Source organism: Brassica rapa, chromosome A05, assembly GCF_000309985.2.
Source record: "Brassica rapa cultivar Chiifu-401-42 chromosome A05, CAAS_Brap_v3.01, whole genome shotgun sequence".
In the NCBI taxonomy this organism is placed as follows: Eukaryota; Viridiplantae; Streptophyta; class Magnoliopsida; order Brassicales; family Brassicaceae; genus Brassica; species Brassica rapa.
In genome coordinates this window covers 26667124-26807927 of record NC_024799.2, presented here as the reverse complement: position 1 = coordinate 26807927, position 140804 = coordinate 26667124, and the positions used below count along the sequence as shown (strand labels likewise).

General features: G+C 33.5%; 19 protein-coding genes, 1 long non-coding RNA gene and 1 other non-coding gene across 28 annotated transcripts; 6 read left to right on the top strand and 15 right to left on the bottom strand.

Moving 5' to 3' along the window:
* Positions 1–41437: 41437 nt before the first annotated feature.
* Positions 41438–41508, bottom strand: TRNAG-GCC. Its single transcript has one exon. It is a non-coding gene; the product is annotated as a tRNA-Gly (tRNA).
* Positions 41509–41579: 71 nt separating this feature from the next.
* LOC103854454 (dual specificity protein phosphatase 1B) lies at positions 41580–42838 on the top strand. The gene is made up of 4 exons (XM_009131394.3): positions 41580–41848; positions 41950–42070; positions 42171–42316; positions 42571–42838. The coding sequence occupies exons 1-4, from the start codon at positions 41623–41625 to the stop codon at positions 42618–42620; spliced, it is 543 nt and encodes a 180-aa protein (XP_009129642.1). The 5' UTR covers positions 41580–41622; the 3' UTR covers positions 42621–42838.
* A 229-nt stretch (positions 42839–43067) lies between these two features.
* On the top strand, positions 43068–47782 carry LOC103854455 (transcription factor MUTE). Its single transcript, XM_009131395.3, has 3 exons — positions 43068–44815; positions 45243–45671; positions 45782–47782. Exons 1-3 carry the CDS (start codon positions 44720–44722, stop codon positions 45860–45862), a joined length of 606 nt encoding a protein of 201 aa, XP_009129643.1. The 5' UTR covers positions 43068–44719; the 3' UTR covers positions 45863–47782.
* Positions 47783–51103: 3321 nt separating this feature from the next.
* LOC103854456 (heavy metal-associated isoprenylated plant protein 32) lies at positions 51104–53435 on the bottom strand. Of its 2 annotated transcripts, XM_033292198.1 has the most exons (5): positions 53204–53435; positions 52932–53083; positions 52765–52840; positions 52384–52635; positions 51104–52347 (listed from the first exon to the last, which is right to left on the bottom strand). In XM_033292198.1, exons 2-5 carry the CDS (start codon positions 52959–52961, stop codon positions 51290–51292), a joined length of 1416 nt encoding a protein of 471 aa, XP_033148089.1. In that variant the 5' UTR covers positions 52962–53083; positions 53204–53435; the 3' UTR covers positions 51104–51289. The 2 variants fall into 2 exon arrangements, with proteins under 2 accessions (XP_033148089.1, XP_009129644.1); XM_009131396.3 differs by having other exon boundaries at positions 51104–52635.
* A 2103-nt stretch (positions 53436–55538) lies between these two features.
* On the bottom strand, positions 55539–59630 carry LOC103854457 (probable E3 ubiquitin-protein ligase LUL4). Its single transcript, XM_009131397.2, has 3 exons — positions 56911–59630; positions 56069–56558; positions 55539–55969 (listed from the first exon to the last, which is right to left on the bottom strand). The coding sequence occupies exons 1-3, from the start codon at positions 57384–57386 to the stop codon at positions 55844–55846; spliced, it is 1092 nt and encodes a 363-aa protein (XP_009129645.2). The 5' UTR covers positions 57387–59630; the 3' UTR covers positions 55539–55843.
* A 256-nt stretch (positions 59631–59886) lies between these two features.
* Positions 59887–62015, bottom strand: LOC103854458. Its single transcript, XM_009131398.3, has one exon. It carries the CDS (start codon positions 60691–60693, stop codon positions 60034–60036), a length of 660 nt encoding a protein of 219 aa, XP_009129646.2. The 5' UTR covers positions 60694–62015; the 3' UTR covers positions 59887–60033.
* A 240-nt stretch (positions 62016–62255) lies between these two features.
* On the bottom strand, positions 62256–64988 carry LOC103854459. The gene is made up of 2 exons (XM_009131399.3): positions 64533–64988; positions 62256–64321 (listed from the first exon to the last, which is right to left on the bottom strand). Exon 2 carries the CDS (start codon positions 64319–64321, stop codon positions 62471–62473), a length of 1851 nt encoding a protein of 616 aa, XP_009129647.1. The 5' UTR covers positions 64533–64988; the 3' UTR covers positions 62256–62470.
* A 1075-nt stretch (positions 64989–66063) lies between these two features.
* On the bottom strand, positions 66064–67487 carry LOC103854461 (mitogen-activated protein kinase kinase 8). The gene has a single exon (XM_009131401.3). It carries the CDS (start codon positions 67373–67375, stop codon positions 66422–66424), a length of 954 nt encoding a protein of 317 aa, XP_009129649.1. The 5' UTR covers positions 67376–67487; the 3' UTR covers positions 66064–66421.
* Positions 67488–67877: 390 nt separating this feature from the next.
* Positions 67878–74374, bottom strand: LOC103854462. The gene is made up of 5 exons (XM_009131402.2): positions 72144–74374; positions 71453–71913; positions 70421–71038; positions 68873–69794; positions 67878–68504 (listed from the first exon to the last, which is right to left on the bottom strand). Exons 1-5 carry the CDS (start codon positions 72189–72191, stop codon positions 68073–68075), a joined length of 2481 nt encoding a protein of 826 aa, XP_009129650.1. The 5' UTR covers positions 72192–74374; the 3' UTR covers positions 67878–68072.
* On the bottom strand, positions 74187–74872 carry LOC103854796 (F-box protein DOR-like). Its single transcript, XM_033292744.1, has 2 exons — positions 74670–74872; positions 74187–74610 (listed from the first exon to the last, which is right to left on the bottom strand). The coding sequence occupies exons 1-2, from the start codon at positions 74870–74872 to the stop codon at positions 74187–74189; spliced, it is 627 nt and encodes a 208-aa protein (XP_033148635.1).
* A 4032-nt stretch (positions 74873–78904) lies between these two features.
* Positions 78905–80231, bottom strand: LOC103854463 (guanylate kinase 3, chloroplastic). 2 transcript variants are annotated; one of them, XM_033292201.1, is made up of 2 exons: positions 79238–80231; positions 78905–79176 (listed from the first exon to the last, which is right to left on the bottom strand). In XM_033292201.1, the coding sequence occupies exon 1, from the start codon at positions 80078–80080 to the stop codon at positions 79247–79249; it is 834 nt and encodes a 277-aa protein (XP_033148092.1). In that variant the 5' UTR covers positions 80081–80231; the 3' UTR covers positions 78905–79176; positions 79238–79246. The 2 variants fall into 2 exon arrangements, with proteins under 2 accessions (XP_033148092.1, XP_009129651.1); XM_009131403.3 differs by having other exon boundaries at positions 78931–79171; positions 79245–80231.
* Positions 80232–80528: 297 nt separating this feature from the next.
* Positions 80529–82930, top strand: LOC103854464 (BTB/POZ and MATH domain-containing protein 2). 3 transcript variants are annotated; one of them, XM_018656786.2, is made up of 4 exons: positions 80530–81295; positions 81374–81722; positions 81883–81967; positions 82169–82410. In XM_018656786.2, exons 1-3 carry the CDS (start codon positions 80889–80891, stop codon positions 81964–81966), a joined length of 840 nt encoding a protein of 279 aa, XP_018512302.1. In that variant the 5' UTR covers positions 80530–80888; the 3' UTR covers position 81967; positions 82169–82410. The 3 variants fall into 3 exon arrangements, with proteins under 3 accessions (XP_033148091.1, XP_018512302.1, XP_009129652.1); XM_009131404.2 differs by lacking the exon at positions 81883–81967 and adding an exon at positions 82526–82930 and having other exon boundaries at positions 80535–81295; positions 82169–82445; XM_033292200.1 differs by lacking the exon at positions 82169–82410 and having other exon boundaries at positions 80529–81295; positions 81883–82046.
* An 80-nt stretch (positions 82931–83010) lies between these two features.
* LOC103854465 (probable serine incorporator) lies at positions 83011–85144 on the bottom strand. Its single transcript, XM_009131405.3, has 5 exons — positions 84877–85144; positions 84458–84694; positions 84119–84230; positions 83602–84014; positions 83011–83531 (listed from the first exon to the last, which is right to left on the bottom strand). The coding sequence occupies exons 1-5, from the start codon at positions 85049–85051 to the stop codon at positions 83242–83244; spliced, it is 1227 nt and encodes a 408-aa protein (XP_009129653.1). The 5' UTR covers positions 85052–85144; the 3' UTR covers positions 83011–83241.
* Positions 85145–85372: 228 nt separating this feature from the next.
* LOC103854466 lies at positions 85373–87411 on the top strand. The gene is made up of 2 exons (XR_630545.2): positions 85373–86988; positions 87153–87411. It is a non-coding gene; the product is annotated as an uncharacterized LOC103854466 (long non-coding RNA).
* An 803-nt stretch (positions 87412–88214) lies between these two features.
* LOC103854467 (probable galacturonosyltransferase-like 4) lies at positions 88215–90694 on the bottom strand. Its single transcript, XM_009131406.3, has one exon. It carries the CDS (start codon positions 89595–89597, stop codon positions 88551–88553), a length of 1047 nt encoding a protein of 348 aa, XP_009129654.2. The 5' UTR covers positions 89598–90694; the 3' UTR covers positions 88215–88550.
* Positions 90695–90917: 223 nt separating this feature from the next.
* LOC103854469 (SAC3 family protein B) lies at positions 90918–99036 on the bottom strand. Of its 2 annotated transcripts, XM_009131407.3 has the most exons (20): positions 98700–99036; positions 98366–98446; positions 98136–98228; positions 97864–97956; positions 97611–97703; positions 97455–97505; positions 97101–97265; positions 96682–96804; positions 96243–96452; positions 95838–96047; positions 95509–95756; positions 95222–95322; positions 94906–95121; positions 94578–94805; positions 94409–94500; positions 94241–94334; positions 94068–94160; positions 93119–93966; positions 92925–93042; positions 90918–92803 (listed from the first exon to the last, which is right to left on the bottom strand). In XM_009131407.3, exons 1-20 carry the CDS (start codon positions 98798–98800, stop codon positions 91067–91069), a joined length of 4995 nt encoding a protein of 1664 aa, XP_009129655.1. In that variant the 5' UTR covers positions 98801–99036; the 3' UTR covers positions 90918–91066. The 2 variants fall into 2 exon arrangements, with proteins under 2 accessions (XP_009129655.1, XP_009129656.1); XM_009131408.3 differs by lacking the exon at positions 97455–97505 and having other exon boundaries at positions 91067–92803.
* Positions 99037–99110: 74 nt separating this feature from the next.
* On the top strand, positions 99111–101243 carry LOC103854470 (prolyl 4-hydroxylase 2). The gene is made up of 7 exons (XM_009131409.3): positions 99111–99444; positions 99521–99578; positions 99680–99784; positions 100185–100242; positions 100377–100552; positions 100634–100703; positions 100771–101243. Exons 1-7 carry the CDS (start codon positions 99302–99304, stop codon positions 101064–101066), a joined length of 906 nt encoding a protein of 301 aa, XP_009129657.1. The 5' UTR covers positions 99111–99301; the 3' UTR covers positions 101067–101243.
* Positions 101244–110378: 9135 nt separating this feature from the next.
* LOC103854472 lies at positions 110379–113392 on the top strand. Of its 3 annotated transcripts, none has more exons than XM_033292199.1 (8): positions 110379–110644; positions 111172–111614; positions 111694–111814; positions 112134–112452; positions 112524–112596; positions 112658–112748; positions 112824–112903; positions 112992–113392. In XM_033292199.1, exons 1-8 carry the CDS (start codon positions 110569–110571, stop codon positions 113124–113126), a joined length of 1338 nt encoding a protein of 445 aa, XP_033148090.1. In that variant the 5' UTR covers positions 110379–110568; the 3' UTR covers positions 113127–113392. The 3 variants fall into 3 exon arrangements, with proteins under 3 accessions (XP_033148090.1, XP_009129658.1, XP_009129659.1); XM_009131410.3 differs by having other exon boundaries at positions 110380–110652; positions 111174–111614; XM_009131411.3 differs by having other exon boundaries at positions 110381–110652; positions 111186–111614.
* Positions 113393–113716: 324 nt separating this feature from the next.
* LOC103854473 (dnaJ homolog subfamily C member 21) lies at positions 113717–116771 on the bottom strand. The gene is made up of 2 exons (XM_009131412.3): positions 116567–116771; positions 113717–116093 (listed from the first exon to the last, which is right to left on the bottom strand). The coding sequence occupies exon 2, from the start codon at positions 116028–116030 to the stop codon at positions 114069–114071; it is 1962 nt and encodes a 653-aa protein (XP_009129660.1). The 5' UTR covers positions 116031–116093; positions 116567–116771; the 3' UTR covers positions 113717–114068.
* Positions 116772–122068: 5297 nt separating this feature from the next.
* LOC103854474 (bifunctional 3-dehydroquinate dehydratase/shikimate dehydrogenase, chloroplastic) lies at positions 122069–131450 on the bottom strand. The gene is made up of 10 exons (XM_009131413.3): positions 126077–131450; positions 124625–124866; positions 124433–124538; positions 124129–124347; positions 123702–124048; positions 123392–123455; positions 123204–123312; positions 122971–123108; positions 122588–122736; positions 122069–122505 (listed from the first exon to the last, which is right to left on the bottom strand). The coding sequence occupies exons 1-10, from the start codon at positions 126305–126307 to the stop codon at positions 122302–122304; spliced, it is 1809 nt and encodes a 602-aa protein (XP_009129661.2). The 5' UTR covers positions 126308–131450; the 3' UTR covers positions 122069–122301.
* A 2845-nt stretch (positions 131451–134295) lies between these two features.
* On the bottom strand, positions 134296–140664 carry LOC103854475 (sodium/hydrogen exchanger 3). Its single transcript, XM_009131414.3, has 14 exons — positions 138090–140664; positions 137478–137690; positions 137268–137386; positions 137089–137186; positions 136938–136997; positions 136818–136864; positions 136546–136740; positions 136419–136465; positions 136227–136299; positions 136038–136138; positions 135864–135965; positions 135566–135767; positions 135349–135432; positions 134296–135061 (listed from the first exon to the last, which is right to left on the bottom strand). Exons 2-14 carry the CDS (start codon positions 137652–137654, stop codon positions 134690–134692), a joined length of 1677 nt encoding a protein of 558 aa, XP_009129662.1. The 5' UTR covers positions 137655–137690; positions 138090–140664; the 3' UTR covers positions 134296–134689.
* Between the last annotated feature and the right edge of the window lie 140 nt (positions 140665–140804).

The window sequence follows — 140804 nt, the reverse complement described above, 5'->3', positions numbered from 1 at the left end:
GCATCGTTTCAATTTTTTTGTCAATTAATTTAGTAAAATTCCATAATACTCCCTAAATTAGTGGACTAACCACTATAAAATCGATATTCTCTAGAGCAACGGAGACAACAAAAGTTCCAAACCTCTTTAACATTCATCATATGTTAGTGAAAGATGCAACTATGCATTAAAACAGAATTTTCATATTTTTGAATTTTTCTCAAAATCTATGAGTTACCCCCTACGAAAATATTGAGTTTTTCGGTAAATGTTCTATATAATGAAGCCTATGATCTTTAGTGTTGTTTTAAAATTTATAAACACATTCTACATTTGTATTAATGTATATCAAACTCTATTTCATGGTAGATGGGCATCGTTTTAATTTTTTTGTCAATTAATTTAGTAAATTCATAATACTCCCAAAATTTGTGGACTAACCACTATAAAATTGCTATTCTCTAGAAAAACGGAGACAACAAAAGTTTCAAACCTCTTTAACATTCATCATATGTTAGTGAAGGATGCAACTATGCATTAAAACAGAATTTTCATATTTTTGAATTTTTCTCAAAATCTATGAGTTACCCCCTACGAAAATATTGAGTTTTTCGGTAAATGTTTTATATACTGAAGCTTATGATCTTTAGTGTTTTTTAAAATTTCTAAACACATTCTACATTTGTATTAATGTATATCAAACTCTATTTCATGGTAGATGGGCATCGTTTTAATTTTTTGTCAATTAATTTAGTAAAATTCCATAATACTACTTAATTGGTGGACTAACCACTATAAAATCGCTATTCTCTAGAGAAACGGAGACAAAAAAGTTTCAAACATCTTTGACCTTCATCATATGTTAGTGAAGGATGCAACTATGCATTAAAACAGAATTTTCATATTTTTGAATTTTTCTCAAAATCTATGAGTTAACCCCTCTTAAAATATTGAGTTTTTCGGTAAATGTTTATATACTGAAGCTTATGATCTTTAGTGTTGTTTTAAAATTTCTAAACACATTCTACATTTGTATTAATGTATATCAAACTCTATTTCATGGTAGATGGGCATCGTTTTAATTTTTTTGTCAATTAATTTAGTAAAATTGCATAATACTATTAAATTGGTAGACTAACCACTATAAAATCGCTATTCTCTAGAGCAACGGAGACAACAAAAGTTCCAAACCTCTTTAACATTCATCATATGTTAGTGAAGGATGCAACTATGCATTAAAAAGAATTTTCATATTTTTGAATTTTTCTCAAAATCTATGAGTTACCCCCTACGAAAATATTGAGTTTTTCAGTAAATGTTATATATAATGAAGTCTAAGATCTTTAGTGTTGTTTCAAAATTTCTAAACACATTCTAAATTTGTATTTATGTATATCAAACTCTATTTCATTGTAGATGGGCATCGTTTTAATTTTTTTGTCAATTAATTTAGTAAAACTTCATAATACTCCCAAAATTTGTGGACTAACCACTATAAAGTTGCTATTCTCTAGAAAAACGGAGACAACAAAAGTTTCAAACCACTTTGACCTTCATCATATGTTAGTGAAGGATGCAATTATGCATTAAAATAGAATTTTCATATTTTTGAATTTTTCTCAAAATCTATGAGTTACCCCCTACGAAAATATTGAGTGTTTCGGTAAATGTTCTATATAATGAAGCCTATGATCTTTAGTGTTGTTTTAAAATTTATAAACACATTCTACATTTGTATTAATGTATATCAAACTCTATTTCATGGTAGATGGGCATCGTTTTAATTTTTTTGTCAATTAATTTAGTAAACCATCATAATACTCCCAAAATTTGTGGACTAACCACTATAAAATGCTATTCTCTAGAAAACGGAGACAACAAAAGTTTCAAACCACTTTGAGCTTCATCATATGTTAGTGAAGGATGCAACTATGCATTAAAACAGAATTTTCATATTTTTGAATTTTTCTCAAAATCTATGAGTTAACCCCTACGAAAATATTGAGTTTTTCGGTAAATGTTCTATATAATGAAGCCTATGATCTTTAGTGTTGTTTTAAAATTTCTAAACACATTCTACATTTGTATTATGTATATCAAACTCTATTTCATGGTAGATGGGCATCGTTTCAATTTTTTGTCAATTAATTTAGTAAAATTCCATAATACTCCCTAAATTAGTGGACTAACCACTATAAAATCGCTATTCTCTAGAGCAACGGAGACAACAAAAGTTCCAAACCTCTTTAACATTCATCATATGTTAGTGAAAGATGCAACTATGCATTAAAACAGAATTTTCATATTTTTGAATTTTTCTCAAAATCTATGAGTTACCCCCTACGAAAATATTGAGTTTTTCGGTAAATGTTCTATATAATGAAGCCTATGATCTTTAGTGTTGTTTTAAAATTTATAAACACATTCTACATTTGTATTAATGTATATCAAACTCTATTTCATGGTAGATGGGCATCGTTTCAATTTTTTTGTCAATTAATTTAGTAAAATTCCATAATACTCCCTAAATTAGTGGACTAACCACTATAAAATCGATATTCTCTAGAGCAACGGAGACAACAAAAGTTCCAAACCTCTTTAACATTCATCATATGTTAGTGAAAGATGAAACTATGCATTAAAACAGAATTTTCATATTTTTGAATTTTTCTCAAAATCTATGAGTTACCCCCTACGAAAATATTGAGTTTTTCGGTAAATGTTCTATATAATGAAGCCTATGATCTTTAGTGTTGTTTTAAAATTTATAAACACATTCTACATTTGTATTAATGTATATCAAACTCTATTTCATGGTAGATGGGCATCGTTTTAATTTTTTTGTCAATTAATTTAGTAAAATTCATAATACTCCCAAAATTTGTGGACTAACCACTATAAAATTGCTATTCTCTAGAAAAACGGAGACAACAAAAGTTCCAAACCTCTTTAACCTTCATCATATGTTAGTGAAGGATGCAACTATGCATTAAAACAGAATTTTCATATTTTTGAATTTTTCTCAAAATCTATGAGTTACCCCCTACGAAAATATTGAGTTTTTCGGTAAATATTTTATATACTGAAGCTTATGATCTTTAGTGTATTTTTAAAATTTCTAAACACATTCTACATTTGTATTAATTTATATCAAACTCTATTTCATGGTAGATGGGCATCGTTTTAATTTTTTGTCAATTAATTTAGTAAAATTCCATAATACTACTTAATTGGTGGACTAACTACTATAAAATCGCTATTCTCTAGAGAAACGGAGACAAAAAAGGTTTCAAACATCTTTGACCTTCATCATATGTTAGTGAAGGATGCAACTATGCATTAATACAGAATTTTCATATTTTTGAATTTTTCTCAAAATCTATGAGTTAACCCCTCTTAAAATATTGAGTTTTTCGGTAAATGTTTAATATACTGAATCTTATGATCTTTAGTGTTGTTTTAAAATTTCTAAACACATTCTACATTTGTATTAATGTATATCAAACTCTATTTCATGGTAGATGGGCATCGTTTTAATTTTTTTGTCAATTAATTTAGTAAAATTGCATAATACTATTAAATTGGTAGACTAACCACTATAAAATCGCTATTCTCTAGAGCAACGGAGACAATGAAAGTTCCAAACCTCTTTAACATTCATCATATGTTAGTGAAGGATGCAACTATGCATTAAAAAAGGATTTTCATATTTTTGAATTTTTCTCAAAATCTATGAGTTACTACCCCCTACGAAAATATTGAGTTTTTCGGTAAATGTTCTATATAATGAAGCCTTTGATCTTTAGTGTTGTTTTAAAATTTATAAACACATTCTACATTTGTATTAATGTATATCAAACCCTATTTCATGGTAGATGGGCATCGTTTCAATTTTTTTGTCAATTAATTTAGTAAAATTGCATAATACTATTAAATTGGTAGACTAACCACTATAAAATCGCTATTCTCTAGAGCAACGGAGACAACAAAAGTTTCAAACCACTTTGACCTTCATCATATGTTAGTGAAGGATGCAATTATGCATTAAAATAGAATTTTCATATTTTTGAATTTTTCTCAAAATCTATGAGTTACCCCCTACGAAAATATTGAGTGTTTCGGTAAATGTTCTATATAATGAAGCCTATGATCTTTAGTGTTGTTTTAAAATTTATAAACACATTCTACATTTGTATTAATGTATATCAAACTCTATTTCATGGTAGATGGGCATCGTTTTAATTTTTTTGTCAATTAATTTAGTAAACCATCATAATACTCCCAAAATTTGTGGACTAACCACTATAAAACTGCTATTCTCTAGAAAACCGGAGACAACAAAAGTTTCAAACCACTTTGAGCTTTATCATATGTTAGTGAAGGATGCAACTATGCATTAAAACAGAATTTTCATATTTTTGAATTTTTCTCAAAATCTATGAGTTAACCCCTACGAAAATATTGTGTTTTTCGGTAAATGTTCTATATAATGAAGCCTATGAACTTTAGTGTTGTTTTAAAATTTCTAAACACATTCTACATTTGTATTAATGTATATCAAACCCTATTTCATGGTAGATGGGCATCGTTTCAATTTTTTTGTCAATTAATTTATTAAAATTCCATAATACTCCCTAAATTAGTGGACTAACCACTATAAAAATCGCAATTCTCTAGAGCAACAAAGACATCAAAAGTTCCAAACCTCTTTAACATTCATCATATGTTAGTGAAGGATGCAACTATGCATTAAAACAGAATTTTCATATTTTTGAATTTTTCTCAAAATCTATGAGTTACCCCCTTCGAAAATATTGAGTTTTTCGGTAAATGTTCTATATAATGAATCCTATGATCTTTAGTGTTGTTTTAAAATTTATAAACACTTTCTTCATTTGTATTAATGTATATCAAACTCTATTTCATGGTAGATGGGCATCGTTTTAATTTTTTTGTCAATTAATTTAGTAAACATTCATAATACTCCCAAAATTTGTGGACTAACCACTATAAAATCGCTATTCTCTAGAGCAACGGAGACAACAAAAGTTTCAAACCTCTTTAACATTCATCATATGTTAGTGAAGGATGCAACTATGCATTAAAACAGAATTTTCATATTTTTGAATTTTTCTCAAAATCTATGAGTTAACCCCTACGAAAATATTGAGTTTTTCGGTAAATATTCTATATAATGAAGTCTATGATCTTTAGTGTTGTTTCAAAATTTCTAAACACATTCTACATTTGTATTTATGTATATCAAACTCTATTTCATTGTAGATGGGCATCGTTTTAATTTTTTTGTCAATTAATTTAGTAAAACTTCATAATACTCCCAAAATTTGTGGACTAACCACTATAAAATTGCTATTCTCTAGACAAACGGAGACAACAAAAGTTTCAAACCACTTTGACCTTCATCATATGTTAGTGAAGGATGCAATTATGCATTAAAACAGAATTTTCATATTTTTGATTTTTTCTCAAAATCTATGAGTTAACCCCTACGAAAATATTGAGTTTTTCGGTAAATGTTTTATATACTAAAGCTTATGATCTTTAGTGTTGTTTTAAAATTTCTAAACACATTCTACATTTGTATTAATGTATATCAAACTCTATTTCATGGTAGATGGGCATCGTTTTAATTTTTTGTCAATTAATTTAGTAAAATTCCATAATACTACTTAATTGGTGGACTAACCACTATAAAATCGCTATTCTCTAGAGAAACGGAGACAACAAAAGTTTCAAACATCTTTGACCTTCATCATATGTTAGTGAAGGATGCAACTATGCATTAAAACAGAATTTTCATATTTTTGAATTTTTCTCAAAATCTATGAGTTAACCCCTCTTAAAATATTGAGTTTTTCGGTAAATGTTTAACATACTGAATCTTATGATCTTTTGTGTTGTTTAAAAATTTCTAAACACATTCTACATTTGTATTAATGTATATCAAACTCTATTTCATGGTAGATGGGCATCGTTTTAATTTTTTGTCAATTAATTTAGTAAAATTGCATAATACTACTAAATTGGTAGACTAACCACTATAAAATCGCTATTCTCTAGAGCAACGGAGACAACAAAAGTTCCAAACCTCTTTAACATTCATCATATGTTAGTGAAAGATGCAACTATGGATTAAAACAGAATTTTCATATTTTTGAATTTTTCTCAAAATCTATGAGTTACCCCCTACGAAAATATTGAGTTTTTCGGTAAATGTTCTATATAATGAAGCCTATGATCTTTAGTGTTGTTTTAAAATTTATAAACACATTCTACATTTGTATTAATGTATATCAAACTCTATTTCATGGTAGATGGGCATCGTTTTAATTTTTTTTTGTCAATTAATTTAGTAAAATTGCATAATACTATTAGATTGGTAGACTAACCACTATAAAATCGCTATTCTCTAGAGCAACGGAGACAACGAAAGTTCCAAACGTCTTTAACATTCATCATATGTTAGTGAAGGATGCAACTATGCATTAAAAAAGAATTTTCATATTTTTGAATTTTTTCTCAAAATCTATGAGTTATCCCCTACGAAAATATTGTGTGTTTTCGGTAAATGTTCTATATAATGAAGCCTATGAACTTTAGTGTTGTTTTAAAATTTCTAAACACATTCTACATTTGTATTTATGTATACCAAACTCTATTTCATGGTAGATGGGCATCGTTTCAATTTTTTTGTCAATTAATTTAGTTAAATTCCATAATACTCCCTAAATTAGTGGACTAACCACTACAAAATCGATATTCTCTAGAGCAACGGAGACAACAAAAGTTTCAAACCACTTTGACCTTCATCATATGTTAGTGAAGGATGCAATTATGCATTAAAATAGAATTTTCATATTTTTGAATTTTTCTCAAAATCTATGAGTTACCCCCTACGAAAATATTGAGTTTTTCGGTAAATGTTCTATATAATGAAGCCTATGATCTTTAGTGTTGTTTTAAAATTTATAAACACATTCTATATTTGTATTAATGTATATCAAACTCTATTTCATGGTAGATGGGCATCGTTTTAATTTTTTTGTCAATTAATTTAGTAAACCTTCATAATACTCCCAAAATTTGTGGACTAACAACTATAAAATCGATATTCTCTAGAAAAACAGAGACAACAAAAGTTTCAAACCACTTTGAGCTTTATCATATGTTAGTGAATGATACAACTATGCATTAAAACAGAATTTTCATATTTTTGAATTTTTCTCAAAATCTATGAGTTACCCCCTACGAAAATATTGAGTTTTTCGGTAAATGTTCTATATAATGAAGCCTATGATCTTTAGTGTTGTTTTAAAATTTATAAACACATTCTACATTTGTATTAATGTATATCAAACTCTATTTCATGGTAGATGGGCATCGTTTCAATTTTTTGTCAATTAATTTAGTAAAATTCCATAATACTCCCTAAATTAGTGGACTAACCACTATAAAATCGCTATTCTCTAGAGCAACGGAGACAACAAAAGTTCCAAACCTCTTTAACATTCATCATATGTTAGTGAAGATGCAACTATGCATTAAAACAGAATTTTCATATTTTTGAATTTTTCTCAAAATCTATGAGTTACCCCCTACGAAAATATTGAGTTTTTCGGTAAATGTTCTATATAATGAAGCCTATGATCTTTAGTGTTGTTTTAAAATTTATAAACACATTCTACATTTGTATTAATGTATATCAAACTCTATTTCATGGTAGATGGGCATCGTTTTAATTTTTTGTCAATTAATTTAGTAAACTTCATAATACTCCCAAAATTTGTGGACTAACCACTATAAAATCGCTATTCTCTAGAGCAACGGAGACAACAAAAGTTCCAAACCTCTTTAACATTCATCATATGTTAGTGAAGGATGCAACTATGCATTAAAACAGAATTTTCATATTTTTGAATTTTTCTCAAAATCTATGAGTTACCCCCTACGAAAATATTGAGTTTTTCGGTAAATGTTCTATATAATGAAGTCTATGATCTTTAGTGTTGTTTTAAAATTTCTAAACACATTCTACATTTGTATTATGTATATCAAACTCTATTTCATGGTAGATGGGCATCGTTTTAATTTTTTTGTCAATTAATTTAGTAAAACTTCATAATACTCCCAAAATTGTGGACTAACCACTATAAAATCGCTATTCTCTAGACAAACGGAGACAACAAAAGTTTCAAACCACTTTGACCTTCATCATATGTTAGTGAAGGATGCAATTATGCATTAAAACAGAATTTTCATATTTTTGATTTTTCTCAAAATCTATGAGTTAACCCCTACGAAAATATTGAGTTTTTCGGTAAATGTTTATATACTGAAGCTTATAATCTTTAGTGTTGTTTTAAAATTTCTAAACACATTCTACATTTGTATTAATGTATATCAAACTCTATTTCATGGTATATGGGCATCGTTTTAATTTTTTGTCAATTAATTTAGTAAAATTCCATAATACTACTTAATTGGTGGACTAACCACTATAAAATCGCTATTCTCTAGAGAAACGGAGACAACAAAAGTTTCAAACATCTTTGACCTTCATCATATGTTATTGAAGGATGCAACTATGCATTAAAACAGAATTTTCATATTTTTGAATTTTTCTCAAAATCTATGAGTTAACCCCTCGAAAATATTGAGTTTTTCGGTAAATGTTTATATACTGAATCTTATGATCTTTAGTGTTGTTTAAAATTTCTAAACACATTCTACATTTGTATTAATGTATATCAAACTCTATTTCATGGTAGATGGGCATCGTTTTAATTTTTTGTCAATTAATTTAGTAAAATTGCATAATACTACTAAATTGGTAGACTAACCACTATAAAATCGCTATTCTCTAGAGCAACGGAGACAACAAAAGTTCCAAACCTCTTTAACATTCATCATATGTTAGTGAAGATGCAACTATGCATTAAAACAGAATTTTCATATTTTTGAATTTTTCTCAAAATCTATGAGTTACCCCCTACGAAAATATTGAGTTTTTCGGTAAATGTTCTATATAATGAAGCCTATGATCTTTAGTGTTGTTTTAAAATTTCTAAACACATTCTACATTTGTATTAATGTATATCAAACTCTATTTCATGGTAGATGGGCATCGTTTTAATTTTTTGTCAATTAATTTAGAAATTTGCATAATACTACTAAATTGGTAGACTAACCACTATAAAAATCGCTATTCTCTAGAGCAACAGAGACAACAAAAATTCCAAACCTCTTTAACATTCATCATATGTTAGTGAAGGATGCAACTATGCATTAAAACAGAATTTTCATATTTTTGAATTTTTCTCAAAATCTATGAGTTACCCCCTACGAAAATATTGAGTTTTTCGGTAAATGTTCTATATAATGAAGCCTCTGATCTTTAGTGTTGTTTTAAAATTTAAACACATTCTACATTTGTATTAATGTATATCAAACTCTATTTCATGGTAGATGGGCATCGTTTTAATTTTTTGTCAATTAATTTAGTAAAATTCATAATACTCCCAAAATTTGTGACTAACCACTATAAAATTGCTATTCTCTAGAAAAACGGAGACAACAAAAGTTTCAAACCTCTTTAACCTTCATCATATGTTAGTGAAGGATGCAACTATGCATTAAAACAGAATTTTCATATTTTTGAATTTTTCTCAAAATCTATGAGTTACCCCTACGAAAATATTGAGTTTTTCGGTAAATGTTTATATACTGAAGCTTATGATCTTTAGTGTTGTTTTAAAATTTCTAAACACATTCTACATTTGTATTAATGTATATCAAACTCTATTTCATGGTAGATGGGCATCGTTTTATTTTTTGTCAATTAATTTAGTAAAATTCATAATACTACTTAATTGGTGGACTAACCACTATAAAATCGCTATTCTCTAGAGAAACGGAGACAAAAAAAGTTTCAAACCTCTTTGACCTTCATCATATGTTAGTGAAGGATGCAACTATGCATTAAAACAGAATTTTCATATTTTTGAATTTTTTCAAAATCTATGAGTTAACCCTCTTAAAATATTGAGTTTTTCGGTAAATGTTTAATATACTGAATCTTATGATCTTTAGTGTTGTTTTAAAATTTCTAAACATATTCTACATTTGTATTAATGTATATCAAACTCCATTTCATGGTAGATGGGCATCTTTTTAATTTTTTGTCAATTAATTTAATAAAATTGCATAATACTACTAAATTGGTAGACTAACCACTATAAAATCGCTATTCTCTAGAGCAACGGAGACAACGAAAGTTCCAAACCTCTTTAACATTCATCATATGTTAGTGAAGGATGCAACTATGCATTAAAAAATGATTTTCATATTTTTGAATTTTTCTCAAAATCTATGAGTTACCCCCTACGAAAATATTGAGTTTTTCGGTAAATGTTCTATATAATGAAGTCTAAGATCTTTACTGTTGTTTCAAAATTTCTAAACACATTCTAAATTTGTATTTATGTATATCAAACTCTATTTCATTGTAGATGGGCATCGTCTTAATTTTTTGTCAATTAATTTAGTAAAACTTCATAATACTCCCAAATTTTGTGGGCTAACAACTATAAAATTGCTATTCTCTAGAAAAACGGAGACAACAAAAGTTTCAAACTACTTTGACCTTCATCATATGTTAGTGAAGGATGCAATTATGCATTAAAACAGAATTTTCATATTTTTGATTTTTTTCTCAAAATCTATGAGTTAACCCCTACGAAAATATTGAGTTTTTCGGTAAATGTTTTATATACTAAAGCTTATGATCTTTAGTGTTGTTTTAAAATTTCTAAACACATTCTACATTTTTATTAATGTATATCAAACTCTATTTCATGGTATATGGACATCGTTTTAATTTTTTGTCAATTAATTTAGTAAAATTCCATAATACTACTTAATTGGTGGACTAACCACTATAAAATCGCTATTCTCTAGAGAAACGGAGACAACAAAAGTTTCAAACATCTTTGACCTTCATCATATGTTATTGAAGGATGCAACTATGCATTAAAACAGAATTTTCATATTTTTGAATTTTTCTCAAAATCTATGAGTTAACCCTACGAAAATATTGAGTTTTTCGGTAAATGTTTATATAATGAAGCTTATGATCTTTAGTGTTGTTTTAAAATTTCTAAACACATTCTACATTTGTATTAATGTATATCAAACTCTATTTCATGGTAGATGGGCATCGTTTTTTTTTTGTCAATTAATTTAGTAAAACTTCATAATACTCCAAATTTGTGGACTAACCACTATAAATTGCTATTCTCTAGAAACGGAGACAACAAAAGTTTCAAACCTCTTTGACCTTCATCATATGTTAGTGAAGGATGCAACTATGCATTAAAACAGAATTTTCATATTTTTGAATTTTTCTCAAAATCTATGAGTTACCCCTACGAAAATATTGAGTTTTCGGTAAATGTTCTATATACTGAAGCTATGATCTTTAGTGTTGTTTTAAAATTTCTAAACACATTCTACATTTGTATTAATGTATATCAAACTCTATTTCATGGTAGATGGGCATCGTTTTAATTTTTTGTCAATTAATTTAGTAAAATTCCATAATACTACTTAAAGTGGACTAACCACTATAAAATCGCTATTTCTAGAGAAAGGAGACAACAAAAAGTTTCAAAACATCTTTGACCTTCATCATATGTTAGTGAAGGATGCAACTATGCATTAAAACAGAATTTTCATATTTTGAATTTTTTCTCAAAATCTATGAGTTAACCCCTACGAAAATATTGAGTTTTTCGGTAAATGTTTATATATACTGAAGCTTATGATCTTTAGTGTTGTTTAAAAATTTCTAAACACATTCTACATTTGTATTAATGTATATCAAACTCTATTTCATGGTAGATGGGCATCGTTTTAATTTTTTTGTCAATTAATTTAGTAAAATTCCATAATACTACTAAATTGTGGACTAACCACTATAAAATCGCTATTCTCTAGAGCAACGGAGACAACAAAAGTTCCAAACCTCTTTAACATTCATCATATGTTAGTGAAGGATGCAACTATGCATTAAAACAGAATTTTCATATTTTTGAATTTTTCTCAAAATCTATGAATTACCCCCTACGAAAATATTGAGTTTTTCGGTAAATGTTCTATATAATGAAGCCTATGATCTTTAGTGTTGTTTTAAAATTTATAAACACATTCTACATTTGTATTAATGTATATCAAACTCTATTTCATGGTAGATGGGCATCGTTTTAATTTTTTGTCAATTAATTTAGTAAAATTGCATAATACTCCTAAATTGGTAGACTAACCACTATAAAATCGCTATTCTCTAGAGCAACGGAGACAACAAAAGTTCCAAACCTCTTTAACATTCATCATATGTTAGTGAAGGATGCAACTATGCATTAAAGAATTTTTCAAATCTATGAGTTACCCCCTACGAAAATATTGAGTTTTTCGGTAAATGTTCTATATAATGAAGCTATGATCTTTAGTGTTGTTTTAAAATTTCTAAACACATTCTACATTTGTATTAATGTATATCAAACTCTATTTCATGGTAGATGGGCATCGTTTTAATTTTTTGTCAATTAATTTAGTAAAATTCATAATACTCCTTAAATTGGTGGACTAACCACTATAAAATCGCTATTCTCTAGAGCAACGGAGACAACAAAAGTTCAAACCTCTTTAACATTCATCATATGTTAGTGAAGGATGCAACTATGCATTAAAACAAAATTTTCATATTTTTGAATTTTTCTCAAAATCTATGAGTTACACCCCTACGAAAATATTGAGTTTTTCGGTAAATGTTCTATATAATGAAGCCTATGATCTTTAGTGTTGTTTTAAAATTTCTAAACACATTCTACATTTGTATTTATGTATATCAAACTCTATTTCATGGTAGATGGGCATCGTTTTAATTTTTTGTCAATTAATTTAGTAAAACTTCATAATACTCCCAAATTTTGTGGACTAACCACTATAAAATCGCTATTCTCTAGAAAAACGGAGACAACAAAAGTTTCAAACCTCTTTGACCTTCATCATATGTTAGTGAAGGATGCAATTATGCATTAAAACAGAATTTTCATATTTTTGAATTTTTCTCAAAATCTATGAGTTAACCCCTACGAAAATATTGAGTTTTTCGGTAAATGTTTTATATACTGAAGCTTATGATCTTTAGTGTTGTTTTAAAATTTCTAAACACATTCTACATTTGTATTAATGTATATCAAACTCTATTTCATGGTAGATGGGCATCGTTTTAATTTTTTGTCAATTAATTTAGTAAAATTCCATAATACTACTTAATTGGTGGACTAACCACTATAAAATCGCTATTCTCTAGAGAAACGGAGACAACAAAAGTTTCAAACATCTTTGACCTTCATCATATGTTATTGAAGGATGCAACTATGCATTAAAACAGAATTTTCATATTTTTGAATTTTTCTCAAAATCTATGAGTTACCCCCTACGAAAATATTGAGTTTTTCGGTAAATGTTCTATATAATGAATTATGATCTTTAGTGTTGTTTAAAAATTTCTAAACACATTCTACATTTGTATTAATGTATATCAAACTCTATTTCATGGTAGATGGGCATCGGTTTAATTTTTTTGTCAATTAATTTAGTAAAACTTCATAATACTCCCAAATTTTGTGGACTAACCACTATAAAATTGCTATTCTCTAGAAAAACGGAGACAACAAAAGTTTCAAACCACTTTGACTTTCATCATATGTTAGTGAAGGATGCAATTATGCATTAAAACAGAATTTTCATATTTTTGATTTTTTCTCAAAATCTATGAGTTAACCCCTACGAAAATATTGAGTTTTTCGGTAAATGTTTTATATACTAAAGCTTATAATCTTTAGTGTTGTTTTAAAATTTCTAAACACATTCTACATTTGTATTAATGTATATCAAACTCTATTTCATGGTAGATGGGCATCGTTTTAATTTTTTGTCAATTAATTTAGTAAAATTCCATAATACTACTTAATTGGTGGACTAACCACTATAAAATCGCTATTCTCTAGAGAAACGGAGACAACAAAAGTTTCAAACCATCTTTGACCTTCATCATATGTTAGTGAAGGATGCAACTATGCATTAAAACAGAATTTTCATATTTTTGAATTTTTCTCAAAATCTATGAGTTAACCCCTACGAAAATATTGAGTTTTTCGGTAAATGTTTATATACTGAAGCTTATGATCTTTAGTGTTGTTTAAAATTTCTAAACACATTCTACATTTGTATTAATGTATATCAAACTCTATTTCATGGTAGATGGGCATCGTTTTAATTTTTTGTCAATTAATTTAGTAAAATTCATAATACTACTAAATTGGTGGACTAACCACTATAAAATCGCTATTCTCTAGAGCAACGGAGACAACAAAAGTTCCAAACCTCTTTAACATTCATCATATGTTAGTGAAAGATGCAACTATGCATTAAAACAGAATTTTCATATTTTTGAATTTTTCTCAAAATCTATGAGTTACCCCCTACGAAAATATTGAGTTTTTCGGTAAATGTTCTATATAATGAAGCCTATGATCTTTAGTGTTGTTTTAAAATTTATAAACACATTCTACATTTGTATTAATGTATATCAAACTCTATTTCATGGTAGATGGGCATCGTTTTAATTTTTTTGTCAATTAATTTAGTAAAATTCATAATACTCCCTAAATTGTGGACTAACCACTATAAAATCGCTATTCTCTAGAGCAACGGAGACAACAAAAGTTCAAACCTCTTTAACCTTCATCATATGTTAGTGAAGGATGCAACTATGCATTAAAACAGAATTTTCATATTTTTGAATTTTTCTCAAAATCTATGAGTTACCCCCTACGAAAATATTGAGTTTTTCGGTAAATGTTCTATATAATGAAGCCTATGATCTTTAGTGTTGTTTTAAAATTTCTAAACACATTCTACATTTGTATTAATGTATATCAAACTCTATTTCATGGTAGATGGGCATCGTTTTAATTTTTTGTCAATTAATTTAGTAAAATTCATAATACTCCAAATTTGTGGACTAACCACTATAAAATCGCTATTCTCTAGAAAACGGAGACAACAAAAGTTCAAACCTCTTTAACCTTCATCATATGTTAGTGAAGGATGCAACTATGCATTAAAACAGAATTTTCATATTTTTGAATTTTTCTCAAAATCTATGAGTTAACCCCTTAAAATATTGAGTTTTTCGGTAAATGTTCTATATACTGAAGCTATGATCTTTAGTGTTGTTTTAAAATTTCTAAACACATTCTACATTTGTATTAATGTATATCAAACTCTATTTCATGGTAGATGGGCATCGTTTTAATTTTTTGTCAATTAATTTAGTAAAATTCATAATACTATTAAATTGGTGGACTAACCACTATAAAATCGCTATTCTCTAGAGCAACGGAGACAACAAAAGTTCCAAACCTCTTTAACATTCATCATATGTTAGTGAAGGATGCAACTATGCATTAAAAAGAATTTTCATATTTTTGAATTTTTCTCAAAATCTATGAGTTACCCCCTACGAAAATATTGAGTTTTTCGGTAAATGTTCTATATAATGAAGTCTATGATCTTTAGTGTTGTTTTAAAATTTCTAAACACATTCTACATTTGTATTTATGTATATCAAACTCTATTTCATGGTAGATGGGCATCGTTTAATTTTTTTGTCAATTAATTTAGTAAAACTTCATAATACTCCCAAATTTGTGGACTAACCACTATAAAATCGCTATTCTCTAGAAAACGGAGACAACAAAAGTTTCAAACACTTTGACCTTCATCATATGTTAGTGAAGGATGCAATATGCATTAAAACAGAATTTTCATATTTTTGATTTTTCTCAAAATCTATGAGTTAACCCCTACGAAAATATTGAGTTTTTCGGTAAATGTTCTATATACTGAAGCTATGATCTTTAGTGTTGTTTTAAAATTTCTAAACACATTCTACATTTGTATTAATGTATATCAAACTCTATTTCATGGTAGATGGGCATCGTTTTAATTTTTTTTCAATTAATTTAGTAAAATTCATAATACTACTTAATTGGTGGACTAACCACTATAAAATCGCTATTCTCTAGAGAAACGGAGACAACAAAAGTTTCAAACATCTTTGACCTTCATCATATGTTAGTGAAGGATGCAACTATGCATTAAAACAGAATTTTCATATTTTTGAATTTTTCTCAAAATCTATGAGTTAACCCCTCGAAAATATTGAGTTTTTCGGTAAATGTTTAATATACTGAAGCTTATGATCTTTAGTGTTGTTTTAAAATTTCTAAACACATTCTACATTTGTATTAATGTATATCAAACTCTATTTCATGGTAGATGGGCATCGTTTTAATTTTTTTGTCAATTAATTTAGTAAAATTCATAATACTACTAAATTGGTGGACTAACCACTATAAAATCGCTATTCTCTAGAGCAACGGAGACAACAAAAGTTTCAAACCTCTTTAACTTCATCATATGTTAGTGAAGGATGCAACTATGCATTAAAACAGAATTTTCATATTTTTGAATTTTTCTCAAAATCTATGAGTTACCCCTACGAAAATATTGAGTTTTTCGGTAAATGTTCTATATAATGAAGCCTATGATCTTTAGTGTTGTTTAAAATTTCTAAACACATTCTACATTTGTATTAATGTATATCAAACTCTATTTCATGGTAGATGGGCATCGTTTTAATTTTTTTGTCAATTAATTTAGTAAAATTCCATAATACTTCCTAAATTAGTGGACTAACCACTATAAAATCGCTATTCTCTAGAGCAACGGAGACAACAAAAGTTTCAAACCTCTTTACCTTCATCATATGTTAGTGAAGGATGCAACTATGCATTAAAACAGAATTTTCATATTTTTGAATTTTTCTCAAAATCTATGAGTTAACCCCTACGAAAATATTGAGTTTTTCGGTAAATGTTCTATATAATGAAGCCTATGATCTTTAGTGTTGTTTTAAAATTTCTAAACACATTCTACATTTGTATTTATGTATATCAAACTCTATTTCATGGTAGATGGGCATCGTTTTAATTTTTTGTCAATTAATTTAGTAAAATTCATAATACTCTCTAAATTTGTGGACTAACCACTATAAAATCGCTATTCTCTAGAGCAACGGAGACAACAAAAGTTTCAAACCTCTTTAACCTTCATCATATGTTAGTGAAAGATGCAATTATGCATTAAAACAGAATTTTCATATTTTTGAATTTTTCTCAAAATCTATGAGTTACCCCCTACGAAAATATTGAGTTTTTCGGTAAATGTTCTATATAATGAAGCCTATGATCTTTAGTGTTGTTTTAAAATTTATAAACACATTCTACATTTGTATTAATGTATATCAAACTCTATTTCATGGTAGATGGGCATCGTTTTAATTTTTTTGTCAATTAATTTAGTAAAATTGCATAATACTACTAAATTGGTGGACTAACCACTATAAAATCGCTATTCTCTAGAGCAACGGAGACAACAAAGTTTCAAACCATCTTTGACCTTCATCATATGTTAGTGAAGAATGCAACTATGCATTAAAACAGAATTTTCATATTTTTGAATTTTTCTCAAAATCTATGAGTTACCCCTACGAAAATATTGAGTTTTCGGTAAATGTTCTATATAATGAAGTCTATGATCTTTAGTGTTGTTTAAAAATTTCTAAACACATTCTACATTTGTATTATGTATATCAAACTCTATTTCATGGTAGATGGGCATCGTTTTAATTTTTTTGTCAATTAATTTAGTAAAATTCATAATACTCCTAAATTTGTGGACTAACCACTATAAAATCGCTATTCTCTAGAGCAACGGAGACAACAAAAGTTTCAAACCTCTTAACCTTCATCATATGTTAGTGAAGATGCAACTATGCATTAAAACAGAATTTTCATATTTTTGAATTTTTCTCAAAATCTATGAGTTACCCCTACGAAAATATTGAGTTTTTCGGTAAATGTTCTATATAATGAAGCCTATGATCTTTAGTGTTGTTTTAAAATTTAAAACACATTCTACATTTGTATTAATGTATATCAAACTCTATTTCATGGTAGATGGGCATCGTTTTAATTTTTTTGTCAATTAATTTAGTAAACTTCATAATACTCCCAAAATTTGTGGACTAACCACTATAAAATCGCTATTCTCTAGAAAAACGGAGACAACAAAAGTTTCAAACCTCTTGACTTTATCATATGTTAGTGAAGATGCAACTATGCATTAAAACAGAATTTTCATATTTTTGAATATTTCTCAAAATCTATGAGTTACCCCCTACGAAAATATTGAGTTTTTCGGTAAATGTTCTATATAATGAAGCCTATGATCTTTAGTGTTGTTTCAAAATTTATAAACACATTCTACATTTGTATTAATGTATATCAAACTCTATTTCATGGTAGATGGGCATCGTTTCAATTTTTTGTCAATAAATTTAGTAAAATTCCATAATACTCCCTAAATTAGTGGACTAACCACTATAAAATCGATATTCTCTAGAGCAACGGAGACAACAAAAGTTTCAAACCTCTTTAACCTTCATCATATGTTAGTGAAAGATGCAATTATGCATTAAAACAGAATTTTCATATTTTTGAATTTTTCTCAAAATCTATGAGTTACCCCCTACGAAAATATTTAGTTTTTCGGTAAATGTTCTATATAATGAAGCCTATGATCTTTAGTGTTGTTTTAAAATTTATAAACACATTCTACATTTGTATCTATGTATATCAAACTCTATTTCATTGTAGATGGGCATCGTTTTAATTTTTTTGTCAATTAATTTAGTAAAATTTCATAATACTACCTAAATTGGTGGACTAACCACTATAAAATCGCTATTCTCTAGAGCAACGGAGACAACAAAAGTTTCAAACCTCTTTGACCTTCATCATATGTTAGTGAAGGATGCAACTATGCATTAAAACAGAATTTTCATATTTTTGAATTTTTCTCAAAATCTATGAGTTACCCCCTACGAAAATATTGAGTTTTTCGGTAAATGTTCTATATAATGAAGCCTATGATCTTTAGTGTTGTTTAAAATTTCTAAACACATTCTACATTTGTATTATGTATATCAAACTCTATTTCATGGTAGATGGGCATCGTTTTAATTTTTTTGTCAATTAATTTAGTAAAATTCATAATACTCCTAAATTTGTGGACTAACCACTATAAAATCGCTATTCTCTAGAGCAACGGAGACAACAAAAGTTTCAAACCTCTTTAACCTTCATCATATGTTAGTGAAAGATGCAACTATGCATTAAAAGAATTTTCATATTTTTGAATTTTTCTCAAAATCTATGAGTTACCCCTTACGAAAATATTGAGTTTTTCGGTAAATGTTCTATATAATGAAGCCTATGATCTTTAGTGTTGTTTTAAAATTTATAAACACATTCTACATTTGTATTAATGTATATCAAACTCTATTTCATGGTAGATGGGCATCGTTTTAATTTTTTTGTCAATTAATTTAGTAAAATTGCATAATACTACTAAATTGGTAGACTAATCACTATAAGAATCGCTATTCTCTAGAGCAACAGAGACAACAAAAGTTTCAAACCTCTTTAACCTTCATCATATGTTAGTGAAAGATGCAATTATGCATTAAAACAGAATTTTCTTATTTTTGAATTTTTCTCAAAATATATGAGTTACCCCCCCTACGAAAATATTGAGTTTTTCGGTAAATGTTCTATATAATGAAGCCTATGATCTTTAGTGTTGTTTTAAAATTTATAAACACATTCTACATTTGTATTAATGTATATCAAACTCTATTTCATGGTAGATGGGCATCGTTTTAATTTTTTGTCAATTAATTTAGTAAAATTCATAATACTCCTAAATTGGTGGACTAACCACTATAAAAAATCGCTATTCTCTAGAGCAACGGAGACAACAAAAGTTTCAAACCTCTTTGACCTTCATCATATGTTAGTGAAGATGCAACTATGCATTAAAACAGAATTTTCATATTTTTGAATTTTTCTCAAAATCTATGAGTTACCCCTACGAAAATATTGAGTTTTTCGGTAAATGTCTATATAATGAAGCCTATGATCTTTAGTGTTGTTTAAAAATTTCAAAAACATTCTACATTTGTATTAATGTATATCAAACTCTATTTCATGGTAGATGGGCATCGTTTTAATTTTTTGTCAATTAATTTAGTAAAATTCATAATACTCTAAATTTGTGGACTAACCACTATAAAATCGCTATTCTCTAGAGCAACGGAGACAACAAAAGTTTCAAACCTCTTTAACCTTCATCATATGTTAGTGAAAGATGCAACTATGCATTAAAACAGAATTTTCATATTTTTGAATTTTTCTCAAAATCTATGAGTTACCCCTACGAAAATATTGAGTTTTTCGGTAAATGTTCTATATAATGAAGCCTATGATCTTTAGTGTTGTTTTAAAAATTTATAAACACATTCTACATTTGTATTAATGTATATCAAACTCTATTTCATGGTAGATGGGCATCGTTTTAATTTTTTGTCAATTAATTTAGTAAAATTCATAATACTACTAAATTGGTGGACTAACCACTATAAAATCGCTATTCTCTAGAGCAACGGAGACAACAAAAGTTTCAAACCTCTTTGACCTTCATCATATGTTAGTGAAGATGCAACTATGCATTAAAACAGAATTTTCATATTTTTGAATTTTTCTCAAAATCTATGAGTTACCCCCTACGAAAATATTGAGTTTTTCGGTAAATGTTCTATATAATGAAGTCTATGATCTTTAGTGTTGTTTTAAAATTCTAAACACATTCTACATTTGTATTATGTATATCAAACTCTATTTCATGGTAGATGGGCATCGTTTTAATTTTTTGTCAATTAATTTAGTAAAATTCATAATACTCCTAAAATTTGTGGACTAACCACTATAAAATCGCTATTCTCTAGAGCAACGGAGACAACAAAGTTTCAAACCCTTTACCTTCATCATATGTTAGTGAAGGATGCAACTATGCATTAAAAGAATTTTCATATTTTTGAATTTTCTCAAAATCTATGAGTTACCCCTACGAAAATATTGAGTTTTTCGGTAAATGTTCTATATAATGAAGCCTATGATCTTTAGTGTTGTTTTAAAATTTCTAAACACATTCTACATTTGTATTAATGTATATCAAACTCTATTTCATGGTAGATGGGCATCGTTTTAATTTTTTGTCAATTAATTTAGTAAAATTCATAATACTCTAAATTGGTGGACTAACCACTATAAAATCGCTATTCTCTAGAGCAACACGAGACAACAAAAGTTTCAAACCTCTTTAACCTTCATCATATGTTAGTGAAAGATGCAATTATGCATTAAAAAGAATTTTCATATTTTTGAATTTTTCTCAAAATCTATGAGTTACCCCTACGAAAATATTGAGTTTTTCGGTAAATGTTCTATATAATGAAGCCTATGATCTTTAGTGTTGTTTTAAATTTATAAACACATTCTACATTTGTATTAATGTATATCAAACTCTATTTCATGGTAGATGGGCATCGTTTTAATTTTTTTGTCAATTAATTTAGTAAAATTGCATAATACTACTAAATTGGTGGACTAACCACTATAAAATCGCTATTCTCTAGAGCAACGGAGACAACAAAGTTTCAAACCTCTTTGACCTTCATCATATGTTAGTGAAGAATGCAACTATGCATTAAACAGAATTTTCATATTTTTGAATTTTTCTCAAAATCTATGAGTTACCCCTACGAAAATATTGAGTTTTTCGGTAAATGTTCTATATAATGAAGTCTATGATCTTTAGTGTTGTTTAAAAATTTAAAACACATTCTACATTTGTATTATGTATATCAAACTCTATTTCATTGTAGATGGGCATCGTTTTATTTTTTTGTCAATTAATTTAGTAAAATTCATAATACTCCTAAAATTTGTGGACTAACCACTATAAAATCGCTATTCTCTAGAGCAACGGAGACAACAAAAGTTTCAAACCTCTTTAACCTTCATCATATGTTAGTGAAAGATGCAATTATGCATTAAAACAGAATTTTCATATTTTTGAATTTTTCTCAAAATCTATGAGTTACCCCCTACGAAAATATTGAGTTTTTCGGTAAATGTTCTATATAATGAAGCCTATGATCTTTAGTGTTGTTTTAAAATTTATAAACACATTCTACATTTGTATTAATGTATATCAAACTCTATTTCATGGTAGATGGGCATCGTTTTAATTTTTTTGTCAATTAATTTAGTAAAATTCATAATACTCCTAAATTGTGGACTAACACTATAAAATCGCTATTCTCTAGAGCAACGGAGACAACAAAAGTTTCAAACATCTTTGACCTTCATCATATGTTAGTGAAGGATGCAACTATGCATTAAAACAGAATTTTCATATTTTTGAATTTTTTCTCAAAATCTATGAGTTACCCCTACGAAAATATTGAGTTTTTCGGTAAATGTTCTATATAATGAAGTCTATGATCTTTAGTGTTGTTTTAAAAATTTCTAAACACATTCTACATTTGTATTATGTATATCAAACTCTATTTCATGGTAGATGGGCATCGTTTTAATTTTTTGTCAATTAATTTAGTAAAATTGCATAATACTCCTAAATTTGTGGACTAACCACTATAAATCGCTATTCTCTAGAGCAACGGAGACAACAAAAGTTTCAAACCTCTTTAACCTTCATCATATGTTAGTGAAAGATGCAATTATGCATTAAAACAGAATTTTCATTTTTTGAATTTTTCTCAAAATCTATGAGTTACCCCTACGAAAATATTGAGTTTTTCGGTAAATGTTCTATATAATGAAGCCTATGATCTTTAGTGTTGTTTTAAAATTTATAAACACATTCTACATTTGTATTAATGTATATCAAACTCTATTTCATGGTAGATGGGCATCGTTTTAATTTTTTGTCAATTAATTTAGTAAACCTTCATAATACTCCCAAAATTTGTGGACTAACAACTATAAAATTGCTATTCTCTAGAAAAACGGAGACAACAAAAGTTTCAAACCACTTTGAGCTTTATCATATGTTAGTGAATGATGCAACTATGCATTAAAACAGAATTTTCATATTTTTGAATTTTTCTCAAAATCTATGAGTACCCCTACGAAAATATTGAGTTTTTCGGTAAATGTTCTATATAATGAAGCCTATGAACTTTAGTGTTGTTTTAAAATTTCTAAACACATTCTACATTTGTATTTATGTATATCAAACTCTATTTCATGGTAGATGGGTCGTTTCAATTTTTTGTCAATTAATTTAGTAAAATTCCATAATACTCCCTAAATTAGTGGACTAACCACTATAAAATCGCTATTCTCTAGAGCAACGGAGACAACAAATTTCAAACCTCTTTAACATTCATCATATGTTAGTGAAGGATGCAACTATGCATTAAAACAGATTTTCATATTTTTGAATTTTTCTCAAAATCTATGAGTTACCCCTACGAAAATATTGAGTTTTTCGGTAAATGTTCTATATAATGAAGCTATGATCTTTAGTGTTGTTTTAAAATTTATAAACACATTCTACATTTGTATTAATGTATATCAAACTCTATTTCATGGTAGATGGGCATCGTTTTAATTTTTTGTCAATTAATTTAGTAAATTCATAATACTCCTAAAATTGGTGGACTAACCACTATAAAATCGCTATTCTCTAGAGCAACGGAGACAACAAAAGTTTCAAACCTCTTTAACCTTCATCATATGTTAGTGAAGGATGCAACTATGCATTAAAACAGAATTTTCATATTTTTTGAATTTTTCTCAAATCTATGAGTCCCCTACGAAAATATTGAGTTTTTCGGTAAATGTTCTATATAATGAAGCCTATGATCTTTAGTGTTGTTTTAAAATTTCTAAACACATTCTACATTTGTATTTGTATATCAAACTCTATTTCATGGTAGATGGGCATCGTTTTAATTTTTGTCAATTAATTTAGTAAAATTCATAATACTCCTAATTGTGGACTAACCACTATAAAATCGCTATTCTCTAGAGCAACGGAGACAACAAAAGTTTCAAACTCTTTAACCTTCATCATATGTTAGTGAAGGATGCAATTATGCATTAAAACAGAATTTCATTTTTTGAATTTTCTCAAAATCTATGAGTTACCCCTACGAAAATATTGAGTTTTTCGGTAAATGTTCTATATAATGAAGCCTATGATCTTAGTGTTGTTTTAAAATTTATAAACACATTCTACATTTGTATTAATGTATATCAAACTCTATTTCATGGTAGATGGGCATCGTTTTAATTTTTTTGTCAATTAATTTAGTAAAATTCATAATACTACTAAATTGGTGGACTAACCACTATAAAAATCGCTATTCTCTAGAGCAACGGAGACACAAAAAGTTCAAACCTCTTTGACCTTCATCATATGTTAGTGAAGAATGCAACTATGCATTAAAACAGAATTTTCATATTTTGAATTTTTCTCAAAATCTATGAGTTACCCCCTACGAAATATTGAGTTTTTCGGTAAATGTTCTATATAATGAAGTCTATGATCTTTAGTGTTGTTTTAAAATTTAAACACATTCTACATTTGTATTATGTATATCAAACTCTATTTCATGTAGATGGGCATCGTTTTAATTTTTTTGTCAATTAATTTAGTAAAATTCATAATACTCCTAAATTGGTGGACTAACCACTATAAAATCGCTATTCTCTAGAGCAACGGAGACAACAAAGTTTCAAACCTCTTTAACCTTCATCATATGTTAGTGAAGGATGCAATTATGCATTAAAACAGAATTTTCATATTTTTGATTTTTCTCAAAATCTATGAGTTAACCCCCTACGAAATATTGAGTTTTTCGGTAAATGTTCTATATAATGAAGCTATGATCTTTAGTGTTGTTTTAAAATTTCTAAACACATTCTACATTTGTATTAATGTATATCAAACTCTATTTCATGGTAGATGGGCATCGTTTTAATTTTTTGTCAATTAATTTAGTAAAACTTCATAATACTCCCAAATTGTGGACTAACCACTATAAAATTGCTATTCTCTAGAAAAACGGAGACAACAAAAGTTTCAAACCACTTTGACCTTTATCATATGTTAGTGAAGGATGCAACTATGCATTAAAACAGAATTTTCATATTTTTGAATTTTCTCAAAATCTATGAGTTACCCCTACGAAAATATTGAGTTTTTCGGTAAATGTTCTATATAATGAAGCCTATGATCTTTAGTGTTGTTTTAAAATTTCTAAACACATTCTACATTTGTATTAATGTATATCAAACTCTATTTCATGGTAGATGGGCATCGTTTTAATTTTTTGTCAATTAATTTAGTAAAATTCATAATACTCCTAAATTAGTGGACTAACCACTATAAAATCGCTATTCTCTAGAGCAACGGAGACAACAAAAGTTTCAAACCTCTTTAACCTTCATCATATGTTAGTGAAGGATGCAACTATGCATTAAAACAGAATTTCATATTTTTGAATTTTTCTCAATCTATGAGTTACCCTACGAAAATATTGAGTTTTTCGGTAAATGTTCTATATAATGAAGCCTATGATCTTTAGTGTTGTTTTAAAATTTCTAAACACATTCTACATTTGTATTAATGTATATCAAACTCTATTTCATGGTAGATGGGCATCGTTTCAATTTTTTGTCAATTAATTTAGTAAAATTCCATAATACTCCTAAATTGGTGGACTAACCACTATAAAATCGATATTCTCTAGAGCAACGGAGACAACAAAAGTTTCAAACCTCTTTAACATTCATCATATGTTAGTGAAGGATGCAACTATGCATTAAAACAGAATTTTCATATTTTTGAATTTTTCTCAAAATCTATGAGTTACCCCTACGAAAATATTGAGTTTTTCGGTAAATGTTCTATATAATGAAGCCTATGATCTTTAGTGTTGTTTTAAAATTTCTAAACACATTCTACATTTGTATTAATGTATATCAAACTATTTCATGGTAGATGGGCATCGTTTCAATTTTTTGTCAATTAATTTAGTAAAATTCAATAATTTAGTAAAATTCATAATACTCCCTAAAAACTAACCACTATAAAATCGATATTCTCTAGAGCAACGGAGACAACAAAAGTTCAAAACCTCTTTTAACCTTCATCATATGTTAGTGAAGGATGCAATTATGCATTAAAACAGAATTTTCATATTTTTGAATTTTTCTCAAAATCTATGAGTTACCCCCTACGAAAATATTTAGTTTTTCGGTAAATGTTCTATATAATGAAGCCTATGATCTTTAGTGTTGTTTTAAAATTTATAAACACATTCTACATTTGTATCTATGTATATCAAACTCTATTTCATTGTAGATGGGCGTCGTTTTAATTTTTTTGTCAATTAATTTAGTAAAATTGCATAATACTCCTAAAATTTGTGGACTAACCACTATAAAATCGCTATTCTCTAGAGCAACGGAGACAACAAAAGTTTCAAACCTCTTTAACCTTCATCATATGTTAGTGAAAGATGCAATTATGCATTAAAACAGAATTTTCATATTTTTGAATTTTTCTCAAAATCTATGAGTTACCCCCTACGAAAATATTGAGTTTTTCGGTAAATGTTCTATATAACGAAGCCTATGATCTTTAGTGTTGTTTTAAAATTTATAAACACATTCTACATTTGTATTAATGTATATCAAACTCTATTTCATAGTAGATGGGCATCGTTTTAATTTTTTTGTCAATTAATTTAGTAAAATTTCATAATACTACTAAATTGGTAGACTAATCACTATAAAAATCGCTATTCTCTAGAGCAACAGAGACAACAAAAGTTTCAAACATCTTTGACCTTCATCATATGTTAGTGAAGAATGCAACTATGCATTAAAACAGAATTTTCATATTTTTGAATTTTTCTCAAAATCTATGAGTTACCCCCTACGAAAATATTGAGTTTTTTCGGTAAATGTTCTATATAATGAATCTATGATCTTTAGTGTTGTTTAAAAATTTCTAAACACATTCTACATTTGTATCTATGTATATCAAACTCTATTTCATTGTAGATGGGCGTCGTTTTAATTTTTTTGTCAATTAATTTAGTAAAATTGCATAATACTCCTAAAATTTGTGGACTAACCACTATAAAATCGCTATTCTCTAGAGCAACGGAGACAACAAAAGTTTCAAACCTCTTTAACCTTCATCATATGTTAGTGAAATATGCAATTATGCATTAAAACAGAATTTTCATATTTTTGAATATTTCTCAAAATCTATGAGTTACCCCCTACGAAAATATTGAGTTTTTCGGTAAATGTTCTATATAATGAAGCCTATGATCTTTAGTGTTGTTTTAAAATTTATAAACACATTCTACATTTGTATTAATGTATATCAAACTCTATTTCATGGTAGATGGGCATCGTTTTAATTTTTTGTCAATTAATTTAGTAAACCTTCATAATACTCCCAAAATTGGTGGACTAACACTATAAAATCTATTCTCTAGAAAAACGGAGACAACAAAAGTTTCAAACCACTTTGAGCTTTATCATATGTTAGTGAATGATGCAACTATGCATTAAAACAGAATTTTCATATTTTTGAATTTTTCTCAAAATCTATGAGTACCCCTACGAAAATATTGAGTTTTTCGGTAAATGTTCTATATAATGAAGCCTATGAACTTTAGTGTTGTTTTAAAATTTCTAAACACATTCTACATTTGTATTTACGTATATCAAACTCTATTTCATGGTAGATGGGTATCGTTTCAATTTTTTGTCAATTAATTTAGTAAAATTCCATAATACTCCCTAAATTAGTGGACTAACCACTATAAAATCGATATTCTCTAGAGCAACGGAGACAACAAAAGTTTCAAACCTCTTTAACATTCATCATATGTTAGTGAAGGATGCAACTATGCATTAAAACAGAATTTTCATATTTTTGAATTTTTCTCAAAATCTATGAGTACCCCTACGAAAATATTGAGTTTTTCGGTAAATGTTCTATATAATGAAGCCTATGAACTTTAGTGTTGTTTTAAAATTTCTAAACACATTCTACATTTGTATTTACGTATATCAAACTCTATTTCATGGTAGATGGGTATCGTTTCAATTTTTTGTCAATTAATTTAGTAAAATTCCATAATACTCCCTAAATTAGTGGACTAACCACTATAAAATCGATATTCTCTAGAGCAACGGAGACAACAAAAGTTTCAAACCTCTTTACATTCATCATATGTTAGTGAAGGATGCAACTATGCATTAAAACAGAATTTTCATATTTTTGAATTTTTCTCAAAATCTATGAGTACCCCTACGAAAATATTGAGTTTTTCGGTAAATGTTCTATATAATGAAGCCTATGAACTTTAGTGTTGTTTTAAAATTTCTAAACACATTCTACATTTGTATTTACGTATATCAAACTCTATTTCATGGTAGATGGGTATCGTTTCAATTTTTTGTCAATTAATTTAGTAAAATTCCATAATACTCCCTAAATTAGTGGACTAACCACTATAAAATCGATATTCTCTAGAGCAACGGAGACAACAAAAGTTTCAAACCTCTTTAACATTCATCATATGTTAGTGAAGGATGCAACTATGCATTAAAACGGAATTTTCATATTTTTGAATATTTCTCAAAATCTATGAGTTACCCCCTACGAAAATATTGAGTTTTTCGGTAAATGTTCTATATAATGAAGCCTATGATCTTTAGTGTTGTTTTAAAATTTATAAACACATTCTACATTTGTATTAATGTATATCAAACTCTATTTCATGGTAGATGGGCATTGTTTTAATTTTTTTGTCAATTAATTTAGTAAAATTGCATAATACTACTAAATTGGTAGACTAATCACTATAAAAATCGCTATTCTCTAGAGCAACAGAGACAACAAAAGTTTCAAACATCTTTGACCTTCATCATATGTTAGTGAAGAATGCAACTATGCATTAAAACAGAATTTTCATATTTTTGAATTTTTCTCAAAATCTATGAGTTACCCCCTACGAAAATATTGAGTTTTTCGGTAAATATTCTATATAATGAAGTCTATGATCTTTAGTGTTGTTTAAAAATTTCTAAACACATTCTACATTTGTATCTATGTATATCAAACTCTATTTCATTGTAGATGGGCGTCGTTTTAATTTTTTTGTCAATTAATTTAGTAAAATTGCATAATACTCCTAAAATTTGTGGACTAACCACTATAAAATCGCTATTCTCTAGAGCAACGGAGACAACAAAAGTTTCAAACCTCTTTAACCTTCATCATATGTTAGTGAAAGATGCAATTATGCATTAAAACAGAATTTTCATATTTTTGAATTTTTCTCAAAATCTATGAGTTACCCCCTACGAAAATATTGAGTTTTTCGGTAAATGTTCTATATAATGAAGCCTATGATCTTTAGTGTTGTTTTAAAATTTATAAACACATTCTACATTTGTATTAATGTATATCAACTCTCTATTTCATGGTAGATGGGCATCGTTTGTTTTTTTTTTGTCAATTAATTTAGTAAAATTGCATAATACTACTAAATTGGTAGACTAATCACTATAAGAATCGCTATTCTCTAGAGCAACAGAGACAACAAAAGTTTCAAACCTCTTTAACCTTCATCATATGTTAGTGAAGAATGCAACTATGCATTAAAACAGAATTTTCATATTTTTGAATTTTTCTCAAAATCTATGAGTTACCCCTTCTTAAAATATTGAGTTTTTCGGTAAATGTTTAATATACTGAATCTTATGATCTTTAGTGTTGTTTTAAATTTTCTAAACACATTCTACATTTGTATTAATGTATATCAAACTCCATTTCATGGTAGATGGGCATCGTTTTAATTTTTTTGTCAATTAATTTAGTAAAATTGCATAATACTACTAAATTGGTAGACTAACCACTATAAAATTGCTATTCTCTAGAGCAACGGAGACAACGAAAGTTCCAAACCTCTTTAACATTCATCATATGTTAGTGAAGGATGCAACTATGCATTAAAACATAATTTTCATATTTTTGATTTTTTCTCAAAACCTACGAAAATATTGAGTTTTTCGGTAAATGTTCTATATAATGAAGTCTATGATCTTTAGTGTTGTTTCAAAATTTCTAAAACATTCTACATTTGTATTTATGTATATCAAACTCTATTTCATGGTAGATGGGCATCGTTTTAATTTTTTTGTCAATTAATTTAGTAAACCTTCATAATACTCCCAAAATTTGTGGACTAACCACTATAAAATTGCTATTCTCTAGAAAACCGGGACAACAAAAGTTTCAAACCACTTTGAGCTTTATCATATGTTAGTGAAGGATGCAACTATGCATTAAAACAGAATTTTCATATTTTTGAATTTTTCTAAAAATCTATGAGTTACCCCTACGAAAATGAGTTTTTTCGGTAAATGTTCTATATAATGAAGCCTATGATCTTTAGTGTTGTTTTAAAATTTATAAACACATTCTACATTTGTATTAATGTATATCAAACTCTATTTCATGGTAGATGGGCATCTTTTCACTTTTTTGTCAATTAATTTAGTAAAATTCCATAATACTCCCTAAATTAGTGGACTAACCAATATAAAATCGATATTTTCTAGAGCAACGGAGACAACAAAAGTTTCAAACCTCTTTAACATTCATCATATGTTAGTGAAGGATGCAACTATGCATTAAAACGGAATTTCATATTTTTGAATTTTTCTCAAAATCTATGAGTTACCCCTACAAAAATATTGAGTTTTTCGGTAAATATTCTATATAATGAAGCCTATGATCTTTAGAGTTGTTTTAAAATTTATAAACACATTCTACATTTGTATTAATGTATATCAAACTCTATTTCATGGTAGATGGGCATCGTTTCAATTTTTTTGTCAATTAATTTAGTAAAATTCCATAATACTCCCTAAATTAGTGGACTGACCACTATAGAATCGATATTCTCTAGAGCAACGGAGACAACAAAAGTTTCAAACCTCTTTAACATTCATCATATGTTAGTGAAGGATGCAACTATGCATTAAAACAGAATTTTCATATTTTTGATCAAAATCTATGAGTTAACCCCTACGAAAATATTGAGTTTTTCGGTAAATGTTCTATATAATGAAGTCTATGATCTTTAGTGTTGTTTCAAAATTTCTAAACACATTCTACATTTGTATTTATGTATATCAAACTCTATTTCATTGTATATGGGCATCGTTTTAATTTTTTTGTCAATTAATTTAGTAAAACTTCATAATACTCCCAAAATTTGTGGACTAACCACTATAAAATTGCTATTCTCTAGAAAAAACGGAGACAACAAAAGTTTCAAACCACTTTGACCTTCATCATATGTTAGTGAAGGATGCAATTATGCATTAAAACAGAATTTTCATTTTTTTCATTTTTCTCAAAATCTACGAAAATAATTAGTTTTTCGGTAAATGTTTTATATACTAAAGCTTATGATCTTTAGTGTTGTTTTAAAATTTCTAAACACATTCTAAATTTTTATTAATATATATCAAACTCTATTTCATGGTACATGGACATCGTTTTAATTTTTTGTCAATTAATTTAGTAAAATTCCATAATACTACTTAATTGGTGGACTAACCACTATAAAATCGCTATTCGCTAGAGAAACGGAGACAACAAAAGTTTCAAACATCTTTGACCTTCATCATATGTTAGTGAAGGATGCAACTATGCATTAATACAGAATTTTCATATTTTTGAATTTTTCTCAAAATCTATGAGTTAACCCCTCTTAAAATATTGAGTTTTTCGGTAAATGTTTAATATATTGAATCTTATGATCTTTAGTGTTGTTTTAAATTTTCTAAACACATTCTACATTTGTATTAATGTATATAAAACTCCATTTCATGGTAGATGGGCATCGTTTTAATTTTTTTGTCAATTAATTTAGTAAAATTCCATAATACTACTAAATTGGTAGACTAACCACTATAAAATCGCTATTCTCTAGAGCAACGGAGACAACGAAAGTTCCAAACCTCTTTAACATTCATCATATGTTAGTGAAGGATGCAACTATGCATTAAAACATAATTTTCATATTTTTGAATTTTTCTCAAAATCTCTAAGTTACCCCTACGAAAATATTGAGTTTTTCGGTAAATGTTCTATATAATGAAGTCTATGATCTTTAGTGTTGTTTCAAAATTTCTAAACACATTCTACATTTGTATTTATGTATATCAAACTCTATTTCATTGTAGATGGGCATCGTTTTAATTTTTTTGTCAATTAATTTAGTAAAACTTCATAATACTCCCAAAATTTGTGGACTAACCACTATAAAATTGCTATTCTCTAGAAAAACGGAGACAACAAAAGTTTCAAACCACTTTGACCTTCATCATATGTTAGTGAAGGATGCAATTATGCATTAAAACAGAATTTTCATATTTTTCATTTTTTCTCAAAATCTACGAAAATAATTAGTTTTTCGGTAAATGTTTTATATACTAAAGCTTATGATCTTTAGTGTTGTTTTAAAATTTCTAAACACATTCTAAATTTTTATTAATATATATCAAACTCTATTTCATGGTACATGGACATCGTTTTAATTTTTTGTCAATTAATTTAGTAAAATTCCATAATACTACTTAATTGGTGGACTAACCACTATAAAATCGCTATTCGCTAGAGAAACGGAGACAACAAAAGTTTCAAACATCTTTGACCTTCATCATATGTTAGTGAAGGATGCAACTATGCATTAAACAGAATTTTCATATTTTTGAATTTTTCTCAAAATCTATGAGTTAACCCCTCTTAAAATATTGAGTTTTTCGGTAAATGTTTAATATACTGAATCTTATGATCTTTAGTGTTGTTTTAAATTTTCTAAACACATTCTAAATTTGTATTAATGTATATCAAACTCCATTTCATGGTAGATGGGCATCGTTTTAATTTTTTTGTCAATTAATTTAGTAAAATTGCATAATACTACTAAATTGGTAGACTAACCACTATAAAATTGCTATTCTCTAGAGCAACGGAGACAACGAAAGTTCCAAACCTCTTTAACATTCATCATATGTTAGTGAAGGATGCAACTATGCATTAAAACATAATTTTCATATTTTTGAATTTTTCTCAAAACCTACGAAAATATTGAGTTTTTCGGTAAATGTTCTATATAATGAAGTCTATGATCTTTAGTGTTGTTTCAAAATTTCTAAAACATTCTACATTTGTATTTATGTATATCAAACTCTATTTCATGGTAGATGGGCATCGTTTTAATTTTTTTGTCAATTAATTTAGTAAACCTTCATAATACTCCCAAAATTTGTGGACTAACCATTATAAAATTGCTATTCTCTAGAAAACCGGGACAACAAAAGTTTCAAACCACTTTGAGCTTTATCATATGTTAGTGAAGGATGCAACTATGCATTAAAACAGAATTATCATATTTTTGAATTTTTCTAAAAATCTATGAGTTACCCCCTACGAAAATATTGAGTTTTTCGGTAAATGTTCTATATAATGAAGCCTATGATCTTTAGTGTTGTTTTAAAATTTATAAACACATTCTACATTTGTATTAATGTATATCAAACTCTATTTCATGGTAGATGGGCATCGTTTCACTTTTTTGTCAATTAATTTAGTAAAATTCCATAATACTCCCTAAATTAGTGGACTAACCAATATAAAATCGATATTTTCTAGAGCAACGGAGACAACAAAAGTTTCAAACCTCTTTAACATTCATCATATGTTAGTGAAGGATGCAACTATGCATTAAAACGGAATTTTCATATTTTTGAATTTTTCTCAAAATCTATGAGTTACCCCCTACGAAAATATTGAGTTTTTCGGTAAATATTCTATATAATGAAGCCTATGATCTTTAGAGTTGTTTTAAAATTTATAAACACATTCTACATTTGTATTAATGTATATCAAACTCTATTTCATGGTAGATGGGCATCGTTTCAATTTTTTTGTCAATTAATTTAGTAAAATTCCATAATACTCCCTAAATTAGTGGACTAACCACTATAGAATCGATATTCTCTAGAGCAACGGAGACAACAAAAGTTTCAAACCTCTTTAACATTCATCATATGTTAGTGAAGGATGCAACTATGCATTAAAACAGAATTTTCATATTTTTGATCAAAATCTATGAGTTAACCCCTACGAAAATATTGAGTTTTTCGGTAAATGTTCTATATAATGAAGTCTATGATCTTTATTGTTGTTTCAAAATTTCTAAACACATTCTACATTTGTATTTATGTATATCAAACTCTATTTCATTGTATATGGGCATCGTTTTAATTTTTTTGTCAATTAATTTAGTAAAACTTCATAATACTCCCAAAATTTGTGGACTAACCACTATAAAATTGCTATTCTCTAGAAAAACGGAGACAACAAAAGTTTCAAACCACTTTGACCTTCATCATATGTTAGTGAATGATGCAATTATGCATTAAAACAGAATTTTCATTTTTTTCATTTTTTCTCAAAATCTACGAAAATAATTAGTTTTCGGTAAATGTTTTATATACTAAAGCTTATGATCTTTAGTGTTGTTTTAAAATTTCTAAACACATTCTAAATTTTTATTAATATATATCAAACTCTATTTCATGGTACATGGACATCGTTTTAATTTTTTGTCAATTAATTTAGTAAAATTCCATAATACTACTTAATTGGTGGACTAACCACTATAAAATCGCTATTCGCTAGAGAAACGGAGACAACAAAAGTTTCAAACATCTTTGACCTTCATCATATGTTAGTGAAGGATGCAACTATGCATTAATACAGAATTTTCATATTTTTGAATTTTTCTCAAAATCTATGAGTTAACCCCTCTTAAAATATTGAGTTTTTCGGTAAATGTTTAATATATTGAATCTTATGATCTTTAGTGTTGTTTTAAATTTTCTAAACACATTCTACATTTGTATTAATGTATATAAACTCCATTTCATGGTAGATGGGCATCGTTTTAATTTTTTGTCAATTAATTTAGTAAAATTCCATAATACTACTAAATTGGTAGACTAACCACTATAAAATCGCTATTCTCTAGAGCAACGGAGACAACGAAAGTTCCAAACCTCTTTAACATTCATCATATGTTAGTGAAGGATGCAACTATGCATTAAAACATAATTTTCATATTTTTGAATTTTTCTCAAAATCTCTGAGTTACCCCCTACGAAAATATTGAGTTTTTCGGTAAATGTTCTATATAATGAAGTCTATGATCTTTAGTGTTGTTTCAAAATTTCTAAACACATTCTACATTTGTATTTATGTATATCAAACTCTATTTCATTGTAGATGGGCATCGTTTTAATTTTTTTGTCAATTAATTTAGTAAAACTTCATAATACTCCCAAAATTTGTGGACTAACCACTATAAAATTGCTATTCTCTAGAAAAACGGAGACAACAAAAGTTTCAAACCACTTTGACCTTCATCATATGTTAGTGAAGGATGCAATTATGCATTAAAACAGAATTTTCATATTTTTCATTTTTTCTCAAAATCTACGAAAATAATTAGTTTTTCGGTAAATGTTTTATATACTAAAGCTTATGATCTTTAGTGTTGTTTTAAAATTTCTAAACACATTCTAAATTTTTATTAATATATATATCAAACTCTATTTTATGGTACATGGACATCGTTTTAATTTTTTGTCAATTAATTTAGTAAAATTCCATAATACTACTTAATTGGTGGACTAACCACTATAAAATCGCTATTCGCTAGAGAAACGGAGACAACAAAAGTTTCAAACATCTTTGACCTTCATCATATGTTAGTGAAGGATGCAACTATGCATTAATACAGAATTTTCATATTTTTGAATTTTTCTCAAAATCTATGAGTTAACCCCTCTTAAAATATTGAGTTTTTCGGTAAATGTTTAATATACTGAATCTTATGATCTTTAGTGTTGTTTTAAATTTTCTAAACACATTCTACATTTGTATTAATGTATATCAAACTCCATTTCATGGTAGATGGGCATCGTTTTAATTTTTTTGTCAATTAATTTAGTAAAATTCCATAATACTACTAAATTGGTAGACTAACCACTATAAAATCGCTATTCTCTAGAGCAACGGAGACAACGAAAGTTCCAAACCTCTTTAACATTCATCATATGTTAGTGAAGGATGCAACTATGCATTAAAACATAATTTTCATATTTTTGAATTTTTCTCAAAATCTCTGAGTTACCCCCTACGAAAATATTGAGTTTTTCGGTAAATGTTCTATATAATGAAGTCTATGATCTTTAGTGTTGTTTCAAAATTTCTAAACATATTCTACATTTGTATTTATGTATATCAAACTCTATTTCATGGTAGATGGGCATCGTTTTAATTTTTTGTCAATTAATTTAGTAAACCTTCATAATACTCCCAAAATTTGTAGACTAACCACTATAAAATTGCTATTCTCTAGAAAACCGGAGACAACAGAAGTTTCAAACCACTTTGAGCTTTATCATATGTTAGTGAAGGATGCAATTATGCATTAAAACAGAATTTTTATATTTTTGAATTTTTCTCAAAATCTATGAGTTAATCCCTACGAAAATATTGAGTTTTTCGGTAAATGTTCTATATACTAAATCCTATGAACTTTAGTGTTGTTTTAAAATTTCTAACCACATTTTACATTTGTATTTATGTATATCAAACTCTATTTCATGGTAGATAGGAATCGTTTCAATTTTTTTGCCAATTAATTTAGTAAAATTCCATAATACTCCCTAAATTAGTGGACTAACCACTATAAAATCGATATTCTCTAGAGCAACGGAGACAACAAAAGTTCCAAACCTCTTTAACATTCATCATATGTTAGTGAAGGATGCAACTATGCATTAAAACAGAATTTTCATATTTTTGAATTTTTCTCAAAATCTATGAGTTACCCCCTACGAAAATATTGAGTTTTTCGGTAAATGTTCTATATAATGAAGCCTATGATCTTTAGTGTTGTTTTAAAATTTATAAACACATTCTACATTTGTATTAATGTATATCAAACTCTATTTCATGGTAGATGGGCATCGTTTTAATTTTTTTGTCAATTAATATAGTAAACCTTCATAATACTCCCAAAATTTGTGGACTAACCACTATAAAATTGCTATTCTCTAGAAAAACGGAGACAACAAAAGTTCCAAACCTCTTTAACATTCATCATATGTTAGTGAAGGATGCAACTATGCATTAAAACAGAATTTTCATATTTTTGAATTTTTCTCAAAATCTATGAGTTACCCCCTACGAAAATATTGAGTTTTTCTGTAAATGTTCTATATAATGAAGCCTATGATCTTTAGTGTTGTTTTAAAATTTATAAACATATTCTACATTTGTATTAATGTATATCAAACTCTATTTCATGGTAGATGGGCATCGTTTCAATTTCTTTGTCAATTAATTTAGTAAAATTCCATAATACTCCATAAATTAGTGGACTAACCACTATAAAAATCGCTATTCTCTTGAGCAACAGAGACAACAAAAGTTTCAAACCTCTTTAACATTCATCATATGTTAGTGAAGGATGCAACTATGCATTAAAAGAGAATTTTCATATTTTTTGAATTTTTCTCAAAATCTATGAGTTACCCCCTACGAAAATATTGAGTTTTTCGGTTAATGTTCTATATAATGAAGTCTATGATCTTTAGTGTTGTTTCAAAATTTCTAAACACATTCTATATTTGTATTTATTTATATCAAACTCTATTTCATTGTAGATGGGCATCGTTTTAATTTTTTTGTCAATTAATTTAGTAAAACTTTATAATACTCCCAAAATTTGTGGACTAACCACTCTAAAATTGCTATTCTCTAGAAAAACGGAGACAACAAAAGTTTCAAACCACTTTGACCTTCATCATATGTTAGTGAAGGATGCAATTATGCATTAAAACAGAATTTTCATATTTTTCATTTTTTTCTCAAAATCTATGAGTTAACCCCAACGAAAATATTGAGTTTTTCGGTAAATGTTTTATATACTAAAGCTTATGATCTTTAGTGTTGTTTTAAAATTTCTAAACACATTCTACATTTGTATTAATGTATATCAAACTCTATTTCATGGTAGATGGGCATCGTTTTAATTTTTTGTCAATTAATTTAGTAAAATTCCATAATACTACTTAATTGGTGGACTAACCACAATAAAATCGCTATTCTCTAGAGAAACGGAGACAACAAAAGTTTCAAACATCTTTGACCTTCATCATATATTAGTGAAGGATGGAACTATGCATTAAAACAGAATTTTCATATTTTTGAATTTTTCTCAAAATCTATGAGTTACCCCCTACGAAAATATTGAGTTTTTCGGTAAATGTTCTATATAATGAAGCCTATGATCTTTAGTGTTGTTTTAAAATTTATAAACACATTCTACATTTGTATTAATGTATATCAAACTCTATTTCATGGTAGATGGGCATCGTTTTAATTTTTTTGTCAATTAATTTAGTAAAATTGCATAATACTACTAAATTGGTAGACTAACCACTATAAAAATCGCTATTCTCTAGAGCAACAGAGACAACAAAAGTTCCAAACCTCTTTAACATTCATCATCTGTTAGTGAAAGATGCAACTATGCATTAAAACAAAATTTTTATATTTTTGAATTTTTCTCAAAATCTATGAGTTAACTAACCCCTATGAAAATATTGAGTTTTTCGGTAAATGTTCTATATAATGAAGCCTATGAACTTTAATGTTGTTTTAAAATTTCTAAACATATTCTACATTTGTATTTATTTATATCAAACTCTATTTCATGGTAGATGGGCATCGTTTCAATTTTTTTGTCAATTAATTTAGTAAAATTCTATAATACTCCCTAAATTAGTGGACTAACCAATATAAAATCGCTATTCTCTAGAGCAACGGAGACAACAAAAGTTCCAAAACTCTTTAACATTCATCATATGTTAGTGAAGGATGCAACTATGCATTAAAACAGAATTTTCATATTTTTGAATTTTTCTCAAAATCTATGAGTTACCCCCTACGAAAATATTGAGTTTTTCGGTAAATGTTCTATATAATGAAGCCTATGATCTTTAGTGTTGTTTCAAAATTTCTAAACACATTCTACATTTGTATTTATGTATATCAAACTTTATTTCATTGTAGATGGGCATCGTTTTAATTTTTTTGTCAATTAATTTAGTAAAACTTCATAATACTCCCAAAATTTGTGGACAAACCACTATAAAATTGATATTCTCTAGAAAAACGAAGACAACAAAAGTTTCAAACCACTTTGACTTTCATCATATGTTAGTGAAGGATAAAATTATGCATTAAAACATAATTTTCATGTTTTTGATTTTTTCTCAAAATCTATGAGTTAACCCCTACAAAAATATTGAGTTTTTCGGTTAATGTTTTATATACTGAAGCTTATGATCTTTAGTGTTGTTTTAAAATTTCTAAACACATTCTACATTTGTATTAATGTATATCAAACTCTATTTCATGGTAGATGGGCATCGTTTTAATATTTTTGTCAATTAATTTAGTAAAATTCCATAATACTACTTAATTGGTGGACTAACCACTATAAAATCGCTATTTTTTAGAAAAACGGAGACAACAAAAGTTCCTAACCTCTTTGACCTTCATCATATGTTAGTGAAGGATGCAACTATGCATTAAAACCAAATTACATATTTTTGAATTTTTCTAAAAATCTATGAGTTAACCGCTATGAAAATATTGAGATTTTCGGTAAATGTTTTATATACTGAAGCTTATGATCTTTAGTGTTGTTTTAAAATTTCTAAACACATTCTAGATTTGTATTAATGTATGTCAAACTCTATTTCATGGTAGATGGGCATCTTTTTAATTTTTTTGTCAATTAATTTAGTAAAACTTCATAATACTCCCTAAATTGGTGGACTAACCACTATAAAATCCTTATTCTTTAGAAAAACGGAGAAAGCAAAAGTTCCAAACCTCTTTGACCTTCATCATATGTTAGTGAAAGATGCAACTATGCATTAAAACAGAATTTTCATATTTTTGAATTTTTCTCAAAATCTATTAGTTAACAACCCCTATGAAAATATTGAGATTTTCGGTAAATGTTTAATATACTTAAGCTTATGATATTTAGTGTTGTTTTAAATTTTCTAAACACATTCTACATTTGTATTAATGTACATCAAACTCTCTTCCATGGTAGATGGGCATCGTTTTAATTTTTTGTCAATTAATTTAGTAAAATTGCATAATACTACTAAATTGGTAGACTAACCAGTTTAAAATCGCTATTCTCTAGAGGAACGGAGACAACAAAAATTTCAAACCTCTTTGACCTTCATCATATGTTAGTGAATGATGCAACTATGCATTAAAATAGGATTTTCATATTTTTGAATTTTTCTCAAAAATCTATGAGTTAACTCCTATGAAAATACTTAACTTTAATTTTTATATTTTTATTTTCATTTGACATACAAAATATCAAAAAATAGTTTAGACTATTTAAAAAATTTTGTAACAAGGTAAGAGTTATGACATCTAAAAAAAATTAAGACATAAAATTCATAAATATTTAAATGTCTAATACAAATACCAAATTAAACTTCAAATCCAAAACAAAAAACAAAAGTAAAAGATCATTGCAATAAATTGTCAATAATGGAAATAAACTAACACCAAATCAGACCAACTAATTTTGGTTCTCTCTACCATTGTTCACTTCATTTTCTTCATGTGGCATAGTGAAATTTTCATCAAAATCTAAAAATCAGAAATATAAAATTGAAAAGGGAAAACTTAATTTCTTTTTTTTGTCAGCATCTAACTTCTTAATTGGAAACTTAGAATATAAAACCTAATCTAAAAACATAATTAAAAACTTAAAAAAAGAAGTAAAATTTATTTATTGGTTCAACCGGTGGTTAACTGGTATCAAGTTCTTGATTTTACTGGGTTTTGCGGGTTTTTGCGGGTTTCTAAATATTAGGTTTTGTGAAAAATCCAAACTGGATTTTTTCTAGATCATCGGGTTTACTGGTTCAACCGTAGGTCCGGGTCGGGTTTCGAAACACTGCTTTTGACCAAGTAGTACATAGGCGGGCTTAAAGAAATGATCTGGGTCTAATAAATACTTGCGAAAGTCCATTGGTTTGCAGTAAAATGAAAAGTTCGGCGGCCCAAAATCAAGCAAAAGTTAAAATGCACCAGCCGGAAATCGAACCCAGGTCTGTACCGTGGCAGGGTACTATTCTACCACTAGACCACTGGTGCTTGTTGTATCTTCAAACCCGATTCCGACTGATTACTTTTCTTTTTGTTCGCCTATTTGTTCATATATTCTCGGGGACTTGGTGAAAGAAAGTAAGACAAGTGGAGTTAGAGAAGATGGAGAAAGTGGTAGATCTCTTCGGAGTGGGAGAAGCCAATACCCAGAAGCTACTCGAAGGAGGCAACGATCTCAGCCAAATCCAGCAGGGACTCTTCATAGGTTCAGTAGCCGAAGCGAATAACAAAGATTTGCTCAAAGCCTCCAACGTCACTCATGTCTTAACCATAGCTGTTGCCTTGTCCCCTCCTTACCCTGATGACTTTGTCTATAAAGTCATCGAAGGTGCCTCCTTTTTGACTGTATTTTATTCTTCATGATCGTGTTCCTCTTCTTGAACTGTAAAGTTGTAACCTTTGTTCGTTTGTTTGTGATTATGAGGTTAGTTGTTGACAGATCCGAGACGGATTTGACTGTGTACTTCGATGAGTGTTATAGCTTCATCGACCAAGCTATTGAATCTGGTGGTGGTGTTTTGGTCCATTGCTTCATGGGGATCTCAAGGAGGTGAGACTTTGTTTTTGGTAGTTGTTGTCTTCTTAAATAGGGAATGATCTCTCTGTTATGTGTACTTACAACAATTTGATTTTTTTTATATTTTTTGAAGTGTGACTATAGTGGTGGCTTATCTGATGAGAAAGCATGGGATTGGTTTCTCTAAAGCTATGGAGATAGTAAAGAGTAGACGACCTCAAGCATTGCCTAACTTTGGTTTCGTTTCTCAGCTTCAGCAGTTTGAAAAATCCATTAAAGGTATATGTGATTGTTTTTTTTTTCTCTTTATATTTCGAATCCTTTTGAGATCTTTCTTACTGATTCCTAGAGTAGACTCTGTTTTGGAAAACATAAAATGTGTTAGTTGTATGGAAAAGGTTACAGAAAATTTATAAATTTTTCAGTCTCAGGAGTATTAAAACACGCTGATTTGGAGATTGAAATATCAGCAGCATCTCCTTGTAATCCAACTCGTATTGATACAATCTATGTTTTTTTTTTGTTACACGCAGTTCATGATGAGGCTTCTTCTTCAGTGGATAATAAGGAGATAGTAGCATGAACTCTCAAGAGATTATGAAGAAGTCTCATAATTACCAAAAAATAAAAATAAATCATTGTTTCGTGATTTGAATGATTTTTATTGTGAAACAATTGATGGTGAGTGAGCTATTTGCCATGTCCATTTGTCTATTGAAATAAATGAAAACACAGTCTATTACAATCAATATGTTAGAGGATGATGCTGAAATGCACTTTAACCAATCCCAAAACCAGATTGAATTAGTTTGGCATTTGGTTTTCGACCCTTGCATATTTTATTATATTGTAAATGTCATTGGATTGTCATTACATGATTACGAACCCCACCGACTGGCCAGCGTTTACCTTCGAGCTAGTCTCATTCAAACGCCTAAAAGCGGGTTTTTCGGTTTTTAGCATTGACCGTATACCCAGGACAAAGAATTTGCGTGCAGATTCTCTCGCAAAAGGGGCGAGAAACATCAGAGTTCTCTTTTCTCATATAAATCAGATCCAGCCATTTTTTCGGAACGACTCAAGCCCGACTACCACTTGATCTTAGAAGATGGACGTTGGCAAAAGAAAAAAGTATCTGACATAAACAATGTGAATTTTCCTCAAAAATAAATAAGAAAATGATAATCAGAATTTCATAATATAAGCACTCTTACTTAAGTTTTGAGTTTCAATTTGTCAAATATAATACATACTATCAAATTCTCTATGTTTGGTTGGATAAGTTACTAACTGTATACTTGCTTATTGTGCAAACACGTATCTTGAATTTTGTTTTTCTTCTGGATTTTCTTATTGCTTGCGTTGTCAATATGTATTATATAACGTGATATACCATGGACAAATTGAATAGCGATGCTGGAGTTAAATTACTATACTCCTAAAGTTAATATTTTAATTAAATGGGGGCATGCACCTTTGCATGCCGTATACATATTGTAGCATACAAACATATGTCAAGAATATTTCTTTACAACTTCTACATTGTTGGGACTTAATTAGGGTAGAACTTGTTTTTATTTTCCCCATCTTTGCATTTGTTATTTAACAATAGCATGTTGCATTAAGGAAAAAGCTATTACGATAACAACATTTTAATTGGTTAGGTTAATGTCACTATAACAACATTTTTGGTTATGTTAAAACCTTGTAAATGAAGTTTGGAACATGTATTGCTCACAAGTTAAATAAACGAAGCCAAAAATTTCAGAATACATCTTTCATTAAAAACAAGAATACCAGTTTTTGGGAGGAATCTTAATGAGCCGTCAAGGTAGCTGAGACTCATGAAAAACCTTGGACAACTTAAGTTTGCTACAAATGTTATATCATTTTCTTCTTCTTGTAGAGTCTATTCATGCAACTGATCCATAAAAACATTAGCATGGCGTTCCAATTGGATCCACAACGGAGAACGATGAGATCATATATATAGTCTCATTATTTTTTTATTTGTACTAATCTTATAAAACCATTGGATAGATGAATCTAGAGTAGGTACTCAAAGAATAAGAAAATATAAGCCAGAGATTTGGACGATCATGATGAATCACTTCATATAAAAAGTTACATCATACGTTACTGCTTCTAAATTGTCTGATCTTGGGAGAACTTAATACTTCAACTTTGTGTACATAATGAAAACGTTCTAAGCTTCTTTGTTTTGGTAAGGAAATACGGTTTAAGAATTAAAAAAAAGAGGCTCAAGGGTAGAAACTAGAAGTAAAAGAAGATGGTGCAAAGGCATGCACTCTAGATGAAAATACGATATATATAAAATCATAAAAGACCTCACGCAGTGAATGTAAATGTAAATGTATCCAACTTCACAAACGTGACGTATCTTCGCGTATGCATACCTTTCTCTACTTTGTACTTATACATATTGATTGTAATAACAAAGAGAGAGGAAGTTAGTAAGAGACAAAAGAATGTCACGAGACAGTGACATAGTGCATTTATGAACCCTGGAAAAGAAACTCTTAACCCTAACTCTCTCTCCTTGTTGCGGCTGTATAAATACCACATTGTTATGAAGCATGTGTCAGCAAACGTGGAAAGCGATCGTCTTCTTCTTTATAGATAAGAACCGTAGAACATATAATTGAATATTAATCAAAGATCATGTCTCACATCGCTGTTGAGAGGAATCGAAGAAGGCAAATGAATGAGCATCTTAAATCCCTTCGTTCTTTGACACCTTGTTTCTACATCAAAAGGGTAAGTTTCTTGTTATAAGATCCTTCCCTTCATCATACTCGATTGTATCCAGATTGGGGATTTTTTTTTGATTAATGATTGGTGATTTTAGTGTTGACGTAATTTCAGATGGTCTAATTTGAGATTCTTGAAAATTTTGGGTTTTCGGATAATCGAATTTTCTCGAAAAGTTTCTTTTTCAAGACCCAAAAAATGATTTGTATGCAAATCAGAAGTTTTAATGGTCATCTTTCTAATAACGGATATTCAGAACTTACTAATTTTGGTGAAATATATATGTTGTACCTGCCATACTACATATATTCCATATTTCTTTTCTTGTCTATACATATGTGGTATGATTGACTATGTATTATAATTTGTACTCGTATGCACCAATCTCTTCATATATATTATGATATTGTCTTCATTTATTGATTGGTATTAGGGAGATCAAGCTTCAATAATCGGAGGAGTTATCGAGTTCATCAAAGAGATGCAGCAATTAGTGCAAGTTCTCGAGTCCAAGAAACGTCGCAAGACACTAAACCGGCCTTCTTCTCCTTATGATCACCAAACAGTCGAGCCATCCATCTTAGCTGCCACCCCTAACGCAACCACCAGAATGCCGTTTAGTCAAATCGAGAATGTAATGACAACAAGCACTTTCAAGGAAGTTGGAGCATGTTCCAACTCCCATCATGCAAACGTTGAAGCCAAGATCTCAGGCTCTAACGTTGTATTGAGAGTTGTCTCTTGGAGAAATGAGGGCCAGCTGGTGAAGATCATATCCGTCTTGGAGAAACTCTCTTTTCAGGTTCTTCACCTCAACATTAGCTGCATGGAGGAGTCTGTCTTGTACTTCTTCGTTGTCAAGGTACATATTTATATGTACGTGAATACATATATAATCATAGAACAATTAATTTGAATGTGTTGTTTTCTTATATAATTTTAGGCCTAAATAATTAAAATTTGCATATGCAGATAGGACTGGAGTGTCACTTAAGCTTGGAGGAGCTAACCCTTGAAGTTCAGAAAAGCTTTGTGCCTGAAGCCATCGTCTAAATCTAGCAACTAAAACCAATATACTAATGTGCTTCGTTTACATGAGCATACTTAATACTTTGCTAGAAATAAGCTCCTATACCCTTATCACACTTATATGTTTTTGTTGTGTCCCAACTTAATCGAAGTTTTAATTTCCATAAATAAATCATCACAAATTATGCTCTAACCAGTTTTATGCTTCCACATCATGTAACGGAGTCTAATCGTTAAATTGAAAAATGATTTTTTATTAAAGTATTTTTAATTTCTTGTTTTTTTTAAACGATATACGCTAATATAGAAGTAACTCTGAACTTATACATTATGGTGTTTAAATTTTTTTTACTAGTACGCCGAATCTTATATATGTTTCTAATTTTGTCGGGTAAACAAAAAGATAACAAACTTACGCAAATTATGAATCGTATGGACTTAAAAAAACAAACAAACAGAATGTGTGAAGAATTATCTGTAATTCAACAGGATATCTTCTGCATATGGCTGAGCGTGTGCTATGCACGCATCCTTATTGCAAGCCTCGTCGATAATTTTCCAGCTGAACTCCATGTCTTCTTGGATTCTCGTAGTCAGGCTACTAGTTTTGGATTAATTCTACGACATTCCCTGAGATTGTCAAACTTTTTCTTGCTAAGAGGGATTGTCAAAACTTTGCCTTGATCTCTTTTTAATTCCATTCATCGTTTAGCCAACTCTTTGGAAGGTGAACTTCTTATGCCTCTTCCTTACTCTGTTCCTCGTATACTTGAGATACAATATGAATTCCATGACACAAAAAAAAAGGAATCGTGGGTAAGAAGAAAAACATTCACAATAGCATGATAACATGTTAAATATTAGTAGAAACTAAATATAGGGATCTCTTTCTTTCGTGTACATGCACGTGAACCCCTTTAATATCTAAATAAATTCGGAGCAAACAAACGATGTTAAAATTTCCTTGTCTTAATATTCTAAATAGATTAGTACTGTAGTTGATCTATGGAAAAATATTGTATATGATGGTTATCTCTTTCTCATTCAACACAATTCGATTTGTATCCAAATTAGACATCCTTATCTAGGATTTTGCTTTTTAAGATGACTAGAGAGTATTTGTAAAAATAAGATCAGTGACGAAATAATAGTTCTTAAATTATAAAACAATAAGGAAAAAGCAAATGAGAGGGCATAATTAAGTTATTTTATATATAAAGGGATTTTACTTAGCTAGGAGCTAGGCATTACTAATATAATACATAGTATTAGATCTTGATCCGTGCCTCCGCACGGGTATTTGTTTTTAATTTTTATAAATATTTAAAAATTAAATACATATATTATTGTACTAATTAAATTATAAGATGATAATTAGTTAAATATAACTGAGTCAGTTTTATTATTCTGAAAATTTTAAATGATTTTGATTAGTTTAATTTTTAATAAACCAATAAATTAATCTTATCATTTAATCTATTTTATAGTTTTTTATGGATTGTAAAATTGATTTTTTGATTTTGATTTTTTAAATAAATGAATGATTGGATATCTTCTAAATTTATTAGATAGTTAAATATTAGACAATTTCATAATAATTTTTATAGAAATTGCTATTTATAAGGTCAGTGGCATTGAATGGTAATTATTGAGAAAAATTTAGGGTTAAAATTTATTTGTACTTCAGTTTTAATAGTTTAGAGGTAATAATTGACGCTAAACATAGTAGATATACATTAGTGGACGCATTACTGAGTCAATCATACACATTACAAAGTCTTTTGGATCATATAATAATACGTTTAATACAATAGTAAGATACATAATAATTGACGCATGAACATATAATGTATTATAATAATTGTACACGATCATTATCCCAAAATGTGCCACGGTTTGAGTTGCTAAACATATACTACTATTATTTATATGCTTTACATCAATCAATATTGACCCAACAAAAAAATCTCACTTCCTCTCATTATTAAACTCATGTTCTTTCTTTTTTTTTTTTCCTCTAGATTTTATTTATTACAAAAGTAGTAACTCATGTTCTTTCTAAATCCTTCTTTTATATATGTTTTACTTGTGCCTGTGACCGCATTCGTGTCCTTCTGTTCATTCTCGCTCAAATTTCGTTATAATATTGAGTCTAAGCTTTAGTGGATATATACAAACGAAAAATGATATTAGCACCCACACCCTTAACTTTCCGGCCGTTACGAATTAGCTTGTATATTGAATTTCTTTGTGTCAACATAGAAAAACGTGTACGAGCTTTTTATATGCGTAGATTCTTGAATACACCCACATTCTTCTTGGATTTTAGTGTCGGTGTTCATTTGCAATTTGCATAATCAAGTGAACAGCAAACCCATAACAAGGTATTTTAAGTTTAGGCAGTAAAGCCTTTAATAAATGAATATTGTTGAATTTCCTAGTACTTCGTTTATTAGGATTAGTTAATTACGTAGAGGAGATTAGTTTAGTTAACATGCATGTGAGAAAGCGTGTGGCTCAATTATTGATTTGTCATCAAGGTTAAGTTTAGGCAGTAAAGCCTTAAAGTGGTCTTTGCTTGCTTCTGATGCCACCTTGACATGAGAAATTCAATCTTATTTTTCATCAACATTGATGTTAATCAAGTTCATGAAACTAAGGATATATACATATATTAGCTTGGGTATGAATTGAGGAATATGGACAAACACAGTGAATGTCAAGCAAAAGAAGGCAAGAGGAGAGAGATAGTAAGATTTTCAAATTTGGACCAGTAACTTACTTTTGTAAAGCATCTTTCTATACAACTTTTTATATTCCTTAAATAGTGATTGATATTCAAAACGCATCTTTTTAAAAACTTTGTCAACGTGATGAATTTACGATTTATCAACAAAATGGAATTTGTATATGACGCTGTGTAATGATTGAAGATGGTGAAAAATGGATAAATCAGGTGCTCATGTGTAGACTCTAGTTGAGCCTGGTTCTAATAATTGTTTAGTTTTGAAACTTAGTGCTAATCGAACGGCTGAGATTCAGAGTTTAGATGCTTAAACATGCGGATGATTAACAAGTCACTCACAATGCTGAGTTGACAACACATTAATGATATTATCGGCTAAATAATTTCAGTGAGATGTCGATAACAAAAGGAGGATGGCCTAGCGATCTCTTTCAGAAAAGTAAAATAATTAAAAGGTGTAATTGCAAACTATTGGTCCCAAAAGAGGAAAAGGAGAAAATGATGGGTTGTTTTGTCAAATACCTGTACAAGGTTATGATTAAGAAACAAGAGTAACCGCGTCTGGAGGATAGAATTAGAGCTGAAACCAAACAACGGATGAACAAATGTCGAATCTCGAGCTGCTCGCACACTTTGTCGCTCACTTTTATTACTTGTCTTCACTTTTCAACTCTAAAAGCTCAATATCGGGGGATCTAATCAATGCAGAGTACTGAAAAAGTATAGCATACCCTGAACACTCTTTACTATACCAATACAAAAGAAGTATTTAAAGAAATTTCAGTAGTTTTTGTAAAGGTAACAAGACAACCTTGTAAGAAAAGAAAACATTTAAGTTTAAAAGTTACATCTGATCATATAAATGTTTTTTCATTTCGATGTATTTATATATATTTTCCTATCTTTGGAAACATAAATTTCAATATAAGAAAAATACATCCAGGAAAATATATCTATAAAATATATTGATTGGATCACATCACTAGTAGTTTTTCATATATTCCCAGTATAGTTTCAAAAAATTCACTTCAATTTGCTTTTGTCGGCATATGTAATTCATGTTTTATACATCATCCTGCGTGTATGTATTTTACTGTTTCTTATATCAGCATGAGAAAATAGATCTATATAAGATAAAGTATGTCAGCCAAAAAGAAAAAAATGTAAGCAGAATCTAAGGCGAATCGAAATAAAAAATCTGCATCAGTAAGTTTGTGTGTTATGTAAACGAAGCATAGCGAAGATAAGACGTACGCACTTCTGAACAACTCTACTGACGCTACACTTAGCTGCCACATAGTCTTTCATTTAACTCCTTCAACTGTTCTCTAGGCGGGCCCCATTATCATCAATGTGACATCATGCATGATAGATAATCATCATCATGACCATGCATGCATGATGATGCTGGTATCTCTCTTCATCTCTTATGTTTAGTCTTGGGAGAAAGTTTGAATACTTAATAATAAATTTGTTCCAAAAAAAAAAAAAAAAAAAAAAAAAAAACTTAATAATAAATTAAACTCTCTATCGCTCCACATCGTATGAGCATTTGCAATAGTGATAACGCATGCATAATTTTAAAATATTTTGGGGACTAAAGGCATGATTGTTATTGATTTGGTTGCTCTATAGTGATCGATAAGCTAACCAATAACCATACCGTCCAATGGTGTACCGAGACTAACGACGGTTACGTCGGACGTGAACTTGTGATAGAGATTGATGACCAGTTTTTATGTACTAGGTAGACAAATGTAACGTGATCACGACCCAGTTCTTGTTATTATTATTCACAAAAATTAGTTATATGTCGTTGTAGTCAGATTATTATTTACCTTGTTTTTCTTCTTTTAAGAGTTTTCCTTTTTAACTTTCGAATTATAAATGCAACCAATAGGCTGACTTTTCCTCATCACTTTCTTTTTTTACCTTAAACTAAACACTGCAGAAAAAAATATTATTTCGTTTATTTAATTCAGAACTAATTAATAACAACAAGAAATTAAAGCAAGATCCATATATAGTGGAGGAAAAGGATCTTTATTATGTAGTCCGTGGGACACAACTCCAATTCCATTATGACTCCGTATCTTCTTATTTTATACTCCCTCCGTTTTTTAATATAAGTCGTTGTAGAGAAATTTTTTTGTTCCAAATTATATGTCGTTTTCGGTTTTCTATGTAAAATTTATTAGTAATTAATGTTGTATGACCAATGGTAATATATCTTTTATTTTTCTATTAGTTGAATTGTGGTTAGGTAAATAATTAATGATGTTTTTATTTAGAAAATATAAGAAATTAATGATTTTCTTAATCTACGTGCATAGCTATAAAACGACTTATATAAAAAAACGGAGGGAGTACGACTTTTGGCAAATATAAAAACATGTTAATAAATACTATATACCAAACGTATGAATATTCATACCTAATCATGATTTGGTATCTACCAAATCTGCTCATAGCAATTCCGTATGTTCGTTATTTTATTGATCAGCAAATAAAAAGTCACATGAAAGGAGAAAACAACTTCAATATAACTTAATTTATAGACGAACGTACGTCCAAATCATATATTATAATTCTACAAAACTATCACAAACTTGGAAACACAAACAACCTAAAAGAACTTAGGATTTGATCCGTTGAAGACAAAAGAAAGGATACACAAGTTTTTATTTCTGGATAATTTTTAAATCTCACATAATATCGCAGCTTGATGTGTTCTCATCGCTGAAGACATGAGAGTACTGATCATTCCCATGAGGTGGATATGGATACGGGTACGGATACGGGTTTGGATATTGGTGCGGGTGCGCTGGCATGTAGTTAACTGCCGGTGGTGGCCTTGCGTACATCATTGGTTGGAACCGCTCGTTTCCTATGGCACGTTGCTGGTTCATAACCGCTGCTAAATACTGTTGCTGTTGTTGTTGCTGCTGCATTTGCATAGGGTCTGGTCCGGCTCCTTGGAAATAACCTGGTGGTACACCACCGCCTGGACCGGTTGCCGGTAATCCTTGAACCGCCGGAATACTACCCATTGGACCACCCATACCCATTGGACCGCCCATTGGCATGCTCATGTTTTGTGGTCCTCCGCCTCCCATGGGACGGAAACCAGCTGGCAGTCCTCCAGCCATGGGTCCACCACCTCCACCTCCGCCGCCATTACCCTTCTTTCCGGCGTTTGGACCACCGCCGTTTTTACCACCGTCTTGTGGTTGTCCACCACCGCCGTTTTTACCACCGTTCTTGCCTCCGCCCTGGTTTTGATTCCCACCGCCACCAGGAGCACCTTTTCCACCGCCGCCACCTCCGGGACCACCTTTACCACCACCGCCGCCACCGTTTCCAACGCTGGGACCACCTTTACCGCCAAGATTAGCGTTCTTCTGAGCGTTCATCATCATCTGCTGAGCGTTAGGCATCATCATGTTAGGCTTCATCTTATTAGACGGAGGAGGGAGATCACCAAACTCGTCGTCATCAAACTCGTCGTCATCGTCAGTGAACTCATCATCAAACTCGTCGTCGTCAGTGAAGTCATCATCATCATCATCCTCAGGAACATCAAACTTCACTCCTTTCTGGTTCTTGTTCGGAGGAGGAGCAGAGCCCTTGGAATCCTTCAACTGTGGAGGAAGCTTCAGATCTTGAAACCCTTTCATCTTCTGGATCTGTTGAAGCTGCTGAATCTGTTGTGGATTCAGTTGCTGTCCCATCTTCGGCGCATTACTGTTACCTCCGCCGCCTCCTCCTCCACCGCCACCGCCACCGCCACCTCCTCCGCCGCCACCGCCGTTCTTTGGACCTTTATTGTTGTTGTTATTGTTCTTTCCACCGACACCTTTTCCATTGTCAATCTGCATCCCTTTCATCTGATTGGCCAACTGATTCTGATTGTTGTTGTTACCCTTTGGAGCTCCCCAGATTTCAGCATGTTTACCAGATTTTGCGAGCTTTTTGATGAGAACAGAAGGATCTACGCTCCCGGAGACAGTCACTTTCCCTTGGTCTGAATCAATCTTGGTCGTAAAAACACCTGATTTTTTTTTTTGGTTTCAGACAAAACACAAAATGAGTTTCAAAGACTTTTAGTCAACAATCTTGACAAAATCTTAAGAAAGTCAAAACAGATTTTTTTGAGTTTGATTATTTTTTTGTTATTTACCTTCGATTTTCTGCAAGATTTTCTTGACTTTCTGCTTACATCCATCACAGTGTATGTTCACTTTAAGAACACAAGTCTACAAATAAAAATTCACAGATTCATGAGAAGATTATTTTGTTAGAAAAAAAATAATATTCAGAAGGAATCAAAGAATCGGTTAAACGAACCTGGATCTTCATGAACTCTTCTTTACTCATTTTTTTCCTCAACAGTATGGTGAAATAAAAAAAAAGATTAGTGTACTGATGAAACTCAAATCTCTTTCTCTCTCTTTATTACCAGATCTGAGAAGACTCCTCTTGTACTTCCAAACTAAAATCTGGACAACATAAAAACCAAGAAAATGTTATTTTAGCACATTCAAGGACACAACAAGTGAACACACCACTGCATATACAGAAATATTCAGATTATGTGACATCTGAGGAAGATACCATACCTTTCTTTAAAACAACAAAGAAACAGAGAGGACGAGAAATGCGAGAAGAACTTGAAAGAAGGAAGAAAGTTTTAGGCTTTACAGCAAGTTGGTGAACATTAACTTCTCTGCTTCATCTTTTTCAGAGTCAGAGAGAGAGAGAGGAGCAAAGTCTGGTTCAATTTAATAGAAGAAAGAAGTGAACAATATCTTATGTATTTTGTTAGCCTAACGCCGTATGATTAGGTCATCTCCAACTCCACTCTATTTTTTCCCTCTAAAATAGAGTTTAAAGTAAAAATACTTCTATGATATTCTATTTTTTACTTTATAATAATGTAAATCTATTTTTTACTTTATATATAGTGTAATTTTTTTATTTTTTGTTTATCACTCTATTTTTTAGTAAAAAATAGAGTACTATTAGAGCAACATTCAACTCTATTATAAAGTTAATTTATTTTAGAGGAAAAAATATAGTAAACCATTGGAAATGTTCTTAGACAAAAAAAAATATTTCACGCAACTTTTATATATTAAATAAGAGAAAATTCAGTTTTTTTTGTTAAGTTGAGATGGATAAAAGAAAATGAGATGTACAGACAATAATATTGCACAAAGCTTTTCTCGAGAATTTATAAGCTCAAATCTTAAGCAAATTAGCCATGTGTTGTATTTTCTAATTTTTCCAACTTTTATATATAAAATCGCAACTATAGGTTGGAAAACCTAAAAACGAATGACAAGATAGAAAATTAGTTAAACTATACCAAACACAGCAAATATCCGCAATTATTCTGGTAACTAGTATAAGCTGAATACATTATAAAATATTAGTTGTAACGAAAAAGCAACCTTGCATAAAATTAAGTGATAAATAGAAGTCTACATTGAAAAACAAATTTGGTTATAATATAAGAACAGAAAATGGAGGGTGGGTCTGGGTTATGATGAAGGCCTCGTATTTCATATACTATTGTAGACATAATCACGTTTTCTGACAGATCTCAATAGGTTTATCTTATTTTAAACTGTACATCTCAATTACTTTTTGATATAACATTCATTTTTCTAGCTATGATATACATTTTTATTTTCGGATACTTTTCTTCGACGCATTTACTACTATCATTGCTCCTTGTTGTTGTTAAAGCCTAAACATAACATGAAACACAACTCTCTTGCCTATCATTTCTTTCCTTTTGGCTTATAATAATACTATCTTTAAGAATTCACATTTTTCATATAGACGAGCATTTAAAGTGACCTAAAATAAAGTTGATCGTCTAAATAAATATAATGATTTTTCCTTTGGAAAAAAAAGAATGGAATGGTTTTCTCGGTGAAGTATACTTGTATTTATTTGATTTTATTACTATCACTTTTTTGACTAAATTTGATCAAATAATATAAAATTTTAATAGGATATCTAACCCTTGTTTGATACGATGGTTCTTCAATTATTGATAGCAAAAAATTAAACTATAAGAAGCATAATATGCACATTCGGAAAGTTCCAAAAACATTGGGTTAAAAAAACTGGCATGGTTGAGATTAATAATTGGCCTTTGTCGTTTGAAGTTTTGCCTAATCTAAATAGCTGTTGATCACATGAGTGTCTCTGCACATGACATGGCCCTTCTTCTTCTTATTCACAAAATGACATTATATTCTCTTGAAGCTTTTGTCCGATTCTCTTCTCGTGCTACAATCTTTTCCTTTGGATTCGTTTTCAGTCTCATATATTGGGAAAGTGAATTATTGTACGTTTGGGACTCTAAAAGGTAATATTTCTCATCGACGTCACCCTTGATAACAGGCTACTTGATAACAATTCATTTTAGTCAACTAAAAATGGAGATAAAACGATTTACATATTTAGATTAGATATTAATACATGAAATTTATCCAAAATTTTTTACATCAAAACCCAATTGACTGTCAGTAAATATAATTATTATCTATATATATAGTTCAGATTAAACTTGCCAATAGCCTAATACCAACATATAACAAATCGAAATGAAGACTTTATTCATTTCAAAAGTTTGAACATTCTCTCAAAAGAATGGAACTATAATTTTTAATTTATTCAAAGGGACCTTTTTTTTACTTTTAAGCATAAACTCAGTGGGAAACATTCTTTTTCCTCCGCCAGCTTTTCTCCAATGAATGTTTTAAATTTATAGCTTAATAGGCTAAAAGCAGAAAAGGTTCTTCCTCATCAGCTTCAGCTATGTTTTAATCTCTCTTCTTTTTGAGTTTATGCATAAAACCAACGTTTTTTATGTTCTCTGATAATCTTTGACTTTCTCGAGAAAAGGGTTAAATGATAACAAACATATGAAAGTGTATATAATCATAACCAACTCTTGTAGAAGTATAGCTAAGTAACTCTACAAAACCCATTCAGTTACACACATAGTTGATTGTTGAGAGTGTGTGGAATTTATCCAAGAAGACAAAGATAGTACATGAAAGCTGTTCTAGCACAATAGCTATACATATACTAATATTTATATCTTCCACATACAAATCCTTAACACAAACAAATCTATATGCGGTATGAAGTCACACAACATTGATCCAAAATATATATTCGGACATGGAAGACTTCCAAATAAAGAAAGGAAATAAAGAAAGGAAGAAGAACCTTCTTCTTCAAGTAAAGTGTTGTTCATCACTACTGTTCACGTTGATCTCTAAGAGCTCCTCGATAGGGTGTCTACAAATGGGACATTTGTTAGACTGAAGCCTCAATTCTTTCGCACAGTCACTACACATGCACTGCAAAGACCAACATAAAGACACTATTAGACGTCAGGACAAAGCAAACTCAAAAGCACTTCTCTTGAAACTTGATTACACTGTATAAAAAAGCTTTACCAAATGTCTACAAGGCAGCACAGCTGTGTCCTTAGCCTCAGTCATGCAGATCACACATTCTTTACCCGAACCACCATCCTCTAACCCCGAGGATGCACCTTGAGTGGTCGATCCATACAACTCACGGAGTTCATACCGAACTCCTTCGATCCAAAGAATCTGCTTCACAACTTTCACTTTGAAAGATCCATCGCTGTCTTTCTCAAGAACCGCTTGCGTGACTTGCTTATGAACTGATGATTGCTCTGAGATGGGATTTGGAGAGATTAACGTCTCAGCTGATATAACAAGCGGGTACACGTCTTCTTCTAAGGGTTTTGACAAATCGTCAAGAGCGAAGAAGCTCAGGTCGGTTCCTGTCCCTGAAGGCTGTAGAAATCTCTGTCCAGGACCTTTCTGAAAAGAGAACCTTGTCGGTGGATAAACCTCTGGAAACTGCGGGATAAACGTGCAGTTTGGTTCCTCCTTTGCAAAGAAGGTGATAGTGAAACTGAACAATGAAATGAGAATACAAATGAGAAGTCTCAATATAATCTTTAAACTGATCAATACCATGTTCTAAAAATCAGACCTAACCAAAACGATTTTTCAGACGATTCCGTCTAGGCATTCAAAAAAAATTCAGTGGTGCCCGCCTAATCAATAATCTATTATGAACGTCTAACTAGTGCCTAGCGATTTTTTTAACATTGATCAATATAAATCATATAATTTCGTCCTAATTATGAATCTGTTTTTTGAACAACCATTATGACTCTAACACCTAAAAATTCAATCACATTTCATGCTAATTGTCATGGATCAACCTCTAATAAAGCCAGATCGGTGAATATATTATATACCTGCCGTGGAAAATGGCATCGAAGTCGAAGGAAACTAGATGGTGGCCAGGGACTAAATCGTCTACTTCGAGTCTCACCGTATCTCTATGCACGTTGACATCGTTCCTCACCTTCTTGGCGTTCTGATTCTCCACGTAAGGAGGTGGAAGAGGCTGCATTTGCGTTTGAGGCTGAGGGGGACAGACAAATCCAGGTCTCATCGTTGGACCCCACCAATTGGGTTGAGCTGTGGTGAGATACTGAGGATGCTGAGGGTAGTAATGGTAAGGATGACCGTAGGAACAAGAGTTGATCTGTGGCGGTGGTGGTAGAGGTGGAGGGATGTGGTAAGTGGAGTAGTTGTAGTCATAATGCGGTGGAAATGGCTGCGGCGGAGGAGGAGGGTCAAGGTAATAGTAAGGCGGTGGAGGGTGGTGGTGGAGGAGGTGACGGCGGTTGCTCTGTCGTCTTCTGTTGGTGCTAAAGGAGATTCCCATTGGTGATAAGAGTCACAAGACAGAAAAGCAGAAGAGAACTGAAGAAAGAAGATTTGGAAGACAGACAGATGTGTAGTTGAAGTGTTGAAGATTTGGTCATGCTTTTTGACTTTTTTTGGTTTTTCTTTTACTTTTGTCTTTTTTTTTTTAAAACCGATGGGATGAAACATGTGTTCTGTTCGGTTTGTTTTTTAGCTTTGGTTTGATGATTGGTTTTGGTTTATGAAAGGGTAATATCATTCATTATCATCATCTTATTGTATTTTGTTAATTTTACTAACTTAATCTGTAATATTTATATCTAATTCTTAGTTTTCTTTGCCTACCAGCAATGTGTTTTGGTAGCCAAATGTTTTATTGTTGTTATATTAATAGTGTTAACATAAATAATTTTACTAACTTAATATGTAATATTGTTGATGGTTTTTCATTGTTGTTATATAGATAACTACGATGAATTTACAATTTTAGATTGTGGTGAGATTCAAATGTGCAACAATTAGTATTTTAGATTGTGGTGAGATTCAAATGTGCAACAATTAGTATTTTCACACATTGATTATGTGACTCGACAAATGACAAACTACATTAATTGTGTCTTAGTTGAATAAAGCTAATGAAGGAACCAATCTTTAGCACATTGATGTGAAGGAAGCTCTTCTGTTATTTGTTAACTGCCTCATTAATATCCCTCTTTGATTCTCAAACAAAATATTTACTAACTCTTGAAGAAGACAAATTCGGTTCTACATGCATACTTTCTAAGAAAAGGTTTGTTATTCATCTATATTGATATTGTCTTTGTTTCTTTATCAGTGTTATATTGCCTTTGTTTCTTCATTTATTTTGTTGGCTATGCAATTTGCTTTGCTTTTATAGATATAAATATGTTAAACTTTTATGTTCTTTATCATAGTGGCAAATATTGTGGCTAAGCATTCACTATCACGAGGAAATGTAGGGCAAAGAAAATTGTTACCTAAAAGCCACCAAAAAAGCTAAGAGAGTCCAAGTAGTTGAGAAATTAGAGGATACAAACGAAGCTGGAGGGAAGAGCTCCCTAGACTGTACCTTGATTTTGTCTCAAGGCAAATCTGCTAAAACCATAACTATAAGTGGATTTGATCTATCACATACACCTCTTAGTTGTTACTTTCTCATCCCTGATGGTCCTTGAATGTTCAGATTGCAAGACTTTGTGTGGTGGGTCCCCTTCAAAGAAACTTAAAACATGTGTTCTGGCTAGTTTGGTTTTCATTTTCGGATTGTTGATTGATTTTGGTTTATAAAAGGTATAACATGTGTAGTATATATACAAATATCTAATTTTTAAGTTTATGTTTCTACCAGCAATGTGTTTTGGTAGCCAAAACTTTCACCGGACTTTCCACTGGTAATGGTGTTTCATTGTTGTTTTGTTCATTCGGTTATATAGATAACTGAAGTTACACTCTTAGATTGTGGTGAGATTCAAATATGCAACAATTAGTATTTACAGCTGTGTCGGAATACATTGTCTACGGTATCGTTGTAACCAAAGAGATGTTTCTATGGGAACTGATATGGATCACATTCTTAGTTTATTTTGGTTAGTACTGCTAATAATGCAACGAAGGAGCTTTCAAACAGATAAATGGTTAGGTTTTTAATTTTCTTGGCAACTTTGACTTTGTAAATTTTCCACCTAATCTCTCACTAACTATCGTGTTGATGTTACTAAAAGGTCAACTCTACAACTATAGAGAATATGTATAGATCCTATAATAGAGTTATGTTTTTCCAAGTCTTAACTTACATCTCATGCGGAAAATCTATTTTTTAGAACTTTAAATATGTAAGTCTCATCAGCCATCATGCATACAAGTTGCACTGATTCTTTGTTGAGCTTAAACCGAAAGTATAGTGCATCAAACATTTGACATCGGATAAAATATAACATGGCACGATTGAATTAATTTATTAGTGCTCTACCAAAGTGGAGAGGATCTGAAGAAGGTCATTATTTTGCCTGCCATCAAAGCACCTCATCACTGAGTTTTGTTGCCTTTCTCCAACGAGAAAACAAAAAACAACACAACGCATTATTGATATCATCGAGAAATGTGTAAAGATAAGATCTCTCTAAATATTTGTTTTTCAACAAGAAAGAAGACCAAAGACACCTAGAGGAATAGTCTTCACTATTTCATCACTATTAGGAACTTAAAAGAAACTTTCTTGAATTTTGGATTATGAACCCTTCATAGATCATTTGTGTGATTTTTTTCTAACATAGTTCAAACTTCAAAGATTTTTCATGGACCATTCGTGTGAAATATATCCGTAGCACTTATACTATTTAACTATTAACCAAGTTGTGTTAACTTGCTGTCATCTGTTTGTTAATGTTTTTCTTTCACTATATATATATTCCTCAACTACTACACAGTCCAGCTAAGTAGATCTAGTTACCACTTTTAGTAAGAAACTAATTAGTGATGACATTGTGTAATCCAATATGTCCAAGATCAACAAGAGTCAATACTGGAGATGGAGTTTCATATAGATGGATACATGCATCATGTTTCACACAATGAAATACATATTTAGTTATTATATGTGGTACTCATAATTATATAGAAGTAATCAATAATGAAAAATTTCAAAATCAACACAAAGCAGAAGCTCTGTCTCTCTTCTCAACAGAGACACAGCCTCTCTGTAAATCCTTAAAAACCCTAATCTCCGAGCAATCCCTAAGATCATCGAGACTCACGTACTGTTGCTTCACCATCTTAGACAAGTCCGTACCGGTCTCGTGAACCCATACGTACGGTAAACACGTGTCGTCGTAGTACAACCATCGACGTCCTTCCTGGTCGGGAACGTAGGCTCTGTGGAGGTTACTGTGCCTGAGCTTTTTGGAACGTCCCGGTTTGAGAGTGTGGACACGTTTAAGGATCGACCCGACTCGAATCTGAAGCTCCACGGGACGATCAGAGAGGTTCCAGAAGCGGGTGGAGGCAGTGGTGATGGAGCAAGGGAGTAAGTGGGTCCGGTCTCCACAACCGCCGTAGCATTGTCGGAGAAAGAGGAGGAGAAAGCTGAGCCTTGGGAGCTTGTCTTTGATAGACTCTATCATCTCTTTTGTGAACTTCACTTTTGTTGTTTTCATCGTATCCATTTTTCTTTTTGCTCTCTTTCTTCTCTTATGGTTCACGAGAGTGTAGATTTGGATTTTGTGGTGTGATATATATGCGTGTGCTAAATAGTAATGCAAGAGGACTACCATCATTGTGTTCAAATCTGAATTATTAGAAAAAAACATATTGTTCACTGTTGATTGTTAATAATTGAGTGGTACCAAAAAAATTTAAGTTAAACAAATGGAACTTGCGTCGAACCAAAAACTAAATTTAGTGTGACAAATCGAGCGAACTTATCTGAATTTCTTGAAATATTATTATGATAACTTTACACTTTTGAATTTCTTTTTTCGTCTAACTCAAAATTCAACCGAACCAACAAAAAATGCTGAATTAAATTGAACGATATATTTCAGTTTGGTTATAAATTTTCTAGAATCAAAACGTCAACAACCATAATAAACATGATAGTCGAATGTCCATTCTTGTTTTAAACAATATCTAATTCTCAAGTCTTATATCCCAAATTAGTATAATTTCGACTCAAAAAAATTCGAATAACGAAAAACATTAAAATATAATTTTAATATTTGAGTTTCAGCGACGTTTATCAGAAAAAGATGCTTCTCATATCAAGCCATAAAATCTAAGAATACTTATCGCAAAGATTTGGAACCGATTAGATTCATGTGGCGAAGGAAAATGTGAAAATTGGTGTGTGGGTAGCCAATAATAAAGGACGGCGACAAATACTTCGTTGTTTCTCTTTAAAGAAAACAAGTTGATATACCTCATTTCCTCCTTATGCAAAAGAAAACAATATACATCTTTTTCTATACAACCACACACACCATTATGAAACAAGGAAACATTAATCTCTCTTTTGGTTTCTAATTATCTCCTTTTTATTCTAATTATAGGCTTTACAATGAGGAAGATTGTTCATCTGATCTGACCCAAATTGAAATGATTCATTCCATGCATTATTATTCTTGACCAGTCCCTAATTTTTCGGCTCATTCTTTCCCTCTTTTCCTTTTCTCGTATATAGAATATTGCCTATTTGCCTTTAACCCTGGAGAGTATTATTATATGCAAGAAATAATGATTCTATTTTGTTTTCACTCATTTTTCTATATTTTATACAAACCAACACTTACTATACCTTTGCAGTTTATACTACACATAAACAATGAAGTTAACATTAGTGACACTATCATTTCCCTGATGATCAATATCGGAAGGAGCATCTGTTCCAAACATTCACTAATGCAAGCATTGGCTGCGACTAATGACTATACCAAACTTTTTTTGATATTTTTGGGAGTAATTTAAAGAAAGCAGTTAATGGATAGAGACATTGTAAATAGATTACCATTATATGTGACCAAAGATAAACTAAGCATTGATCTTCTTAGTTAGCAAGTAAAACTAAGCTTGATCAAATCCGAAAAAGATCAAATCGATTCGATGCAACTGACTGAAACAGTGTGATCCTCCAATTTAACAGAACAATTAAAGTTTTTCCGATCCTTCATTTGAATTCTTTTATCAACCTACTGACTGATTGTCACTTGGAAAGCTCTAAATCCTCAATGTCGATTCCTAGAAGTTCGTACTTCCAAGTCCAATACATGTATAAAAAAACAAGAACAGACTGATGAAAGACAGACAAGCTACTTCCCATTTCAAAGCCAGTTTAAAGATGTACAATGTTCAACACTAGTTGTTGGAAAGCTCTAAATAAAATTTTGAAATTTTTATTACCACAAAAAATGATTTACCAAACATTTGTTGTTCCAATCTCTCTCGCTATTCATACATTATACAATACAAACTCAAAGCTTTAGTTGAGTTATTCCAAATAATTTTGATCTATACTCCAAAAGAATAATATGAAAAAGTTTACACATAAATAAAGAATCCGTGACTCCTAAACCCAAGCTTTAATCATCACTACTATCTCACACACAATGCATTCAGCAACACGTGAATAAGCATCACATCCACAAAGTACTGATGCCCAATCTCCCCATCCCTCCACCGCATTTTCGCAGGAGTTCTCCCATAATGAACTCCATCGTTACACCGGTTATCATAATGCCACGGATACGTCATATCAAAGTTATCGACCACGCTTGTGACCAGCCCCGCATCCCTCATCTTCTCCAAAAACACACCGTTAAATGCCTCCATTTTGCTCGGATTAAACGCCAGCAATCTAGCGTAACCACCCGTCGCGATCGTGTTCCTGAAAATAACCTCAGGCGGCTTCAGTCCCCTGCTTTTGACCCCGTCGAACACTTCCCTCCAGAACGCAGCTGCAGTCTCAGCACCTTTCTCAAAGGCTCTAATGCTATGCCAGTGAATCCCATCGTGCAGACCAGAGTTCACGAACATAGCGTCCGGAACTCGGTCTTCTTCCGAGAAGTACTTCTTGAGCAACTCTCTAAAGTCTCGGTTTTTGAGCGAGTCGAGTCCCTGATAGTTCTGCGTCTCGTTCCAATGACCGTTGAAGATACTCGTGATCCTCACCGTCTCGGATTCATTCTTCGGGTTGGAGAACTTCATGTCAAACCTCCTCGGTACAGCGGGAATCTCCGGATGACCCAAAACAAAGTTCAGCATGTTTCTAATCGAGTCCACATGATTCGAATCCCCCCAGAAGAAGAGCCACTTGTTCTTCAAGCAGCCCCAAGCCGTCTCCCCGGAGAACAGCTTGAAAGAGCAATGGGTGGAGTAAACCCACCCATTGCTCTCTATACCTCCAACCGCCCCCTCGCACCACGGTTTCCTGCAAGGGAAACCCGCGGGGAGGCAGCGGTAACGCCCGTCGTTGCTGATCTGGCAGTCGTCGTTCTTCCCTAACCTTATCCATCTCCCCGACCAAGCGTCTCTAGTGAAATCGGATCTTTTACACGATCGGAGCTCCGGGAGAGAAACGTCAGGCTTCTTGACGAAACGTAACCGTACGTTTCGAAGCTTCTTGTCGAAGCCTAGACGCGCGGTGCTGAACTTGAGTCCTTCGTAATGGCGGAAGAGTAGAATGACCGTGAGGTTGAACTCTCCGGCGAACTCGGGATGAACCTGCAGCGACATGGAGTAAGTTCCGTTGCCGAAGTCTTTCACCGGCGGCCTCGATTTCCAATTCTCCCCGGATAAGTCAGTCTCGAAGTAGTCCCCGCCGATGCAGACGGCGGCTTTGGACTCGTCCAAGGCTTGGAATGTGAACACGTGGATCTCTCCGGCGGTTAGAACCACCGGATCAACCCCGTCGACGCCGGGGAGGGAGATCTCCACGGTCTTCGCCTCCCTGCACGGCGCTCCTCCCGGAGCCAGCCAGTTTCTCATCAGATTCGCCGTGAAATTCTTCTCCGGCTCGGCGGTTATCCACCGGAGTTGGACGCGTGTCGAGTTTGTAGTGAGATTCGCCGTGAAATTCTTCTCCGGTTCGGCGGTTATCCACCGGGGTTGCTGGACACGTGTCGAGTTTGTAGTGAGATTCGTCTTCTTCACGTTCAGAACCGTCGTGAGGTTTTGTCGGTGAGGTTTGTCGGAATCTAGAAGATGAGGTTTTAATGACGGCGAAGGGGAAGGAGAGGGAGAAGTGCTGACTCGGAGGGAGTATGCGTTGAGTCTCCACGGCTGCACGAAGGTTTGGATAGAGCAACCGTCGATGCTCCAGACGACTAACATGAGGAAGAAGACGAGCGTTGTGAGAGCGCCGAGACGCCATCGAAGGAGAGGACTCGGCCGTAGTGTCAGTAACTGGCTTTGAACCGGAGATAGAATCGCTCCTTTCTCCGGCATCTGGAAAAGATCCGACCAAAAACAAAACAATTTAAGTAAGATAATAAATCTGAGAGAAAAAAAAAATTCCGACCAAACTAGAAATCAGTTCAACGACAAAGGTTAGTTCCAATGTGAATTAGTAAAGCTTACGCTTTTAGATTCTCTATGACTAGAAAACATTAAAAGTCAAAAAGAAGAATAAGATTAAACTAAAACATTAAAAACTTACTCTAAATGCTTCAATGATGGCTACTTTCTCTTCCCAACTCGTAGAAGATGATGATGAAGAATGATTCACGCAATCCACAAAAGAACAAGAACTGGGTCACCTAGATTCACCAAGAACTGCAAATACTCCCAGTAGAGCTTTTAAATCGTCTTTAAAAGTGGTAAACATATCAGATTTATCATATAAAATTAAAAGAGGAATAAATAAGGGAAATTGAATATTGGACAGCTAAAAATTGATCTCCAGGAAAATTTAGGACATGACAAGTGCAGCCAAAAAAGCATTTTAATGGAGGCGGAGAGGGGAGAAAAAGACAATCTTATGTCTGGACGATTATATCCTTGTTGTTCCAGTGGATTTACCATGACCATGGGCCGATGAACGCGCTAGATAATGGACCAGCGAGGCAGCGACATGTGGACAACCAAGCGTTTTCAGTAGTCGCGTCGGTGTGGTATTAGGGGTGTTTTTGTTATTTCAGGTTGATATTTAATTTGTGATGTATGGTGGTGATTGGCGTCACATGCATATGTTTTGTATTGTCATTGGCCGCACCGCCGCTCCAATTTATCTGCAGGAGGTAACTAATAATAAAATGCTATACAAAATTATTTGGAATAATAGTAGAATTGTTTTGTTTTAGAAATTGGATCATAGAATAAATAAGAGGAGATTGGGTAAATCAATTACTTCCAAAAAGGAAATAAAAAAAATAGTAATTATCTAATGATAAATCCTATTAAGATACTTTGGCTAAAAATATGAATCAAGAGTATAATTATCGGAAGGGTTGACAAAATAATTGGTGATCTAGTATTACCTAAGTGCATCTCCAATCCTACAATTTAAAATAAAAATACTCTAATGTTACTCTACTTTTCATTCTATAATAGAGTAAAAAATTAGTTTACTGATCAATATATAAAAAGTAAGTTATTTTTTTTTGGTCAAATTGTTTTTTGTTTTTTTCATCACATTATTTTCCATTGTAAAATAGGATACCATTGAAGTATATCATAACTCTATTATAGAGTTGTTATATTTTATAATAAAAAATAGGGTGAACCATTAGAGATTGTCTAAATGTTAGATAGGGTAATATATCTTAGATTATTGGTCTATTTTTCAATATCACTTTAGCTTAGTGAAATGTATTTTGTCTGGGGTTTATTTTCTGAGATTGATTCTTGATAATTTTCTTACTCAAGGTTGGTTTACATAGACTTTTGTTTTTGTCTTTCTCAATTCCCTGTAAGAAAACTTGTAGCCGTATATAAAACAATGTGTAAGGAAGAATAAACGGATTTGCATGGCGTCTTGGAGCTAAGAAGTCAGCCCAAGAGAACAAAATCATTCACAACCTTGAGAATGTGTTAGCATTCAAGAGTAAACATTCAAGAGTAATTTCACATGTATTCTAAAAACATTCAGTATGTGGGTTATTGCAAAGAGAATTTACTCACATAATAGTAAAATTGACAGTGGTTATCAAATTCAAAACATAATAATATGGGAAACCATACAGAAAAAGGCAGTATCATTGAATAAGCTTATCACTGAATAAACCAAATCTGAGAAAAAAAATTTATTCACAGGTTTACTGCCCTTAACTAGTGTTTGTTTGTTAGGATTAAGCTATATGAATCTGAGAAACTCATTCAATAAAGACCATTGTTGTCTTTTTCGTTTGGTATCATGTTTTGAAATAAAGCTTGAGGAAACCTAAAATATAGAAAGACTTTATAAACGAGTGCAGATCTCCAATGTGGACAGTAATAATATACATCTTTTCTTACAAGAGTAAAATCAAAACATAGGTTCGATTCACTAAGAATCTTTTGAGTTCTCTTAAATAAAACACAAGAATTTCATAGATAATATCCCTAACCCTAATCTTGCTGGAGAAGAAAAGGGTGGTTGAGAAGCTGTGAAGCTGTCCATCTCTCGCTAGGTTTCTTGCGTAAACAACAATCAACAAAACTCTTCAACTCTTCAGAGCATTCCTCGGGAGCTTTCGGTGATTCTCCTAAGCACACAGCGCACATAAGCGTTGCCCAATCTGGTTTATCTTCATGCGCAAGCAGAGGGAAGTGACCCACCAAGATCTCCAGCATGGTAAGACCAAAACTCCAAATATCTCCAGCGTAAACGTTTGATTTGTCTTCCTCCGAAACATCAGCAGCTTCACTGTCGAATCTCTCGGGGCTCATGTAGGCGCACGTGCCGGTGAACGTGTTGCTTTTGTCTAACGACTTGACCATGATCTTGCTCACTCCAAAGTCTGCGATCTTGACCTCTTCTCTCGAGTTACGTAGCAGATTCGCTGGCTTGATGTCTCTATGAACGATCTTGAGCCCATGCAAGTAACTTAACCCTTTCAAAACTTGACGTGCGATCAAAGCTAGCTGATCCTCTTTGACGACGTTGCCGCGTAGAGACTCTAACGTACCAAGGTCCATGTACTCCATCAGAATAGACACTTCTCCGGAAGGTTTCTCGTAGATGTCGTGACACTTTACAACGTAAGGAGAGTCGACAAGGCGGAGGATCTCTATCTCGCGGAGGAGTTGGTGTCGGGAAGTAGAATCCATGTCTTCTTTGACCTTCTTCAACGCGTAGGTCGCTGAGGTTGTCTTGTGGCTGACTTTGTAGACGGTTCCACCGCTTCCGAAGCCTAGAACGTTGACTCTCTCCAAATCAGAAGCAGAGATGGTGTTGCTTGTGGAGGAAGTAACTGTTGTTGAGGCTGTTGCGATGGGGATGAAGCAAGGGAGGGAAGTGGAAGGAGCTTGTGGAAGAGAAAGCTTGAGATTCATGAATCGATTGTTTCTAACCAAAGCCATCGTGGAAGAGAGGCTAGGGCGTTTTAGTGAGTGGAGACTTTGTACCTTCGAGTGGCTCTTAACGAATTGTATATAAACAAAATATGTTGCCTTATTTTCTTAGTGATTTTGTTATCTAGTTTAGATTTTTTTCAGTATTATCCTTACATAATAATCGTTTTGATATAACGGAACATAGAATCAGATTTTTATTACATTTTCTTAGATTCAGGTTAGATTTAGAATTCAGTTTATTTTAAACAATATTTTTTAACCAAAATATTAGGATTCTCGAAAATCTAAGAAAAACACGAAAAAATGTCAAGGTAAAAAGCTTTAAATTAAAAAAATGTCAAGTTTGTTGAGTTTTGTTTTCATATAATATAACTATAAAGATATAGATGATGTATTTCCTAACAATTTAAAGCTCTAGTATTACCAGCGGACAATTTTTTGTCATCGGACAAATGTTTTTTTTGGCATAAAAAAAATATTGTTTGTAATTAAGTATGAATTCTTAATGAAGTTCTTAAAATATTATTCATTAGATTAATTTATAAATGCAAAAAGTGATAAATAGAATGAAACACGATTATTTCAAAGAATACTCATGCAAAAGTAAATAAATGAATATATTTCATAATTATCGCATTTTTTTTTTACAAATATGTAATAGTTCATTTGATCCAGAGAGTTTCCGAGGAGGAAGATGTGATACTTATGGTTGATCTTCCTTGAGAAATGTTAAAGCCAACTCAGCCAACCAATGAACCGTTCTGCTATGTCGGCTCACACCAACCGTGCCCGAGAAAACATCAAAGTTCTCAAGCTCAGCCGTAGTTTCAAGAACTTTCTCCAGCTCTCTCTCCATACCTAAATCTCTAAACATCACAACGTTCTCCACGTCATCTTCCATCATCCATATCGCCAGCTCAATCACAAACCTCCTAATTCTTGGAACCTTAATCGCTGGCTTGTCATGTTTCTTCAGGATAGCAACCAGCGAGTTCGCCAGTTCTTGCTTCTTGATCCCTGAATCTGTCAGTGCAACGTGTGCTTCTTCTGAACTCATGAACTTGAACACTTGTGTTGCTAACCCTAGCATCACTTCTTGTAGTTTGTTGTCTCCTGATGTTATTGATTTCAACACCTGCAAGAAAATAAAAACCTTTTTGTGAGATTTTAGCGTGATATAACCTATTGAAAAATGCATTTTAATAGCACCAAATCATATTTTTTTTCAAAATTAGCATGCAAAAAAGAAAATTCCCAAAATAACATTTATTAAAAAATCATAAATAAATAAATTTATATCTATTTGGATTTAAAGTTTAGTGATTAAAGTTTAGGGTAGTAATAAAGTGTAAAAATTAGGATATGAGGTAATTTTGTGTGTTTATTGATAATAAATGTTATTTTGAAAAACAAATCTCTTAATTTCCGTGACAAAAACATAAAAAAAATGTTGTTTATGAAACTTGCTCGAATATATTATTCACACTTTGGGCAAATACTCACCGTGGGAGCTGCTGCTTTAATGAACATCAGGTCTATAAAGCATTCATGCCCTGAGTACATGCACAAGTTTCTCAACACTCTCGCAGCATTGACACGGACCAAAGGAACCTCAAGTGCATCCACAAGTCTTACCAACACTCCAAGCTTTAAAATGTGGACGCAGTTGCTTCTACTTTCCAAAGCAAGCATAGCTATAGCTTCCCCTGCAGCGATTCTAACCCGGCTCTCATTCACATCCCCATGTGCCTTGCTTTTCAAGAAAATGTTGAAGAGCTCTTTCAAGACACCTCCAGTCACACCAATTCTCTCCCTTGCCTCTGTCTCAAGGGCCAGGAAGCTCAGAATCTCAGTCCCAAGCTTCTGTAGTTTAGGGTATCTCACTCCATGACGCAGTACATCTCTCAAGTTACTGACTGTGAAAACGATCTCCGAGATTTCTTTCCTAAGACACCTCCCAGTGTTCCCACTCATGCTTACCAACATTTTCACTAGCTGCAAGGACCGTTTCACTGTCAAGACTCGTGAGAGAACCATCTCTGCGTTCTCATCCTTCAAGAGTGTTGCATCCGTGTGCATGAAGTCAATAATCTTTGGAAGAAGTCCTCTCGTGTTGCCGATTTTTCCACAGTTATCATGATCTCTGGATAACTTCTTTAGAATCAAGAGGCCTAAGTTGTTGAACCTACAGTAATCGTACTGTAGATGATGGTCGTGGAAGATTTTCCTCTCTCCAATCTCGTCAGGAGCCTCGCCTAAAGATCTTGTCTTCTGTAACAGTGATGAAATAGATTCCATGGCACCAGAAATTCCGGCAACTCTTAGAGAGTTCTGTTTCTTGCCAGCGAGTTTTGATAGTATCTCAGCTGCTGATCTCCTAATTTCTTCTTCTTGCATGTCTTTCCAGTTCAGCATCTCCACCAACCTAGACAAGAAAACTCAAACTTAACAATATGAACATGATTCTAGTAGACCCGAGCATTTCGGGTATCGGCTTCGGTTTATTTTGGTTTTTGATTTTTTTTGTTGAGAGATATAAGATCCGTTTAGGTACTAAGAAAATTTGGTTCAATTATTTCAGTTTTCAGCTCGGTTTGGGTAACTGTCTAATACCCAAAATAATTTCATGTCCACTTTGATTCCAGTTTTTCGGTAAATTTAGATTTAAAAATTAGCTAATTTGGATTTTCTAGTTAAAAGATTTTCGAATTTTTAGATAAAAATATGAAGTAGTTTTAAACATTTTGGATTATCCGATTTATAGTAATCCAGTTTATAAATAATATTTTTAAAATATTTAATTATTTAAAATATAAATATAATTAAAATTTATAAATATATAAACTATATGATAGAAATTCAGGTAATTATTCTGTTCTCGGTTCGGTTGCGATTCTTTTCAAGTTTTAGAGATATAGGATCCGTTCGAATATCCAAATCCGAACCGAGCTCTATTTCCGGTTTGATTCTTCGGTTCTAGATAAATATGTTGATGCCTAATTTTAATTATGTAACACAATACATATAATCTTAACATGGTTCAGGTCTAACCTTTCAATGACAGGCAAGTTGATTCCAATCTTCTCAAGGGTATCCTCTGCGAACCGCTCATTCACCGCAAACTGTCTGAGAATTCTTGCACCTATAAGCTGTTCATCTGGGCAACTAGACCCCAACAGTTCCATAGCAAAGCTGACCATATCCATCTTAACCCCATCAAAGATGCTCCCATTCACAGACTTTGAGTAAGCATCGTAGAAGAATCTCTTTATAGAGACCAACCCAGTAACACCAAAGCCACAATCTTTAGTCACATTCTCAAGCAAATTACACACACTGGCCTGCCACTCCCAGTAAGCTTTCTCCGCAAGAAACAGCAAAGCCTCGGCTAGGGCTAGCGAGTAGAAGATGCTTAGAGCGGCTTTTCTGTTCCTTTTGTCCAGCTCTCCATCTTTAATATCTCCGTAATTGTGTCTGACGAGCTTGTATGAAGACAGAGCCACGCAGGCAGTGGCTGAAAGGAGCTGGAGCCAGTAGAGAAGACGGCTCACGTAGGTTGAGATGTAGAGCCATTTCGCGTAGGGAAGCAGAGGAACATCTGAGTTTTTCCATGTCCGAGGGGTTTCTTGACTTAATCTGTTTTCGAGGATTGGCTTCAAGACTCCTCCACTACGGAGTAAACAACAATCTTGACTCAAAATCAAATGTTAAACCCAATGTTCTAAAATGTGGCATAGACTCGGTAATCAACCGTATCATTTTATAATGTTTTATGTAGATTGAAAATTAATATTAAATTTATAAATTTATCATTCTTATTAATTTAAACATTATTTTTTAACTTTTATAGTTTGAAACTATTTTATATATGTTAAATTATATTTTTGTAGATAAAAACTTATAATTAAAGTCTATTTCATATTCAGTTTTCTATAACTAATTAATGTATATATATATATATATATATTATCTTATATTTAGATTTTATGTAAAAATATATGTATCTCTGCCATGTTTAAGCATCAGCATCCTCCTTAGTTAACCGTAAATTGGAGTCGGTTCCAGTTCGGTTAAGCAAAAAACCTGATTCGTTTTAAATTCCTGAGAAGCGAAACAGAGCTTGCTTGTAACGCACGGAAGCTACTGATTCCAACGCCTGCGACAGTCCACGTGGCCTGATGCTGCCACTCGAGCTCGTGGCTTCTGCTGAAGATGCGAGTGCCTTCTATAAGAAGGATGACGGTGATAAACCAGAAATCGGATTTCTCGAGGGTGATGGCGAAGCCGCCGAGAAGAACCACCGTGGCCCAGATGAAACCTAGTGTTCCGAGGCAGGTAGCGATTTTCTCGATGATCGCAAGGCGGAGAGCGAATAGTGTGAGCTTTTGCTCAGGCGGGGATGATGATCGGTGGAACGCGATCGCGGAAGAAGCAGGGGTAGCGTCTGCGGTTTCGCCGCTGTCTCCTTTCTCGACGCTGTTTCTGAAATCTAATACGGTGTCGCTTGAGCCTCGCGCTTCTTCCAACTTTTGAAGCTCCAATACCTGTTTATATATTTAGATTTTTGTTCAAACTTAAATCACATAGAAACATTATTTTACAAAAGAATTACATAGAAACATGCACAAGTGGTTATATACGACTTAAAATGAAGACTTTTGTATATAACAAAATATTATTATTTGCTACATTTCCGAATTCTGTTGAGATTTTACATAATTTTAATATTTGCTATATAAAACTTTTGTTTTTGTAATATTTAGAAAATAAATACCTGCAAATGGATGCTCCGACCGTCGTCTCCAAATTTCTCGGAACCCATTAGACCTTGCGATAATATTCTTATCGGTTTGACTGTTTTATATATCTTTTTATTTTGTGATTAGTTGATAATGAATACAAACGAGAAAAGGCAGGACTATATATATTGCACATGTTTGTGTGTATGAGAGATTATGACGAAGAAAAGGCAAAGAGTGGAGATGAAGTTACCAATGAGGCAATTTTTGAAAAGGAGGAGTACAAGAAAGTGTAACTTAGGATTGCTGTTTATTTTTCTGTCACTTCCTTTGATAAGTTAATGAGAAACTGTTTCTAAGCTTTGTTCCAATCATTATATGAAGAAGATCTTCTTTATTTTCTTCCATTGAAAAACGTCAACTAACTTTACGAGTATGTTGCTTGACTTATATCTGTCATTAAAGCCGCCTCTAAGCCTTTTATGTTGCCTTGTGTCACATACAAACCAATCCTTAACTCGTTATTGTCCTTAACAAGCAATAAAAACTGATTAACATATACACCACTAGAGAACTATGTTATCATCTTTACATAGATATATCAGGTAGCTAGTAAGCAACTAAATATTTCTTAGTTTGAAGAATGTTCGGTAAAATTGCATGTTGCTAATTAATTTCTGTGTCAAGGGTCTCTTTCTGAGAATTTCGATTTGGTCCAAACCGTATAATCTATTAGGAGAAGAGGTTTCTGATCATATGCATCTCATAAATAAAAGGTAAAGATGAACTGTAGGCTCCAATCAATGTAATAAAATTGGATATTTAATATTTTATGTTCAGATAATCACGAATAATTGGAAATTTAAAGAGTTGACGTACGCAACTAGAATAGTGTTACTATTAACTAATCGTAACGAAATTATTAATTGTTAAAGTACTTTGATGATGGTTTATGGCGGTGAGTTGGCAAAGTCCAAGTTCCAGCACAACTCTTGCTGTGTCAAGCTCAAAGGCTTTTAAATTGGGTCATCATACTTACCATACTAAGTTATGAACATCCTTAACCTTTGTTCTATGAAAAAATTTGTCAGAGTACAATAAAACAAGTTCCGAAATTGATACTACTATTCAAGGTTAAATCAATACCAATTGATACGTACTATTCTCAACAATGCTCAAGAACATTTAAGTAACATGATTAACAAAATTGTGAGGATGATAATGACATAATCTATCCATCTTGCAACTTCGTGCACTGATTCTTGCAGACATGGGAGGAAGCCACATAGAACCTCTATTTGTCTCCCTGGAAGAGAAAGAATGTTCAGAAACAGTTCGATATAAGAAGACTAGTTATAACAAAAAAAAAAGAAAAGAAAAGAAAAGAAAAGAGAAGAAAATAACATGAAAGCAAAGGCTATAAGTTCCTGTCATAGCCAAAACAAAAAGACACATTTGAATATCTCTAGGTGTAGTGAGAATTTTCTTAAAAAACATATATACCTGGCTGAGGAACACAATGCCGGCTTTGTTGGAGCATAAGACACGAAGACCCAGTTTTAACTCCATTGATGAGATTCTCTGAATTTAGATTAGTGTAATTTCCAAGAGAGATGGCAATCTCGGAAAATGACAAGCCATGGCAGGAAAAACCTCGTTCAAAGCGAGCCTATACAGCCAATCTCACTTTCATACATGTAAACCGCAAGTTCAGATTAAGAAAGGACAACAAGGCAGATAGATTTAAATTTTGATGTGCCAGTGTACATAGCTAAGTCCAATTATCAAAAGTAAAACAATTTGTAGCTATAGTCGGAAAGTGTAATAAGTGGAAAACCAAATAACAGTGTGGCAAGTAGACAACAGTTTCAAAAACATAATGTAGAACAATCATTGCTCCATTACCACTGAAACAAGAGCAGAGATGGTATGTATCTAGATAAGATGAAAACTGTGGTACACAACTAAAAATATTCATTCCAAGAACTGAAAAAGTTATACCAACACACACAAAAGCAGTTGAAAGACCACATGGTCGACAAGACAAGAACTTAAGAGCTAGAACCAGTTACAAAATCCTAAAACAATTCCATAATCTTGGCATCCTCAACATGGTTCAGTATTACGTGAGCTCTAGGTTCCTTCTCAAACGCTCCAATTCCCCGGATATCAACTCTTGATATATCTTCGCTGACGAAATTGTAGTAGTAAAGGTAGGATGGAAAGCGAGGTGACAAAACTAATTCATTTGTAGCAGTAACTCCAACAACGTCTAAGTACTTCCCTGCAGCTCCGTCCTTCCACATAGGAGGTAGATTGAAAATACGTATGGCCCATTCATGCTTTTTAGGGTCTTTTAGAATCAAAATCTCTAAACTTAAACTTTCTTCACTATCAAAGATTCTGGACCTTACTGAAGCCAATTTACCTTGGAAGTTGATCAGCTTTTCCATCTTTAAATTTCTTTCCGGGGGTGGTTTAACAAAGCTGTACTTCTCAGATCTGAAATCAAAGCAAATCAGCATTTGAACAGAATCGGAAACCGCAGTGTAATACAAAACCCCATTGATGCATAAACCTCCGGAAAAGGATGAGGTTTCCCACATTTTACCATTCTCCAAGTCAGGTTCCCAGTTCCCAACGTGAGAACCTGATGCTCCTTCGATCTATCATTTCGGCTGGTCATTGCCAACACCTTGTGTTGTTTCTCGACGGGATCATACCCTAAAAAGCCTGTCAACCAAGTCCACTTCCTTGTCTTCATTTTGGGTAGATTATGGTTTTTAATAATAACAAAAATATTTTAACAAATCATCTTAAAAGACGCTATACTACTACTATATGGGTTTTCATTGCAAGATTATGGTTTTAATAATAACAAAAATATTTTAACAAATCATCTTAAAAGTATGTAAAACATTGTGAAAAGTTATAAAGTGGTAAAATAAAAAGGTTCAAATAACCAATTTCATCAATAATGTCATATTATTTTTTTAACTAATAATGTCATATTATTGCAGAAACTATAATGATTAATATAAGAAGACAACTAATAACTAACTAGATTTTGACCCGCGCTTTGGGATTGTTGGATTATATTATAATACAAAATTTTATTATAACGAAAAACATAATTTTAAACAGCTATATAATCTACAAATTAGTTTATTTGAAATTTTATATGTACACTTTTACGTAAGTTTCTTTTCGACATGAGAATTATATCCGGATCAAAAAAACAAACCGAACCGACCCAAAATTATAGGTTTAGTTCAGGTCTATAAAAGATAACATATTAGGTTTTTTTTGACCCGCAGATCTTTGTTTGAGTCCGGGTCCTACCCTAGACCAGATCATAAATATGTGTTTATTAGGTATATTTGGATATTCCGAATATGTTTTCGGTATTATAGATATTGCTTTTAAGTTTTTGGTTTACGTTTAGAGTTTTGATTTCAGGTAAATTTTTCAAACTAAAAAAAAATTGGGTATTTGGATAAAATTTAGGTATTTTTCAGTTATCGTGTCAGATTTTGAATAAGATTTTAAATTTTTAGGTATTTAAATTTTTTTGGTATTTGTTTGGAGTTTCAAATACTTTTCGTGTTTCGGATATTTTTCAGATTTTTCATATATTTCAAATTCTTTTAGGATCTTAAATACCCGAAGAGATGTGGACTCATTACGTCCATATTAGGTCCAACAACCTTTTGATATAGATTTTTAACGTTATTGTACAAAAACATGGTTGATGAAATATTTTTCTCAGTAAAGGTAGCATTAGAAATAATATTAAGATCTGTTAAAAATATTTAAAATATTGTATGTTTAGAATGATTAATGTATTATCAGAAAATAATAAATAGTTATACATAACTCCAACAACTTTTTTATATTAGATTTTTTAAAACTCTTTCCTTTTTAATAGTATTGATTCGTTTTAAGTGAAAAGTATATAAAAGTATAATATCTAAACAAATAATTTTCAAAATCTTGAATAATCAATACTGATATCGTGAAGTCAGGTTAGCTTTAATAGAACCAATGAATTTCTTCATTTTTGTGAATGTAACATGAATATTCAGAAAAATCATTTTTAAATATGAAAATATTATCAAACTATAGACGGTTGAAAGTTTAGTATATGATATGAGATTTTAGTGGGAAAGTTTATATATGATATGATTACTTTATTATAAACGAAAGAGGAAGTTAGAATGTACACATATATATCTTGTAATTTATCTTGCTTTAAATCATATATTATATGATAAAAGTGATAATATAAAACATTAATTTCAATGCTTTTACGATTAAAAATCAAAATGATAAATATAGTAATAGTAATGATTAGGATTTAGGAGTGAGATTTAAATAAATAAAAGAATTGACTAAATTATTGTTAGAGAAATATATGGTAACATATTGTTAGTATAAATTTAAAGTAAGACTAAAAAATAATGAATTAAATGAAAGGGTCTAAACAACTTTTATAGGTAGATTTTTTTAGACTCCTTCTCTTTTAATAGTATTGATAAATCAACCGAAAAGGAAATAATTAATAGATTATTAGAATTTTAAAAACATAACATAGAGCATTGACCTTGCTAGTATTAACTGAACTGTTCGATACAATACAGGTTAAATTTACTAACACAACGCTCACAAGTCACAACTATATTCTTAAATGTGGCAAAAAAAAATGTGGCTTGAAGGTTTGAAGCACATTCTTTACGTGCATTAAAGGTGGAACGGACATGGTGTTAACTATGTGTCTCGGGAAGATTAATGAAAGAAGACGACGAATAACTAATAAACTCAACTGAAAAACAAATAATTAATAGATTATTAGAATTTTAAAAACATAACATAGAGCATTGACCAGGACTAGTCGAAAAGGTAATTAGAAGAGAGAGAAGAGAGAAGAGAGAGAAGTCAGATCGACTCCGGCGTACGGTCGGCGCGTGAACGTCCGTGCCGTCGCCGGAGCACTTTGTTCTTCATGGTTTCTGGTCCTCCCTGCTTTGTCTTCACGGTTCCGTCATCGACTGCCTTGTCGGAACTCTGAAGCTGAGGCTTTCTTCCGTAGGTGGCTCGGCTTTGGAGTAACGACGCGGTCGGTTTAAGGTTCCTGGCGGAAATGGAGCGGTTTGTATGTTCAGTCGGTTTTACCCGGGAGATGGAGGCTACCTTAGATCCATCATCGCCGGTCTTCATGCGGGTTGAGGGTGGAGGCTTTTACAGTTTCACCGACGCCGCTCTAGTTTCTGGGAAGAGGAGGCTCAGTCAGTTCCTTCTTCGCCGGCTTTTGGTCACGGAGAGTGGAGGCTCACAAAGCTCCGCGCTGCCGTCGTAGAACCCCATTCTTTGGGTTGAGGTAAATGGATCGAGGTTATGAAGGGTGATGTGTTTTGTGGGTCAGGGGTGGCCCTGTGGGTCGTAGCGGAGGAGATCTCAAGAAGAGAAAGCTCTCCGGCGACAGTAACGATGTAGAAGAGGAGGATAGCGGTGGCTCACGTCTTGCTTGTCTAGGGTTTCCGGTGATTCAATGGCGGAAGAGATCTCGTTCAATCGATTGAACTCTCCGCCGGGAAGACAAGACGACGCAGAGGAGCGATGGTCTCGCGGAGGCTTTGTAGTTTCGGAGCTCCGGCGAAACGTGATGACGGTGGAAGGGACGGTGGCTGTGCGAGGATGGGGCGTTCAAGTCGAGGTGGGCGACGCGTGGTGAGCTGACGAGCAGGATTCGTACACGTGTCTCAGCCCATGCCTCCTTGACGCGCGTCTAGGTCTTGCCCGACCCAGCAGTTTGGGTCTTGTGCCCTGTTCGTGATTTGGGCCTCGGCCAGTTGTTTCAGTTTTAATTGCCCGATTAGTTCGTTGGGCTTTTGGGTTTGTAATATGATGTACTCGGGCTTCGGCCGTGGGCTAGACCCATTGGATCAATAAAAATAATAATTTGGGAAAAAAAAAAAAAAACATAGAGCGTTGACCATGATATTAACTGAACTGTTCGATACAATACAAGCCTCGGGAAGCTTAACGCGTGGAGAAAAGTACAAGACACACTGCTTCTTATTTGGGCTTCACTGTAATCTAGTTAATGTATATTTAACTCTTATGGGCCTTTCTGAATTTTATAATTTCCGATACCAATTGTAATTAAGCTCTTTGGGCTTTAACCATCAATCAGAAAATTGGCCGACAAAAAAAGAAGATGGTTTTGGAAATATCTGGAAGATGTGTAATCCTGAGAAAGTGTATTATGAATTTCATGTTAAGTTTTTTTTGGTATAAGCTAACATTTCAGATGAGTCAATAAGGTCGAACCTCTCGAGTCACAAATGTTGCTTGACATGCTTATAATGCGGCCCCCAATCATTGTAACCAGGGGCGGATCTATATGGACAGAAGTGGGGTCAGCTGACCGGAATAAGACAACCGGTTACTATTAGACTACAGTAAGTTTAACTAAGAGAGGCTCAGACGACGTGCCGTGTTTAAGTTCTCAAAGCCCTAAACGACAAGTAGTTTTCGTTTGTCCTCCAAATAAGCCCATTAAAATCCAAACCCAGAGAGAGTGATGATTGTAGTAGCCCATTAAACATGCGAATGTTGACAAGATTTATAATGCGCTTTTCCACGGCGTACATTAGCAAGATTTATAATGTGGGCAGTGACTTGGCAAGTCCAGATTCCAGTACAGCAAGCAAAAGGCTTTTAAATTGGGTCATACTAAGCTATATTGAACCTTGAAGTTGAAGATATCAAGTATACAAATTAACATGTCCCCATATTCTTGGAACTCAGCCTTCCATCTTGTAAAGTTAAGGCTCAATCAAATACTACTCTTCTCCACAATGCTCAAGAACATTTAAGTAACAGGATGTACCCAAATTGTGAGAACGATGATAACAGAATCTATCCATGTAAAATGTAAAGATATGATAGATTAATCAACAAACAAAACAAAAAAAACAAAACACAATCCTTGTAAACTTTTTGTTCTGTGATGAAATCATATCTAAAGTCAGCGAGCAATACGCCACAAAGCAATAGATACCTGCAATAAACCATCATAAAAAAACATGTGTTAATCTCGTCGCAATTCCGACACACTTAAACAAGGCACACACCATCAAATCCTGACAGCCCTCTGGTGAACTCTAGACTTCTCCGCATCAATAATAGCTTCCACGCGCCTCACCGCATCATCAAGCCTCCCTTTGGCATTCACCACAACGTAATCAAAGCTCTTCAAATGCCTAACCTCCTCCCTCGCCGTCGCCACTCTCACAAGCAACTCCTCCTGACTCTCCGTCTTCCTATCAACCAACCTCTCCACCATCGCAACCTCACTCTCCGCAACCAAGAACACAAACACAGCGGAGTTACCGAGGATCTTCCGCAGCGTCTGCGCTCCTTGGATGTCGACTCTGAGGACGATGTCTTCCCCTTTGGACATGGACTCGCGGATCTGCCTCTTGGGGATGCCTTTGTACTCTCCGTAGACCAAGGCGTATTCTAAAAGCTCCTCGTTCTCCACCATTGATAAGAAGTCGTCTCTGGTGACGAAGAAGTAGTCTCTGCCGTCTACTTCGCCGGGACGCATCGGGCGGCTGGTGGCGGTGACGACGAAGTGGAGGTGTTCGCGGGCTTCTCGGAGCTTGTTGATGACGGCGTCTTTGCCGACGCCGCTGGGGCCGGAGATGACGATGATGAGTTGGTTGGGAGGGGGGATGATGGGGGAGGAGGTGAAGGGGGAGCCGAGGTGGGATTCGAGAGAGCGGATGGTTTCTTGTTTGGTCGGAGATGGGATTGGTTTGTCGGTATCGGACATTTTGAAGGAGGAGAAGGAGAGAGTAAGAGGAGATCGACGGAGGGAGCGAGGGAAAGGTAAAGGAGGAGACTTTATGGATTTGGGGAAGATGATGGAGGAGCGAGAGAGAGAGGAGCAGAACCGGTGAAACATCTGTGGGATTAAAGGAGAAGACTTTAGAACTATCTTCTCGATGTTTCTTCTCTTTAGCAAAGTATAATCTAAGGCTCTAGGGCTTTTACTTGTTCAATTGTCTCTTCTTTATACTCTCAGTTCCATCAAGATTTAGTTTTTTTTTTATAGTGTTTTATACATATTTTTGATCCAAAAAAAAGTGTTTATACATTTTAGAAAAATACATTAAATTACTATAATAATTTTTGATAATTTCTAACCAATAATAATTTAATAAATTTCAATTAATTTTAAAATTTTTACAATTTTTCATTAGAAAATAGAAACACAAAAAAATGTAATTTTGTGGAACAATTAAAAAAAAAATTAGAAACATTTTTTAGTTTCTTTTTGGTTATTTCACAAATTCTCCCTTTTAAAAAAAAAAAACTTTTTTTTTCTGTTTGAAGTTCATTTATATATCTTGTAACCTACCAAAACGGATGTGGTAAAGTTTAACACGATAATCAATCAAAAGTCTTCCTCTTTCGCATTTTCTCTATTCCTCTCGTTTCGAGAAACTTCGTCGCCGTCACGATCCGCCACGATTCAGCTCCGATTACCGCCGATTGAGTTCGTTTCCGTTAAAACCCCCATTTCGTTTCTCATCTTTCGCTCTCAAATTCTCTAATTCGAGACCCTGATCTCCCCTATCAATCTCCGATTACCGGCGATTACCGCCTTCTTCCGAAATTCGAAGACTTGGGTCTCGCAAGGATACTTACTCCGACGAAGAATACCAACGAAAGGTTCAATTTTGTGATTTTTCGGATCTCGGATTTGTTCGATGGACGCGATTAGGGTTTGCGCGGAGGAGGTTCCCGGATCTTCGAGACCGACCCTCACGGAGTCTACCTCTCGCACGGAGACCATCAACGGCTCGCACGAATTCAAAATCAGCGGATACTCTCTCGCCAAAGGGATAGGGATAGGCAAATACGTGGCCTCGGACACCTTCACGGTCGGTGGATTCTCCTGGGCCATCTACTTCTACCCAGACGGGAAGAGTCCAGAGGATAACTCTCTCTACGTGTCTCTCTTTATAGCACTGGCGAGCGAAGGTGCTGACGTTAGAGCTTTGTTTGAGTTGACGCTCGTTGACCAGAGCGGTAACGAGAGGCATAAAGTGCATAGCCATTTCGGGAGGACTTTGGAGAGTGGGCCTTATACGCTTAAGTACAGAGGGAGTATGTGGTGAGTGTAAAGTCTCTACCTTTGTGCTGATTTGCTTTATGTTTTGAGTGTTGATTTGGTGGTTGTTCTTGGTTTTAGGGGATATAAGCGGTTTTTTAAGAGGACGCTGCTTGAGGAGTCTGATTATTTGAAGGATGATTGTCTTTTGGTAAGGTGTTGTGTTGGTGTGGTGAAGTCGAGCACTGAGGGGCCGAGGAGTTATAATATTCCTGTTCCGGGGTCTGACTTGGGTTATCAGTTTGGGAAGGTTTTGGAGAGTGGGAGAGGAGCTGATGTTGCTCTCCTTGTTGATGGAGAGACGTTTCTTGCTCACAGAGTGGTTCTTGCTGCTCGGTCTCCTGTTTTCAGGGCGCAGCTTTTTGGACCGTTGAGAAACAAAAATACGAAACGCATTAACATAGAAGACATTGAAGCCCCCATTTTCAAGGTCCTTCCTAATTTGACTTTCTTTCTGGTTTAGTTCTGTTGGTTTCTTAGAATGTGTCTTAGTAGTTTTAATTCCAGTTGTTATAAGGTTATTATAGGAAGAGATAGCGTTTCTTGGTTCCTTGCCTTTTTCTCGGGTGAGTGATTGTGATGTGATACAGGATATTCTGTTTGCGAGTGTACAACCCGGGACCTTCTCCTGGGGCGCTGCTCTTGTTCTCAATTATATAACTCACCCGGGATAAGGTTTAATCTTTCTGCTTCTCTTCTGATTGCATGATTGTCTGTTTCTTATTCATTGCTGCAACGCCAAAAAATAAGTTCCTTATTCTGCTTTGCATTGTTTCGTTAGTCTATGTGCGAATTTAAGGTTGAGGGTGCAGACTGTTATGCTGATACGAAAACTCTTCTCCTTTTCCTTTTGTTATGTTGTGCTTTGGTTTGCAGATGTTCCTTCATTTTATCTACTGGGACGAATTGCCTGATATGGAAGACTTAATGGGCACAGACTTGAAATGGGCGTCGACTCTCGTGGCTCAGCATCTGCTTGCGGCTGCAGACCGTTACGCTCTCGAGCGGCTTAGAACAATCTGCGAGTCAAAACTCTGCGAAGGAATCAGCATAAACACGGTTGCAACCACATTGGCTTTGGCAGAGCAGCATCATTGTTTCCAGCTGAAAGCTGCATGCCTCAAATTCATAGCTCTGCCAGCAAATCTGAAAGGTAAAAATAAAAACATCATCACTTTGATCATATCATCATTGAAATCTGAAACGGCCCTTGATTTGTTATTTTTTTTTTAGCTGTGATGGAAACGGATGGGTTTGATTATCTGAAGGAAAGCTGCCCGGGCTTACTAAGTGAGCTTCTGGAGTATGTGGCTAGGCTGAGTGAGCATTCTTTAGCATCGTCATGGAATCGGAAAGAGTTTTTTCCTGATGGTTGTGACGTGAATGGGAGACGCGTCAAGCAGCGGTTACACTGAGGGAGAGAGACTGATGATGTTGGAGCCATTTGGTAAACATGATTGTAGAAGAGTCCACGGAAGATTTGTGCATTTTGTCATTTGTAAAAGGATTAGTGATTGTTCTGTACGTGTTGTTCAGCAAGTAGAATGAAATGTTTGTTTTTGTATTTTTATTTCTTTGTCCCCCAAAAGATTCTGTAACCAAAACCGCTTCTCTCAAGGAAAAGTTCTTGCAACTTAAGTGATGAATCAAGAGCTTGGGTTGGTTCTCATAAACAGAACATAAACAGTAAGACAAAGCTTCCAAGGACACTACCAACATTCAAGAACAATCATAAACAGAACATAACAGTTCACTACATAATACAAAGGTTCCAAGAACACAACCAACATTCAAGGTCTTTTACTTCAGGTTTTTAATTACAAGTATATAGAATATGATAAAGAGCTACATACAAGACCATACCCATTTTTAAGTTGCTAATACATAAACATATACTTACATTCACCAGATTATATTAACTGATGCCCTCTACTGACCAATATTGCAATTTAGTAGAACTCACGATCCGGAAGGATGAGGGGTGCGATGAGTGTCCAGATGTAGAGTGCAGCCGTGGCCCAACCGGTGCAAATCTTGACCCAAACAGAGGTCCATCCCACGTCGATCAGAGACGCACTCTCTGACGAGTCAGTCCATCCCGAGAGAAGCATTGCCGCGTACATGCTCGCCAGCGCAAAGATTATATGGAAGAAAGAGTATGAGTAACTCACAGGCCGTGCCTCTGCTTCACCGTTCTTCTTCCCATCCTCAGGGTCTTCTAACAATGCCTCCTTCCCACCTGGACACAACATTTCAAGCAAAACAGAAGAAACTAATGCCTAAGCGTATTGAGGAGTTTGAGGAAGTACCTGCTCTGGGAGATGATGGTGGTGAGAGGAATGTGGTGGAAGAGCCAGCTCTGAGTGCGGAATAGAGAACAGAGAGAACTGTAGTGAGCATTCCGAGCGTTAGGGTACTAGCCGTCACTGCCTTGGATCTGTTAAGTCCATTGCACACGTAATCGTGTGGTTCGCTAGAGAGACCCGTGTAACAGACATAAGCACAGTAAACAGATATAACCGATGCCGGTAAAAGGCTGCCATTCACCGCAGGATGTAAGGCAACGATGGCGAAAACAAAGGCAAGGATCATCGTCATGACGATGAAGAAAACATTTAGTCCACAGTCATGACCAGACGGGTTGAACCACATAAACAGGACTCCTGAGAAGGCGTATGTGGCAATGTAACACACGATAGATATGACAAGCAGAGCGACATACCTACATAAAGAAAACCATTATGCCAGAAATTTATCATCGATCGAACTTCAAAAAAGGCTAAATAAAAGGATAATGGTATAAAACACAGGGCAGGTTGAAGATACCACTTCCTTTCATCCTTCTCGACCCAAGAATCATTCCAGTTATGCGTAGCATCTAGCAACAAGACCACTTGAACCAGCAGAAATGCTCCAGCACCAAACTTTGATAAGATTCCTAAAAGAATGTATAAGCACTGAAATTAACCGCATATATGCCCTTATCTATATATATAGAAACAAAAGCTCATCAAGTGATAGTTTCGAAAACTTAACAAAATAGATAAAAAAACATTTACATCAACTTCTTTGTGTTATTTTAAGCTATACACAATAATATATAATCACACAACTAGCATAATATATAATCCCAAGCTCATAAACTAAAAATTACTGAGAAAGTACCATAGATTGAGATGATTTCATTTGGAACAAAGAACATAAGGACAACAAGCAGAAACCACACAATCATCTTCACAGGCCATCCACCATGATGCCACGAGTCACGCCTATCGTTCTGATCTTTGACACCAATCATGACCAAAGCGTAAATGGCAAAGAAGAGGAAGTTCCCAAAGCTCACACGAAGAACAGCTTGCTGCTGATACCATTCTTTAGTATATGAATCCGAAGTGTTTATCCCTGCCCCAAAAACAACAGAGATTCACATATCAATCTGTTTGCAGCTACAAAGAAACGAACTTTCTAGAAACAGAGAAAACCTAATTACGAAATCGATGGTTTCAATTTCAATCATCGAGTCTCTCTTAAGCTAAAAGGATCCTACTTTCTACAAACCCAGATGGAGAATTAAACGAACGTACAAGATAATTTCTCGAGGAGCGGAGCGGCGGTCTCGCGGAGGATCCAAGAGACGACAAGGGAGGCACCGAAGAGGCCACAATAAGCGATCCTCGCCGATTTCCTCGAGATCCCGGAAGCCACCGACGAGCACAGCCCACACGTCGCCGACGCACAGCAACAAGCTAAGCACGACATAGTTTGATTTCAGAGTTTTTTTTTTTTTTTGTGATTTGACTATCTTCTTCCTCTGTGCTTGTGTGTGTGCCCAAGGAAGTAGAGAGGAGAAGTTTCTGGAAATTACATAATCAGACACTAACAAATGAAAGTATCCATTTAATCCATTTTCCCATAAACTTCATGTGCACGGTTTGACGAACCGGGAAATTAGGATTGAATCGGTTTAATAAGACCGAGATCAAACCCAAAAACCGGAAATTAACGAAATTGGTATATGAACTTTAAAAAAATTCGGGATTTTATTGTTATTGGTTCTAGATTCTTTGTACAATTCATTATTATTGGTTAGTACGTTTCCAAAATTGATTGTTATTGTTTTGCAAATTTATTAGCCTCATTTCTGTTGGTTTTTGAGTTTTTTTTTTAAAATATTTTCAAATCCATTTCATTCAAAAAGTTTGTTTATAGTTAATTATTTAATTTTAACTAAATGCATTGTAAATTATATTTTATTATAGAAAATTCATGCTTTAAAATCCCAGATCAGAATCTATATGTAATTATTACTAGAATATCAAAGGATGCATAAAAGTAGAGAAAAAATATTTATTACCTAAACATGTTTATATATCTTCATTAGATTATTATAATAATAATAAACTAAATGTTTTGTCTGCACATGTGGGCATAATCATCTTACGAATATTTATTAGTTTATACTTGATTAATTCAAATGTTCTTGAAAAAATTAAATCAAACATCAATTTTTTTTATATGACGAAGTTTCTCATCAAAAAAAATTTATATGCTTATCACTGAGTCAAAACTTTTAAAATACTCACATACTAAAAATCTTTTAAAAATCTTTATACAAATGTTTTTGTTTAATTAACATTTAATTATAAATTTTAACTTTATAATAGAAAATATTATTTCCAAATAACAACAAAATATATATAGCAATAAAATAAGGATTGTTTTATTTATTAAAATTTTAATTTACAATAAATCAATAATTCCACCAATATTTAGAACATGTTTAGGAGATCTCTTTTGTTTTAAAACATTCATAATTTTTTCTTTGTAAGTTTGTTTCTTTGTATATTTCTCATACGACGAGTATTGCTTTGGTATTGATCGAAAATAAACATGAGTTTTTGTGGTAATACATATTAGCATAATTTAAAATTGTTAGAAAACTTATTTTTAAACTAAACACTAATAAATTAAAATAATAAACTGTATATGACATCGATGAGATTATATGAACAAAATTCAAAAATATATAACTTTTTAAATAAATAAAAATATATGATCTTTGCATGACATATAAGAGAAGAATCTTCTTATATAATATTAATAAGATAATAGAGATGATAATTATCATAGTTTTCTTAAAACTGGTTATTATCTAATATATAATATTATTAAAATTTATTTATGAAAAAAAAATTCTTAAAATTATTGACTCACCTAAAATCAAATGTAATTTTTATATAATAATAAATAAAATAATATCAAATATTGTATATCTGAAATATTGTAATATATGACCATGTTTCCAAAACTGTTTATTATTAAAATATATATAATAATATATATTTGTGAAAACTATTGACTAAGCCTAAAATTATATAGAAAGTGACAAATCAGCAAATTCACTTATCAAATAATAATATACATAAATATTTTTGTTTTGACTCTTAATTGCGCAATTAATTTGGTCAAATATAATTCTAATGTAATGACTAAGGATATAAAATATCTTTGTGTGTCTCCATATATATATATATATATACAAACAATGGTGATGAGAAAATATTCAGCACGAACTAAACAAAACAATTCACACAAGAAAGCATAAAAGTCATTTATTAAATTTTGCATCATGAAATCTGCTACTTTGTTTGTAGTTTCTTGTGTTCTCATGTTCTTCGTGCTGCATAATACAAAAGGTAATATATATATATATATATATATATATATATATTTTTTCCGATTGGTTACTCACGTAATTAAAAAACATTGTGATGGAAAATGTTTTATACAAACTTGTATTTATTGTATTATCAGTTTTCTCATCCACCAGCTAATCGTTTGTTGTTGATATATAAAATAGTGGAGGCAAAAGATCATGCCCCTGAAATTGTTGTCCACCTTACGAAGGGGATATGCCATGAAGATCCAACCATAGCTGCCAAGCAATGCTTCTATGAAGTTCTGAACGAAGAAGGAGACGACTACTATACTCGTTGCAATTGTAGGGATGCAGACGGTAGGCAAGGAGACTTTGGACACTATTGTACATGTTTTCATTGATATGATGTATTGTATCTCCATAACTAAAATATAATTGATAAAAGTTAGATATTAATCCATGGTGTGGGTACAAAAAATAATTATATATATATATATTCATATATATATATATAATAAACCCTCGAAAATAATGCACACTTCACTTAAATTTAAATAAGACAAAAAATATAAAATTTTGTTTTCATTCCATAGCACTTTGGACAGTTGAGCAAATTTGTTAATATATTTCATGTCATCTTTTAAAAGTTATATGGGATTGCTTTTTAGATGAATACATTGGAGACAAATCTTTTTCTATTATAGAATATTTCTATTTTAGAGGAAAAAATAAGGAAATACATTGGAAATGGTCTAAAGGGTTTATGATTGAACGAGAGAGAATACAATCTGAGGATTACAATGAAGGAGAAGAAGATAGATAGACAGAAGCAGAGGAGAGAGAGAGAATGAGAAGTAATCAAAGCAAAGCAAATCTCCCTTTTTTATCCGTTGCCGCCATAACCTTCAACCATATGGTTAAGCCGCTTTAAACTTTTGGTTTAACATTTCTTAGTATAATAGTAAACCAAAAATACTACTAAACCAGGGTAAACCAAATTCAAGTTTATGGCTGCTTAAAGTTGCCCTATCAAAGAGAAGGTTTAAATCAGTGAAGAACAGTCAACTGCTTTGATTTTAATTCAGTGAAGCAGCATAGCAAGCTCGGAATCTCTTACAGTTACTCCTTTTACACCTAGGTAAATCGAGACGTGCATGATTTTATCCTGGTAACATTTCTTCTATACCTCAACTAGGGTTTGAGGAGAAGCAGATTATATATAATGACCCTTTTACGGTTTCTAACATAATCACATACTAGACATTTGAATTAATAAAGAATGAATTCAATCCTCCAGTTTCGCAGTAATACTACCCTATATACAATATTACACGTCGAAGCAAAGAGAGGTAGAACAAAACAAACATGAAACGAAGGAGGAAAAAAATGTCCATATGCATGATATCTCATCCCACTACCAAGCTCAATATGCACAACGTCTTGTTTACATTAGGAGTGTGTGTTACAAAATCTTTCTCTCTTGGTTTCTCTTTTTTTGCTACACGTGTTTTTTGGCTCTCTTCGATCGCTCCATGCATGGATCTTCTCCATCTCCTAGTATATATATGTGCCATCTTCTTTATATTTTTTTGTTTGCCTCTACTCTTCTAATGAATGTCTTGACGAACGATACAAATCATACGGAGCCCAAAGATGATCAACAATACAAGGCTTTCTTGAATCTAATCTCAACCATGGCTTCCCTTTCCCACTCCAATGAAGAAGACTTATCGGACCTGGATGCAACGTTCTACATTTCCCTTCAAAATTATCACCTCCTAGACCATGCTGGTTCCACCGGTGATCAACAGCTTTTATATCTCCGGCGAATATCAGCAAGAACGGAGGCAATGATCCCAAATGGTATATCCTCTTCTGCTTCTGTACCGTCATCCACTCTTCTACCTTCTGTGTGTACATCCCTCTCCTCCATTTACCAACGTCCACGACCATAACGCCCGTGTTGAAATAACACGGGCGTTTACCTTCAAGGACTTTGACTAGTTCCGGGTCCGACCAGAAAGCTTTTGTGAAATAGTAGGTGAAGTTCGCGTGGCAGTACTCGGGAGCTGCCACGACTTTACCTTCCATCTCTACATGCCATAGCTTCTCTATGTCGTCGACCACGACAAGGTCCGAGTCTAGGTATATGATCCTGTCGACGCTGGTAGGAATGATATCCGCGAGGTAGATTCTCGCGTAGTTTAGAGGTTGATCAAGTGCTTGTCTGATGGACTTGGAGATTTTGCTGCGGACTAGGTTTGGATCGAACGTATAAATCTTGAAGTTTAGGTAAGGAAAAGTTGATTTGATGCTGGAGAAGAGGTCGTTTTCGAAGTGAGGAAGGGAGAGGAAATGAAAAGAGAGGTTTTCAGGACAAGTTGAATGTTGTAGGAGAGACAAGACGGCAGCCATTGTTCCACGGAGGTAGTTTGTGTCTAGAGTCATGGCTATATGAATCTTATCAGCCTCACATTGATCACCGTTTCTAAAAGCTGGGGCTTCTCTGAATACAGGAAGGGTTGGAGCAGAGGGCTTATGGAGAATGACTCCAACACGAACCGCGGTTGAGGAGGTTGTGAACAAGAGGAGGATAAAGGACAGGAGGCCTAGGAGTTGTGTGTAGGAGAGGCTCCTTGAGGCCATCCTGAACCTAATTCTCAGGTAAAGTCTTTTATTTTTATTTTTTGGTTTTTTAAAAAAGGTTTATTACAATTTAAAAAGATGAATAGTTAATAGAGGAGCCATTGGTAGGGGAGGGGCTAGAATAAAGGGTTTTGAGGAGAGGCTTGTTTTATTAGCAGTAGGAATGTGAGGAAGAGATTGAAGTTCGGAGTGTTTTCCACACAATCTTTTGTCACAAAAAATCTATTTCCTATGAAATAGAGAAGAAGAGAAGCCGGTTGTCTGATTAAATTGGGGAGACTTTTTAGATTGTGCTAATCAATTTGCTTTGCTGTCGTTTAGTTGATTGTGCCGGCGGTTTTTTTTATAAAGTTCTAAAATTAGAATAACAACTTTGTTCTAAAATTGTAAAGCATACGGTTTTCATGTAGTTCGATAAGAAAAAAACAAATGTTTTCTTTTTAAATAGATCTAGATATTTCAAGTCTCTTCACTTAATTTGGTATAAATGTATTAACCAAACCTATTGAAAGTCTTTGGATTACTAAAGTGCTTCAAATACAAAAGGCTTGTTGGCTTTCCAAAAACGAAAAAGAGATCAGAGATGCGTGCTTACACCAACACGAGTTATTGTGACAGTTTTTTCAAGTTCAAGTAAAAATATTTGCAAAGAAAACTGAAAATCGAAACCGACTCAATATGCTAAAAGAATAGTTTAATTAATAAAATACATGTGATAAAAAGAGAGCTTAAATAAAGGGCATTCGTGGGAGGGGAGATATATCGTAAAAGACTGCAGAATATTGAATATTCTATGCTTGTGTTTGAGTGCAGTGCAAGAATTTTTGCGCGTGCATGTGCTTTACTGTCTAAAGACAGACAAGTTGCTTCTTTTAGTACTATCTATATATGAAAATAAATGAAGAAGACCCCAAACCGAAGAAACGTAGCTGTCACGCAAAGGAGTGATGGATATGGGGCCACTGTCTTTAACTAGGTCCTACGATTCCTTACTTTTGGGTATGTAAAGTGTTCTATCATTATCCTAATTATCATAAAGCCCATTAAGCCAAACTTTCAGTTGAAGACTTAAGTGATAGTAAATCTATGTGTAAGAAAGGCCCATTAGAGACATCACGCCCATTAAGCTATCTATTAACTGAAAGTAACGATACTTTCGTGAAAGCTTACCGGGTCAGGAAAATGTTTGAGATACCCGACCCGTTACAGAAGGAAAATGAAACGAGAAAAGTAAGTCATCGATTTGTCAAAAAAAAATTTTGTTTGTTTTCAAAGCGGAATCATACAAACTGTGGTTAGAGCAAGAGAATAGGAAACAGATGATATCACAATTATCACTGTACAGTTAAAAAACCTGTGTAATGAATGATGATGGTTGTTTCTTCTGTACTCTTTCTATGTCACAGATTCAAGCATATATAGCAAGTTAAAGTAACACCAACATCAACGACAAAAGGGACGAAGAAAGTTCAAAAGTAAATGCAGAGCTTCTCTGCTATGCTGTTCTGTACCAAGTTACATTTCTCCAACAGTTCATTTAATCTCTCGCTATCTCTATCCTTCACCGTTTTCTTCTCCGCAGCTTTTTTTCTTTTAACAGCTAACTCATCATCCTCGGTTATCATCATATCAATCCTTCTCGAAGCTTCTCTAGTCTTCTCCAACATTGACTCATCTATGTCTCTGTGATCATCAACAAGCCTCTCTGTCTGAACAGATTCTACTTTAGGAGACGACTTCAAGGGGGTGCAGCTGATTAGGACCATTTCGTGGAGCAATGGAAGATTTGGACGAGAAAATGAATCTTCAGACAAGAACTTAACAGCATAGCTTGAAGCTGACATGGTGAGATCTGACTTCAGTACGTAAGCTGAGGAAGACGACGAATCTAGCACACCCATTATCCGCCAGTTGAAGATCCTCTGGAAGATCCCGATCCATCTCGGAATAACATGGTAGTAGCTTGAGTTATGGAGTTCGAGGGTAGCGTTTCTCTGTAGCATTACTCTTGCTTCTTTGCTGGCTAATGAGTCTCCCATGAGATTGCTCGTCTGTGTCAAGTACTCAACTACGCATCCCTCGAGCCGTTGCGTATGGTTCTCTATCTCAGCACCAGAAGCACATCCTAGTGTTAACCATGTGAAGTCATCTTCAAAACAAGGAAGCTTACAGTTCTCGAGGACCGAGTTGAGTGGTTCGATGCTCTCTGCACTGCTCCAGTCCACGTTGGGTAGATACCTCTTCGCCATTAAATGTTCTTTTCTATTATCCTCGAGCAACATTGTCTCAGGGCCAGGCCAACAGATCGGATTCGCTTCAGCAGCAGAAGCGATGTTTCTTTTAGATGTTTCCAATGCGTCGTTGAAGGCTGATATGCAGATGTTAGGACCAACTTCCTGATCTCGCATCTGCTTAAGCAACTCTAGAGAAAAACTTAAATGCGTCAGAACAAGTTCCCGCGGTTTAACGTGCTGAAGATTTGGTTGCGGAGGTGAATTACTCGCAAGCCATTTGAGTCCGTCCCTTAGCCGTGAATCGCTGAAAAAACGAACTTCATGTCCCTTCTGGGAGTTATTAGCGATAGAAACGACGGTGAAGCTTGCTATCTTTGATTTGTCGATATCATGGAGGCCTAGCTCGGAGGCGAGATTTGTATCGGGATCCACGCTTTCTCCATTGCTTGAGCTGGTTAGAACGAGAAGGGGAAGGAGTGAACCGTTGGGTACTGATTCAAGAATGCGGTTAAGATGTTCTCTCTGGAGATTCAAAGGGATGCCTTTAGATGCAAGGAAGAGAACTGCGCTTGCACCACGTGGATCATTATCAGATTCCACATCCCTAGCTACTGAGAGACAGCATCTGGAATCTGAATCAGACCCACTTGCAACCCATTTATTCCATACCGACACACCGGGAGCTGCAAACAGCAGATTAGCATCGGAGATGGTATGTTCTGTGTCAGGGATAAGCTTTGATGATAACCATCTACTGGCTGCTGCATGTGTATCCTGACTTGATGAGTCAACTGATTTAATCTGAGTACATAGGATGACCTTCCACCATATGCATTTTGAGTCTGGATTCCTTTCGACTAATATATCAGCTATCACATCTGAAATATTCAGTTTTGACCATGATTTTTCCCGTTCTTCAAATCTCCTCTTCATCGCTTGATCAATGTCAAACTCACCACACGCTCTCGATTGCTGTATATGAAGCGAGAACCCAAATTAGACTACCAACCTCAATAGTAAATGCCTTAAAAGACTTTTATTGCCTCCTTGACACTGATCAGCACATGTTACAGGGAAGGAAACTGAAACTTACATCAGTTTTGCTGAGTCTGATAGGAGTGCCCAGGGTTAGAGAATTCAGTGCAGCAGCTGCAGCTAACTGTCGACGCTCCCGCAATTCACTTTGACGTGAAGACCACCGCTTCCATAATCTGTGAAGATTTTAGAAAAGAAAAGTTAAACAAAAAGTAACATAAACCAAGAATCAACTTGCATGAACTGCTAGACCTTATGATCAACTTGAGCTTGGCCTTCGCCACTTCCTCGTCATACTGACTTGTGATGTCCTCATGTCCATCCTCGTCTTCCTGTTCAATGTCATGGAAACCCTCTTCCAAGGTAACAGTCATCGCAGCTTCAGGTACTGATTCTTCCAAAGCGAATATGTTTTCTACACTCCTTGGAGACTCTATTTTGGTAGCTACAGACACATTCTCCATAGGCATAGACTTCGGACTTTGTTGCAAAGTAGGTACAGGCACAAGATTCGTTTGCATATGCTCTGCAAATGGAAAATTAATTTCCGCAGGAGATATACTAGTGTGGCCGTCATTAGGTTGTTTCTTCAAATTCAAGGATTCAGCTTGAGGAAATCCAGGAGAATAGAACTTCGGGGGAGAATGAAATTCACCAGCCGGCGTAAAGTGATTTCCTTTCTGTTGATCCACTGCTGGTTTTACATCAGATGGCCGCACTGGATTTATAACAGATGTCTTCACTGGCTTGTCTTCCTCCAGTAAGAGGGAAGTCTTGGAATCGGCCATTTCTTTATCAACTAGACGCAGTGATGTTTGTTTCTTAAGACTTTGAGGAGGCGGTGTTTCCTGTTGATATCCTTTATTTGCTTCTATCGACAAGGATGACAACGGAGAGGAAGCAGGAACATCTTCTTCTATCGATGGAGCAGAAACATCTTCCACAATGGTTCTTGACTTTTTCATGTGAACAAGTTTTGAGCATTTTGTTTTGTAGTCCTTATCAGCATGGAGAAACAGGTCATCCTTTACCATGTATGGCTCTTCAAACTCTTTTATCGAAAATCCATGGTACTCTAACAGGGCTTCTATGTCCTCTTCCTGTATTCCATCACCGGAAGAAAAATGTAAGACCCCTAAGCAATTTCTCTGTGATAGACCACGACAGGGATACGCCAAGAAGTAAATCGATGGAAAATTACCTCCATCCCTATCCACTTTGACGTATCTGAAACTGGGAGACCCTGATTATTTTGGAGACCCGCGTGTAGAGAAGCAAGTGCCTGAGTTCTTAGCTGATGAAACATAATAAAGCTTAAATCTCGGTGAATTAACCACACACCAATTCGGCAATTCATCAAAAATAAGCGCTTACCTTAGAAAAATGAGCGTGCATTATACATGCTTGAAGATAACTTGCTTTTCTTGCTAGGCGAAAGAAGGCAATGAAGTTGCCAGTTCTACAAGCTCTGTGATTGCACAAGTGGTTTCAGTACTTAGATCACATTAACAAACTAACACCCAAAAAGAAGTTCAAGGCTACCTGGCTACACTGCGGGCAAAGAGAACTTCTGAAGTTTGCCTTATTTCTGGAGTCATGTTGGCAAGATCAAGGGAAAGCTCAGACGGTTCAACCTAACAGGAAGAATTTATAGTCAGGTTAAGAAATTAGGAAAAAAAATTTTACCCCAACATTCGCCCAAAATACTTACCTTATAGCCAGGGTGCTTGTCGAGTTTAAGAAGAGCATAATAGCCACGGAACTCTTTTTCTGTAGGAATAGTTATTCCTCTCTTCCGATGATCATCATACATTTGAAACAATTCAACAGATGTCTTGTTCATCTGCTCAATATTCAGGTGTGCATCAAACCCCTCCGAAAAGCCCTCTCCTTTAGTATATTCACATAGCTCATGCATTGCAATGATGTGAAGTCTTATCTGTAACAAGGAAATCAATAGTAAGAAACACACATTCAAAGCAGAATATCGCTTATCATCGTGTTTAATGAGGCTTTATATAAGATCAGAAAGCACAGACCATTTGCTCCAGCAAAGTAATAGCTTCTCGGTTGAATATATGCTGCATTCTTAGATCCATTCGAATAGCTCTCATCCTATCCCATAAGAAATTATACATGCCAAGAAAATTTTCATTGTAAGGGCGGTCTAGCAAACTCAGCAAATATTCCATAGTATTCTGTAGGATTGGCATGGGTCGAATCAAAATGGCTTCTCGCTCCGCCGTCCTGGTATACTATTCAAAGGCAGATTTACAACACAGTGAATGGGTGGTCTAGCATATGTCATCTAAACAAAGAATGTGCGCTTAATTGTTCTGAAAAAGGTAAACTTACTTTCTTCACAGCAAGGGATTTGCTCGTTTGGTTCCTATCTCCATCCACACGCTCATAATGGTCCAAGTCACCTTTCCTTTCACGCTCTCCCCGTTCCGACTCTGGGAAGATGATAAAAATTCCTCAATATATTTGTTCTACAATCACATTACTCACTCCAACTAGACATCAAATATGGGGAAAATCAATATTGTTCGCGACTCATTTCTTTTCTAATCAGATTAAATAAAACCAAAGACTATACACTCAGTTGTCGTTTCATAAGCATGTCTCAAGCTTATGCTTACCAGGACACATGTCAGGGCATAATCCAACGATAAGAGAGGGCTGCTCCGAGCTTTCAAAATCAGATAAAGCATCTCCCTTGTGGACATCCCTATTTGCTTCCTGTGAATTGAATATTTGCTTGTTGTCCAGGGGCTTCACAGTTTTATTTGGAGATGATTTAGCAAGTTGAGTATCAACAGGTCGGGTTGGAACAGGGTCCAGTTCACCCTTGAAGCGGGCCAGTCTCTTTGCCCTGGCTTGCTCTTCTCTGTAGAAAATGAACAAAGTTCAGAAAACTTAAGAACTGGTCCACATATTAATACAAAGAGTCAGTAGTGGTTTAATTTACCCTTCAGTAAAGCTTTGAGAAAGAAAAGAGTTTCCCTGGATATCATCCTCCACTGGATTCAAAGGTGGAGATCTCGTCCTTTTTGTTGCAGGTGAACTACTTGTCTTAACCGCATTACTGAAATTATTTACAGAGGACTGCCCAGTAAATTGGGAATCTGAGCTTCTTGAAAGCATAAATGACTTTGTGCCAGGAGGAGATGTCGATGACCTGTCATACAAACAGCATGTTTTACTAAGAGCAAGCTTAAGGCACATCCAACTAGACAGAGAATTTTTGCAAGAAAAGATAAAACTGCAAGAGACATAAGCATGACTTCACAGGCTAGCAGTGTAATTTTTTCATGCAACCATTTAAATTTAAGGTAAGTACGCTCATACTCCAACTTTCTAAAGACAAAAGTACCTTCGAGTATCATCTTGAGAAAATACTGGGTTGTTATGAAGAGGACTATCAGAAGGTGTAACCGAAGATTTTCTTTTTGTGGCTTCCTGGGTTTCAGCTGCTTCATGTGCATAAGGGAATGAAGAGCTTGGGCTTTGTTCCTGATGGATCAACCGATTGGGATTGATCCTCGACCTCACCGGATTATTGTCCGCGGAAGATGGAGAGCGTCTACGAAAACATGAGAAAAGGTACCAGGACGCAAGTTTCAGAAATCAGTAAGACGACAAACTTATAATCAGTATAAAAATCAAGGAAGAAAAGACACACGCATGGTTCAAATTACTATATATAATAACACATTTGAGATATTCCATGACATCTTCTTTTTTACAAACAGCAAGAGAGGGAGGGATAGACCAAAACAATTATGACACCGACAAGAGGATAAAAAGCTTACATCCAAGTTTGACTAGATGACTGCTGGAAATCATCTACCAATCTGCCATTCCCAAAACCTGATCCTGGCGAATGGTTTCTTCGAGAAACCCCTAAACTCCGATCAGGAAGAACATCTGAACGACTGCAATTAAAGGTGAGGATTTTTAGATTGAAATTAGTTACATCAAAAATCATGAGATCACCAAACATCACAGCCATCCGTGTGCGAAAATTCATTTTCTAACACCATAACCACACATTAAACTTTTGAAATCCGAAAAAGAACAGTACATAACGCATAACACAGAAGGTGTACAAACTCTCGCAAATGGACAAATGTTAAGAAAGTCAAGGATATGATAGTGCTACAGAACAGGCATAATGTCTAGAGCTTGCTGGCATTAATGGCCTTCATCTAAAGGAAATGGCATAAACAACCTTTTCCTTTTTGAATCTTGTGATCGACCAATCTCAACAACATCAGTTACACTTCTGGAAAGAGTGTGTGATGTACTAGCTGAAGACGTGGCTAGACTACGTTCACTATGATCGTTTTGGAAATTCCTAGATTCATCATGCCCAAACTGAGGATTTAAAGTAGGCCTGCGAGGAAGAACGAAGCACGTGAGATTCAGGGAACTCGTCAAGAAGAATCCAACAGCTTGTTCCTAAAGTATATAAGCCAAATCCATAAGGCATTCAGATGATCTCGGCGACATGATCTCGTTTTGTTTTCAAAGCCCCTGCAATAGTAATCCCTTATCCATAAGGCATTCAGATGGGCAGAGGAACCTGTAGCACTCCGCCAAACCCTGCTCTGTCTTCCTACTGCTATTATACGATCTAATGCAGGAAACTGAAATAATTTGAATTGTGTAATCAACACTGCTGCCAAGCTGTGGACATGACAGTCTTCTAAGTCAGAAAATATCACATGTAAACTTTTACCTCTGAACTCCAGGAAATTTGTAAGGTCTCACAGAGGTGCTTGGACGTGGAAAAGCTTCTGGACCCCAATGTAGATTGACAGGTCCTGGGCTCCTGAAAACATCGCATTTAACTGTTCCATTCAATAGATTCAAGCAGAACTTTTACCAAAACGTATATAACTTGGTTAATCCCATCACCAGATTATCAGATCAGAACTTTCCCAACACACTTAAGGAGGGAAAAAGAAGCCATAAGAATAAGAATTTCTAACCTCTGAGTTCCACCAGGTCGGTAAGATTGTCCTGAGGAGTGTGAGGGATTTTGAAAAGCCACAGGTGGTGATGTTCGATTCATTGTAGGACTACTGCAAGCAAAAACAAAAAACATAACAATTTAAGCTAGAATTTAAACGAGGACAAAAACCAGAGAGTACAAGGAAAAAAAACTAATTAAACAAGTAACCACCCTCACATCATCGTCAGGCACATAAAAATTGAAAGATCAATGGAAGAAGATAAAACCATACAGTTAAGAATGTCTAACCTTTGTACCCCACCTGGTCGGTAAGGTTGCCCTACAAAGGGTGAAGGGTTTTGAGAAGCTGAAGGAGACGGTGCTCGCTGGATTGGAGGACCACTACAAGCAAAAGTTTCGATACGCAGGTTAGAACGTGAAGGACATAGGAAGTTAATAAAATGCTCATGGCTAACAAACAACCTAACATTCTCTCGGATATAAAGAAACAGAAGCTGTAGAGCTAGGTCTAGTCTAACCTTTGAATACCACCTGGTCCGAAAGATCGTCCTGCATACCCTGAATGGTGTTGAGATGTCGCTGGCTGAATCGGAGAATCACTACAAGACAATCACATGGTTAGAATTCAATTCAAGGAAAAGAGAGCACAAACCTAAGATTACAAACAACACCAGCAGCTCCTCCTAAGGAAAACAGCAAGAAAACTTACATACTACATTCGGAGTAAGCAACTGAGGTTCAAAACCTGAAGCTAAGAGCTGCCTAAGTGATACTTTCGCGTGATCCTAAGCGTGAAATCAATCTAAGAACCCTAGGCATAGCTACGTACATAGGGAATCGAAGAACACACACCTGGTGGATTGAGTAGGATCAGAAGCGCCGAACGTTGTAAACGGCGACGGCTTGGAGCTCATCGCCGGTCCTACATCTTTCCCGAAAGGCTTAAACGCCATCTCCTTGATTTTTTTAAGCTCCTTCGCTCACATTCGTCGCCGGCTAAAATCAAAACCAGACAAAAAAAAAAGGAATCGAGTTTTCTGTTTCTCCGTCGGAACTTCCCGGCGAGGATGATTTAGCTTTTACATATACGACGTCGCTTTAAGGTTTCGAAATTAAAATGGGCTTTTTGTTTTAAATGGGCTTTAATAGAGTAAGCCTTGACTCTTTATTTCTAATGGGCTTTATCGCGGGAAAGCAGCCAAGAAAGAAACAATTATTTTTTTTATGAACATTATTCCTTTTGAAGAACATGATTGCAAAACGACGTGCGCATGTCGCCGCCATCTCATTAGGTAGAGCGAGCATCAACTTTTCACGACCGTTGACATTTTTTCCGATAAGAACAAAAAAATAAAAAACTTTCCCTCTTTATTATTTTCTTGGAAAAAAAAAAAAGTAAATCATTCCCAATTTTCGATCTCTCTACGTCTTCTTCCTTCTTGACCCGAGAGCTAATGTCAATGTCTCGCCGCGGATTGATTAGGATGTTGCTCGTCGCCGTCTTCCTTGTCGTGCTTCAGTCATCAACTGCTCTGATTAGTTCTCCGAGTTCTATCATCAACCCTTCTAAAGTCAAACAAGTTTCTTCAAAACCCAGGTTTGATTTTTCCTCAATCCTAAGTAAAGTTGGAAGCTTTGAGTCTTGTCTGATGAATCGGTGTTTTTGTCTTCAGGGCATTTGTGTATGAAGGTTTTCTAACGGACCTGGAATGTGATCATCTGATCTCCCTTGTAAGTGCTCACTATTCAAATTCTGAGCTCAATTGTGAAATTTTTTCTCTCTTCAATGTGCTAATTTTCAGTTTCTGATTTTTGGTTTTCCGGGGAAAAAGGCGAGAGAGAATCTGCAGAGATCTGCGGTTGCTGATAACGACAATGGGGACAGTCAAGTCAGTGACGTTCGGACCAGCTCCGGCACGTTTATCTCCAAAGGAAAGGTGACTTTTTCTTCTTTCATCTCACTGTCTTTCTCCACTAGGCATTGGTCTTTTTGATTATTATATTCTTATGCAAATCGACTTTAAATCTCTGATCTGATGTTGATCCAGTTAATAATGGATCTGAAAAGTCTAAACCTCACCAAGTCTGATGAATTAGATCTCTAATCCAACCGAAGAGTTTACACACATATTAGATTTGATTTTGCGTTACAATGATCATGTTTTTGTATGAATCTTTCTAAATAAACCTCCTGGATCTTGATTTGTCATTTCTGCTTAGTGCTTACTTACCAGAGCTAGTTGTTTGTCAACGAAGTTGTATCTATGATGATCAATCATGGTTTATGTTTTTTGTACTATTAGATCTTCATGTAAAGCTTTATTTGCTTAATCACAGGATCCTATTGTTTCCGGTATAGAGGATAAGCTCTCCACATGGACATTCCTCCCAAAAGGTAACAAAAACATTTCTGAACGGTTTAATTAGTGATTCAATCTATTTCAGAAGGATCAAGTGACAAGGAACCTCAACTTTTCAGAATATATTAGTATTATTATTTCTAAGGCCTTTACACTCTCTGGTTAACAGAAAATGGAGAAGACCTTCAGGTATTGAGATATGAGCACGGTCAAAAATACGACGCTCACTTTGACTACTTCCACGACAAAGTCAACATCGCCCGTGGTGGACACCGCATTGCAACCGTTCTCATGTATCTTTCCAATGTCACAAAGGGTGGAGAAACTGTTTTCCCTGATGCAGTGGTTTGTATTCCCACTTACATCATTACAATGGCTCCTTTGTATTGTTTCTCGGTTCTGTCTGATGAAAACTTTTGTCTTCAGGAGTCTTCCCGCCGCCAGCTTTCAGTAAACAAAGACGACCTTTCTGATTGCGCAAAGAAAGGAATTGCTGGTGAGCTATTATTATCTCTGAGAGTGTTCTAAAACATGTTTTGATTCACTGTGTTACGTTTATTTAGTGAAACCGAAGAAAGGAGATGCACTGCTGTTCTTCAACCTCCACCAAGACGCAACCCCAGATACATTGAGCCTTCACGGAGGCTGTCCTGTGATCGAAGGAGAGAAATGGTCAGCGACCAAGTGGATCCACGTGGACTCGTTCGATAAGATTGTGACGCATGACGGTAGCTGTGCGGATGTAAACGAGAGCTGTGAGAGATGGGCGGTGCTTGGAGAGTGCGCAAAGAACCCAGAGTATATGGTGGGAACTCCAGAGCTCCCTGGAAACTGCAGGCGTAGCTGTAAAGCTTGTTAAAGAGTTTTAAATTATTTGTTGCAATGTAACATTTAAGTTCTTTTTAAATTGATCAATCTCTGTTTTGTCATTTTCTTGTTTCTGAAGGAGTTGTGTGTTATGATGAAGAGATCGTCTCTTGTTCTTGAATCAGTTGGATTTTTTTCTATATTATCATTATCCAAAAAATATTATTGATTGTGTTATTATCCAAAATTAATAAAAATAAAAAGATAAATAACTGATAATATAATAAATGAAATTAATTATTCATTAAGGGGATAAACAATATTAACCATTATAATTTTTAACGTGAGGGCTCAATCGCAAGTAATAGTACAAACTATTGTATCAATTTAACTTTGAACAAGTGTTACACTGACATTAAGATAACATCACTAAAATCAGATGGCATGCATAGTTTCATGGTATTGATTATGAATGTTTCAAAGTAAACATACTCATTTGTTTAGATAAAGAAAAACAAAACTCCATCTCACATTCTTCACTTAGCTGTGTACATACTCGGCATTTTCCAAATCAACCCATAAACTAGATAACATGGTATGAAGATCTCTTGCATATATGGATAAAATGCCAAGCAGTGCATGCGATCATCAATTATAAGCCTCACATATCCATTGACACCCCGGCTCTTACCTCATGAATTCTCCACAATGAAAAAGTCTTGCCTTTCTTCGATGTGTCCATGTGTTATCACCATCAATGTATGTCTCAATACAGTTCCATCAGCATTGAGTGGAACAACCCTGATTCTATAAAATCCATGAGATCAAAAGTAACAACAGTACAGTTAAAATTAGTAGTGTCTTTTATGCATCTCAAAACGACATCATTAATTAACATATAACCACTTACGTCTTTGAGTGCATCGAATTTGACATCTATATCGATAATGATGTCAAGTGGAGAAATCTCTAGCTTTGATGCGATAAAAATCCAATATGCAGCCTCCTCACTACCAAAGTTTCATGTCATTGTCTTTGTCTTCTTAGGTTAGCCTACGAGAACAACAAACAAACTTAAAATCATTTTAAAAGAAGTAATAAATAATCTAATAACTTCATATGCTAAAAATGTGTTTAAGTGGGAAGTGGAAGATACTTTTTGGATCATTGGATCTTTAATCACCTTGAATACTCGCTTCAAACTTGTGATTTTTTTTTTTTAATTTTGCTAACCAAGTCATCAATAGCAATTTGTATGTATGACAGAGGATTGCCAACCAATATATTGTGTGCTTGTGTGCTGCTTCTATCAGTCTGGCCAAAACTATTGTCGAACAGATGGCTGAGATTTTCAAAAAGGTAAATAGATTAATTTGAAAAAACTTGACCATCTACAATAATTAAAGCTATTATACAAATATTTTACATTCTCGTTGCTCTATCAATGGTCCAAGCCATAAATCAACCTCCAATCTTTTATGATGTTATACAACTTCCAATCAAAAGTGTGCATATGTTGTACATTTACAAGAACAAACTATTGACAAAGTTTGTGGTTATTTGAATAACAATTTTGTAACTTTGAGTTTATGCTTACGGTCCAAAATGTTATTTGTTGTTTGTGGCGTTCTTTTCACAGCATAGTCATGATATTATATGCCAACATAGTCATAAATATCATGTCATCTTTTGCAGACCAACTCCAAAATTCAAAGGTTTTCTATCCAGTATATTATAAAAACCCCACAACTAACTTACATTTTTGTAAATTTTGATCTCTTGTATTTGAATTTTTGTTGTTGTGGACTGAATTGCAGATTGAGCTTATAATCAAGCTTGTGAGTTGTGATGAACAAGTATCCAACTGGAGTAGAAGAGCTATATTTTGTTTTGAAATGCATCTTCGGTCTTTTAGTAGACCTAATTGTAGGGGTCAACCAATATCAGTCTTATATATGTTATATGTTTGATACTTGGTTTGATCCGGATTAATTAAATGTCATCGTGCTGATTTGAATGACATAATTGGTAAATTGTAGCAACAATGAGTGTGAGTTTAAACTTCTAGTTATACATAGAATAATGCACTCATTCATTAACTATTCACAAAGGACAATAGCGCGAACATTTGAACAGCAAGCTATAGAAAGAATTCGAGTTTATAGTTTCTTACCCAACAAGCTAAACCTACGAGCTTCCTATGTCTTTCCTAATTCATTCACTCGTGTGTCTATCTAAATGAGGAACCAACAAATGCCTAACAATGGTACATCTTTTGAGTCCTTTTCTAGAAATCTTTTAAAGAAGCCTAATACTTCATCATTTGAATTGTTTGGCCTAACAAGGCAAATCATAAACGACTATTCAGATAGCTAAATCCATAATTGGGATTGATCCTAATCGACCATGCATCATGGCTTCAAACCGAATTTAGTTAAATTGATGATTAAAATGAATACTTCTCTTGGGTCGGTGGTTATATTCTATAATATTTTAAGCACATGACGATTTGACCAGTCCCTACTCTCTCTTTTTTTTGTGTTTGGTAACTGATTGTGATAGATTAGGAGTCTGATACGATGTCCCCCTCCTACGACTTCGATCATTCAAACAAATATATTAAATCAAACAGGTTTATCGTTGTGTATAATTTACTTGACTAAACTGATAGCCAAACACCAAGGTTGGACAATGTATGTAGAATCCTTGATTACCATTATATGTCGTTTCGGTAATAATGTTTTGATGCTAGAGTTTAACTGTCTGGTAGTATTATATTGGCCAGTAAAATCTGAATAACTAACCAAAAGATATGAATCAGTTCATCTCTTATTGTTATGTCTTAATCTTGGCTATGTTTTGTTCGATTCTCGTTTCTCTCTCACTAGAGGTTGTGATCGTTTAGGTCTGCCTATCAATGCGATCGTTTTCAGTCTTTTACGTGTAGATTAAGCTAAGCACTACTTTTCACTACAAGAAAAATGAGTTTTTATAACGGAGTAGGATAGCGTTTTTTTCGTTTCTGCTATGGTTGATACATCCTTTAGTTTTAGATAGCGTTTCTAAAAATGGAAACGCTATCTTTAGTTGGGTTGAATTTTAAATTTTCTGATACATAGTTTACATAGCACTTTAGGTAAGAAACGCTATGTATTGATTTCCGTAACACTTATAATTAAAACGCTATGTTTGATATTTTGAATCCCTAAACCCTAAACAAGTTTTTAAACCCTAAACTCTATACACAAACTTTAAATTCTAATACAATAAGCTTATAATACTTGAAAACGTAAACTCCAAATCTTAAAATTAATTTATTTTAAAAAAAAATTTAATCTTAAGCAATATATCTATTTTCAAACTTTAACCATAAACCCTAAACCACATACTTCAACCTATGTGATAGAACATTAAACCTCAAACTTTAAATAAAATATAATTTTATAATATATATTTATATATAATATATTTCTCAAACTATATACAACATATAAAATTTTACATTATACATTTCGAAAATAAAAAACCACTAAAACAAAGAAACAACAAAAAATGAAGAAATACTTGCATTTAAAATCTTTTTATCAAATTAGTTTTTAAATCACATAACCACAAAATTCAAATGGAAAACTTTTAGTTAAAATTCTATATATATTTATTTAAATTTAGACATTTTTAAATAATTATAGATAAATAAAAGTATAATCTTTATTAGTTATTTTTTAGCCATTGATTGATTTTGATCCAAAGGCTCAAAATCACTCCTTTGTGATCTTCCACCTTTCTTCTTATTGGTCAGTTCCTCAAAATTTGGATTAATATTTTAAACCATTGATTATTTGTAATCCAACGGATAAGAATTAATCTATCTTTTCATTTCTCTTCATCTATACTCTATCGATCTCTTTCTTTCACAAGTCTCAGATTCTGGGTTTCACTAGCCTCATCTCTCACCATCTATCACACACACACACGATTCATCACACACACACGCGCGATAGATCTCATCTGTTTCTTTCTTCCTTTACAGTTTCTCATCTCTCACGATTCTCTGTTATTGCACACAATTAACAACAAATCTACAAAAAATCCACGGAGTGATTTCTCTCTACAACAAATCAACTCAGTTGTAAGTTGTTATTCGCTCTCAAATGTCTCTCAAGTTTCCATCTTTTTGTTCTTTTTCTATATCAATTCTGATTCGTTTGTATGAAGGCAGAGGCTGCTGACAATTAACAGAGATAAAATATGGAGGAGGACGACGGAGGACATGGCTGAAGCGTCGAGGATGGAGGAATATGGCAGATGAGGACCTGATCTGGCGGAGAGCATGGCGATGGAGGACGTGGCTGACGGCGTGGCTGAAGCGTCGAGGATGGAGGAGGAAAGCAGATGTCGTAGCTGACAGCTTGGTTTGAAGCGTCGATGGTGGAGGAGTTCGTGATGGTGGTTGACAGATCCGGTAAAGGAGGCGGCTGTTGGAGCTCCGCGGCAAAGGAGATGGAGGCGCGAGGAGTTAGGGTTTTTAGGTTTAGCGGTGAACTGTATTTTTTTTTTACGTTTAGTTTTTAATTAGGTTAATTTTGTAAACCTACTTTAATATGTAAACCAAATTCAATTATTTTGTAAAAATAATTTAATATATTATATATTTTAACTGTATTTTGTGATTTTTCTTCTTTTTAATTTTTTTTTTTAAAATTTTAATAATATATAATAGCAAAAATAAAACGCTAATAAAAAATATTTAATTGCACGCAAAAGAACGCTATAGTATATGACTATAAGATAACAATACCAAAAACCGCTATCTAATGTGTTTGACCTATTATGACGGGCGATGATACAGCGCTTCATAAACCGCTATCATATCTTTAGATAGCATTTTTCGTCCGCTAACAAAAGCCTTTTTTCTTGTAGTGTTTACATCTTTCGGATTTTTTCATTACATAAGCTTGAGAATAAATAATAAAGTGTTTGAAACGGTTATTTTATTACAATAAAGTAATTACGTCGAGGAGAGGAGTAAAACAACACATAACATGGATAGGGTCATTGGCAATATACAACACGTAAAAAGTGATAGGGTTCGATCTAGGGTTAACATGGATTGCGGCGGGGAAGATGATCCCATGATGGAGACCCCCGAGGAGAATCAACAGTTTACTTCTCATAGGAAGCGCAAGGCGGATGAAGTCGAAGATGTTGGTGACGCAGGGAGCGGCGGAGAGGGCCGGGATGAAGAGGACATAGACGGCGACGTGTCTAGCCGTGAGGGGTTCCAAGAATGGGACGTGGACAGTTTCGACGATGGAGATGAATTCATACCCAATAAGAAGATCGACCCTAACGATGAGGAAGCTCAAAAGATGCGTCGATACAGGCTTCAGATGTACGAGAGCAATGTATACCTTCTTACCTCTTATTGATTTCAATATACAAACTCAGCACTTGGGTACAACAAATTATAAATCTTTTCTTTTAAATGTTGATTCTTTAGGGTTTCAACGTGGATAAAGAAAACTATCCTGGGAGAGTAGCCTACCGAGAACTCTATCCTATTGATCTTGATGAACCGTTTAAGAGCGGTCTTACTGGGCGAGCCTACATGCAAAACAATGTCGATTTGACCGTGGACAAATACAACAAAATCAACGTTTGTAGCTTATCCCCTAATTATTTGAAACAATGTTTCCTGTGATATAATATTTGCTCTTTCTTGCCAGCAGGGGCTGTCTCTTACATGTGTGTCTATTGTGAAGGCTGTTGTCTGCACAGTCTCCTGTTCAGTCAAATCCTACATCACCTTCATGGCCAGAGAGACTCCAGATGGAGATCTTGTTGAATATCAAGCTAAAACAGAACAGATGCCATGGCAAAACCGAGCCCACGGCCTCTTCTGCAGACCAACTCCTAAACCAAAAGGTATACAGTTATTAATTAGTTTATCAGTTCTTGAATTTTTTTCATTAAGCATTATTGTTTGATCTCAAATTTGTTTTTTTTTTCCTCCAGTTATACACGTGCCCAGGTACGAGGATTGTGTATCCAGTGATTCTTCCACCGATAGTAATGCATCTAGCCGCGGAAGCGACCAAGCATGGGACGTCGATAGCTTTGATGATGAATCCGAGTACCAACCCCCAGAGAGAATGTGTCCCATCGAAGAGGAAATTAAACTAATGCGTCTTTATAGACCAAAGATGAACCGTAGCAAGGTTATACTTTTCTATGATAAATTAATCACTCTGAGAAGAATTATACAACATTTATGGATCCTAAAGTTATCATTGTATATAGGGTTTCTACGTGGATGGAGAAACCTACCCTGGGGAAACTGTCTTTTTCTCTCAGGTTGATCTTGATGTACGCTTCTACGGTATTGAGATTACAGGCCGTGAGCACATGCAGAACCTGGTAGATTTGGCTCTTGAAAAATACAACAACATCGAGGTTTGTTAAAGTTGTACTCTCAAATGTTAATCATGTACGTGACACCAATTTGCCTATATTTAATCATACTCTTTTTTTTGTTAGGGAACAAGTGTGACATGTGAATCGATTGTGCGGGTTAATCTGACGAGAGTGAACGGGTACAAGTTGTACATCACGTTCATGGCTAGAGAGTCTCCAGAGGGGGAGCTTGTGGAGTATCAAGCAAAAACGGAGAGGAAGGTTTGGCAAGGGAAATATCATGCCATGTTTTGCAGGCCAACTCCAAAATCCAAAGGTTTTCTCTCTCATAAAAACCTTACAACTAAACTTGTTTTGTAAATTTTGGTCTCTTTGTATTTGACTTTTGTTGTTGTTGTGAACTGAATTGTAGATTGAGCTTGTAATCAGGCTTGTGAGCTGTGAGTTGTGATGAACAAGTATCCAAGTGGACTAGAAGAGCTAATTTTGGGTTTAAAAATGTATCTTTTATCTTTTAGTAGACTTAATTTTAGGAACAAACTAATGTTTCCTCTTGTTCAAGAGTTGTAATGTGGTGAACTGTTTCTCTTTGAGGATGGTACTAATATCAGTTCTTTTGTTTCATTTTTGACCTTATGCTATATTGGTGACAATTGCAAAATGTCTGGTTCAGTGAATCGGTTATATTTTGATCCTCGGTTTGATCTAGTTTAATTAATTGATATCAGGCTGATTTGAATGACATTATTGGTAAATTTGGTGCTGAGACGGCGTAGCTCACAGCAAAGATATCAGTAGCAAACTTGAGCAATAGCTAGAGTTCGAGTTGATATTTTCTTACCCAACGAGTTAGCCTTAGGAGCTTACTATGTCTTTTTTAATTCATTTACTCTTGTGGCTGCCTAAATGATGAACCAACAAATGCCTAACAATTGGACATCTTTAATTTGAGTCCTTTTCTACAAATCTTTTAAAGAAGCCTAAAACTTCATCATCTGAATTGTTTGGCCTGACAAGACAAATCATAAACAGCTATTTAGATAGCTTAATCAGGATTGATCCTAATCGACCATAATGACTTCAAATCGAGTTAAGTTCCATTTTGATGATTAAAATGAACACTTCTCTTGGGTCAGTGATCGATTTGACCAATCTCGACTCTCATTTTTGTGTTTGGTAACTGATTCTGATAGAATAAGAGTACGATACGCTGTCCCCTCCTACGACTTTGATCATCCAAACAAAAATATATGGTTTGATACTAGAGTTTAACTGTCCACGAGTATCGGCCAGTAAAATTTGAATAACTATCCAAAAAGATATGAATCAATTCGCTTATTATTATTTCTTTATCTTGACCATGTTTTGTTCGATTCTCTCACTAGAGGTTGTTTACAAGTTGAAGTTGGCTTAGCCCACACAACTCAATTCATAACTTTCTTGATTTATAAATGGATTGACTTGCCGTGAAAGTGATTATGTGAATGAGACATGTTATTCTACACGGATTGGACTATAGTAGGCTGAATTTGTCGTCATTGACCTCAAATTTATTTTAACCATTAACAAAAACATTATGATCGATAATGGATTTCAACCAAATATTTTAAACTGTTAAATTACACTCACTATATTAAACATGTCATTGTTTCATCGGAAACGTGTTTGAACACAAACGATACAATAACTAAAATGAGTAGTTTCAAATTTTAATTTTAAACGACATAGACATTTGTTTGTTGTCGGTCCATAGACATCAAAACACATTTGTCTTGTTTCATGCTGCAGAAGAAACCGTAGATGAGTCCGACATGAGTTATTTTCCTCGAAGCAGCTTGTGGGCTCTACTTGGATGGTGGTGACCGTCGAGACAATCATAATGATCAATAATTTGATAATTGAATACGTGAGAAATTTTATTTGAGAGATGTACGTCACATTTGAAATATATTAACGACCTCTTTTAATTAACGCTTAGACAAACGGCTATAAGAAATTACAAAAAAAAAGCTTCACTAACCAAAGAACGCTTAGACAAACGGCTACAAGAAATTACACAAAAAAAAAAAAAACTTCACTAACAAAATATAAAACGTTTAGGTTTACGTGCTATGCGCAACATACTATCTAGATAGTAATAAGAAACCGTAATATGTTAAAATTACTCGACACTAGTTACAAAACTGTAAGTTCGATTAATCATCCATGGAAAGTTTAAGAGATTTCAGAACCACAGATATAATTATCTACACGTCCCAACTAAGCTATAGTAATACTATTTTATAGTGTGTAATTGTAGCATGTGGTATAATACTTGGCTCCGGGGATAATATTTTCTAGTTGTGATATTTGGATGTTTTTTTTTGAATATATATTTTTTTTACAACGGAATGTTTTATAGATATCATCGTGACTTTTGATTTTTGAATATATATATATAGTATTTGATTATTCGAAAGTATTTATAGATAATTTTTTCAAAAAAAAAAAGTATGTATAGATAAGGCCACTTATAAAGTTCATCAACCTATATTCAAAGATTAGTTTTTTCTTTTCTTTAAAAAGTAGCTTTTTAGTCAGTATTACTTTGAAACCTAACTTTTTTACTGGTAAAACTTTATAAAACCAAAATCTACTATAATATCCAAAATCACATAATTAGAAAAATCTTCAAACGCGTAAAAGAATGGATTTGATCGTGGAAAACGACATAATCGACAAGAACATGAGGCTCCAAACTTGTAAGTAGTAAAGTTGAAATTTCCTCGTCATCTTCGTCAAAATCAACGACAATAACAGGAGTATTATTCGCATTGTTTTCTTATATACTTAATACTTATTCATAAGTATTTAAATCAGAAAAATATTTAAATATTTATGAATTATTACATAACTGGATCAGAATTTTTTTTTTTAAAAGAGTGGTAATAAAAAGGAGTGTCAGTGGCGACATAAGTGAACAGAAAAAAAGTTAAAACCTTTCCGTATAATGTCAGTCGTGGATTCATCATTCAATCTCGAATTATTTCATTAAATAGACCTCTCTTCTCTATTATCTCTCTCTCTCTCTCAGCTTTTGAGTTCGTATTGAATACTAGTATATAGTAATTTATATCATCGGTTTAATATTATTTGGTCCGATGATGATGAAGCAAGAAGAATCAGCAGCTGAACAACCCGAAATTGCTATAATCGTTGGTGATTCTTCTCCTCCTCTTTCTCAGGTGCATATGTCCAAACAAAACCCCAATCTTTGTCTCTTCCTTCCTTTAAAACCTAATAAAGCTTTTATCATTCTGGGTTTTTAGATTCTAAAGTAAATCTGTAAGCTTTATCTAATAATATCTCTTAAATCCACGTGGCTTATTCAAAGGAAAGAGCTTTGTTGTTAATTATGTTTACTCTTTCTGATTTTTTCTCCTGTAAAGTTTTATGGTTTATGTTGGCTTTGACATCATATTATGGATCTTGTCTTTTTCTGTGGATTTGATCTATATCTGATTCACTTAGTAGCCATGATAATCTCCTTTTTGATTTGTTTATGTCTCTGCTTTAAATATCATTTTGGGTATGGAGAAAGATTGTTTCTTTGAGCCTGAGGTCTAGTTTGCATATGTGTGTACCATTGCAAAGTTAGTATCTTTTTAAAGAGTAAAGTACAGGAGACAAAGCTTATGTTTAATCTCTTTCTTGTGCATGAGAAAGATCTGAGCTTTGACATGTGTTACTTTACTTACTTATATTGGTTGATCATCAGGTGAAAGAAAAATCTACTGAAGAAGATGTACAGAGCTGCTCTCAACCGAGCGGAACAACACACTCGGATCTTTCAATACAAATACCTCCTAGACCAATCCCGTTCCTTGGTGGCGGCCGTATCCCAAAAGGTTCACTGAAGTCAACAAGCTCATTCAAAAGCGGCGGCACTACATCCTCACCCTCACCAAGAGGCATCCTCCGTAATCTCAGCTTAAAAAAGAAAGTTGTAACTCATCCTGAAAGCGAGAGAAGCTCTCTACTCTCTCCCGGTCTCATGGAAGGAGCTGCTAAAAAGGCCAATGCTGCTGGTTCAGCAACTTCGCCTTATTGGCAAAGATGCTTGTCTCTTCCATCTAGACAGCCAGCAAAGTTATCTCCTGTGGTGCCTCCTCAACTCTCAGCTGCTGGTCCCGGTGAACCTCCTAAGGTTGGGGAGTGTTTGCTATCTTACAATAAACTTTGTAAATAGATAAATTTGACTAAATGGAGATTTTATTTTGTTGCAGAAAGATTCTGCTCATCCACCAGTTCCAAGGTCATTGTCCATGCCTGGGAGAAACAAAGTCATTGTTCGATCTATTTCTTTTGACAACCGCAAAGCTCATGTTGCGTCTGAAACAAGCGCAGGTACATGTTTTCTAACAGATGTTAACTTCAAGTGTTTTCATCTGAGTGTTGAGTTTAGGCAGTCACTTAACCAGTTTATACTTTGACTTTCTTGAGTATAACTTTATATATCATCTACTTTTGAATTTTCATTGAACCAAACAGATACAGACTTGTGAGAAAACTTGAGGTCTGGATAATAATAGTATGAGTAATAATAGATTGAGTCATGTGCATTGCATATTCATTGAAAGAAATGTAGAGCTTATTGGTGCTGTCATGTGCTATATGTAACATATACTAATTATAATCTTGGTTTTGATTTTTTCTTCATTGGCAGATCAAATCTCTCCAGCTCCCACTGAAGAAACGGAAGAAGAGATTCCAGAGGAAGAAGCGGTGTGCAGGATCTGCCTAGACGAATGCGAAGAAGGCAACACTCTGAAAATGGAGTGCAGCTGCAAAGGCGATCTCAGGCTTGTCCACGAAGCGTGTGCAATCAAGTGGTTTAGCACAAAGGGGACAAGAACCTGCGACGTGTGTAGACAAGAAGTCAAGAATTTGCCGGTTATATTGCTCCGCGTGCCTACGACTAATCAACTAAACAGCAGACGTGGTGATCGCAGTAATCAACAGAATATGCAGTCACAAACCGCTAGGTAACAACTTTCTTAGATTCTTCTTCTTCTTTCAACTAAAGAACACAACTGAGAATTGGATTGTGGTGCAGTGCTTGGCAAGAGTTTGTGGTGCTAGTTCTAATCAGCACGGTCTGTTACTTCTTCTTCCTCGAGCAATTACTGGTAAGCATCAATGATCAATACAAGTTATCTGTCTCGGTTGTTGACTTGTTTGTTTTTGTAGATTCGGGATCTCAACACGCAAGCTATCTACATAGCAGGGCCGTTTTCATTAACGTTAGGCCTCTTAGCATCTGTTTTCGCCATTGTTCTAGGTAAAAACACTGCCTCTATTGACCTTCAAAGTCTCTCTCTTTAACATTCTGCTAATACCATATCTGACTCTGCAGCTATTAGAGAATACATATGGACATACGCAGCACTTGAGTTTGCGCTTGTAGGCATGTTGGTTCATCTATTATATTCTACAGTAAGCAATACTCTCACTTACATTCCTGGTAAAAATAGAAATAATGTTTCTGAATCTCTCTCTCTCTCTCTCTCTCTCTGTGTTTCAGGTGAGACTACCTGCGATCTATTCTATACTGTTTGCAGGGATTCTTGGTTTTGGAATAGCAGTGTGTTTAAACTCCTTGTACCTTAATTACTTCGCTTGGCGTGCACGTGTTGCAGAGAACTCAAATCCAGTGTGAATACACACGCCTATCCTTTGGTGTGTTTTGTATTCTGGAAAAAGGAGAAGAAGGTGTTGATCTGATCCAGCAGTGACATGTAAAATGTAGATATGTCCACGTTCCTCGTTTGCGTCCCCTTTAGTGTTCTTTTTTTGGGGACGATGATAAGTTGTAAAAGAGAATAGATTCTTGTATCAGGTGGAAAGAGTTTTATGTATGTGATCTGTTTCTTCTCTTCTCTATAAAGATGCTAAAGGTTCTACAATGCTTTGCTGTTTTCTGAAGTTACAAACGGTTCATATTGACTTCATAAAAACATCAGTTGGTTAACCAATGAGAGAAAAAGGGGTATTCCGAAAATCGAACTGGGACCTATCGTACAGAAGATGGAACTGATGTTCGCTCTGTTTCACAAAGAATGTCATTTTACTTTTTTTATTTTGTTTTAAAATAAGTATCATTGAACATTTCCAATGCAAGTTTTCACATTCAATTACTTTCTTATATAATTTAGTTAAATAATTTTTCTTTAAATAATTGTATAATAAATAAAAGTAGATTAATACGTTTTGTTAGTTTCTTAATCAGTCAATGTAGATACCACTCTCTTAGCAACATTCACTTATCATGAAACGAGAGAATATTATTTTACAGGTGAAAATAGATACCACTCTCTTAGCAACAATGTAGTTAGAAGCATATGCTGATTAAGCTACAAGTCTGAGTAAAACTAAGAAAATACAAAAAAAAAAGCAAGAGTTAGCTACAAACAACTAAACAATCTCCAAGTCATGACTTGACCATATCACAGGACAACAAAGAGGTATCACCAAGCTTTTAACAAAAGGGGCCTCCCTGGGGAGCTCCGGTTTATTCTCAGTCAGTAAACCTGTACGCCAATAATAAACCGGTTCCACAAGAACAGTGATTTGAGCAAGTCATCATCAACAGGCCGATTCCTCAAGGTGGTGGAGATTGATGATGGTCTTGGTCTTGAGAGACAGGAACTGGCAAAGCAGCTGGATCAAGCTCAAACCAACCTTCCAGCACCCCTCTCCCTTCTGTTCCCTTCAATCTAAACGACGGTACCCTATGCGAGAATCTAAACAACTCATGAGGCGGAATCTCAAAAGTATCCGCTTCCTCCTCCGGCAATGGACTGTACACATACTTAAACCCTTCCACTTTAGACAAGAACCCCACAGACACCGTCCCGCCTCCCTCTTCATGATCAGACAGTATCTCAACAAACTCGTACTCACGTGGAGAATCCGAGTCCTCCTCCTCCTCCATGTCCCAGTTCTTGAAAAGAGCCCACGTTTCTCCTTTCCCCGGGAACACAGTGAAGTTCTTAGCGTTGCTTCTTGTTTTGCTTTGAACCAGATGAGAGAATAAGTCACAGCTACTTGTCTTACCCTCATCCCCAAGTACATACCTACCAACAGACACTGGCAAATCTCTTGTTTCCTCTGGCTCTAACCAAACGTACTTCACCGAGAATCTTGGTTTTGTAACTTTTTTTATGACGGCATAGAATCTAGGCATCCCCTCTCCTTCATCATACAAAGCCCACACCTGACGTTCCTCAAAACAGCTCTTCTCCCTCAACTTATCAAAGTCTGAAAACTCAGGATCCTCACAGTTGATAACATTTGCTTCTTCTTCTGCTGCTGCTTCACCTCCTAAACTTGACTCCTCGTCCTCCGAATCATCTAAGCTTACTTGTATCTTCTCCTTTGGGTTCAAGGCTTCAGTAGACTGGTGATGATGATCCTCATCAACCTTTTCAGTATCTACATTTTCACCTTCCCCAACGTCGTTGACTAAGTCAACATCATCATCGTCGCTCACATTCTCGTTATAAGAAACCTGACGCTTGCTACGTACTGACCTCCGAGGCTCCTGTCCTCCATTGGATCCCATATTATTTCCTGCTGCCATAGTATCATCATCTTCTGAGTCGCTACTACTCTCACTGTCAGAGCTTTCACTACACTCATCTATATCCTTTCTCTTCCTCTTTCCGTTATTGTTTTCCACAGTAGAAGCCGTCGCCTTCTTTCCAGGGGGCACATTGTTACTATCATCTTCCGAGTCGCTGCTACTCTCACTCTCAGAGCTTTCACTAGGCTCATCCATATCCTTTCTCTTCCTCTTCCTCTTTTCGTTATTGTTTTCTGCAGTAGAAGCCGCCGCCGCCTTCTTTCCAGAGGGCACATTTTTAGTATCAACCGGACGCTTGTGTGGCTCAGCGCAAGCCCTTTGTCCTGGAAACATGTTCTGTTGTGTCGGAAAAGAAACTTCAAAAGCAGTGAACAGCTTTTTGCAAGTCTGGCAAGCAACTTCTCTCTTGACATGCTCCCTCCCATACTCATACCTGCTCCCACAAAAGGGACAAGAGGTCCAAAACGTTGGCCGAGGAGCGAAACCGTGTGGCGGCTGGCCTTGAGGTCTCACCCCGTTGAAGACATTCCTCATATTAACACTTGCCTGCTGTGGTCTATACGACGGTGCAGGCCTCGTTCTGCGTTTCACATCATGAAGCATCCTCATGTCTTTATCCAAAAGTATCCTCTGAGCTTCACCGATGAGTTTAAAAGCAGACTCTGCGCCGGGGAGCTTGTTTTTATCAGGGTGGAGAAGAAGCGCGAGCTTCCTGTACTGTTTCTTGATGACGGCTTCGTTAGCATTCACGTCGACCTGGAGTATCCCGTACCAGTCCATCTCGTTGTTGCCCAACGTCTTCTCCGTCGCGGTGCAGTGCACGTCGCAGACCATCGTCATGTGAGATATGTTCTCAAGAGTGGAGTCCATGCTGTGAGCTTTGATGGCGAGCTTACGAGCGGCGGTGAAGTCAGACTTTTGCATTAAGGCTTCTGCTAAAGCTTGGGCTCTAAGAGCCTCATCTCTATTAATATTCATTACCACCAGACAAAGTGAATATAAAACACCCTTTGTCCAGTATCCACCTCTACTTGGATCCTCCTGTTACAGAAAGATAAACGCTTTTGTCAGTTAGATGAGTGTGCTACAAACTCTAAACAGTTAAATAACTGGTAAGGTAAAAAAAAGTACTATTGATCGTAATGAAAAAAAAACATACTCTCAGGCTAGAAAGGTGTAACCTTTTGGAGTGTAATGAAAAGAAAAGAAAAAAAAAAAGTAAACTTTGGGAAATTTACGAAAACCCAAAAAAAAACCTAAGCCATGTTCCTCTATTATAGTGAGATGTGATTAAATGCGTAATTAAGCCCAGAAACTAACAAAAGGTGGAATATTTAGAGATGGGTTATTGCAATTGGGGTTACTAAGATGTGATTGATGCAGAGGCGAACCAAAACAGAGTAGGATTCTCAGAATTTGAAATTGATACACGATCCGAAGAAGAACAATGAATTGAATGAAGGTTTTTGATTGGGTGGAAAAATAAATGAGAGAGATTTTTTAAGAGAGCTCACCGGAGGATAGCAGCAGCCGATCGGCGGAGGAGAGGAGCGGTTAGAACTAAAAACCAAATCTAACCTTCGTCTGGTTTATGTTTTTTGTTTTTTTTTTCTAGTAATTTTTTATTTTATTTACAAAGATGACGTATTCTAATTAATTACAGAGCAGTCCTTCAATTTTAGTTAGAATTAAATTTATAGACAGATTTTCATAAACAAGTAAACAGCGTAAATTTTTTTTTTTTTAACACAAACAACGTAAATCAGAAGTGTGATTTAAGACGAGAGAAATCAAAATCTGGATAACTATAAATCGGAAGAGAATGCACACTTGAGAGCAATACACGCAACGTTGAGATTCAGACAAATACTAAAAGGAACAGAGAGACGAACAGATTCCGAATTAAATAATGAAAACATAATTACAAAAAAGAAAAAATCTCGAACCATGCATAGAGCAGTTTCTTTCCTTTTTCGTGTATATTTGTAAGAAAGAAAAAAATTAGTAAAAACTGTCATTAGGAGTTCAAAGTTCAAACTTGAAAGTGATTATTAATGAATAATGAGTGGATAACAACGGATAGTGATCAACCGTAATTTTATGAAGATAAGGACATATAATATTAGGATAACGATATATCGTATTTGTATTTATCCATAAGCTAAACTCCTTAGGAATAGGATCTATTCTCTTGTATATATACTCGTCATTGTACATCAATAAGATCACACTTTACATTCATATTATGGTATCAGAGCTTAAACAGATCTAAACAAAAGTCTAGATATCGCTTCCGCATTACTCTAAATTCGTTACTACTAACCCTAAGCTATGGCTGATACTTCATCTTCTTCTTCTACTACTGCAACTACATCCATGGAGTCTACTCCTACTTCGGTTCTAACCCCTGTGGAATCACATTACTACTTGCATCCATCTGATAATCCTGGTGCTTTGATAACACCGGTGCTCCTTCGTGGAGACAACTACTCAGAGTGGGCGACTGAGTTTTGGAACTCTTTACAAGCTAAGCAAAAGATTGGTTTCTTAGATAGAACAATCGATAAACCTACTTCTAATCCACAACTTGCACGATGGACTGCTACAAACTCAATGATTGTTGGCTGGATGCGTACATCGATCGATCCACTTGTCCGGTCTACCGTCTCGCACATTCCTGATGCTTACAAACTTTGGGAGTCTCTTCAACGACGTTTCTCAGTCAAAAACAGTGTTAGGAAACATATGCTGGTTGATGAGATAACCAATTGCAAACAGAACGGTCAGTCTGTTCTTGAATACTATGGGCGACTTTCCAAACTGTGGGAAGAACTTCAAAACTTTACTACTACTACACCATGTTCCTGTACGGCCTCTGCTGTCATTGAGAAAGAACGAGAAGATGCTCGTGTTCATAAATTTCTCTTTGGTCTTGATGAGGTCCGGTTTACATCTATCCGTTCTCAGATCATTGATGAGGAACCTCTTCCAGACCTCAATTCAGTGTACTCTCGAGTCATACGTGCTGAACAACATCTACTTTCTATGCGCGCAACAGAAGTCAAGAATGATGCTATTGGTTTCTCTGCTCAATCAGATTCTTCGTCACTACAACTTGCTGCAGCTACCCAACAACGCAGCCGTGATCCGAACAGGTTCTGTACACACTGTAACCGCAAAGGACATGAAGCTGTCGAATGTTTTCTTCTTCATGGCTATCCAGACTGGTTTCTTGAACAACAACAACAACGTTCTCCTACTTCAAGCCAGCGGGGTCGTGGAACTCGTGGAGGTCGTGGTCGTGGACGATCGAATCTGTCTCGTACAGCTCCATTAACCTCCGCTGACTCTTCAGATCAGATTGCAGCTCTTATTAATCTTCTACAAAATCAGCAGACTAAGTTGACTACAGATCGTCAGTCGGGTAAAACAAAACTCAGTGATGTGATTATTGATACAGGGGCATCACATCACATGACCGGTGATCTTACTTTACTGAAAGATATTAAAGAGATTCTACCATCCTCGGTTACCTTCCCGAATGGACAGAATTCTCGAGCTACTAAAACTGGAACACTCTATCTTAATACCGATTACTACTTACTTGATGTTCTATATGTTCCAGACTTCAACTGCACTTTGATCTCTGTATCTAAACTACTTAAGCAGACTGGATGTATTGCTATCTTTACTGATACTCTATGTGTTTTACAGGACCGTTTTACGAGGACCCTGATTGGAGCCGGTGAAGAGAGAGAGGGTGTTTACTACTTCACGGGTGTCAATGTTGCTAGAGTTCATCGGACTGGAAAACAAAAATCTCCTTCTTCTGTTCTTTGGCATCGACGTCTCGGTCATCCGTCCTACAAAGTTCTATCGTCTCTACCTGTTTTTGAGCATTTTTCTGTTGATTTTGATCACCTGAGTTCATGTGAGATTTGTTTTTTAGCTAAACAATCCCGAGGGAATTTTTCAAATAGTATTAATAAAACTACAGAGGCTTTTGAGTTGATACATTGTGATGTTTGGGGTCCCTATCGCACACCTTCATCGTGTGGAGCAGTTTATTTTCTCACAGTGGTAGATGATTTCTCTCGTGCGGTTTGGACTCACTTGATGTTAGAGAAATCTGAAGTCAAGACACTGCTACAAAACTTCTTTACTATGTCTGAACGACAATTTGCCAAACAAGTTAAGACAGTTCGATCAGATAACGGTACTGAATTCATGACCCTTACTCCTTACTTTCGTCTACATGGCATTGTCCACCAGACCTCTTGCGTTGACACACCACAACAAAACGGCCGTGTCGAACGAAAGCATCGCCACATTCTCAACATAGCACGAGCCTGTCTCTTTCAAGCAAGATTGCCGGTTCTGTTCTGGGGAGAAAGTATTCTCACTGCTGCTCACATTATCAATAGGACACCGACTCCAGTTCTTGATGGGAAAACTCCATATGAGATGCTCCATGGATCACCACCGAATTTTGATTTGCTCAAGGTCTTTGGATGTTTATGTTTTGCTCAGAAGCGACCACGAAACAAAGACAAGTTCTCTGAACGTAGTCGCAAATGCTTGTTCGTCGGTTACCCCTCTGGCAAGAAAGCTTGGAATGTATATGATATTGAGAATAATGAGTTTTTCACTTCTCGTGATGTTGTATTTCACGAAGATCAATTCCCTGGCTTACCTGATACTGATCATGTGTCTCCCACGGTGTTTCAGCCTGACCTTACTATTGATGATTGGCTGCTCCCGTTCACTTCTCCCTCCTCAACTGCAGCCACTCCTTCTCCTTTACTTCCTTCTACTACTACAGTTGATTCATCTCCTGTAACCTCTACAGTACCTCTTGAACCTGCTCCCTCTCTACCAGTTACTTCTTTGCAACCTACTACTACCATTCTACCTACTACCTCTGTTATACCTACTACCCCTAGTACGCCTTCTCCTCCATCTTCTACCCCTACCTATGCTGAATCTACAACCTTATCTCCTACAAGGAATACACGTTCTGCTTCTCCTGAACCGCTATCTCCAGGTCTTCCTGAATTATTGGGTCGAGGTCATCGTGATCGCAAGGCATCGATTCTTCTTAAAGACTATGTCGTCAATGTTTCTTTAAGTAAAGACACCCCCTCTCTCAACACTCCACTCTCTGATCATGCGTCTTCTACTACGGTTCCAGGTAACTCACAATACCCTATCTCTGCTTACTTGTCTAACACGGCTTTCTCCACTGGCCACAAAGCCTTCCTTGCAGCCTTACTCTCCAACGTTGAACCACGCAACTATAATGAGGCTGTTCAGTTTGACGTTTGGAAAGACTCAATGCAAGATGAAGCAAAAGCCCTCGACCTCAATGGGACGTTTGTTGTCTCCGCTCTACCCAAGGGTAAGAGAGCGATTGAATGCAAATGGATATACAAGATAAAATACAACTCTGATGGCACGATACGTCGTCACAAGTCTCGTCTTGTTGCGTGTGGGAATCGTCAACGAGAAGGCTTGGATTATACAGATACCTTTGCTCCAGTTGCCAAGCCCTCCACAGTCAGGTTTCTCCTTCAACTTGCAGCAGTCAAACAATGGGATATTTTTCAAATGGACGTTCACAATGCGTTTTTACACGGAGAACTAGAAGAAGAGGTTTATATGAAGCTTCCTCCCGGTTTTAAAGGTGCAGATCCATCCAAAGTTTGTCGACTCAAGAAAGCTATATATGGACTTAAACAAGCTCCTAGGTGTTGGTTTGCTAAGCTAAGCAAAGCCTTGCTCTCCTACGGTTTTGTTCAGAGTAGGGCAGATTACTCTCACTTCTCCTACACTCGCAACAACACTATTCTACATATTCTTATCTATGTTGATGATTTTGTCATTACTGGCAATGACCTCCCTACAATAGATACGTTCAAAGCCTACTTGTGCAGATGCTTTCATATGAAAGACTTGGGTCAGCTCAAATATTTTCTTGGCATTGAAGTGGCTCGTAGTTCAGAAGGTATTTTCCTTTCTCAAAGGAAATATGTCCTTGACATTCTGACAGAAACAGGTCTTCTTGGCTGTAAACCTGTGTTGGTTCCTACTGAACTCAATCATCAGCTTGCTCGGATAAAAGGGCCAGTTCTTTCGGATCCCCTACCTTATCGACGTCTTGTTGGTCGTCTGGTCTACCTTACATTCACGCGACCGGAACTATGCTATAGCGTTCACATTCTGTCACAGTTTATGCACAAACCGATACAAGAACATTGGGATGCTGCTCTCAGGGTAGTTCGATATCTTAAGGGAAGCCCTGGACAGGGCATACTTCTTCGTGCTGATTCAAACCTCCAGGTAACAGTTTACTGTGACTCTGATTGGAACTCGTGTCCGCGCTCTCGTCGTTCTCTCAGTGCTTACATTGTGCTTCTTGGGGAATCTCCTATCTCTTGGAAAACAAAGAAACAGGATACAGTTTCCCTCTCTTCGGCAGAAGCAGAGTATCGCTCTATGGCTTATACGTTGAAAGAGTTAAAGTGGATAAAGAAGTTGTTTGTTGCGTTTAATGTCCCACATCCTTCTCCTATGCGCTTATACTGTGACAGCAAGTCTGCTATCTACATTGCTACTAACCCTGTCTTTCACGAGCGGACCAAGCATGTCGAGTCTGATTGTCATTTCGTCCGTGATGCCGTGGTCGCCAAGCTCATTACTTTGGAACATATCTATACCAAGGAACAGCCTGCTGATCTCCTTACTAAATCCTTGCCGTCTACTACATTTCTCTATTTAGTCTCCAAGTTGGGTCTTCAAGACATTTCACCACCAACTTGAGTGGGGGTATGAAGATAAGGACATATAATTTTAGGATAACGATATATCGTATTTGTATTTATCCATAAGCTAAACTCCTTAGGAATAGGATCTATTCTCTTGTATATATACTCGTCATTGTACATCAATAAGATCACACTTTACATTCATATTAAATTTATCCAAGATTTTATATAATTAGTTTATAATCAATCTGATAGGAAAAAAAAAAAGTGTTCTGGTTATTTTCTTTGAGACGAAAAGAGTTGTTACATATTTCACAATCAGTAATCACGATATTGCACATTTTCATAATCTAATCAACTCAAAAAGCTTTTATCGTTTTATATAAACACAATACATAGAGAAACAGCTAAAGTTTATTGGCTTGAGTTTCCATGGAATGGATGACGAAGAAGATACACACGTTCACACACAAGCGAGAGAGGTGTCAGTACTTTGACATGATCTTCCAGTAGAGTTCCTTTGGAGCGGGCAAACCAGTGAAAATCTCAAACTGCTCGTAAGCCTGCCTCACAAACATCTCTGACCCCGACACTGTTACGGCTCCACATTCTTCTGCTTCCCGTAACAGTCGTGTGATTCTTGGAGTATACACCGCATCAAATACTAGTGCGTAGTGCTCCAATGCATGCTGGGGAACCAATAATAAGCTATACATCAAAAGAAAAGAATCGAAAGCAAAATGATATATATAGAGAGAGAGAGAAGCTAACCTTGGAAATGGGAGTCTCATCGACATTTGGTTGCATACCTACAGAAGTGGTGTTGGCCAAAACCATGCCGTCTTCTGGATGGAAGTTCTCTAAATCCGCTAGAGATACCGCTCTGCCTCCGATTGCTTCTGCAACCTCTAGTGCTCGTTCTTCAAAATAACACGACACCATGAAAAGAGTTAACAAATCATATCAGTTGATTTAAAAATTGGTATAGGGCAGCGTCTAGGCGTCCGTCTAGTCGGCAAATCAAGTCTAAACGAAGCCATTTTTTCTAAATGATTCTTTTTTTTAAATCAGTCTAAACGTCCCCATAAACAATAATTTTCTATAGGGGTGCCTAACTACTTAAAATGTTTCAATAAAGGGACATGTATTTTTACCATAAGTTCGATTAGCAATTACAACTTTGGCTCCCTTCACTTTTGCACCATAAGCAACTGCCTTGCCTGCTCCACCAGCACCAATAACCACCACTGTTTTACCGGCTAATGGCGAAGCAGATGTACAACGACTTGAGCCTTAACGAAAGCAAAAAAAAAAGAAGGAAAAGTCAACATGAGTAAAACCTTAATTTCTCCAACAAAGGATTTAATGCTGTGAACATAGAACTTACTTCGAAGGCCATCTTCAATAGCAGAAATGGAACCAATACAATCCGTGTTGTAACCCAGCAACTTTCCATCACTTTTTCTCCTTAGTATAGTGTTCACAGCTCCTATAGACTGTTAAAAGAAAGAATTAATCAAGCATTCAGGGTTGAAGCAGATTTATTCCATCCCATAGTGATATAGCAAACCGGACCTTTGCCAATGGATCAACCTCATCACAACATGTCAATGCAGCTTCTTTGTGAGGAATTCCACAGCTGCAGTTACAAAAAGATTTACATAACGATTCTGTTCATTACTCGGAAAGTTTATCTCCTGGAGCAGGGATGGCCCTGAGCATAGTCTGGTGAAGTATTGGTCTATAGTCCCAAAAAGTTTAAGAAAATTTTACATATATATATATATAGGATCAAAAATTTGTAAAAAAAAAAAATTATACAAGCTCTTACTAAATTGTTTATAGCTTTTAAAATCTCAGGGCCGGCCCTACCCTCAAAAATTACCTGAATCCAACGAAATCAGAGGATGAGTATGCTTTGAGAAAGCTTGCAACATCATCAACTAATAGGTGAACATATACTCCATTAAAATCAACTGATTTGAAAGCTTGATTGTGGACAACAGGTGATTTGCTGTGACTGACAGGCTGGCCAATAACTCCATAAACCTTGGTGTCAGGACCAATTCTTCTAAAGTTGTAAAGATCCAACAGATCCTTGATCGTTGGTTGACCAGGTGCAGACACTTTTCCATATTCCAAGGTGCCAAAGGTCATATATCCACCAAATTTTGAACAAAGAATATGAGACATTAGACCCCTTTGACCCATAACAAGTCCTATTGTGGGAATCTGAAATTTGAGTGAAGAAGTTCAAACATTAGAATCACATTCAGAGACCAGCAGCAAACGTGCAAGGCAAGGCAACTAACTTGAGCATTTGAAGTTATATGGAACATGCGAGCAACATCTGTGATGTCAACAGAAGTAGTAACAATTTTCACTATGTCGGCTCCAGCCTGTTGTATTCTTACAGAAAGGTCACTGAGATCCTCAAGGGAAGGGGTATTCTGATAGTTGTGTGATGAAACAATAACTCTAAAATTTTTAGGCTTCTTTCCTTTAATCGATTTGATGAACTCACTTGCAACCTTAAACACACACACACACACACATGCGAAACTAATTATCATCAAAACAGTGAAAAACATCTTCAGTTTTATTTAGGATGATAACCTGAAGTTCAACATCAACGTAATCAGCTCCTAGTTCCATGGCCAAACGGAGCACATCCAGACGCTCATTTTCATCACCTTCATGTTGACCACCTTCCCATTTTGGTCTAAAGAGCAGACATTATAACAAAACAACATTACTCATACTGCAGCACAATAAGTAGTCCCAAGCTTTTGACACACGTACACAAACCTGTAGGTGAACAGAGTGGGAAGAGGAGATTTTTTAATGATTGTTTTAAGATCCTCAAGAGGGTTGAAACCCTTGAGACTATCTAATCGAATTTCCACCAAATCTGCACCCAGTTCACGTGCTTTGCACGTTTCAGTCACCATCTTGTTTATTGAATCCGCCATCACTGGAGCACAGATCAAGCTCGGATTCTTGGTGATTTTTTGACTTCCAATCTCCGTTTCCATAGAATTTGAAGCCACCTAAGAGAATCATCACTCACTCATGGGTTTTACAATACCGATTTCTAATTAAGGTCACAAAAAGTCATAACTAAAAAGTGTAGGTGTGAAGAAGCACTGGCCCACCATTTTTGCAATTATTATTTGTTAGGTTACAATAACATAGTGAATAGTAAATAGTAACGTTTTATATTAACTGTCATTTGTAAAAAGTTTATATTATTTTATTTTGATCAAGTATCTCTCTGTTTCAAAAGGGTGTCATTTTAATATTTTTACATTAAAATATTATTTTAAAATTGTAATGTAATTTTGAATTTAATATTAATTACAAACGCATTAATTCTATAAATAGTTCTATTTATTTTAAATACTATTGATTGAATATGTATAACTAATAAAATAATATATTTCAATTATTTCTAATATGTGTAAAAAAGTATTGAAAGAACAAATTTTACGAAACAAAAAATATATAAATTGTTATAATTTATGAATAATAAATCATAAATTATATATTACAGTAATATTAATTTTATGTAGTTTAAAAGATAATCGAATCGACGTTTCCAATAGTTTTTCATTTTACAGGAAATATCAAAAATGAAAAAAAAAACTTTTTCTAATGTGCATTATTCTGAGGAAAAAATGAGTTTATGTTTGAGGGAACACTATTTACACATTCATTTTAATGTTTCATTTTCTTATTATGGATTGATCCTTATTTTCTTATAGTTTTGTTTTATACCTAAAAATATTTAGTATTTATGTTTTACGCTTTGAAGAAATTATTATACTTTAGCAATACAGTTATAAGTTTATATAAATTATTATATGTTTTTTAAGAAACTAAACTTATATGTATATAATAATGAATATTTAGTTCAAATGAATTTTATTTGGGTAAAATTTGTAAATTTTATAAAATAATAAAAAATTTGGAATTAATAATAAATAGTAATAATACAATATATTTAAAATATTCGTTTTGAGTGGGAAATGAGTAAAACCATAGGTACAAAAACAAAATTTTAAGTTTATCTCATTTAAAGGAAAAAAATTGGCAAACCATTCGAAAGGCCCTAAAAAGCTCTTTAGAAAACTGATTTTTTGTGGTAATTTTTTTTCCTTTTTTAACGACAACTAATTAAGAACAGACCTTTCAAGAAACACCAAATTTCTAAAAGGTTCAAACTTTATTTGAACACGAACCAAGAAAAAAATCACTAACATAGACATTGCTTTGTTCCATGCTTCGACGTTGCTTTCGAGTGGAGGAAACTACAGGAACCTGCACACTCCTGGTTTGCCGGGAAGAGAGTTCGGCGGATAAGTAACTCGATTTGAAGATGAGACTGAAACCGGAGGCCAGGAGACGGAGGTTGGGAACGCAGGTCGGTGACGGTCGTGGGATGGAGAGGATATGAGAAGGACGTACATTAGCTGAAGAAGAAGGAGCCATTGTAAAGACGTCGACAGACCGTACAGCTTTTCTTCACCGTTTATTAGTTAGTTATATGGTTTTACAAAAACATATAAAAATCATGTGTTATTAGACATGTGGACACATTTCCTTCAAAATTATATTGTTTGGGACATGTGATCTTCAACAGAAAAGTATTCATACAAATTGAAAATAAACAAAAACAATTTTAAGAAAATAGTATGTTTCGTTTGGATAATCATAAATCACCACATTTTGATTTTTTTTGTTGACAAAATTAACGCATTTGTTTGCTCACAAATTTGTTTAGGTATGGACATTCAATTTTGGGTTTGGTTCTAGTTTTTTTTTGTTAGGTTCTAGTTAAATTATATTTTTTTAATTTTTTTGGGTTCAAAAGATATAAGTACTATTTGATTATTTATGAATTTTGAGTTTAGTTTCAGTTTGATATTTTGGTATTGTGTTTAGAAAACAATATTAAAAACCGATAAAATTTTAAGTTCAATTCATTTTTGGTTTGGTTCCCCTTTTTCAGATAATTTTGAATAATTCGGGGAAAATCATATTTTGGGATTTTTGGATAAATTATCGGTAATTCCGATAAATTTAAATATTTCAGATCAAAATATTCAGGTGATTTATTTCTATTTAGAAATTAGAACTATTTTAAATATATTAATGGATAAAAAGTAATAGGGTAAACATATTTTATATTATACTATAGTTTATGAATCATTATAACAATTTTAACTTTGTATGAAAAGAAATATAGATGTATTTTAAATTATACTATGATTTTTTATTTACTATATTGAATCAATTTTATATTATAATTTTTTGCATAAATTTGTATAATTTTTTCTCATTATTAAAGTTTTTGGAAGTGTAATATTTTTTTGTACTTATGAAACACCTTAAATTATAAAATTTCAAATTGGATTTGTGTTTTTTTTACAAACACATAAATATGTGGATTTATTATATTGATTGGTCTTTGTTACCGTTTTATATTTGTAACTCATTTTAATTTTTTTTAACACACTTAATATACATTATATATTATGTTATTTTTATATCAGGGTCATATGTGTATATATGGTCAATAAAGTGATAGATACATAAAAGTACAAATCTTATTATGTATTAATCTGCTGAACAAAATATGTACTAGTACTAAAGTAATTATTACATGTGTCTTGTATCTCTGGTGAAATATGACAGTACTTCTAAGCGACTAAACTTTTAGGTCATGTGTCGTACGTGTATCTCTGGAAAAAAAAAGGTAGCATCTCAGCTATACTGTATAACAAAGTAACAACTAAGGTCTGAAAACTTAGCAGAATCAGAAAGAACAAATATCTGAAGAATCTCTCTTATAGATTAGCAAACTTAAAGCAGTAAAAAGGAAGGAAGATCAACTAAAACATTTTATCATCTCTATCTGAAAGGAATGGTAATAATTAATAAAGAGATTGAAGAGGAGGATATCATCACATAAGTTCGATAATTTTTCAATAAGTTATCTCCGACCTGCCAGAAAACACTCTGTAATGAAAATCAAACTAAAACTCAGATTACAAAAACGAAGACTTAACTAATCGGGAAGTTTAATTTTAATATAAGCATTTGTTTTTTTTTTAAACTATCAAACAAAGATAGTGGTAGAAATATTAGAAGGATATGTAATTTAGGGTCTTTTGACAATTTTATTAGTCCACGATTTTCTGTTGTGGTACCAAAATTTTTAAGTTTATATATATACTAAAATTATTGATTTAATGTTTGCTTTGATCTTGTTTTACATTAGTTACGTTATGTATCTCTAAAAAACCGCACAATGCAAAAAAAAAGGAATATAAATATTCTAAAATTGTTGAAAATAATTAAATTTAACAATTTTTCATATTTGGGTTTGAGAATTTTTAATTGTGTGGGAACAAATTTTTTGAAAGTTTACTTTGTTCAGTTAATATTAATTTTGTTGGATAGTGAAAATATTCGGTAGGTGTAGTATATTTATAAAATATTTTATGTAAGAATATAGTATATAATTTTCAGAATAATTGATAAGTAATAATTCAAAATTCATTCTACGTGGTAATGGAATATAGAATATTATTAGAATTGATAATCATTCACTTCACAATTTACTCATATTATTCGTCCAATATTATCAAGTGTGAAATCAGGAGATCTCAAAAAATGTATTTTGTTTTCATATATTAGATATATAAAGTGTCATATATATGCTTTACAAATTTACTTTTACATGTTCTTTTCCTATTATCAAACTTTACAGTTTAATGTTTGTATATGAATGCATTAGATAGCACTTTGAATCATGGACTACTAATTTTGCCATGCATATATTGGTCCAGTAAAATGCCAGTTTCTAATAATAGTAATATAACAGTATAACTAAACTATATAGTTTAAAAAAACAGTATAAGTAAACCCCAGTCTTAATCTTTAGACGTGTTCATAACTTGAAAGGAAGCAATCTATTGTATATTTTGTTTGCAAAAAAAAATGTATTATATATTTTTCTGAATTGAAGTTTTAGTTAAAATATATAGAGGCGCACGTGAGTTGGTAGCTGGTACATGCTGCCAAAACAGTAAAAAAAGCAAAAATGACTCTTCTCTTGTCCCAGTCCCACGCTTTACTTTCTTCGGAATGCCATAATAATAAGAGTGCGTTACATCATCAGACACATTGTTCTCTTTTTTGACAAGATAACGCACTTCCCATTTGAGGGACACATTGTCCTCTTCCACCCCTTGTGGTTTTACAGCAGTACTCCTCACGCTTGGTTAAGAGAAACTAGAGGATAGTTACATTTTTTTATTTTATTTATTTTTTCTCTAACTTTTTCTTTGTTCTTTTTGCAAAGTTCTTGTGTTTTTATTTGTTTTTTTCTCAGAGTTTAAGACATTTGAAGAAAGTATAATTATTACAATAAATTATAATTTGTTTTTTTCTATATTTTAACATCCATTTTCATATATATATTTTATATATTTCAACAATTATATAAAAAAATGTATGGACATAAAAAGTGTGGATGCAAAATTGTGAACATGTAAGAAAAATACGTGAACATAAAAAGATGTGGACATGGATTGATAAAAAATATAGAAAATATCTTTAAAATTTTCGTGGATGAGGTTTCATGAACTAAGTTTCATGGATGTGTTTTCTTGGACAAGTTCTTATATTCCTAATCATCTTACATAATTTCTTAGTATCTGTGGACAAGTACTTTATGCATACCGTGTAGTTTTTATGTACATGTATTTTGTGTAAGCCACTTTGGTGAACAAATGTGTGTGGACATGGATATTCAATCCTAAAAATACACCTTGAACATGTTTGTTTTATCCACTGCCACCTCTACCATGGCCTCCACTTTTGTATCCCTCACCCTCACGTCTCCCATCTTTACAGTATCCACCACCATTGTTATCGGAACTAGTCTCGTAGGAACTCACATCTCCTAAGCGACTCTACCACAATCCCAGATCGGGAGACGGAGGTCCGATTGAAGTGTACCTATATTTAGAAAAAGGTACGGTGATTACATCGAAAATATTTTTTAGATCTAAGAACCATAATTCAAAAAAAAATTTAATAAAATGAAGACAAAACCTCCGACATCGTTTTCCGGTGGAGTTGGTTGCTCGGATATCTTCCCTTTCTTCTTTGATTTTGTCATGGTTAGATACATTTCTGAAAGTGGGCGGCGAAGAATTGAGGTGAAAGATGATGAGATAAGAAAAGGTGGAGACGAGATTACACAATCAAACTCGCGGCGAGGTCTCTGGATTCTTGGTGTTCTATGGAGAAATTAAAGATGAAAAAGAAAAGGGTTCACTCAATTAGGGTTGATAAACGAAGAATGAACTGTCAAATTTGGAAAAGTAGATCTGAATTTCAAAATGTAAAGTTGGAGAGAGAAATATGTTGGTTTTCGAGAACTCATAAATCAACAGAACAATCAATTGTTGATAAACATTATAAAAATAGAATCATGGTTAGGTGTTTCTGGTTAGCGTTACCATGGTGTGGTCAATATTGAGGGCATGAAAGACAATAACCACACATAAAGTACCCTTGCCAGCAGGAAGTGTCTCTTTATGTAATACATAAGACACAAAGTGTCTTAGGAAGTAAAAATTTCTAATAATAAACGCATAAAGAAATAGTCTCAAACTAATCTTAATTACTCTTTTCATTTCACAAAAATGTCACTTTGACATATTTCAATCGGATTAAAAAGAATTTATATATATATATATATATATATATATTAATATAGCTTTATTTAATGTACAATTATTTAAATAAAAATAAATTAAATAAACATTCATTGGTTAGTTTAAAAAAAAAACTATGTTTGAAAAGTTACATCGAAAATATATAATCACTTATTTTGAAACAAAAAATAAATAAAATGATTTTTTTGGTCAACAAATGATATTTATTACGAAACAGTATTAAATTTATACATTATTGTCGGAGAGGGACATTTCTTTTCTCCACGAGTTTATGAGTCAATGCCTGACAGTTTGCACGTGCCACATTACTGAACGAGGATGACGACCACTCACCTTGTCCTTTGGAAGTCTTTTTTCTTTTTTGTAAAATCCTTAATTATAAGTTGTAACACAATTTGATCAAAAATAAAGTTGTAACACAATTATGAAGTTCACGAGAGCAATACAAATAAGATGTTAATTTCAAAAAACAGCTGCAAAGAGTATTCGTAACAAAAAAAACAACAAAATTACTTCCAAAAGAGGGAACTCAAGAACGGCTTATTGGGAGTTTGATTTGTACAGAGTTTGGAGATTTAAAAAAATGATAAATTTTAGAAGTAGTGTGATACTATGGAAATATTTATATTTTGATTTATAATTTTCTTTTAGATTGCTCTAGATTTTCATGGTTTCTGCATTAACTATTGTCATCCTCTCTTTTGTAAAGCAAATATATGTTTTACACTGAATTCTAAAGTTTAATTTTCCAATATATCATGATTACTAGGATAAGACCCGCGCCTTGCGCGGGATTAAGTTATTATTTTTATTATATTTTGGAGAATGAAACAATAGTTTGGCTTCATTTGGATTACGGGTGTTCAATCCGGATATCGGGTTGGTTTCGGTTCGGTTCGATTTTTTCGGTATTTGGTTAGTAAAATATAACTACTATTCTAAATCCATATTTACTTTGATTTTAGTCTTTCACATACTTTTGAAAGATTTCAACGGGACAACTAAATTGATCAGCCAATCTTGTTGCTTTAAATCATTAGTGTTTATATATATATATATATATATATTATTTAGTTTGAATATTTATTAAATAAAAATTCATATGCGTTATATTTTATGATCATTTGTAACTTATTATAACAAAAAAATAATCTATTGATCATAAAATTTTCAGAGTGGGGATATTCAAATTTCTAATAATATATAGACGTTTTGAAAAATTCAAATATAACATATAAGAAAAAATATAAATGTTTTTATTATATATTTAATGTGATTTTTTAATATCTTTCAATAATATAAAATTAAAAAAAAAGAACTAAGATACCAAAATTGTTATCAAATATTTATTATTCATAATAATTAATTTTCATATATACGTTAATCATATTAGGTAATTTCGTAGCTTCTAATTAAGGAAAGTGCAAAAAAAATTTTGGTAGATTATTTATCAATTCGATAGTTAGTTTAATAAAAAATATAATGTAAGTCAAGATGGACCAACCTATTTTTCTAAGAATAGTATATTTTATATAGTCATTTATTAAATGAGAATTTATAATCATATAGTTCTATGATCATTCATATCATTTTATAACTGAATATTTAAATCATCGATAACAAAATTTTCAATGTGAAATCTTTAATAAGTTTATAATTTATAAATGTTTTTGTGAAAATTCATTGAAAGTTTTAATATTAAAATATTTATGTAATCTTATGGTATATAGTATAATCTATATATATATATATATATATATATGTTTTATTATTAAATGATATTTTTTACTCATATGGTTTTAAAATAATGTGTATCTTCTTATAATATTAAATAAAAGTTCATATTAATACAATTTTATGATCATTTGTAACTTATTATGACAAAAAAATAATCTATTGATCACAAAATTTTCAGAGTGGGGATCTTCAAATTTCTAATAATTTATAGACGTTTTGAAAAATTCAAAATATAACATATAAGAAAAATTATAAATGTTTTTATTATATATTTAATGTGATTTTTAAATATATTTTAATAATATAAAATTAAAAAAAGAACTAAGATACAAAAATTGTTATCAAATATTTATTATTCATTATAGTTAATTTTCACATATACGTTAATCATATTAGGTAATTTCGTAGCTTTTATTTAAGGAAAGTGCAAAACATTTTTTGGTACGTTATTTATCAATTCGATAGTTAGTTTAATAAAAAGTGTAATATAAGTTAAGATGGACCAACCTATTTTTCTAGGAATAGTATATTTTGTATAGTTATATATTAAATAAGAATTTATAATCATACGGTTCTATGATCGTTCATATCGTTTTATAACAAAATATTTAAATCATCGATAACAAAATTTTTAATCTGAAATCTTTAATAAATTTATAATTTATAAATGTTCTTGAAAATTCATTGAAAGTTTTAATATTAAAATATTTATGTAATCTTATGGTATATAGTGTTTAATATATATATATATATATATTTATTTTATTATTAAATGATATTTTTTACTCATATGGTTTTAAAATCATGTGTATCTTCTTATAATAAAAATGTTAAACCATTGATCATTAATTTTTAACATAATAATTTTAATAGTTTTAGTCATTTATTGTCGTTTTTAAAAATTCAAAATATAACATATACGAAAAAATCTAAATTTTATTTTTATAGCTAATTTGATTGTTTAATTTATTTTAATAATATAAAATTAAACAAAAAATGATGAAGGAGATATACATTGTTATCAAATCTTTATTATTAAACTCATTAATTGTCATATATATATTAGTCATTTATGGTAATTCCGTAGGTTTTATTTAAGGAAAGAAAATATCATATCATATCATTATATCATATAGTTTGACCAACTTATGTATCTAACAACATATAAAAATCGAATGTGGACCTACTTATTTTTCAATTGAATTTAATTGACTACCTAATTGAGTGCCACCTATGCATTGGGGCCTCTTTTAATTAATACAAAATTGAGGTTACATCTTTTCAAATGTTTCTCAATTAATATATAAGGGATTAGTTTTACATAAATTTTTATTTTATAAAAAATAATATTGATACACATATAATTATGTTACATATGATAAAATAATTAATATTTGTTTACTATAATATGTTTGTCTAAATATATGTTATATTAATTTATTTTGTCGCCAAACATCATTGATAAAAATAATTAAACATTGAATAAGTAAATAAATAAAATATAATAATTTTGGACATTTATTTGGATTATATGTTTGTTAGAAATAGCTATTTTGTTATTAATTTACATCTTTTATCATACTAGATTTATATAAAATTGGAGAATCAACAATAACTAGACTTTATTTAAATGAATTTTCCGAATTTTCAAACCAGTAATAATTTATTTTATTAATGTAATAACGAGAGAGCTTACCATGACCAGTAAAACTTGCACAGGAATGGTGAAATCGTTACAAGCAACAATGGTGAACGTGCATCAAGCCGATAATGGTCCCATGCACTAGAGGGTAATCACATAAAGCGCTACCAAAAAAAATTAACCTTAAACGCAAGACATGTATCGAAGTATGCCTCTGCACATCAACATAAACACACATCGTCGAAATCTATATACACTAATATACATTATGATGATAAATATTTAAGCATAAACATATGATGATATGAAGTTATGAACACATACACGTAATTTGCTGCAATGGTAGATAAACAAACAACAACTACGTATATATATATTCTCCCTTATATTGGAATGAGCTCAACATAGCCAGTTACATACGTATGTAAATGATCACTGTCACAAGTCACACCTACATTGATCAGTCCCTATTTACATGGAGCATTACAATTTTACAACAAAACAGCTAAACCAAATAGCCAAAACTCAAACCACAAAAATTGAACCGGTTCTAGAAAAACCACACCACAAACCAAAATCAAACCGGGACCAAAAACAAATCAAATCAAAAACTGCGCCCATATAGCTGCAAAAACCAAAGTCAAAAAATAAGATCTAGCCCGTCCACTTTGCGTTTGCGTCCAAAAAATCGCTTGAAAACGCGAGCCAAGAAGTCAAAAGATCTTAGTCATGACGTCACAATCAAGGCTCAGCGTATTGTTCCTTGTTCTCTACGTCTTCAGTCCACAGCTGCCGAACACTAGTATCAATAGGTGAGCCAGGAACTACCTCTGAAACGCCACGGCCTCCAAATATGCGACGCATAACCGCGTTATCGAAGCTTCTCCAGTAATGATGAATGGCTCGGGAAGGAGTGCTCAAGAACAGTCTTAGAGTGATTTGTTCAAGGATGTAGTCTGATTGGCCCTGGGTGCGGTGCAGAGGCTCGTGGTTTTCGATGTAGCTGCCATCGCCATTGAGGAGCGGCTCGTGGAAAGATGATGTCGGTGTGGAGGGCTTCTTTGATGGAGGCTGCAAGTGTTTGACTAATGGTTTGGTTAACAATCCAAATACCTGCAAAAAATATGTTAGGGAAGAAATTAATATTATTACTTCCTCTAAAACCGTTATTTAACGGTATCCAAACCGGTTTCCGGTTTAGAATTTCAGTTTAACACTATTTGGTTTGGTTTGATACAGTTTCAGGTTTGGTAGACATTCCGATTTCTAGAAACTAAAATAAACCGCGCCGGTATATACTCTCTTCAATTAAGTTTTGGAATCCGTTTCCGGTATGTTTTGGCTCTATTAAACCGGATTGGACATCCCTAAATCAGGACGAAATAGCGTTTTAAACGTACCACAGTACTGAAAAGAACAACAGTGATGGTGCTGGTGATCATTATAGCGTTTCCAAGAAGCTTGGTGTGTCCTGAAGTCGTGAACTATGACATAACAGAGAAGAGGTTAGTGGAAAATATATTAAAACCTTTCTTTCAAAAAAAAAAAATTTAAAACCCCATTGATTAGATCGTAATAGTCGTTTTTACTCAGTTTCTTGTAGGTCACGGATCATACCTGATTATAAGCAAGAGCCATCGACACGGCACCACGCATCAGACCAGCCCACCAAATGGTTACTTGTTTCTTCCAATCTATTTTCTCATCCGGAGAAGACTTTGTCAAGTTCGACAAGAACGAAAGAGGGAACACAAAGGCGGCTCGACCCAGAAGAATAAGGCCAAGGAGTATCGCACTCACTCCAATAGACTGGCCAGGACTGTCCAAAGTTGTTAAAACATGATCATGAGAATGAAACAAAAAAAAACATGTACTTCCATTGATGTTTTGTCATGATATAATATATAAATCTCACCTGTTGCGTACCACGTCCCATTTTTCGATATCTAGAGCATCCATTCCAACGTAAAGAAAGATAAAGATCTCAGCTAGAAACGACAATGCAGCAAAAGTGTGTCTACACTCAAGAATAAAATAACATTAATAGAGTTTTATTTGCTAACTATTAAGAGATGAAAAAAAAACTTACTTGGTAGTGACCTTTGATTTATCTGTAACATTGTGCCATGTGTAGTGAGACATAGTAATCCCACAGAAGAACACAGTCAAGATAGAGCTTAGGTGGAATAGCTGCAAGGGAAACAAAAAAATGTTTCGTGTTTTCATTTTATCTTGGAAACATGTAGCAAAAATGTTTCGTATTTGTTTTTTTTTGTACCTCTGCCAACATATATGACAAGTATGCTATTAACATCATAAGCGCAACTTCACGATCAGTAGAGTGCTTGATCCTACAACAAGAGATTAAAGAAACAGCTAAATATAGAGTATATATAATCACTTCTTGTATCGCATTTTATCTAGCGATAAATATGCATATATATATATATATATATATATATATATTTACTTTCCGAAGTAGAGCTTCTTGATAGTGAAAGCACTGAGCAATCCAGCCTGAAAGAAAATGAGTGAGAACTTCTTCAGGTTTATTCCAAAATCCACCAATGTAATTAGAGGAGTATCAAGAAGCTTACTGCAACACCAAGAGCTGTGCTTAAGATGAAGAGAGAAAAGAAGTTTCCAGCAAACTCCAAAACTATGGTTGAATTGATGTGTGTTAGGTCGAATCTTTGTATAGCGTTGAAGAGCACGACCGATGTGGCATCATTTACTACACCTTCTCCAAAGACAAGACTGTACAAGAGAGGAGTCTCGTCTTTATTAAGCACCTAGATTTAAACAAAGAGAGGGGAAAGGTATTAACGGACCATTAACATATGTAGTAAGAGTATAGTAAAACTCTTACTTGCAAGGTGCAAACAGAATCTGTAGCAGAGAATATAGCTCCAATGGCTGCAAATCAAAGTAGATTAAGCGATGTGCTAATTAGTGAACAATAAAGCAGAGCAAGTTTTGGTTTATTTACCTAGATAATCCGAAATGGTGAGATCTCCGATATTCATTTTCTCGAAAAAATGCATTGCACCTAGCCAAAAAAAAAAAGCAAGAACAAAAGATATCATCAAGATGTATGAGACTGATTGAAACTAGGGAAGATGATTGAGATTTTTTTTTACCTAATGATATGATAGCAAATGAAATGAGAGTACCAATAGCACCAAACAACATAATGGTCATGAAGTTACGGAAAAACTGCTTCTTCTTAACTTGAAACCTGTAGATAAAACATGTTAGGTCAAATCTGACTTCAATTGAATATAACCGGTCTTGATGAATTTTTTTAATAAAAACTTACCCTGCATTGAATATAATCGGTGGAAGAAGATAAATAAAGAAGAGATCTTCACTAAACACCAGGATCCTCGAGCTCTTTCCTCCACTTATAAGCAAGATCACAATGCCAGTACATGAACCCTGAGTGATTACAAGATTTCAGTAATCTAATTATAGCATTGTATTAATAAAATATATTGTGTGTGAAAACAAATAAAGAAAGAAGGCTGACAATGATAAGAGCGGTGATTGACTCGTTCATCCACCGAGTCTCCTCAAGTAAGTGACCAAGCACGATACAAGCACAAAGCAGAGCCACGAACAAGTTCATGGATACGACTGATGCATGATCTGACCCCAACAGAGTTTCTGACTTTTCCAATACGGTGTTTAGTAGTCCAAATGCCATTTCCGAATCTCAGCGTTTAGAGTAGATTATACTTTCCTATAAAGATAAAAATGAGACTTGATTTATGGAATTTTGAAAGTCTCTGATTGAGGTATTCATATCAACGAGGATTACAAAAAATATGCAACATTCCACAAAAAAAAAAATCAACATTAATTTCAAAGTATGAATCCCAAGAATGAAGAATCTCAAAAACCTTAGAAAATTGTAGAGCCGATAATATTTTGAAAGTAAAAAAATCAAGAGATTGTCATACATTAATTTCAGATTATGAGATTGACTAACTTTTCGAACAAGTTTTAAATTTTATCACGAAACATGAACATACCCGAAAGCTTTATTTTCACACTTCTATAAACAGTATAAAGATGTATTCACAAGAAAAAATGCAAAGAAAACAAAAAAAAATCGAATAAACAAGCATCGAACACATACCTGACAAAGCTATGTCCGATGTCAAATGATTCTCTTAGGTCCTGGAGAGGTAGAGAGAGTTCGTTGTAGAACAGCAAAGGGACGAAGGCGAAGACGAGAGACCGCCAAAGATGGAGTATATATTTATAGATTGTCAGGAAGCCAAGTGGAGAGATATATAGAAAGAATGTCAACGCCTTTCAAATCTCATATTAGCTATAATCTCCACCGTCTAATATCTCCTACTCAAGAAACTATTCTAAAAAGAACGGTCGTGATTACTTGGAGGTGGAGTTACCTCACTGGTTATGATGTTGTCGTATAAAGATATATCAAAACAACAGAGAGGAACACGCTTACCACCCTTTAATTCTCTTTTATGACCCTTATTGGAATCTTATATTATGATGCCCAAGTGAAATTCTAATATCTTAGGATTATTCTCTTTTTAGGAACAAAGTGATATATAGTGTTTGAATACTTTTTGACACCATAGATTGTTTATGCTTTTGGAATTTGTTAAAGCTTTGCCTTATATAAGCTACTAACTTATTACTTTCTGATATATATTATTTGATGATTTGTCATTTAGCTAATAGAATATAAGATAATTTATACGGTTTTCATTATCTCTCTAGTAACCAAAAAGAAATTGCTAATGAAAGACTTTTCCTTGTAAATACGAATTATCATACATTTGCTTTTTTCTTTTTATGTACTTTGTCTCTCTAGTGAATTTTGGATCTTGACTAAATTCTTGGATTTGCGTGGGAAAAAAACTAAAATCCTGGATGTAAAAAGTACTTGCTAGTCATCATCAGAAGGAAATAGCTTTTGTTATTTGAATAATAAGATAGTACTCGTTGTCCAAGTGTTTTTTTCTCTATGTTTTTGCATTTACAAAGAGATCAAAAGCCAATCTAGTGTTCCCGTTTTGGGGTCATTTCATCATTATATGTCTTAATTTATTTTTCCATCATGAAAATTTCTTTCAACTTCACAGCCTTTGAAATTCCATTCATATGATTATTTCATTTTGGGGGAGAGGAAGCCTTCTTTCTTTCTTTCTTTTTTACAAAAGGAAGTCTTCTTTCTTTCGCTAGAAATATGTGTAATATTTTTTATAATTATGTTTACCATCATATATATTAGGAGCTTGTAATTTCATACGTCTAGAATTTAATTTTAGAACATATTTATATCAATGAATTCGAATATGGAACACAAAAGAACCAAATCTCTGGTGGAATTATCACTAGATCACCAATGTTTTGTATATTTTTCAATATTTTTATATTTTGTTTTTAACTATAGACAATTATGACATAGCAAATCCAAAATAATCTTGTAACGCCTAAAAATAGGGAGTCATGTTTCGTGACTCGATCTTGTACCCATGAGAATGCTCATGACTTGATGAAGAAAAAAAAAACCTTTTAAAGTCAAGGCTGAAAGCTCAATGTTTGTTTACATTACCATGGTTTTCTAAATGGGATTATGTACGTATTAACAATATTTTTGCATAAAATACATTTCCCTCGAAGACTAGTTCTACATTAGTCATTAAGTATCATATGGACTTTTTTTATATAATTCCATAACATCAGTCTTACTATATAATCAGTTTATTATAGAAATGCAACATAATAACTGGCAAAAGAAAAGCTGTATTCATTTCTCCCACGATGCATTGTCTCGCACTTGTAGTTGTATTTCTTTACTTCATTCATAACATTCAAATGTAAGTATTAAATTCTCCAAACATGTTCCATAAAGGTCAGTTGCATCCTAATTGACATCTCTAAATGAATTCTTTCACTTTGATCTAACATAATATCTCTACATTTTTTTGTTTCCTTCCGTCTATAACTCAAACACGTGTACTATTGAATTTGGACCCACATTATAGCATGCCGACAATACCAGCCCAAACCATAATGATACAACTCCAATAACATATGAATCCTGTTTTCATGTTATTGTGCAGTAAGATATTTATATATGATAAAAAGTCAATATAGTCAGTTTCTTAGATGAATGGGATGCTTAACTGGTTGATTAAGATGTTACTAGACCGATCACATAAACATTGCAAAAATCATAGCAGTGGGCCAATCATGTTCATTTGGAAACCTGAATGCCTCGTGGTCTTATACTTTTGTGCCTCCGATCTACATGTATATTGTTCCCTTTCTCTAAGATGTCACACATGCATATATATATATATAACAAATATTTGTACTGACAGCCAGATAAATTTACATCATCATCATCATCATCATAAATACAGTTTAAAAGTATTATAAGAAAACCCTAAGATACCATCGCAATCTACTACGAAAAAAGAGACGAATCTATAGTTTAATCTACTTGGATTCTTTACTTATTGATGTGTTTTGTTTCGTACGGAGACAGTAGAAAGTAAAGTATTCGAGATTTCAAGAAGAAGGAATGATGATGGTGTAAACACATTAATGGTTTGCACATTATGGTCGGCCAAAAGTATATTTTCATTAGAACACATTACACGCATATAGAGAAAAACAGTAGAATGTTATAGATTTTTAAAATTTTAGTATTTAGTACGTCGGATAATAATAAAACGTCAAGATGATAAATCAGATGAAGCTCAAAACTTATATATAAAACAAATAACTGAAATATCATAGAAAACCCATAGACGCTTCGTATATTTTTTTATTAGATTTGACAAAATTCTATATAAGGTAGTTGACC

Coding starts and splice junctions, on each gene's coding strand:
- LOC103854454 (XM_009131394.3), top strand. CDS start 41,623: ATGGAGAAAGTGGTAGATCTCTTCGGAGTGGGAGAAGCCAATACCCAG. Junction 42,071..42,170: donor TTCATGGGGATCTCAAGGAG/GTGAGACTTTGT, acceptor TATTTTTTGAAG/TGTGACTATAGTGGTGGCTT. Junction 42,317..42,570: donor GTTTGAAAAATCCATTAAAG/GTATATGTGATT, acceptor TGTTACACGCAG/TTCATGATGAGGCTTCTTCT.
- LOC103854455 (XM_009131395.3), top strand. CDS start 44,720: ATGTCTCACATCGCTGTTGAGAGGAATCGAAGAAGGCAAATGAATGAG. Junction 44,816..45,242: donor CTTGTTTCTACATCAAAAGG/GTAAGTTTCTTG, acceptor GATTGGTATTAG/GGAGATCAAGCTTCAATAAT. Junction 45,672..45,781: donor TGTACTTCTTCGTTGTCAAG/GTACATATTTAT, acceptor TTGCATATGCAG/ATAGGACTGGAGTGTCACTT.
- LOC103854456 (XM_009131396.3), bottom strand. CDS start 52,961: ATGAGTAAAGAAGAGTTCATGAAGATCCAG. Junction 52,841..52,931: donor AAGAGTTCATGAAGATCCAG/GTTCGTTTAACC, acceptor TTTTATTTGTAG/ACTTGTGTTCTTAAAGTGAA. Junction 52,636..52,764: donor AATCTTGCAGAAAATCGAAG/GTAAATAACAAA, acceptor AAAAAAAATCAG/GTGTTTTTACGACCAAGATT.
- LOC103854457 (XM_009131397.2), bottom strand. CDS start 57,386: ATGGGAATCTCCTTTAGCACCAACAGAAGACGACAGAGCAACCGCCGT. Junction 56,559..56,910: donor GATGCCATTTTCCACGGCAG/GTATATAATATA, acceptor TTCATTGTTCAG/TTTCACTATCACCTTCTTTG. Junction 55,970..56,068: donor TGCTGCCTTGTAGACATTTG/GTAAAGCTTTTT, acceptor TGGTCTTTGCAG/TGCATGTGTAGTGACTGTGC.
- LOC103854458 (XM_009131398.3), bottom strand. CDS start 60,693: ATGTTTTTTTCTAATAATTCAGATTTGAACACAATGATGGTAGTCCTC.
- LOC103854459 (XM_009131399.3), bottom strand. CDS start 64,321: ATGCCGGAGAAAGGAGCGATTCTATCTCCGGTTCAAAGCCAGTTACTG.
- LOC103854461 (XM_009131401.3), bottom strand. CDS start 67,375: ATGGCTTTGGTTAGAAACAATCGATTCATGAATCTCAAGCTTTCTCTT.
- LOC103854462 (XM_009131402.2), bottom strand. CDS start 72,191: ATGGGTTCCGAGAAATTTGGAGACGACGGTCGGAGCATCCATTTGCAG. Junction 71,039..71,452: donor AGGAATTTAAAACGAATCAG/GTTTTTTGCTTA, acceptor TTTACTCCGTAG/TGGAGGAGTCTTGAAGCCAA. Junction 68,505..68,872: donor TTAAAGCAGCAGCTCCCACG/GTGAGTATTTGC, acceptor ATTTTCTTGCAG/GTGTTGAAATCAATAACATC.
- LOC103854796 (XM_033292744.1), bottom strand. CDS start 74,872: ATGAAGACAAGGAAGTGGACTTGGTTGACAGGCTTTTTAGGGTATGAT. Junction 74,611..74,669: donor GAGGTTTATGCATCAATGGG/GTTTTGTATTAC, acceptor CTTTGATTTCAG/ATCTGAGAAGTACAGCTTTG.
- LOC103854463 (XM_033292201.1), bottom strand. CDS start 80,080: ATGTTTCACCGGTTCTGCTCCTCTCTCTCTCGCTCCTCCATCATCTTC.
- LOC103854464 (XM_009131404.2), top strand. CDS start 80,889: ATGGACGCGATTAGGGTTTGCGCGGAGGAGGTTCCCGGATCTTCGAGA. Junction 81,296..81,373: donor AAGTACAGAGGGAGTATGTG/GTGAGTGTAAAG, acceptor TCTTGGTTTTAG/GGGATATAAGCGGTTTTTTA. Junction 82,446..82,525: donor TCTGCCAGCAAATCTGAAAG/GTAAAAATAAAA, acceptor TTTTTTTTTTAG/CTGTGATGGAAACGGATGGG.
- LOC103854465 (XM_009131405.3), bottom strand. CDS start 85,051: ATGTCGTGCTTAGCTTGTTGCTGTGCGTCGGCGACGTGTGGGCTGTGC. Junction 84,695..84,876: donor GCTCCTCGAGAAATTATCTT/GTACGTTCGTTT, acceptor TTTTTGGGGCAG/GGATAAACACTTCGGATTCA. Junction 84,015..84,118: donor GAGAAGGATGAAAGGAAGTG/GTATCTTCAACC, acceptor TTCTTTATGTAG/GTATGTCGCTCTGCTTGTCA.
- LOC103854467 (XM_009131406.3), bottom strand. CDS start 89,597: ATGGCCTCAAGGAGCCTCTCCTACACACAACTCCTAGGCCTCCTGTCC.
- LOC103854469 (XM_009131407.3), bottom strand. CDS start 98,800: ATGGCGTTTAAGCCTTTCGGGAAAGATGTAGGACCGGCGATGAGCTCC. Junction 97,704..97,863: donor CGACCTGGTGGAACTCAGAG/GTTAGAAATTCT, acceptor CGATGTTTTCAG/GAGCCCAGGACCTGTCAATC. Junction 95,122..95,221: donor AATCCCTTGCTGTGAAGAAA/GTAAGTTTACCT, acceptor GCCTTTGAATAG/TATACCAGGACGGCGGAGCG.
- LOC103854470 (XM_009131409.3), top strand. CDS start 99,302: ATGTCAATGTCTCGCCGCGGATTGATTAGGATGTTGCTCGTCGCCGTC. Junction 99,579..99,679: donor GTGATCATCTGATCTCCCTT/GTAAGTGCTCAC, acceptor CCGGGGAAAAAG/GCGAGAGAGAATCTGCAGAG. Junction 100,704..100,770: donor CGCAAAGAAAGGAATTGCTG/GTGAGCTATTAT, acceptor ACGTTTATTTAG/TGAAACCGAAGAAAGGAGAT.
- LOC103854472 (XM_009131410.3), top strand. CDS start 110,569: ATGATGATGAAGCAAGAAGAATCAGCAGCTGAACAACCCGAAATTGCT. Junction 112,453..112,523: donor ATGCAGTCACAAACCGCTAG/GTAACAACTTTC, acceptor ATTGTGGTGCAG/TGCTTGGCAAGAGTTTGTGG. Junction 112,749..112,823: donor TGTTTTCGCCATTGTTCTAG/GTAAAAACACTG, acceptor CTGACTCTGCAG/CTATTAGAGAATACATATGG.
- LOC103854473 (XM_009131412.3), bottom strand. CDS start 116,030: ATGAATATTAATAGAGATGAGGCTCTTAGAGCCCAAGCTTTAGCAGAA.
- LOC103854474 (XM_009131413.3), bottom strand. CDS start 126,307: ATGGCTCCTTCTTCTTCAGCTAATGTACGTCCTTCTCATATCCTCTCC. Junction 124,867..126,076: donor TGGAACAAAGCAATGTCTAT/GTTAGTGATTTT, acceptor TGATTCTCTTAG/GTGGCTTCAAATTCTATGGA. Junction 123,313..123,391: donor AGGTTGATCCATTGGCAAAG/GTCCGGTTTGCT, acceptor TTCTTTTAACAG/TCTATAGGAGCTGTGAACAC.
- LOC103854475 (XM_009131414.3), bottom strand. CDS start 137,654: ATGGCATTTGGACTACTAAACACCGTATTGGAAAAGTCAGAAACTCTG. Junction 137,187..137,267: donor CCGATTATATTCAATGCAGG/GTAAGTTTTTAT, acceptor TTTTATCTACAG/GTTTCAAGTTAAGAAGAAGC. Junction 135,062..135,348: donor TTGTTCTTTTCAGTACTGTG/GTACGTTTAAAA, acceptor TATTTTTTGCAG/GTATTTGGATTGTTAACCAA.